Below are 144,179 nucleotides of genomic sequence, written 5' to 3'. Positions count from 1 at the left end.
AAGTAAAGTTTGAAATATCACCTTTATATGACCGATCTCTACTTTGAATATAGTTTCATTGGACTTTAAAGGTTGATATTCCCCTACTGTCCTTCCACCATTATGCTCTATGGCTAAAAGGAAAGTTTGAGTTCAGCCATCTGAGACAGCTTTCAGCATTTTCACTCCTCCCACTTTTCATTGTTTCCTTGGGATTAACTTTCTACCCCGTATTTCTGGTCTCCCTTTTCCTACACCTGTCAGTATTGAAAGAGTTTCTGAAGGATTGTCTTGAGTCAAGGTAATCTTCCATACTAATCCCTTTTCAGTACCAATATAGTAATGCTTGGAATTGGAGGAAAGTTTGGGACCTACCACACAAGGCTCTTTCTACACACTTCCCACCATCCTTTATATGTTTCACACTTCCAAGAAATCAAGAATTTTGTGTGGATAGGATGGAGTTGGGAATATGGCATAGACTTGTGATTTCATTGGCATGGGCAATAACTGGGCGAGAAAACTTCCTGGACTAAAGCAAAGCAGCACTTTCTCTGCGACTTATAGTTTTAGAGTTGTCGAAGGCATTTGCAAGTTATCTAACTTGCCTGTGATCATATTGTCAATGAATTAGAGCTAGAACTTGAATCCAGGTCTCTTGGCTTTAAGTCTAGCTCTCTATTCATTATGCCATGCTGAAAATTGGACATTTCAAAATGGATGCACCAGAAACAATTTAAATTAACTGTCCAAAACCGAACTCTTTATCATTGAATGCTCACCTCTTCTAAACTTCTCTATTTCTATTGAAAGAGCCACCATTTTTTCAGTTTCTCAGGTTTTTAATCTCTGTATTATCCTAGATACCTCACTTTTAAACTCTGTATATTTAATCAGTTGCCAGATGTTACCTTTACAACATCTCTCTTATCCTCTTAAGAACTGAGTTCAAGTCCTGCCTCCAAGGTTTACTAGCTGTGTGACTCTGGGTAAGTCACCTAAGCTATATCAGACTCAGTCTTTATTTGTAAAATAAGGGCAATAACAGCTACTCCAAAGAGTTGTAAGGATCTAGTGAGATTATCTAAAGTGTTTTGTAAACCTTAAAGTGACATATTAATGATATTGTGATTACTATAATCATTATTACTATTATTTTCATACTCATACAGCTACCACTCTAATTCAGGACCTTATCTATTCACTTAGATTATTGGAACAACCTTCTAATAATTGCTCTTCCTTCCTCAATTTCTCACTATTCCAGTCCATCTTGCATAATGCTTTAAAAGTAATTCTCCTTACTTGCAGATTTGACTATGTGATTCCCCTATTCAATCAAATCTAGTATCTCACTATTATTATTAAGTTGCTGTGCAAATTAGCCCCAACCTGCCTTTCTGCCTCATTGGACAACCTCCCCCCGCCCCCCAACATACACACACATGACATCATCCAGTGAAACTGACCTTCACTCTGCTCCTCACATATAACAATCCATTGCCAGGTAGATGGTATGATTTGATAGTAACCAATTTGAACACAAAGAACATAAATTGCATGCTTCCTATAAGATAATGCTGCCATTTAGGACTAGTAGAAATCAAATTGTCTCTTGACTCAAGTACTCAACGTCATCCTACAAGAATTTCATGACAAAAGAGAAAAAGGCATTAGATGGAATGCTTCATTCATAAACATCTGCCAGCTTTATTCCTTCAATATCATTAGTTCTTCCCCCTGCCAGTCATTCAAGAACAAAATGCCAGGAGGACTGATTTAACAAAAAAAAGTTTTTATTTTCTTAAAGCATATTCTTCTAGTGTTAAATCTATAGTAAAGCCGGTTACTAATAATCATTGTTCTTATTTCTCCATTTGATTTTATTGAGATATGGGGTCTCTGAATTACTGACACTTCATCAAGAATTTCTAACCATGGGACTCATGAAGGAAGAAAATGAGAAGGGATAAAGGGAAAGATGGATGGGGCACTTTGACAAAATCAAAGGGAGCAAGCCTCTTTGATAACATTTTGACAAGATCAAAGAAAACAATCCCCTGTAATAAGTAAACCATACAGATAAAAGGCACAAAGGGGAAATGTAAATAGCAAAATAAAATTATCTTCTTAAAGCTAAGAAGCTCATATAGCTGTTTGCTTTTCAGGATACCATCTACTTGGGTGAGATCTCGGAACAGTTTTTCTCTGGCTCAAATAACTTGCAGAAATTCTCTTCTTTACCAAATATTACTGGCAAAATTAATCTTAACATTATTTAATATTTGCCTTATCAATAACCAAGCCATGTAATGAAAGTTAGCAAACTTTATATATTACTAGATAAGTAAATTTGGAACCTTTTAGACTAGGGAATTTACAATTTTAGGTTGGTCAACTGTCATATTGATATATATGTACATACATATATATGAAACTCAGATACAAACGGAAAATTAGAACTCAGTTTTTATACTTGTCATTATTCCTCCCCAGTAGGAAGACAAGATTCTACTAAATAATTAATAACGAAAAAACTTTTTATAAGAAGTTGGACTATGACATAGAAATTAATTCATTTAAAAGCTGCCAGAATAACTTCTGTTGTAACAAAAAGTTCTGGGATGAGATATATAACTATATTGAGTAATCAATTTTAAAAGAGCATATATGAAGAAGATTATTTATAATAAAAACATTTTCAAATTCTAAACACATTCAAATGAATAATCCCTAACAAAAGTGAATTTCTCTTTAAAGCATTTGCAAGATAAACCACAAGCCATTTTTCTTCTAAGATAACTAATTGTGTAGATATTGCTTTCCTCAATACAGAACTGAGACAGTTATAATATTCACCAAATAATAGGATCATATCCCGGTCTCATAAATCTTTGCATTATTTGCCTCACACTATTGTGAAAAATTAAAGGATTTTAACTTACACAGAAATATATAACTAAGAAAAGATGTCAAAGCTAAATAATTAATTAGTTATTTAGAATACAGAAAGGATTGAAATTCTAGGCTGAATAACTCATATCTTACATCTATATCTTACTATAGTAACCTGGATGTGCTCTAATATTAGCCTATAAGATAAAGATTTAATATTGTGTTCATATGATCATCTAACATGATTATAGAAATTTGTCATAAAAGGAGAATAGGGACATAAAGGAAGATGTAGCATTATCTTGATATCAGTTTTAAGTAAAATTAGACAAAGGACCAATTGCTTTGAGCCATGCTTAAAGTCATCCTTCCCTCCCTCCCCCTCTTCCTTCCTTCCTTTCTTTCTTCTTTCCTGAGACAACTGGGATTAATTGACTTGCCCAGGGTAACACAGCTAGGAAGCAGGCTTTCTTTCTTTTCTATTCTTTTCTTTTTAAATTAAAGCTTTTTATTTACAAAACTTATGCATGGGTAATTTTTCCAAAATTGACCCTTGCAAAATCTTTTGTTTCAAATTATCCCCTCCTTCCCCCTTCCCTTTCCCTAGCTGGAAAGTACGCCAATACATGTTAAATATGTTAAAAATACATGTTAAATCCAATATATGTATACATAGTTATAGAGTTATCTTGCTGCACAAGAAAAATCAGACTCAAGAAGGAAGAAAAAGAAAAATTGAGAAAGAAAACAAAATGTGTTGGAATACACAGGAGCTGTTGGAACACATGGGAGCTGTTGGAACACATGGGAGCCACCTGATAGTGGCTGCTGGAGATCCAAACCAGACCTGCAAGAATGGATCTCCTTGTGTGAGAGGATGGACAAGGAGACTGTGAGGCAACTGCTGTTCTCGGACCTCTCTGACTAAGAGGCTGTTGCATTGTCTGACTTCTCTCCTCTTCCCTTTGACTCCAATTTATCTCATTCCCAATTCGCAACACCTGTGTCCAGAAAAGGCTGCCTTGCAACTCCTTCAGATGTTATGATTCACAACTGTGGAGGCTCTCAGAGAATTGACCTGTCCCTTAACAAAAATGCAAGCAGATAACAACAGAGAGAGGGAAAATGCTACGTTGTGTTCCACACTGTTCCCATAGTTCTCTCTATGATATAAATGGTTCTTTTCATCACTGAATAAGTGGAACTGGTTTGAATCATCTCATTGTTGAAGAGAGCCACATCCATCAGAATTGATCATTGCATAATATTGCTATTGCTGTGTACAATGATCTCCTGGTTCTACTCACTTCACTTCGCATCAATTTATGTAAGTCTCTCCAGGCCTCTCTGAAATCCTCCTGCTAGTCGTTTCTTACAGAACAATAATATTCCATAACATTCATGTACCACAACTTATTCAGCCATTCTCCAATTGATGGGCATCGACTCAGTTTCCAGTTTCTGGCCACTACAAAGAGGACTGCCACAAATATTTTTGCACATGTGGATCCCTTTCCCTTTTTTAAGATCTTTTTGGGATATAAGCCCAGTAGAAACACTGGTGGGTCGAAAGGTATGCACAGTTTAATAACTTTTTGAGGATAGTGCCAAACTGCTCTCCAGAATGGCTGGATCTGTTCACAGGTCAGTGAATGTGTCAGTATCCCAGTTTTCCCACATCCCCTCCAACATTCATCATTATCTTTTCCTGTCATCTTAACTAATCTGAGAGGTGTGTAGTGGTATCTCAGAAATTTGCATTTCTCTGATCAATAGTGATTTGGAACATCTTTTCATGTGACTACAAAAAGTTTCAATTTCTTCATCCGAAAATTGAATGTTCATATCTTTTGACCATTTATCAATTGGAGAATGGTTTGAACTATTATAAATTTGAGTCACTTCTCTATGTATTTTAGAAAAGAGGTCTTTATTAGATCCTTTGGATGTAAAAATGTTTTCCCAGTTTATTGCTTCCCTTCTAATCTTGTCAAGCAGGCATTCTTTTTTAGTACAATCATTTTATATACAACAATGAAGAATATTTACAATATAATACTATTCCAAAATAAAGATAAGTATACAGGTAACATTGAAAAAGGATACCATTCTTAACCTGACTGAGAAATGAAGGGTAGACATATGTCTAAAATGCCATCATTGTTGTAGACCAGACTAATGATTCATTATCATTATTTATAATATTTCTTTCCTTGAATAAATGACAAAGTTTCTCTTCAACATCTGACAAAAAAGATAAAATATTGTCGGATAGCTAGGTCACTAGTTCTGAAGAACTCTATGGACCAAATGATTTCTAGATACATCTTTGCCTTTGAATTTCATATAAAAGAACATTTATTTAAAATTGTCCAGTGTGAACATTTCAATTTGAAGAATTTGGGAAGAGATTCCTCTAGGAATTCACAAAAACCATTGGAATTACATATTTGAATGATTATCTTGAAAACAAAGAGTAGGGTGGAATAACAGTAATCATTTGTAAGAAGGGATCATTTGGAACTTTTATTCCATTGGCATAGGGAACCAGGTAGGATTTTTCAAGAAAAATGCCATAATATGGAATGTGAGTCAGGAGAATCCTACTTCAGCCCATGGCTATTCTAGAAATCTTTTTTTTTTTTTCATGAGATTTCTACCTGCAGTTCATGGATGTAAAATTTCATAAAGTCACTGGCATTGTTGATTCATTGACTCAGTAACATTCTTTGATGATCATATCTGGAGTCAGACTCAGAATAATCTTAGTTAACAATCCCATAAGACATCAAATAGCAAATTCCAATAATCAGAGTTTCAGGTGGATTCAGCTCTCAAGGATCATATATCTTAAGTATTGACCATCATCTCATGTGGGTAACAACAGTAAAAGATTCATCATAGAAAAATAACATATATATATATACACACACACATACATATATATATATATGAAATATAAAACTAGGACTGATGGTAAATAAAATTTTTGTCATCTTAAGTTTACTATTACACAAACAATTTTAAGATGTTTAATAATAAACAACAAGAGATGTATAAGTATAATAATCCCAAATTTATAGAAAACAAATTATATGAAAGTCTATAGTAAAACATGTTCATTTATTAACCATGTTCAAATGGACATAAACAGATTCCTACTCTCAGAATCCCTTTAAACAATTAGAATATCTTTAAGATGACTCTCTAGGAGTTTGTGTGCATTTCTACACTTTTATAATCCCAGATTAAATAAGAAACATAAATAAAATTAGATTTCCCATTAAGGTGATACAAGATAGTTCCTATATTACTACTCTTCACTAATGTCACAGACTACTGAAATCCTATTCCTTAAAATAAGAACTTCTTTTGGTTCCTAACTTTAAATTCACCACTAAATAGATTTATATCTTTGTTTCACAACTTGTTTACCTTTTTAAAATTATTCTTATAGCATTGTGAAAAATGAATCACTTCAGGAACTTAATTTTACACATATGACAAATTCAAACACTAATTTAAGTCTTAGGTCATGGAATGACAACAAATTCAGATCAAAACAAGACATTTCTCACTTGAAGCTTATTATATGAATTTAGATGCTTTTGTATTGGTCTAATAACTAGTAGATTCAGAATTACAATGGGCAAGCTTCCACTTTTTGATTCCCCTGATACTAGAAATTAGCTGTGAGATTTAGAAGCAGAGACATGGTTATAAACAGCATCAAAACTGATCTTCGAAACCTACACACTTTAAGTAGCCTAGCATATGGAAGCAGGTAGATAGATTTTTTTGTATGGGGATGTCTAACATTTTCTAAGGTCCCTTATTCCCAGGGACAGATATTCACTAATCTTAGATATCAGATGTTGCTTCCATTCAACTGCTGATTGCTGATATTTTCCTTAAAGTGCTCATTTAAAGACAGACCTAGGGCATAAGAAACTTAAGAATGAAACTCAGAAAGAATACTCAAGGTCCTAAAAATTCTTTCTCCTCAAACAATAAAGTCTCACTAATTATAGTAGAGTTGAACATAATAGTTATCAATATCAAATTATTATAGTAAATTAGCTTAGAAATAAAATTTAATAACAAATTTTAAAAATGACACAAAAAGTCTTTACAAGTTGTTTAAAACATTCTTTCTTAAAAGTATTTCCCTTTCTTAAAAACAGCTTAAAATTTATCTTGTTGTTAAAATGTATAATCACTAACCTTTCATGAAGTAAATTATTTGGAAATCTTTAAAATGACAGATATTTTTCTCTTGTTCAACCTTAAAGCAAAAATAAATTTTTAAAATTAGAATTTGTCAAAACTAAGTTTGTATAAAATATATTTAAGTTGTACTAATAAATCCCCAAAGTTCTACAAAACCAAAATAAATTCTTAGTTACTATGCCCCTCTCATCAAAAAGTGTTTAGAATGGGGAAGATGTTCATAAATGTGTGTGTGTGTGTGTGTGTGTGTGTGTGTGTGTGTGTATCCAATTAGCAAAGTTTATCAGGCCTTTAAAAATTTACTCAATATCTTTTCCTTCTCTTTGTCTTTCAAATATATCACCAGAAGTTAAGAAAATAATTATATTCTGGAATCCCACATAAAATAGTAAATATATGATAATTTACTTATAAGTCCTAAAAAACCCAACATTGACCAAATACTACCATCAAATGAACATATATACTTAACGTTTCTCTCTAAGGATATTTTTTATTTACTCCTTAAAGCAAAGTTAATCTTTAAGAGAAGAATTTGTTAACTCAATAATTTTTTTTAAATATCTTAACCAACCTTTGATTTAATAGCAATCGATTCCAATAGACATCTTAAACTCCAAAAGTCCAAAACTGAACTCATTATTTTTCTCCCTAAACCTCCTATCTTCTTTATTAATGAAGGCAACAACATCATCTTCCCAGTCCCTCAGGCTTGTAACCTAAGTGTTATCTACAATCCTGCACTATCTCTCATCCCCTTTAACCAGCTTATTGTCTAAGCCTACCATCTCATCTTTGTAAGGCTTCTCCAATATGCCCTCTTCTTTCCTCTAATACTGCTCCACTCTGGTGTAGGCCCTCACCACTTTATGCTTGTGTTATTGACTAATCTCTTGGTGGGTCTGCCTGCCTCAAGTCTCTTTCCCATTCCAATCCATCTTTAACCAGCCATTAAAAAAGCAGGTTTGATCATGTTACAACTCCACCCTACCCATGCAATAAACTCCAGGCTCTCTGGTGCCTCTAGGAAAAACATAAATTCCTCTGTTTGATGTTCAAAGCCCTTCGTAACACAATCTTCCTCTCCTATCTTTCCAGTCTTCTTATACCTTACTCCCCAATATGTACTTTTATCCATTTATTAGTCTTCTTGCTATTCCACAAAGACACTTTGTCTTTGTTCTGGTCATTTTCTGTGTTTCCCCAATGCTTATAATATTCTCCCTCCTCATCTCTGCCTGCTGACTTCTCTACATTCAAGTCCCAACTAAAATTCAGTATTCTACAGGAAGCTTTTCTCAGTGCCTCTTAATTCTATTGCTTTTCCTCTCTTAATTATTTCCTATTTATCTTGCATATACCTTCCTATGTGACTCAAGTCTTTCTAACTCCAGGCCCAGTGTTCTATTCACTGCATGAGACAGAGATAGATAAATGAAGAGATAATTTGTGTATGTATATGCATGTATGTATATATACATATATATGTGTGTGTGATTGTATACATACATACACACATACATAAATCATGCTCTCCCTCCAATGTAATCAATATCTATGGTGAAGAGTGAACACACATTTGCATCTACCTAGCTCCATGAAGGAGAAACACTCATAAGCATAGGGTAATTCACAACTCTGTACTATAGGCCTTAATGGATGAATAGGTCTTCATGTGAATAACAGTTTTCTTCAAACTAGTGAACACCAAAGTCATCAAACTGCCTATCTTTGAGTTCTGTAGACTACAACAATCATTTATTCACTTATCCAAATGTTGGTTGTCTGTCAGAACACAAGTGACAACGATATAGTTCAGGCTGATGCTCACCAGGATATCAAAGCAGCTATAAAGCCAGAACTTAGCTTTTTTTTCTTCAAGCCAGAGATAGCAGCAGAGAACAACAAATTTTTACAAGAAGTTTTACCTCTTTCCAAATTGATATTTAGATGAAGAACAACAGCTATCTTGCTAGTAAATTAATTCTTTTCCCCCAACTATCAGCAGTTACTTAGCTAAAGGCTCCATCATTAGCTGACTGCTTCTGTCATATAGTAGCTTCCAGCCTCCCCACTATGCTTCTTCCATCCTCTTCTTCACCTCTTCTTTAAGTTCTTTTAACTGAAATGACAGCTTCCTCACTCTCATTCACTCACCTTTTCCTTAAAAGATCACAATTCCTCAAATCATTCCTATCAAATTGAGAAATCCTTTTAAGTCATGCTTCAGCCTCCAAAATTTATATTTTGGAAGCTCAACTTTTCTCCTACATGTAGTACGAAGGGTGTCGCGTGCAAAATAGACATTTCTAGTCTCTTCTCCCTCATTCCCCTTCTTCAAGGAAGACTTTAATTCCTGTGGGGAGCAGAAATAGGAAATTCAGGCCAGAAGTTTAGCCACTATGCTTTTCTCAGAGAGAAGTGTTACCTGCTTTAGTCTACAGGATGTAGTTTTCATATTCAAGCTAAACTTCTGGTTGTCAGTCTCTGATGAGGAGAAGAGGAACTTAACATTTTTATCCAAAGCTAGACTTCTTTCCTTCCAAATACCAGTTGCACAATAATCACACACATAATAACTAGCAAAAACAAAAAGCAAAACACCCACCTACACACACACACACACATACACACACACCATTTATATGTCAAAAGTAAAATAGAATCAGAGAAAGTCTACAAAGGAGAAGAGATACCATATCATACAAAGTGCTTTCCCATTGGGAGTGAGATAACTCAGCTCAAACAAGAGAGGGAAGGAAGGAGAGAGGGAAAGAGAAAGACAAAAATAGAGACAGAAAGAATTTCAGATCTCACCCAAGGGGAAATTACCTGTCTCTAGTGTAGAAAGCTGGGGATAGGTACATGACAGAGACTCCTAACTTTTTTTTCATATTGGCTTCTTCCCAGAGCCTAATTTTAGCTTTAGTAACCTGAGGTAGGGTTAATATCATCCACCTTTCTTGAAACTGAAAGCCAAAAGGGTTCAAAGCAAATGCATAGCCTGAAGAGACTTGAAGAGGCCTAAACAGACTAATGAATTCTCTACTTTCTTGCTCTTGCCAACTCCACCCTGCCCTTCACCCAGCTGCAGGACACTGATCACTACTAATGAGGAAAGCATCTTATATCAGTGGGCTTTGGAACTTGGATTATATATGATTTTTTTAGTTTAGTCATAATTTAGTATTAAGTTAAAAATTGTATATAAATTCGTTGATTTATCATATGCTCTAAAGTTTCCAGCAAAATATCAATGTCTTTGGAACACTTTGGAAATTAAATGTCTTTAAATTTACATTTTTATAAGTTATAATAAATAAAAAAATGCTCTCCTGCCTCTTTATAACATTAAGCTGTGGGCACAAATGAAACATTGTGTGATAAAGAAGATCCAAGTTTTCATATCTCCACATTGTTGACAGAGTTGTCAAAGTTCTCACATTTATATCACAAATCATGTTTTTTCTCAAAATGTTCAAATCCTGTCTAAAAACTATTTCTTTATACTCATATACTATTAAGATCCAAATGTATCCATCTCTAATAGCCACAATTTCTCACATCACTTAGCAATCTCTTGCTTTACACAAAATCTTTTTCTTCCCATTTAAAAACTGCTCCCTATGAAAAGGTCCTTAACAAGACAATATCTTATCTCCAAGATCCCAGAGGAAAACATAGGCTTACCTCTTGTCTTACCACTTAACTAATCCATCTTCTTTTATGTTCATACCTTTTTTGGGGAGGAGGGAAGAGGGAAGGCGACATTTTATTCTAGCTCTCCATAGTTTATTTACTATTATAGCCTATATATACCCATCATTTTTCTTATTATTTTCTTAGTAATACTTTCTTTAAAAATTCTTCACAGACTGTCATTTTCTATAACTCAGAGCCCTATACAATAGTGATATTAAATCTTAGCAAAATATTGGAATCAAAAAGAGGGGACTTCATTTTAGGAAAAGTTTAAGATCAATAAAGGAACTTTTCAATTTTTCTTATTTAATCCATCCTGCCTCATTATTCATAACACTTGGGATACAATGCAGAAATGAAATAGTATTTGCCCTCAAGAATTTATATTCATATAAATATTCATATATTTATATTCATTTATATTTATATCAAACATGAACACATGAGTAGACATAAGGCAGTTTGAATGGCAAAAGAGCACTAATATTTGGGGGATGGAGGAAATCTGGGAAGACTCCATGTTGGAAGAGGCCTAAATTGATGTTTGGATCTAAACAGGAAAGGATTCTAAATGCCAGGCCACATTTTTTTCCTTACCCTTTAAAAAAAAATTGATATCTTGTTTTTCTATCACCTATATTTCCAACTTAATCCCTCCTATACTTTCTCTCACAAAAATAGCAATTTATTTGTCTACTTCTAATTACTTTCCAGAATGGCTGGACTAATTCACAGATCTATCAACAATGTATTAGTGTGCCTGTCTTTTCAAAATTCCATCAACATTGAATATTCTCATTATCTTGTCAATTTCAAGGTTATAAGGTTGAACTTCAAGGTTGGTTTGATTTGCATTTTATTATTAGTGATTTGGAACAACCTTTCATATTATCATTAACAGTTTGCAATTGAAAAATAATGTTTTCTCATATATTTCTGGTAAATGTCTACATATCTCAGATATGAGAGAGCCTTATCATAGGAGTTTATATCTTGTTCTAGAATACACATTATCATTTCTTATAATTGAACTCCCTAGTCTTCTTGATCAAGTTATACTTGATCAAGAATGAGTCCTAGAAGTAACTATGAATTGACCTAAATACAAGGGATAGCAGACACAAAAGATGGCTAAGAAATTGAAGCTATTTGCAATCTGGAAATATGAATAATCTGCCTATGAAATAGGCTTTCTATGAATAGATCATGTCATTATTCCAGAGGGTAGTTATTCCTACTTTCATCACACTACATGTAATATATTCAGGAAATGTGAACATAAAATATGGTTTTTCTTTTGTGTTACAAAGGAAATTTCTATGTTAGGTCAGAGGAAAATATGGTTGCTGCTGTTGTTTTAGTCATTGATATTATTTTTCTTATTGACTTGGCTTTTTAAAAACACTAGTCAGAAGTGTTGTCTAGTGGCCTAAAAGTATCTGATAATGGAAAAAAATCCTTTAAAGCAAGGATTCTTAGCCTAGAGTCCATGGACAGCCAAAAAATCCACAAATAGATTTTAGGAGGCCTTTGAACTTGGATATAAAAGAATTCATATTTTTATTTGCACTAAACTCTGAAATTTAGCATTTCTGTCAATTGTAAATATTTTGAAAACTGTTCCTTGTACTTCACTTTCCCAGCCATCAAAGATTAGTTAGTTTTCCCTAAAAGGTGACAAAGCTATACTTGGAAATTGATTGGTCCCTTAGTCCTTTGATATAATTCCTTAGGAACAAATCTCATGCACGCAGAATTCAGACTTCTCAGACTTTCTCATATCTGAGACCATCAGAGTCATCATACTCTACTCTGCTTACTAGATGAGTTTGAAGAGTGTTTCACCAAATTTGAAGTTAAACACTACTGCATTCTTACTGATATTTCTCTGTTATTTTCTTAAAAACAAACAAACAAAAAACCCTAAATTTTTGTTAATTGGATTAGAAGTGTCTCTTCATCCCAACATTGAACCTGAATCTGGCTGGGTACCAGTGTCAGGAATTATTCATAACACTTACCAAACATTTACCAAACTTACCAAATGCATATTTAACTAGTTACTCATCACCAATTGTCAGGAATTATTCATAACACTTACCAAACATTTACCAAATTTACCAAATGCATATTTAACTAGTTACTCATCATCAATCTAAAAGGATGGTGCATTGAAACAAATTGCTAGTTTTCTTATCTGTCACTTAACATATTATTCCATGTTCAATAATAGTTGTCAATCCTTTTGGCTTATTGTTCATCTAGATTTGTGTGAAAGGCATTGTGTCATGATAGGCATAATGGTTCACAGTTGTAATCCCTGCAACCAAGTCAAATCTAGTCAACAAGTACTTATTAAGAGCCTGTTTTGTGCCAGGTATTGAGGAGACCAAAAAAAAAAAAAGAAGGGGAAATAGTCTGCTCTCAAGATGTTCATAACCTATTGGGAGAAACAATAAGTAATCAATTATGTACAAATAAGATAAATTGGAGATAATTTCAGAGAGAAGGCACTAAAGCCATAAAGAACCAGGGAAGACTTACTGCAGAAAGTGGGAGTTATCTGAGATTCGAGGAATCCAGGGAAATCAAGAGGTAGTAATGAGGACGGATAATGTTCCAAGCACAGGGGATGGGGAGGATAGAGGGAGGAGTGGTGGTCAGTCATTAAATTCCCAGTTTAAAGTTCATTGTTTCAACTATTTTTAGTTGACTATCTGAGATCCTTTAAGTAAATCATAATACCATCTACAAAGTGAGTTTTTTTCCCCCTCTCATTGCCTATGCTTATTCCTTAAACAATTTTTTTTTTCTCTCATCTTAAATGATATACCTAGCAATTCCAGTACAATACTGAGTAGAAAATGGTGACAAGGGATATACATGTTTCACCCCTAATCTTATTGGAAAAGTTCAGGCTTAATACCATTTTCCAGCTAATGTTTGCTTTTGGTTTAATAGAGATAATTTTAATCTGAAGGAAGCCTCATTTATTCCTGTGCTTTCTAAATGTTTTTTAATAGGAATGAGTGCTGTATTTTTGTCAAAAGTTTTTTCTACATCTATTGAAATAATCCTGTGATTTTTGTAATATTTGGCCATATTGGTCAATCATACTTTTAATTTTCCTAGTATTGAACCAATCCTATCTTCCTGGTTAAATTTAACCTGGCCATATAACATAATCTTCATGATATATTGCTGTAACCTCCTTAGTAGTGTTTTATTTAAGATTTCTAAATTAATATTTATTAGGGAAATTGGTTTATAGTTTGGGTTTTTTGTTTTGGGATTTTTTTTTTCTTATTTTGACTTTCCAGAGTTTAGGTATCAATACCATATTTATGTCATAGGAGCATTAGGATAGGATTGCTTCTCAATTTTTTTTTTAAGTTCATGCAAAATTGGAATTAATTACTCTTTAAATGTGTGTAGCACTTAGATTTCAAAGTCAGTGTTATAGAGGCTCCATCAAGTATTTGGGTTACACCTATGTCTCTGTTGAGACTGAGCATGACTCCTAAAAATATAAAAGTAATCGCCACCTAATCACATCCCAAAATTTTTTTTTAAATTAAAAGCATTTTTGGGATATGCTAGCTCATCATTAAAAGTATGTGAGTATCTATAATATCATCAATAAACTGCTCAATGAATTGTTAGGAATATGGTTGAGAAGAACCAAAAGCAAGCCAAGAAAGGTCAATGTGATTTGAACCCTTTCACCATATTTCAGATAGCTAGAATGAGAAATATGAATAGCCTTTAAACACTTGCTCAATTATTCCACACATGTTCAAATACTTACTTACTCATGTAAATCCTAGTAAACCCTTTGGTAACAATGAAAATAATCTGTAAAATTTGGGAGTATTGTTATTATAATTCCAATAGAGGACTTGCAGACAGTGAAACTTGTTATTTCATACAAAAATTAAAACTCCTGGATTAATCAGCTCTTTTTTTTTTTTTTTGTTTTTAATAGCTTTTTATTTACAAGTCATATGTATGGGTAATTTTACAGCATTGACAATTGCCAAACCTTTTGTTCCAATTTTTCCCCTCCTTCCCCCCACCCCTTCCCCTAGATAGCAGGATGACCAGTAGATGTTAAATATATTAAAATATAAATTAGATACACAATAAGTATACATGACCAAACCATTATTTTGCTGTACAAAAAGAATCGGACTCTGAAATATTGTACAATTGGCCTGTGAAGAAAATCCAAAATGTAGGCAGGCAAAAATATAGGAATTGGGAATTCAATGTAATGGTTCTTAGTCATCTCCCAGAGTTCTTCTGCCGGGTGTATCTGGTTCAGTTCATTACTGCTCCATTGGAACTGATTTGGTTCATCTCATTGCTGAAGATGGCCAGGTCCATCAGAATTGATCATCATATAGTTTTGTTGTTGAAGTATATAATGATCTCCTGGCCCTGCTTGTTTCATTCAGCAACAGTTTGTGTAAATCTCTCTAGGCCTTTCTGAGATCATCCTGTTGGTCATTTCTTACTGAACAATAATATTCCATAATATTCATATACCACAATTTATTCAGCCATTCTTCAATTGATGGGCATCTACTCAGTTTCCAGTTTCTGGCCACTACAAAGAGGGCTGCCACAAACATTCGAATCAGCTCTTGTTAATAAGTGTTTATAAAAATAATGATAATAAAGTAGCTTAATTTATATAAGATTTTAAGTTTTGCCAAACACTTTAAGTACATTGTTAGTCAATAAATATATATTGAGTATCTTGATTTGAATTATGCACAAGGAACAACCAACATATTTAGATAAGTGCCAACTTAAGATACTGTCAGTCCTGGACATTAGCATTAGTCAATTATTTATTCATTATTCATTTTTATTTTGGGAAGACAAATGTGACTACAAATACCCAGTTTCATAAAACATAGATTCAAAGTTAGTTATATTTATAGGATGAAGACTATCTGTGATACAAAGATAATTGGAATTTTCTCATGAAAATCCCTACAACATGATACTGCATGCTGGGGTAAGGAAACAACACTATGCTACTGGCACAGATAGCAGCAGATAGGTTTGTGTTCTGTAAGTTCAAATAAGGTGTTACTGACCATTCACCTAAAGAGTATGTTAGCAAGTCTTTGGAGTTTTTACATATAAGCACAGGAAAAACACATGCAACATACTAGTGGTTGTCATAAATTATGGATACCAACCAGGAAAAAGTAAGTTAATGCAGGCACTAATATGTTATAAGAGAAGTTTTTGAAACTTTATATGACTTCACTGCCAATTTCCACTCTGATCATAAATGAGATTTTGAGAACAAACTAAAGGATATCATCACTTTGGAAAGTATCAAGAAACCTAGAACTACTTGCTACTCTTAGGAAAACCCACAACCTAACCATTTAAACACATTATGAAAATGTAAAGACTTAGAGGCCTGAGTAAAAGACTCAGAACAATCAATATGTGGCATTTGCAAAACATATATACAATACTACTAAGAAGGATGCCAAAGAATTCATTCCATATCTGTGGATTTTGGGTTGAGAGTCATATTTACCTTCCAAAGTGCTTTAGAGTTTCTAAAGATGGAAAACACATGTATAAGTGTGTTGAGTGTAGTTTTCATTTACATTAGCCTCAATTTAGAAAACTTCTAATAGAAAGAAACAGCAGTTTCTTTATGGTTAACTGTCCAAGAATTTTAGCAAGGAGATAGTTATGCTAACAAATGTCAGTAAAGAACAACTTATTATCTACATTGCCACATATCACAATAATCTCTTGCTTCTAATAGAAGGAGAGATCATGATGAATTGGGGAGACAAAAGGAATAAAAATTCATCTAAATAGTCTCTAACAAGAAGAGCCTATTTAGTAGTTATTGAAGGACTATTAGAACTAGATAGCTGGTGTAGTAGGGACTCAAATTATGATTCAAGTGACGACATCATATGTTGGTATCCACCAAACAGGAAGTAAAATTTCTCAGCCTGAGGTAGACTCTATTCAGATGGTTATGGGGATTAAAGCAAGAACTCTCCTTTGGGCAAAATATTCCACTTTTTGAAGCCCCTATATGGAAAAGAGGTCATTTACCGGAAGCTGGAGATACCGATAACTAAGCTAAGCTATCCACAAGTTTAGGAGAATTAATAGACTTTTTTGGCCAGTGGCCAAGCCATTTTATGATATCTCCAGAGCAATAGAAGAAGTTGTTAGCCATGAAAGCTAGACAATTGTCACTGCTATGGAATGTGTAATGGCTACTTTGTATTTTGTTAAGTGATAAATGACTTTGAAGGTGCCAGAACTCTGAACCTTTTAAAGATAGGGTTAAGGGAAATGGACATTAGTTTAGAATGTGGAAGGAAAAAAAAAAAGATTTTCTACAAGTACCACAAGAATGATTAGATGAAATGAAGCAAGAGTTTAAAAAACAAGGAAATACAAATTTTAGGGAAAAGAATATAAAGAACAGTAGTATGCCTTATTCAAGAAACAGATTCCCTATGAACTAGAATAAAACAAACATAAATTAAGACCTTTATGAAAGAATAACATAAAGTCAAAAGATTAAAAAAATTGAGATGGGGAAGTGCAGAGAAAGACTTTTAATGGAACAAAAAAAAAATGGAAATGTTTGTGATAAAAAGAGTAGAGTTGTCTTAGACTTTGAAATGCATATTTAAGTCAAGAGAAACCTATAAAGGTAAACCTATTTGAGCAATTGGCAAGTTTGTATGATATTGCATTACCGATATTCTAATGGAGGAAAAGAAAAATGTTCCTTCAGAACAATATCTTCAAAGGGTTTTGAAGGAGCTAACAAGAAAAACAAAGGGCCACAGAGGATTGGTTCTGTTTTAAGATTTAAAGATAATGGGGATGAGAGTAGAGGAGAAGGTTAAGTAAAAGGAACATGTAATATATTTCTCATAATTGTTGGGGAAAGCCCATGAAAAGAGTTTAAAAAAAAATCCTCTCCCCTTCACTTCCCAGTTGTTATGGAAGGCACATCCTTCCAGATATGCTCACAACCAACATGACACCCTCAAATCTTCTCTCACTACTTATCCAATCTGTTACTTAGCACTGTCAATTCTATACTCAAAACATTTCTTATATATGCACTTCTGTAACAGTGCTATCACACCATCTTCTGACTATAACAATAGCTTTCTTGATGGCCTCTTTGCCTCAGGCTTTCTCCCTAACCAAAGTTCACAGTCCACTGTTACCAAAGTGATCTTTCCAAAAGGCAGGTTTGATGAAGCTATCCCATCTTCTTGCAGACCCTCACTCACACATCCACCAACCAACTCTAGTGGTTCCCTATTATGTCTAGGATCAAATATAAAATCCTGTTTGGCTTTTTAAATTCTTCATCACCTAGATCATTTCAAATCATACTTTACTCCTCTACATTTCTGGAATTCTTCCCTTTCTCATCTTCATCTCAGCTTCTTTCAAGTCTCAACTAAAACCTCTTTTTACAAAAATTCTTTCCCATTCTCCTAAGTGTTAATGCCTTCTCTCATTGATTAGCTCCAATTTATTATTTTGTAATATATATTACAGAACATAACTATATAAACATATATAGAATATATACATGGTACATGTATACACATAATTGTCCTATTTATATGTGGATATATGTGTAGTTTATACAGTTATTTGCATGTTAACCTCTCCATTAGATTTGGAGCTCAAAGGTAGTTTCTTCTAGTCTTTCTCTACATTCTCAGAACTTAGCACACAATTGACACATAGGTTTTTAACAAATGCTTGCTGAGCTGCCTTCATGGAAGAAACGCTATGCTAATAGACATTGGGTGAATTACTTTTACCTGGACAATGAATTGAAAATACACATTTCAAATCACTTGGTTTTCTATAGAAATATATCAAACTCATCAAAAGAGGATAGGGAGCAATTAAGGAAAATAATAGGATCTGGAAGAGAGGATTAAAAGAATAAGAAAAGCAATACTAACATGGTGCTCATCAGTTGGGGCAAATGGCTTAACAAATTGCGGCTTATGGATGCAATGAAATATTGTACTGTAAGAAATTATCAAAGATGATGCAGAGAATGCTAGACAATATGAAGTGATTCAGAATAGAGTGAGGAAAACCAGAATAATTTATATATAGTGACATTTTGAGGATATGTGATGAATACATCACCCACTTCCTGAGAGATCATGAACTCAATATAAACAGACTTGTACATTTTTGGACACAGACACTGTATGGCTATTTTTATTTTCACTATGCTTGCTACAAATTTTCTCCCTATGTTCTTAATTGAGGAAGGGGGCAAAAGTGAGTAGCACTGTCATAAGTAGCACTTATTTTTTAAAAAAATAAGACCAATAAAACACTTTCATAATTTCACAGATAAGTTTATAAGAAAATACAAACAGGATGATTTTTAAATGTGTTTTATTAATCTTTTAAAAAGCAAGACATATGAAATGAAGAATTATGGTTTTGATGTAAACTGTGTCCCCTTTAATCTTTGGGGGGTCCTGAAACTGTCCCCCTTTAATCTGTGGGGGAAGAGTGATTCGGGGTCTCAAACCCTCCTCTAGAAGGGGCACACACCCTTCTGACCATAAGGACAACACCCAGATAAGTAATTTTATTCAATTTTGAATTGAATTGAAAATTAATCTCTCAGATTCATCTGGTGTTGGCCCCTGGCTGGCTTGGGGCCAAAAATCAAAGCGGCCCCAATATATCTAGTGCTATATGCCCAGGCATATTTGCAGAAGTCTAACAGGATTTTGCATACTGATGAAGATATTTTCTTTTCAGTGCAAACCCATCTTTGCAATAGTCCTGACAGGACCTTACCCACTAAGAAAGCTGTTTTCCTAGAAAGCTGTCTTTTTTGTCTAAATAAATCCCTTTTTGTCACAGACTTTGGGTTTGCAAATGTGACTTAGTTGTATGGCCAATCACAGAACTTCAGTTAGAAGGAATTTGAGTGACAATGTAGGCTCCCAACCTCCTCCCGTCACCCCTTCCCCCTCCCTCCACTGAAAATCTCTACTTGGTTTGACAGATGGTCATCCAGTCTCTTACTGAAAACTGCTCAATCCAGACTTTTGGATAGATTTATTAGGGAACTTTTCCTGATGGGCCCTTAATTTGCCTCTGCTCAACTTGTTGCTCCACAAAGTACTTCTTAGGTAAAATATGTTAAATTTCATCTTCATAACATGCTTCAAATACTTAAGACACTATATCTTCCTTGAATCTTTTCTCCAGGATAAACATCTTCAGATATTCCAACCAATTCTCAATGGCATGAATTTCAACCATTTCTTCATTCTGGTTGTTTTCCTCAGGATCTTCTATAATTTAGCAATCTCCTTTTAAATCTGTGGCACTCAAAGAGTTGAAAACAATCCTCCAGGTTTCATCTGACTAAACAGAATATCAAAAGATTCTCATCCCTTTATTCCTGGAAGCTCTATTTCTCCAACTGTAATCCAAGTTTACAATCTTCTTGGCTAACACATCAAGCTCACAGTCCACTAAACGCCTAGACTTGTTTAAACTACTGCTGCCTCCCAGTACCCATGTATCTAGTACCCATTAAGTGCATTTCTAACTGTAACTGTAATAATGGTTTATGTTTTACCCAATTTCATCTTATCAGATTCAGCCTAGTCATCTATGAAGATTGTTTTGCATCTTATCAAATGTGTTAACAATCCATTGCAAATTTGATAATCAAACCATTTATATCTTTATCCAAGTTACTGAGGAAAATGTTAAATGGCAAAGGACCAAGCATTGATCTCTGTAGAATTCCACTGGAGACTTCTTTTCATCCTGAATAGAACAAGTAATGCTGAGTTTGGTCATTCAATTACTACTGAAACCATCTAATTGTATGTACTTTATCTTTTCCAAAAGAATGAAATGAGATACTTTTATCAAAAATTTGTCTAAAATCTTGGCAACAGATTTAAAGCATACCCCCAACCTAAGAGTTTGGTGTTACCCTGCCAAAAAGAAAATGTTAACATGACATTACTTATCCTTGATGCAGCCATACTGGCTTTTAGTGATATACTTTCTAATCTCTTTACCTGCATGTTCTAGATATTGGCCAAGAAACAATTCTTTGAATATACTGTTCAGAATCTATTCTCTTTATTCTATTCTATTAAAATCTTAATCTATTCTCTTAAAAAAAAAAAAGGGATATTTGTCCCTTTCTAATCCAGTTGTTCCTCTCTTGTTCTCCATCTTTTAAATGCTGTTGATGGTGGTTCCGCAATTATACCTACAGATTGAGTTAAGAGTTTTGAATCTACCCCCCTTACTTTATATATGAAAAAACTAATGTAGGATCCAGTCCTTCTGGGCTAGATGATTTTAATGAAAGGGTAGCTAAATGCTTTATCTATCCTTTTATATGTACTGAATACGCTTTACTATTAGCAATTGTTTTTTTCTCCATTATTCCAATCATTTTCCTTCAGAGAAAATAAGAGGAATTGAGCAGCTGTCTTCTTTTGATCATGCTGTTGTTCCTTACCTTCATCCATCAACTGGTTTCCAACACAACTAAAAAACTTTTTGATGTTGTCTTTAGCTATTCTCACTAGCCTCTGCCCATTTTAAGTATTAGACTTCCTATCAATATTCTCGTAGATTATGTCACATTTTTGTGTTCTGGTTATCAGTCTTTGATTACAACTTTTGTAAATATTTTTACAAAAAAAAGTTAAAAAAAAAAAAAAAAAACCAAACTGTTGTTTTCTGTGTCAAAGTAGTCTATTATGACAACTTCCTTGTTTTCCCCTCTTCATTAGCAATCTCTGTAGTTTTCAAGGGCTGACCTGAACTCATCTTCTTTACTTCAAAGTTGTTCTAGTCACACCATGTTCTCTTTTACCTCTAAGAGATATTATTTATATATCTCTTTATATATTTATATAATATATAATAAGAAAGGCTTAGATTACTCATATAGCAATAGTGACAGGCAACAGATGAAAATCCCTAGAACTATACCAAGGCATTAAGCTATGATCTAAGACTTCTAGTGTACTCAGTTGGTCATACGAGGCAATAAAAAAAAAATCATACATGTTATATGTCTAATTTTTTAAAACCATAGGATAATTGAAAAGAATTTAAACTAAGGGATGGGGGGAGGGGGAGGGAGAGAAACTTCTGTATAGAATGTTCTTTTTTTGCTTTCCCAACCCAGGGTTGATCTAAGAAGCATTTCCAAATGTAAACTTAAAAAACACATTCACTAAATTCAGCGTTTTTGCTCTCTTGTCCCCTTTCTTTTTCCTACAAAGACTGTTACTTCCTATCCAATGACCTATAAAGTCATATTAATGTTTATGTCTTTAATCTTGGGAGGTAGGAAATGAAAAATGCATTAGTTTTCCCACTTAAATTGGACTATTAATACTGCCAAGTCTCTAAATGATTTAGAGTATTTACAATATGTCTAGCAGTTTACAAACCACTGCTGCTTGGCATGCCCATGGTTTCCTAGTAACTAATTTTAATATGAAATCCGTTGCAAGTCATCTTGAATACTGTTTTACTTTCTTAATTCTTCAAAATTTGCACTGAGGAACCTGTTACAGACAATAAGCAAATGTGATTTTAGGCAAAAATTGAGAAGTGTTTCTCTTAAGCTCTATCAACTTCCCACTTTAGCAGATTCTTTCTCTCACCTCCTTATGATTAGTCTGCTGACTCCTATTCCTGGTCCTCAAGAATAGAGGTATAAAGAACTTAAGAACTGTATTAGCTCTACACATCTTTCCACTCTTTTATGAAGTTAAGAGGAAGTTAAGTCATTCAAAAGCAAAGTGATTAGCTAGTTGCCAAGTTTAAAAGGCTCAAACTATTTGATTGGTAATTGTTACACTTTTCTTTACATTTATAAAGAAGACAACAGATCTTTTCCCACTTCAAAGACATTATTGGAAGACATTATGAAAAGGAGGATGACCTGGCTACAAAATAAGAATGAAAGGCAACAGATAATCCACAAACTAGTTTTACAGTTGAGTTGTTGTTGAGTACATTACTATAGAATATTTACAGGGGAAATGGATGATAAATGACATTATAAGGTATAGAAGGAGAACTTCAATCTGTATTCCAGCCATCAGGGACTCATCAAAGCACTAATACCTTTATCTCAGAATGACTTATTAATAAAATTTTAAATTGGCATAGTAGATTTATAAAGTTAATGTTTTAGCACCTCCTAGCTAACGATAAAATTATGTACTATAGCTATAAATAAGCCCCTTCCACAAATATTAAAAATCTATAAAAGTGTTTGTTAGGATTTTTTTTCTATTTAATTTTGATATAATTTTATGTTTCACTTAAATGTTTTTTGAGATTTCTAATAGTAAAGTTAATTTGATCCAGAAAGGCATTAAGTTATGTTCTTCTAACCTAATGTTTATTGTGTTTATTATTGGAAGTTTATATAGGACTGAATTTGATGCAATGTGAACTTCTTTTGGATGTTACCTCAATTAAGGGCAGTACAAAACATAGGTTCATCCATTTCAATGTTCCTTGGAATGAACCCTGAGGATGGTTAACAGGGGACTCAAGTATTTATTTCTCAATGTCATTTCCTGTGGATAGATATTCTTTTGGAAATCAGTATTTTTCCATAAATATAAAAATATTCATTCGCATCAAATTTTCAAGGAAAAATGTTACCTATCTTCATCAAATAATTTGTTATCAGGTTTATCTTAAGAAAGGATAACATTCCCCAAAAATAAAACTGACAAATTTATGTGGATTCAAATATAAGGAAACCAATCGCACTAGATTTCATCCATTGGCTTGAGTATGCTTAATTTTAAGCTGTGTTACTTAGGGAAAGTGAAGTACAGAATTAAAATAATTGTCTAAATAATTAAGGATGAAAAGACTTTCGAATTGTTTTGGCTGTTAAAGATTAAAGCATTATTTTCCAATTTTCTACTTACCTTGAATTTGTAGACAGAGCTTCCCATACATCTTGTGTGTACTTAGTTATTTACATTTGATATTCCCTATTTAGAATGTATATTCCTAAGATAAAGGACAGCTTTAGTTTTTCTAGAATCCCTAGCATTTCTTATAGTGCCTTGGGTCACAGTAAATGCACATAGTAAAATGCTAGTTGACAAACTGAATGCTTTTTTGCAAGTCTTAGCAATTAAAGTACTAAGATGGCAACCATGATCTTAAATGGGGAGTTTATTGGACAAGTCATAACTTGGGAAAGATCTTATCTTTACAAAATACAACAGGGAATCTATTTAACTCAACTTACAATTGGCTGAATAATCACATCCTAAACAATGCAAAAAGCTTAATTTTTCTTTAACAAATGTATCTAAAGGCTATCAAATGCTCATTTTCAGTCATTTATAATCTGAATTTGGCATCATACAGTTACATTTATGGGCAACATTAATGTGTTAATTGTTTTTGCAATTTAAGTATCTTTACTAAAGTATTTTTGTTGTGATAGCTGTTGTCCTATATTATTTAAATTTCCAGCAATGTAAATTAGAGCTCAGTCAAGAAAAAAGTGTCCTTGCATTTCTTGCTTGGTGAAACCATAGTGCATTGTTGTTGCAATTTTTTTTTTTTTTAATTAACTAGTCACCTGAAGGAACATAACCTAAAACTTATGATCTCACTAATCTTTACAACTTCTCTTTTAAAATGACTAGATATACTCCCTTTTCATAGGTGGGGCTAAGGGAGAAAATGGCGAGTGCAAGGTCACACAGCAAGTGGCTAGCAGGGAGATTTTGAATTCTTGTGTCTTTCCATCCAATGTTTCTTTTCCTCTTCCACTACCTTACTCTAAATTGCTGGAAATTTTTTCCTCCCTAAAATTAAGCCAAAATTGCCTTCTGATAACTTCTAATATTAAATTTTCTGCTACATCTACTCTCTGGGGCTTAGGAGAACATATCTAATCATTCCCACAAAGAAACTCTTAAATAATTGAAGACAGTGATCATGTTCCCCTTAATTCTTCTTTTTTCTAGGCTAAACATTTTCATGATATTCAGCTGTTCTTGTAAGGAATGGTTTCAAGCCCCTTTCAGCCATTCTAGATACCTACCAGCTTACAAAAGTCCTTCAGAAAATGTGGCACTGAGAACTGGACATTGTAGTCCAGATATGGCCTAACAAAGGCAAGAATACAGTATATTAATTACTTTTTATTCATTAAACTGTATTTATAAAAACACATTAGATAGCAAACATTTTATGTTACATTACTTGGATAATGTAGATATAATTTAAGTTATTCAAAAAACCTCACATCTTTTTCACATGAATTCTTACCCATCTCCCTTCTCAGATTGAGTCAACTGACTTTCTGGATCAAAACAGAGGACTTAATTTTTTTTTAATATTAAATTTTGTTTAATAGATTGGATCTCTCATAGAAATTTGTCAAGACTTTTTGGGATCTCAGTTCTATCACCCAAATGATTAACTATCCCTCCTAGTTTTATGTTGTCAGCAACAGCATATCATCTTTGCCTTTATCCAAATCACTGATAAAAAATATCACACTTAACAGGCAAAAGACAGATCCTAGAGGCACTTCACTAGAGACACCCATTCAATTAAACATTTATTAAACACCTACAAATTTTTAAAAAATATGCTAGGTGCTGGGAAAACAAAGGCAAAATAAATCCTGTGTAAATTCCTATAATCTACATAAATTTCTTTTTCCCTTAAGAAGCTTGTTTCCTAAAACTAAAACATGTATGAGTCAAGTTAAATAGTGGGGAAGGGAGGAAAGGGGAGATATCAGTGGGAGCTAGGAAAGCAGTTAGGGATTCTAAAAGACAGAGATAAGATATATTCCAGATATTTAAAGCCCTTGGCAACCTGATTGCTTCTTATCTTCCTAATGTGGTTATACTTTATTCCCCTCCATGTACTGTATGAATCAAGCTATACTGGCCAACTTGTTTGTACATAGTTGCTTGCATGTTATTTTGCCCTTTAGATGGTAAATTCCTTGAAAAGAGACTTCCTCTTTCCATTTTCTGTAGCCCCAGTACCTGGAAATGTCTGCAAACAGTAAGTTCTTAATAAATGTTTGCATTCACTGATTTCCTAGCAGACACCTTTTCTGGCTTTGCATGAGTGGTCCACTATTACTGGTAAGCTCTCCCTCATAACCTGGCTTACTTCCTTTCAATATGCATCTCAAACTTCAATTTTTGAGAGGGGGTATTTCCCAATCACTCCTGCTCAGAATGCCTTCTAAGATGTACTTTTCATATAATCTTTTTATGTGCAGTTATTTATCTGCTAACTCGCTTATTAGGATGTGAACTCTCTGGAAGAGGATTTTGTTATTTTAAAAATGTTTACTGAGTCTTAAATGTAAAGAAAATTATCAAGGGTTGAGAAGACTTTGGAAACATTAATAATCATTATTTGGATCTGGTCAAACAACCAAATAAATATGAATTTATTTAAATACAATGAGTCATGAGAAACTATGACAAATACCTTGATGAAATTCACTTACACCATGTATTATGAAATTACTTTAATCTGCTAGTTGAAAATGAAACTTTTTCCAGAAATCTTTTAACTTGTAGAAGGAAAACACAATTCAGCTAACATGATAACAAAGTATTTGAAATATGTAGGTCTTGGGAAAAGAATCAAGTAAAGGGGCACATAATGTAAAATTAGACAGTTGCTAACCTATTGGGGGGGGAAGATTATCTAATAGTTTACCTCATCCCACCTTTACCAAATGTTTATAAAGCAGTAAAATTGGTGCGGTTCAAGACTAATGAAAGGAGGTTGACAATTTTAAATCTTAACTAATGACTTTGGGAAAGTCAATGTGAATTTATAAGTGCCTATCAGGTGCTTTTTCATTATTTTGCTTATTGATTGATGTGATTAAGGGTAAGGGATACAAAGGAAAGCACCACCACCACCACCCACCACCCGCCCCAGCCCAACAAAACGCCTTTCAACAATAAACACATTCAAACCAAAAACTAAACTTCTGAAAAGCAGTAGGGAGCTAGTTGTTAAAAGCAAAGGCAGTTAAGTTACTGTTTTACTTGGGGAGAAAAGGTGTAACCGAGGACCGATGTTGCAATCAAAGGAAAGAAATAAAACTCAAGCTCTGACACTTAGAGCAGCGGTTACAAAGTCCCTTTAAGTTACAATGGCTATGCTGTAACTACGCAGCGCGAAAAGGGAACCCCCAGGAAGAGCCAGGCTCCACCCCCAGCAAAGAAACAAGACGCCCCACCTCGGTCCCCACATCCCCCCACCCCGATCCCCAAACCAGGCCCACATGAAACAAGTGCAAACCCCAAACCAGGTCTTCTAAACAGGCTGTTGCCCAAGTTGGGGATGGGGGGAAGGGCGGCGAGTTGCCCAACATCGAGGTTTCCGGGCCACCAATACTAGGCAGCCAACCCGGCCCCTCAGACTACCGGCGCTCGCGACTTCTCGGAGAGCGTAGGAAGCACGAGCCCGAGGCGCCGGCGCAGCTCCTCGGAGCTCCCCTCAGGCCCTTCAGCGGACGGCGGCCGCACAGACGTGGCCGCGCAGCTTCCGCGTCCAGGTCACAGGCGCCGCACGAGCTTCCGTCTCTTAGAATCCCCGTCGAGACCGAGACCGAGGCCGCGGAAGCGGCGGGGGCAGAAGAGGTCGCTAGTCTCAGCGGCCCCAATCTAGGCGCACGGAGAATCGCCACCGACCCCGCCCCCCTCCCCACCGCGCGCATACTCCGGGGTCCCGACGTGCGCGAGTCCGCTCACTACCCGGAGAGGGGAGGGGGCGGATAGGACTCGACGTCGCGCGGGAGGAGGCGACGCGGTGACCGAGGCGGAGCCGGAGGAGGAGCAACAGGAGGAGCAAGAGGAGGAGGTGGAGGAGGAGTGAGAGGAGGAGGAGGAGGTGGTTTCTCTTGGCGTCATGGCGGCTGCCGGGAGGCGATAAGCGGCGGGAGCGGGAGCGCGCGCGCTCGCGGACGGCTCGTTACTTCTCTCTCCTCTCCTCTCTCTCTGTTTGTGTTTCAATAATGAATTGATTGTTGTAGCCACAACTGAGAATCGCCAGTTCGTGCCACGGGCCAGCGTTTTCCCTCCCCTCCTCGCCCTCCTCCCCCTTTTCCCTCCCTTTCCGTACACACGCGCGCACACACATACACACACATACTCACGCTCACACACATACGCTCACACACACAGACACGCGCGCACGCGCGCGCACATACACACAGACACTACCCGGACGACCGGGACCTGAGTCTCTCCACAGCGGCCGCAGCGCGGCCCGGGCTCCGGGAGGAGATCAGCAGAGTCCCTCCGCCGGCCGGGGACACCCTTTCCACAGGTAAAGAAGGGGAACCAGTCGCGGCGGAGCTTGGGGGCGGCGGGGACCGCGACTGGGGGAGGGGGGGACGGAGGCCCTGCCCGGCCGGAGGCGGCTTCTTCGTGATGGCCGAGTGCAGCGGCCCAGCGGCCCTTGGGCGGACGGGATGGGGGAGGGAACGCGGGCTGGTCGGCCAGCAGAGGCCCGGGGCTGTGCGGCCCAGCGGAAGAGATCGAGCCGGGGCTGGAAAGGGGGTTATCGGGAGGCGGCGCGTGGGATAGGGAAGTGTGTATGTGTGTGCGCGCGTGTGCGTGTGTGTGTGTGTGTGCGGAGAGGGGGTCGCCTGGGAGGGAGAGCGGGGAATGTTTCCCCCTCTCTTGCGGAGTCGCCATCGTTTAGGCCTCCCCGGTGCGGTACCTCTGAAAGAGCGAGGAGGAAAGTGGAGAGAGGAGCCAGCACTTTCTAGCTGCCAGCCCCGCAGCATCCAGCACGTGGGGAGCTGCGGAGGGGGGGGGGGGTGTGCGGCGGGCGGGGCCCCAAGTGCGGGAGTAGGCTCTTAAGGACGGGGCTGGAAGTGATGCCGGAAAAAGGGGCACCTCGGGGAAGTTTGAGGCGGGAAAGGAGCGAGCGGATCTAGGGAGGTGCAGGGCAACAGTTCCACAGTATTATTAGGCTGGGGGAGGAGGGAGGAAAACTCCTCTAAAAGATGAGGAGGGTTGATGGAACACTGGATGAGAGGAGCTGTAGGTGAGTAGGAGGGGTGGGGGTCCAGGAACCCGTTGTGTAAAATTCAAGAATAAAGCAGTTGTGGAAGATCCTAAGGGAGAATCTTGGATGAAGCTAGTGAAAAGCAGAAGACGGTGATGGGTCGTAGGAGCTTCTGTAAGGGGAGGTCCTTGACAGAAGGACTCCTTAAGTATAGGACTTATTCTGAGTAAAGGGAGAGGATGTGAGAGAAGTAATGAGGTTGAAGGATATGGCATAGTAGAGAGCTGTGCTGAGTAGAAGGGACGAACGAAGAAAAGTTATGAAGATATGTGGAGAGAGTTTAGAAGAGGATTTAGCATATAATATTTAGGGTAGAAGTAGAATTAATACAGGTTGACCCAAAAGTCTTAGTTAAATTTCCAGCTTTTAAACTTCATTAAGACTTTTGGGATACCCTTTTTCACATCAGGAAGAAATGCTGGTGACTAATGATCCATAAAGAACGAACAGCCCTTGCATAGAAGGATCCAGGACCTTATAGAGTTAGTCCCTATCTTTCTGTAGGATTCGGTTTCCATTAGCTAAGATTTTTCATTCCGTTTTTGTGAAAAGAAATAATCTTTGAAATGGATTGTCTCTGTGCTGAGCTTACAACAGTTCTACTCTCAGCAGGCTGTCTTGTTACTTTTTGGCTGAGGAAGGATCTGCTGTCTCCGCCTCTGCTGCTTCCTTTCGGTTCCCTGCTAGAGATCTCCTTTGTTTATTCATTGATGGCTTGTAGGTGACTCTTATGTTTTGTGCTGGGATCTTGTCTAAGAGGAGGTGGAGCTACTGTGGTGTTTTAACCCTCATACTGGAGATTCAAAATTAGTGTCTTGGAATCAGCATCTTTCTAAATTGGACAAAATAAGAATTTAAAGTATATTCCCTCCATAATTAATAACTTTATATTGAATTGATTCCTACCCAGCCCCCTTTTCAGTAAACACTACAATTCTACTTTTCTGTTTTGGAAATTTGTTTCTTTTAGTATTTGGAAATAGTTGCCTTTATTTTTATGTTTTTTGATCTGGACCTGAGATTTCATAGGTGAACTGAATTTATAAAGTTTGGAAGTAGTTTTCTCCACCCACTATAAATTGGTTATTCTGAGAAAGTTGCCTAGGGAAGAGATTAAGGGACTGGTCCCTCCTAATCATCATCTTGAACCCATATCTTCATGCTTTAAGGCCTACTCTCTCTTCACTTTACAGCCAGGCTTTTGGATTTCATTTTAGTCATGAAATGTTTTATTATGTAAAACATTTTTATACTTTATTAATCTTCACAATTGGACTAATTTTTGTGAATTGAATTCAGATTGTCACTAAAAATTCATCAATCCACATATTTTTTCAGCATTTCTGACAGCGATATTATATATCAGTATTGCATTTTGTCAGTGAATATCAGTATACTGATGAACTACTGTACAATATGAAACATTTCACCCCTTTTTAAAGCACTTTCTAATATCTTTTTAAAACGACCTCATTATCATATATCTAGGCAAATCCAAGACAGATTTTATGTGCCTACTTTGTGTGATTTCTATAGGAATTTTAAGTCTTAATTAAAAAAAAATATGATTGATTGTTCTAGGTAATTTGAAAAGGATCTGAAATAACTTGTGACCATTTGGAAAGAAGCAAAGAGCCGTCTGAAGTAAACAGTCTAGCTTGTAAACCGGGAGGATTTATATTTTATTTTAAACTTCTGAATATTTACAATGAATGGACACAGCGATGAAGAAAGTGTTAGAAACAGTAGTGGAGAATCAAGGTAAGCATTTAAAAATATTTTTTTTTATGAGAAGGGTATAGAAAATATTGTGTTTCGCCAAATTTCTTTGCAAAGGATGAAAACAACAATTTAATTGCTTCCTTATAGGAGAAGCTTTCGGACTTTTGGTTTCTTTGAGCTATTTAAGTAATTTTGTCACTTTCCTATATTTGAGTAGCTGCAGAAGAATTATATATATTTTGAGTTTTGTCCCATTCTGTTACATGCAGGATCAAAGAATAAAATTCTATAAAGATTTCACATCATTTACTTTTATGATTCAAAATTTGCTAATGTAGTAAAGAGAAAGTTAGTTTTGTGATAGTTTTGACTCAGTTGTAGATTCCTTTGGTAATTTCATCCCTTCCTATGCTTTCATTAATCATCTCAATGTAGTTAACTTCCAAATCTATATTCATCCCTAGCACTTTCCTAGAACTTCAGTTACATGTTTCCATGTACCTGCTGGACATTTTCACTGGCACCTGAAATTCCAATATCTTAACTTAAGTCATTAATTCTTCTTCCCCCCCTTTCTCCTATTCCCCACCTATAAACCTGGCCTCATAACTTTTCTGTAGATAATTCCACCATCTTTCACTTAGGCTTGAAACTTCAGACTCATATTTGATCCTTTCTTAATTCCTACTTCCCCCAAATGCATCTATTTACCAAATTCTGCCACTTGTGACAGTGAAATAGCTTTTATCTTCTGAAACCACCTTGTTTCAAGTTTTCATCATCAGTTTACCTAGATTATTTTATAGTTCTCCTAACTTTTCCTGCCTACATTTTGTCTCTTTAATCCATCTTTCATTTCTAATCACATAGAACCTCTTTAATGCTAATGAATTACTTGAATCCTTTTTGGTTACCCTTTATTGTGTCTGTTCATTTCCTTAACTCTGTGGATCCTCATTGCCTACCAAATAAAATTTATATTTCATACTTTGCTACTTAGGTGAAAGCTTGGGCTCTTATGGAGGGAACCAGTTTTTGGAAAGCCTAGTTTTTGTGTTTTGTTACCCTGGGCTAGTCACTTTACCTCTAAGTGCCCCAGGCCATGCATGCTCTTAAGACTTTCAGTTTCTGAACAGTTGATATTCTGCATTCCACATTCCTAAAGGAAATCTTCTGTTCTGAAGTTCTCTATTCTTATGAAATCATTAGCTTAACACCAAAAGCAAAACAAAACAAAAACCTAAAAAAACAACCTTTGACACTTAGATCCTTCCATTATTTAGCTCTTACTACCTTTAGAAATTTACTTGACTATGTTAAATTATTGCCCTGCAACACACACACACACAAAGTGTGTACACAAAGACATTTCCATAATTTCCTACTACATTTTCAATCTTGTTTTGTCTCATATATACTAGTTTACACCTACTCTTTATCTTTATATCATTTGAGCCAAACTGGATCATTAATTGTTTCTATTTCTCTTTCTGCCTACTCTGCTTTCAGTGCTTTTTTACCTTTTGTCCCAGCTGTTCTTAATGCTTGAATTCACTATAGCAATCCTGTTAAAATCTCTTTAAATTTAAATCATTATTTAAAGCCCAACTGAGATGAAACTTTCTTAAATCTTTATTTCTCCAGTTGAAAGTGAACTTTTTATCAAAATTCATGCCTTTTTTCATCCTTACGTGCACACTTTATGCCTGTATCACTGTTATTTCTCTATATATCTAAATATATCTTACCTGTCTTATTTCATCCTTATATTCTTATAATTTCATTTTTGTATTATTTCATCTTGTATTAGCACCGGATTTTTTGTCTTTGTTTTTAATGTTTAAATGTTTATTATAAAGAGTAAATCTGCTCTCATTTTGTCAGACCATTGATGAAAATGCCTAGTGATAGCCTCTTTTTGAATCTGATAACATTTTTATTACAAATAGTGTAACGAATAAAAGAAAAAAATATGCAATATCTATGTTTTCTTCTGATACCTTGTGATTCAAACTTTTATTGTGGAAGTGTTATGACCTTCCCATTTTTTTTAAAAGCCTAAGGTTTTTCTTTGACAAATAAGTGAGTGTACTGGTTATGAGTTTTTTTCATGTGTGTATTTAAACTGAAGATGATCAGTTGATACCTATCTCACCAAATAAGACATATAGGTTTTTATGCAAGCATAATTCTTTTTTAAAAAAAGAAATTATTATCTACCATACCATAGTTACATACATGCATACACACACACACACACACACATACAAAATCTTTAAATCCTTTGCACAAGGATGTTAGCATGCAGAGTGGGTTTTTTGTTTGTTTGTTTTACTATCAGCGCTAAAAATTGCTGTTATTCCTATCTTGTCAGAGCACAAGTAAAATATGTTTTACCAATTTCCTATGACCATGGTAAAAGATAATAGTTATAAAAATCTTCCATGTTCCTCTCTGATTTTACATTTTACTTTGTATACTTCAAGGACCTGTAATTTAATTGGTGTGGAGCCCATTTCACTGACACAGAATTAAGCTCTCTTTGTAACTCAGAAAATGGACTGAAGAACTGAGTTGCTAAGGCCCCAGAATTTATCATTAGGCTACTGCTGATGCCAAGCTTCTCTCAACTTAAATAGGATGATCCTCAGACAATATATCTACATTACCTCACCACTAAACTTCTAGTATATTCATTGATGAAATTAGAAAAAAAAAAAAATAGAAGGAACTTTAGTTAGTCATAACTCCTTCAGATTTTTAGATTGGTTAAAATTATATTGCAGTTGATTGTGTCATGAGTTTTAAAAATTGGTTGTAACAAATGAAAATCACTTGTCTGCTAGAGGGTAGAAAAAATAATATCTTTACCCAATGTGTACTTGTGGTGGTGGAGAAACAGGAAAAGCAAGGATCAGGGAAATAGTGGGCAGTCATAAAAATAAATATCTAAAAGAGTATATAGGGTAGGGGGGGGAAATAATATATATCTCTTCTGTGTGTCATTCAGCAAATGACAAAAAAACAAAAATCCCTCTTCCCTCCCTCATATATGTGAGAAAACATGTTGTTGTGCTAAGGACAATAAAGTAGGAGTTGGGACAACTGGATTCTAGTTCCAGTTCTGTTATATTCTAGTTTGAATAAACTACTTAACATTTCTGGGCCTTAGTTTCCTAATCTAAAAAATTTGTGGTTTGGATGAAATGATCTCTAAATTGCATGTTTTTGTTTAGGATTTTATGTTTATGGTACTTTGAGGTCATATTATTGCAAAAATGGAAATTAATTCTAACTGCTAATATTTTGTAATCTAATCTAAGTATGCTGTAACATCTGATTATTTATAAATATAAAAAATTCTGAAATATTTTAAAGCAAATTTAGAAACCTTGTTATGAAAAATTCTCACAATTGAGTTAAAATTTTTGTTTGTTGAGGGGTTGCTTCCTAAGAACATAATGAATTTTTTTCAAGCTTTAAAACAAAAAGCCAGTTTGTCTTTTACATTTCTTCTCCTTTGCCTTTTTGAAGATTTTTTTTTCTTGAAGTAAATATTATTTTGAAAATCAAATCTTAATCCTTAACATTTTATTATTATTAATTATCTATTTCAGAGAAATCTAAATTTTGGTTTTTAGCTGTTATTTTTAATAGAAATGTTCTGGCAGTAGTTGTATACCTTAGAACACCATATTCTTCAAAGAATCAAATGTGTTGTGAATACATAGAGTAATCAAGAGATGCATAAATGGTGAAAGTAATTTGTAACATAATTGTCTAGATGGCATAAGCAGCAGAGATGATATAAAGCAGTGATAGCAAACTCAGAAACAGGTGCCACTAAACCTGTTGTTAGAAAATCATATAGAAGCCTCTATTTGTAAAAATCTTATATCAACATTATATTCTATTGTATTTTTATTTATTTTGTTAAATATTTGCCAATTTCATTTAGTCTGGTTAAGGCCATGCTGGGGAATGTTACAAGCCCACTATGTTTGACCGCAGGATGGCTTTTAAGAGGAGGGATTAATAGATGGACAGTGAGAGTGCTCCACTGGTACACATAAATTGTAGAACAATCCAGGGAGAATCCTCTGACACCTTAAATTTATCTTCTGAGAAATATCTAGAGGAATAACACAGAATAAGAAAACATACTGCATTGATGGTAGTGTAGACCAATCCATTGAGCAGTGATGATTTTTAAGTTTGATTGCAGTTCTATTCAAGAATCACTTATTGAATACCAAGTCTTGTGCTAATTTGGGGAGATATAAAAACAATAAATAAAAGTCTTCCCTTAAGGAGCTTAGGAGATAAATTTGAGTAGGGATAGAAAATTAACAACTGATATTCAAAAAAGTTTTCTTGGAGTAAATAGCATCTGAACTGAGCATTGAAGCAAAATAAAAATCCTTAGAGATAGAGATGAGAGGCAAAAAAAAGTCCCTTTAGATCTGCTGGGCAACTTGTACAACATATCAAGTATGGAAACAACTAGTAGTAGAGTTCAGGTGTCTGGTAGCATTTGTGAAAGGGAAAGATAGGTGACTCTGAAGTGTCTTTACCTGAACACTACTTATAATCTTGTCCTTTTAATTACAACTACCGTCCTGCTTGTATCCATCCAATCCAATTTTTGGTTATTTACGTTTTAATGAACATTTGATATAATAGATAAATATATAAGCTCTGAAAATTTTATTTCAGCTAGCAATTTTACTCTTCCAGTTTTGTTTTGTTTTTTGAGGTAAGATTGTATAGTGGGTGGAGAACCTGTCTTGAAGCCAATAAGAAGATATCATTTCAAGTTCTTCCAAATTTTGCACATAATGGTTGTGTGCTATTAGTTAATTCATTAATCTATCATTGCCCAAGGCCACTGTTTTTTTCTCCAGTAAATTTTTATTGATGTTTTTGTTTTGATTATATCTAAGTTTCCTTATGTATTCTTTTCTTCCTCCCTTGAAAATTTTAAAGAGGGTGGAGTGGGAAAGCATTTCAGCAAAAAAAAAAAAAACACATCTAGAATCTGACATGCTTTGTAGTGTTTCATATTTATAGTATCCCACCTCTGAAAGTAAGCACAGGGGAAGGTCTGCGTTTATCTTTCTCTTAGTAACAATACCAATAATAATAACAACATTCATGTGATGTTTTAATTAAGGTTTCAAAAATGCTTTACAAATATTATCTCATTTTATCTTCCAGTAATCTTGTAAGTTGGTGCTATTATTATCCCCACAGTAGCAACTAAGAAACTGAAGCAGTATAGTGATATAGTCAGGTTTAAATTGTGTCTAAGGTTGAATTTGAACTTTGATCTTCCCGATTTCAAATCCATTACTATTCTGTTTGCTAAGCTGCCTTTGGGGTCCACCTTGGTCATTATAATATCACAGCATTCAGTTTCACTTATTTTACTTGTTATTTTCATTGTTATAGATTTTACTTTCATGGTTTTCTTTACTTCCCTTTTCCTCATTCTCATAGTAATTTCTATCTTAATCATTTCTTTCCTCCACAGCAATCAGGGTTAAGTGGCTTGCCCAGGGTCATACACATAGTAATATGTTAAATGTCTGAGGCTGGATTTGAATTCAAGTTCTCCTGACTTCAGGGCAAGTGCTCTATGCTTTCTGTCATCTAGCTGCCCCATTCTTATTCATTCTTAAGTGGTGTGTGGAAATATCGAATGGATTCCTAATTTTCTACCAAAGAATAATAAGACATGATCATAGAATGCATCTTCTTAAAAGAAGGCATTGTTGTACCTTAGTAGAGAATTTGATTTGAGTTTAACCACATTTCTAAATGAAAAAGGTGGAAATGGACCCCCTACATATTTAATAAGCACTTTTTATACGAGAGAGTCAGCAAACTGCAATTTGAATGATATTGATTATATTAAAAAGATTCTTCCCCCTCCCCCCATTTTTAACCACGTTTAGTTTTAAATCAGAGCAAAAAGAATTAGTTCTCTTTTATCTTTGGCTTTTTTTCCCTGGCCTATTTACATGTATTACTGTTATGAAAATAGTCTGAGGCAAGAGGAACAAAAAGTTAAAAGCTTTCTAACTGACTAGGTTCACATGTTTCTGAAATTGTTTTGAGTTCTCTTAGGGCAAGGATTCTTTAACATTTTTTTGTCATCCTCTTTGGCATTCAGGTAGAACATTTGGACTCCTTAGAATAATATTTAAGTAAATAAATTTCACTTTGAAGTTAGTGAAAATAAATGTTTTTCCATCCAAATTAGACTCCAGACACTAGGTTAAGAACCATACTTTAGGTACATATGTGTACACATGCATACATGTATTCTTCACACATAGAAAAATATGCACACCCCTAACCTAAAGTTGGACAGTTGCTTTTTTTTTTTAATACCATGTATTCTAGAAGTAAGTTCTTTTATTGTGTGAAGTGCTTTCATTTTTTCTATGTCTCTAACATTAATATCTTCTAAAAATCCTCCATTAATATTATATCTAGGTAAGAAATTGAGGTGGTTACATTTCAGAGATTTTTGTGAAGCAGTTTGTTGTCTTAGATGTCAAATAGTAATAAAGAATAATTAACTCTATCCTAAAGCATCTTTAAATATTTGTTGAAAGGAAAAAATTATTTAAAATAAACCTACATATTTGACTTGATTTTTTGTATCTGTTATCAAACTCCTTGTGCCCCCTTAATGTCATGTACATCTGTGATATTATTTATACTTTTAAAATCCAGTAATTGAAATTTTTGGTAGACACAATATAGAATTAGATTTTTTTCTTGAAAGTGTTGTCTTGGGTTTTGCATGGAGGGGCAAACCTGTTGACTAATGGGGGGAAGATGATAAAGAGAAAGTAGGTAGTGAAATGGGTCACTTTGTTAGTACTGTGGTTGCTTACTACATTGAAATATATCGTCTGAGAAATGTGTGTCAGGATGCACCTGCAACAGTTTCAGCTCAACACAGAGTTGTATATAACTGAAAAAGAGACTCCTAAAGACAGTTCTTTCACAGGACCATTTCACCACAACAGTTGCCAGCTGTGTTTATTAGTATATTACTTGCAACCAGACTTTTCAAGCTTGATTAGGGATATTCTCATTTTTAACCTCCCTGTAGTATGTTTTGTTGCAGGAATAGATTGAGGAAGCAGAAAATTCAGTACCTGTTTGGTTTTTGAATGATTAGTATGTATTTTATTCTAGAAGAATTTGTTGTATTTGCATAATTTGCTGTTCATTAGAAAGCTTGGTTAGCAGATCAGGTGCATACCTTTTTTTCTTTTTTTGAACTTGTGAGAGCTCCATTTTTATTAGTTTTAATCATTTTGGCCTTCTGAGGTAATTCTTACATTGCAGAAAGGAAATTGGTGACCTTGCTAACCCTCTACAAGTCAGCAACTTGTTTCAGCTTGTCTCTTGTGATTTTTTTTTTTTTTTTTTTTGTATCACAGTTTAATAGTGCTTCATACATAGATTCAGTATTGGTTGTGTTACAAAGATAAGATGTAGGTTTGATACTAAATGTTAGTTTTATTTATAGTCATTTCACATTACCTCAAAATTGTATCTGTTTATAAATAGTTTTTACAACTTGATTATAATCTGTATTAGAATGTAGCTCCTTGAGAGCATGAACTGTCTTGCATTTTCAATTGTATCCCTAGTATTTCGCACATAGCAAGTGCTTATTAAATGCTTTTTCATTCATTCATTCAAGTTTGTAGTTTAACATTAAGAGAATTATAGTCTGTCATTTTGACATTCTAGTATGGCAGCAAATATTTCTGTCTGCTTTCTGGGGACTATTTTACATAAACCAAGAAATAATTAATACTCATTTCCTTAATACTTAATATTTTAATGCCATGATACTTAACTGAGTTTTGACGATCTTTGTAGCTCTCCCTACACAAAATTGATCACACTTGCTAAGCATTTATTTAGTGATTATTATAAATGTGGGATTGTTGGTATCAAGAGAAAAAGAAAGACATGCCTTATCAGAGTTGATCATCACACAAACTTGTTGTTCATTGTACAATATATTCCTGATTCTATTTGTTCACTCAGCATCAGTTCATGTAAATATTTTCAGACCTTCCTAAAATAGCTTGTTCATCATTTTTTATAGAACAATACTATTCCATTACTTTCATATACCATAACTTATTCAGCCATTCCCCAGTTTAAAGGGCCACCAGATAGTGGGGGAACTCTAGGTGAGGTATGAGATCCTCCAGCCCAGTCAGGGAATCTGTTAATGACGTCTAATTTGGTTCTCTATCCCCCTGAGGGCGTGACAGTCTGTGTTGTACTTGAAGCAGAGATACTAATGTAGCAAGAAACCATCTACACAACAATAGCAAGAAAACTTGAAATAAACGAACTCCATGTTTGACCATCCTGGAGTTTTGCCTCTTCACTCCTCACCTGTAATCAGGATTGAGGCTGGTACCAAAATCCTACAGTGACCAAGTCCAAACATGACACCAGTTGATGGGCAGTTACTTATTTTCCAATTCTTTGACACCACAAAAAGAGCTGCCACAAATCTTTTTGTGCATGTGAGTTCTTTTCCCTTTTTTATGATTTCCTTGGGCTACAGACCCAACAGTATATTTGACTGTGTAGTTGAATTTCCTACACTGCTACTGAATTCGGTTACTTTTTATCCATTAGGAGGTTCTGTGAGTTCAACGGGCAATTGCTCAAATCCTTTTTGATGTTGTATTGTTTTTTCATGTTTTGGTTCGGTTTGGTTTTTTGCCTTGGTTATTCCATTGCAGACTGCAGGGCTAAAGGTTAAAACTTAAGTCCTTCTTCTCTTCTTAGACTCAGAACCACAGAGCTAAGTTTTTGGAATTTGTTCCTTCCTCTGTACTCAGCTGGGGAATTTCTTAACGTATAGCCATAACCTTCTCTACAGAGGAACTCTGACATGGAATTGGGTAATGGGCTACAGCTGACAACCTGTTCCTATTCCCAGTTCTGGTGTTCCCTGAGATACCTACCTATCTGCCCTGGTGATTTCAGCACTAGTGGTTGGTCAGGCCTATATCATTCTTGGGTATTTGATTGCTTCTCACTGCTGCCCCAAAGGCTGCTACCACTATCTGTGTTGCTGCTTTGTGTTCTTGGCATCTCAACCCAGCAACTGAAGACTTCTCTCTTTTCCCAAACTTCTCTGGGCTGGAAAAATATCTCTGTGACTTTTTCTTGACTTGACCAGTCAGAATGTGGTATAGCACATTTTTTAGGTTTTTGATGAGGCAGAAATGCTATCTTACTCCTCCTTCTTGACTCTACCTCTGTTTGGTCTTTAACAAGTGACTTTACCTCTTTAATCCCCAGTTCCTACATCTATAAAATGATGACTTCTAAAGTCTCTTCTCTTAATTTCTGATCCTGATTCTGTTATTTGAATTCCATCTGATCTAAAATAATTTTTAGCATTTTACTCTGAGAGCTGTCATTTACTTTTTTGTATAATGTAAAAGAACACGTTTACTTTTAGCTAATAAATATGATACAGTATTTTGCTTTACCAAGTTTTTGATTTTGATTAATTACCAAGTAATTGATTTCTATTTAAAACATTATTAGGCCCAATTGTGAACAAAGCATAGTGTCTTCTAAACACTGAGGGAAATAAAAGATTGAAAGATGTCTCTGCTGTCAAGTTTATAATCATGTAAGTGGATTTAATCTAGAGTAGTACTTTTCATGTGGAAGTACTTAGCACATTCCTCATTCATAGTTGGACCTTAATAAATGTTTGTAGAATTGATGTTCTCTTTTACTCAAAATTAAACAGTGAGTCAGGTGCTTATGTGCTGCTTAGATTATTATGTTATGCTTTGAGTAATATTACTCGCCAATATCTAGTGCTCTTTACATTATAGATAACACATTTCTTAATGTTAGAGATGGAGAGAAAAGACAGAATTTAGCCTATTAAAAACCATAACTGTAGTAAAAGATAATACCTGCTTTGGAATTTTAATGTAGCTTTGTATGTAGCAGTTTATTTGGAGCCTATACAAATAGTCAGCATCCTTTGTTGTTGTTAGACATAGTAGTAAGTTAAAAGTTAAAAAATATTGACAGTCTAATATCCATAGGATATGTACATATTTGAATATAAAAACAAATACATATTTTAAAATATATTTGGATTATACATACATGTATTTAGTTATTACATGAAGCGTTAAATATATGCAGAGGAAAGATAATTTGGCAGATTACTGAAATATGAAGTTGTGGAGGAAGGAATTGTGGATCAGATGAGATCATAATAAAGTTTTGAAGGCAGAGGAGAGTGTAGTTCAGAAATGGTGGAAGATTAGAATACTGTTAAATCAGAGTGAGGAATAGTTTCTTGCAAAGGTCACAGATAATTAGCATTGATCTGGTATCCTTTTCTATTTCTTCTGGTCCCTAAAAGACACCCATCTCTCAAAAAACAAATCTTTTTGAGGCCTGTGTAGTTTAGGATTCCTTTGGCTTCGATCTTAAATCATCTGTATCCACTGCTTGGGGAAAGTCAAGAGTTTGTTTTGTTTCAGAGATGGGTCAGAAAATTGATCAGAAAGCAGATAATGAAGATTATTCCATTTATATTCAGTTAGATTACATTAGGAAGTGATTTTGGCATGTTGAGGTAACATGGAACACTAATTACTTAAAACTTAAGTTTCTTGAACTTCTTGTTGAAGTTTTCTTTGGCTATGGCCTGAAAGAGGCCATAGTAATATGGCCTTAGTAGTATGTTAGGTCTTAGTAGTCTTGATAGTGTAGCATTGGTTTAAGGAAATGTCTAGGAATGGGATAATGAGTAGCACAAGAATCGTTGGGAAAAAATCCCAAAAAACTCCTTTTCAGTGTACTTCATTGACAATGACTGTTTAGCTCTCTTCTTTCTCAGACATACACTAATTATTCCTTAAATATATTTTAAAATTCTGGTTAGTTGTAACCTTAAGCTCAATTGAATGAAAAGCTATCTTGAGAATATCTAAAACTCATTAATCTCAAAAATCATCTTACTTAAATGTATCCATGTTCTTTTTATGTGGTTATTTCTTTCATTGATACACATCTGTATCATTTCATTTTGTGAGACTCCTGTCCGTGCTTTCCAGTTGCTCTACAGAATCCACTTAGGATTCTGGAGGTATACTTTTTATTCCTTTCTTTCCAGATTCTGGAGGTTCTTTTATTCCCTTCCTCTCTTTTACTATCCATCCTTTCTTTCCCCTCTCCTTCTATTCCCTGTCTACCTTTCTTCTCCCTTTCTTCTCCTTCCTCTCTCCCTTTATTTTTCCCTCCCCTGTTCGTTTGTTTCAAAAAAAAAAAAATTACATGTGAAATGAAACCTACATTTACCTGAAATGTTTACCTATGAAACATTTCACAGGACCTTTTTATCTTTTACTGTATTACAGTTCACCTTTTCCAAGCATACATTTTCTGTATGGTATTTTAATTCATAGGTTAGTATTGCAAGTATGGTATAGCTATTTATTTCCACTGTATGTTCTTTTCTCAGTGCCTTTTATTTAGGCCAGCTATAATCTTCATTGTTTTATAACTATATGGCTGTTTTGAAATTCTCAGACTTTACAGTGGGAGAACATAAGTGTTCTTAAGAAGTGAGTGTGTGTGTGTGTGTGTGCGCGCATTGATGTCCTAATTTGGTACATCACTAATGCAGTGGACTAACCTTCTAAGAATATATTATGATCTGAGCAGTAGGAAACTTTCTAACCATTTAATTTTCCTGTATGGTTTGTTAATCCACTCTCTAATTTAGGGGATAATTTCACTGGAAGAGGGCTTGCAGTGTCTTGGTTCTTGATTCATTCAGTGCATTTTCATCCAGAAATAGCATTTGAGAGAACTCCTTAGCAATAAGGAATCCTCTTTCTTTTGGACCCTATCTAGGAAATCTTCCATGATGGTGGTGAACATCTTTGGTAAACTTATATATATCTCTATTATGTGTCTGCTTGACATTTAGAGAGTATGGTTGAAAAAGTTATCTCTTTGGTTGTTTTTAATCAGGGAATTTTTTTGTACATTCTTAACTTAGGGCATGAAAAATTTCTTTACTGGAGGTGAATCTTGAAGGCTGTTTTGCTAACTCAAAGACAATTTTGTAATCCTACACTAAATCATGGGATCCTGTAGTCAGTCAGTAGTGTGATTGTAAAGCTATGATTTGGTGTAAAAAAATAGTTTGCGAAAGCTGGACTATTCCTTCTCATTTTCTCAAGGATGCTTTTGATGCATAGGTAGAATATTCTTTCAGAAACTCTTAAAAGGAAATAAAATAAACACACGAGTTACTAGTTATTGATGTTCTTCTAATGGTCGGTATCCTATTGTTTTTGAGATATTTTGTATAATGATCCCTCAGTGCTTTGACAAATGTGCTCTTCTAGCATAGATTTCTTATTTGTACTGTTTCATTTTTCCCATTCTATCATGTTAAACTAATTCCCCCCCCACCCCCCACCCCCGAGGCAATTGGGATTAAGTGACTTGCCCAGGATCACACAAGCTAAGAAGTGTCTGAGGCTAGATTTGAACTCAGGTCCTCCTTGACTTCAGGGCTGGTGCTCTATTCACTGTGCCACCTAGATGTCCCTATCTTATTAACTTTCAAGTTTTTTGATTTAGGAAATTGAGCCTATCTCAGAAAATGTTCAATATTGTCTGGTTGAATGACTTTAGAAACTTAGTTTAGTTTAGAATTTTCTAAACTATTTAGATAACGGGGTAGCTACAGATACAGTTTACTTGGATTGTACCAAGCATTTGATAAAAGATTTTCATGCTATTTATATGAGGGGAAATGGACTGAAATAGAGTAGATAATAATATAGTTCAATTTGGGATAGTTTGAAGGGTGATACTCAAGGAGTAGTGATCAATGGTTTGATTGTAAAAAGGAGGTAGCTAATGGAGTATCTCCTAGACTTTTTTGCTTGGTCCTCTGGTTTTTAACATGTTTATTATTATCTTGGTTACAGACCAAGATAGCTTGGTTATTGGATTTGCAAATGATACAAAATTAGGAAGTATAGTTAATATATTGGTTAACCACCAAAAAGATCTGAACAATTAAGAGATTGAACTCACTCTGAATAGAATAAATTTTATAGGGATAGATGTTAAATGTATTTGAATTCAAAGAAATGAGCTTTACAAAGCTAAGATAAAGATAACCATCTAGCATGGTTAGATAACAGGCTGTATATGTATATATTAAAAGATCTAGAGATTTTAGTACACTATGAGCCTAATATAAGTCCACTTTGTGATATTTTCAACCACAAACGATAAGTGAGCTTAAGAGAAGAATAGCTTTCAAGAATAAGAGGGTTTTACTTGTGTATTCTGCCATAGTCAGGTCATATTGTTTCAGGACTCATTGATAAGCTGAGAGCATCTAGAGGAGGGAAAACAGCATCACTTCCTCACTAGGTATTTAAGTTTCTACTATGTATGCATCAGGCACCATGTTAGTAGGGATTAGGGATTCAAAGAATGAAACAATTTCTATTCGGAAGAAGGCTTATATTCTAATGAGGTACATATGTACATATGAATTGGCATGTATGGGCACACACATACACACATTCTTTTATGCACACTTCCTTCTGCAACATGCAAAACAGGTGGTCAGCTTTTGCTTTTAGATCTTCAATGAGGAGGAACCTCTAATTTTTAGGAAGTCTTCCTTTACAATAAAACTAGATTTCTGTTTTGCAACTTCTACTATCCAAGTAAATGATGCAAATTTTGCCCCTTAGGTTCATACAGAATAAAATACCTAGATACAAAGTTAATAAATACAAATCTATGAAGTAGTATTAAATACAAGTTGGGGAAGGGGGGAGGAGATAGCAGTTAGAGTGAGTAGGAAAAAAGCTCTGTAAATAAGAGTGAATGAGCTGTTTATAAAAACAGAGTGACTCTGTGAGGTACAATGTGTTTTATGTATGGAAGACAGTACAAAGAAACACAAATGGGCAGATAGGATTGTTATGTATAAAAGTAAATTTGGCTAGATGACATAGTGTGAAACAGGAATAATATCCAGTGAGATTGGGAAGATAGGTTAGGACTGCATTCTATAGAACTTTAAAAGCTAAACAGAAGTCTTTATATTTTCTTAGAAGCAATAGGAAACCATTGGAAATGATTGATAGAGGAATGAAATGATTAAATCTGCATTTAAATTACTTGGGCTGAAGAAGGTAGGATGGTCTTGAGGGGGAAAGACTTGAGATGGGACCAATTAGGAAACTCTTGCAATAATTTGTAGTAAGGTTGTAGGTTGTGAGAAAAGTTCAAATATGAGAGATGTGAAGGTAGAAATGGAAAGATCTGGCAACTATGTTAAAAAGAAAGTGAAGAGTCCATGATAATGCTAAAGTTATAAGCATAGGAGACTGGAAAAATGGAGGTGCCTTCCACAGAATTAGGGATTTTTGGAAGAAAAGAGGGTTTAGTGGGGAAAATAATGGGTTCAGTTTGGATATGTTGAGTTTACAGTATCTCAGGGACAACTATTGTGAACTGTCCAATAGGCAGTGGGTGATGTCAAATGGTGAAGGGCCTCAAAATCATATCATGTGGTTTGATTAAGAAAACTAGATAAATTTATTTTAGAAAGATTATTCAGAGAACATGACAAGTATTTGAAGGGCTGCCATGTAGAAGTGAGATTAGACGTATTCTTTTTGAACCTGGTAGTCAATGAAGACAAATGCCATGGAAGAAATTTAGGTTTAAAACAAGGGAAGAATTTCTAGTGAGTGGAGGAGCTATTTGAGACTAGAATGAATTATTGTCAGTACTAGTAATTCTCACTCATTGGGGGTGTATAAGCAGACTGGATGACCACCTGTTAAATATATCATAGAGGGAATTTTAACCAACTTTTTATTCAAAAGAGGCAGTACAGTGGATAGAGTGCTAGATCTGAAATCAGGAATACTCCTTTTCCTGAGGTCAAATCTGGCCTCAGATACTAGTTGTGTGACCCTGGACAAGTAACTTAACCCTGTTTGCCTCAGTTTCCTCATCTGTAAAATGAGCTGGAGAAGAAAATGGCAAATCACTCTAGTATCTTTGGGGTCACTGAGTCTTACAGGATTGAAAACTACGGAGCAGCAATATATATATATATATATATAATTTTTTTTTTTTTACTTTTTCAAAACATGCATGGACAATTCTTCAACATTAGCCCTTGCAGAACCCTGTGTTCCAATCCTCTCCCCTTCCCCCATGCCCTCCCCTAGATGGCAAGTAGTCCAATGTGTTAAACATGGTAGAAATTTATGAACAACTTACATTCTAAAGTAATGTTGTTCTTAAACACAGAATTATAGATACAGAATTATGGAATTTCAGTTTGAAAATAACTCAATGGTCATCTAGCCCAATCCATAACTTAGTTTGCTTTAATATTATATCTCCTTGCATCATTTGCTTCTAAAACTGATGAGCTATTTCCTCCCCATTTTCTGGAAAGTTGGGCTCTATTTGTGGAGAAGCTGTGGTAGAGTTTCCTAGGTCCCCTCCAAGGTCTTACTTGGTTTTCCTGGTCTAAGCATCCTGTTGCTGAAGAATGTAGGCTACAGATGGGAGCTGGACACATTTTAGGCCAGTATAAAAGGTGAGATCTGAATTAGATATATGAATTGGGTGCATGAGCAAGGAAAATAATTTCCAAGAGAAACAAGGTACTTTATATGTACTGTTCACTGACATGATTCACTGAAAGATCTTTTCAAGAACAGTTCTGAGTTTTTGTTCTCCAAGATGATGTTTCTCACATTTGTCTCCCTTCTTGAATCCTGAGTGTTAGAAAATAATGAGAACTGAAAGTTCTAGGGTTTGGAACTAGGATCCTCTTAGAACCTAGAATTGGAATTTTCTGAGTCAGGGTGGCCTGGCGTATCTGACCATACCCCCACATCCACCCACACCACCTAACACAATGGTGAATGAGGGTGCCAGGATCAGCCACAATTTGGAGGATTTTTTTTCTTCAATTCTTCCTACTTCCTTCTTTTGGTCTACTTATAGGTATTTGTCTTTGGAGGAAGCTAACAGTTCTGGATCAGGAAGAGGGATCCTTCTGGTAATGACAGAATATACAGCTTCTTTGTAGTTATTATAATATCACATTTCACTCTCTCTAAGCTGTTTCCCTTAATGCCTCCATGCCCCTTACCTTTTTTCTTTTATGTTCATCATTATTTTTCAGCATTCAGGTGCTTTTGCACAGTATTCATACTTTTTTTTTGGAATTTGAATTTTGTTACTTTATGAATTTTTGTTTTCTAAAAACCTTTTATAATTTATTTTAAACTAATATTAAGATTATTGAAATGTTTTTATTTTTAACAGCATTGAACACTTATCGTTTCCTGTAATTTAATTTGAATTCATATATTTATTCATATATTCATTATATATTTAACCAATTTAAGAAGAATTTTGACTTAGAATATTGTTTCTAAGCATTCTCATTCTTTGTAACTATGAAGAGTGATTATATAAAATTAGACTATTAGTTATTTTGATTATTTCCCTTTTATTTTTTGTCTATCACACTTATTTATCTACCACCGTTTTCCCTGAATATTTTTGAAGTATATAGTTATAGAAGATAATTTTTGGTGTTATTTTTGAAGGATTGGAGGGTAAATAGGGTTTTTATAAAGTATCTGTCACGCACAGTGATCAGCATTGGGGATACAAATAATAAATGAATCCTTTCCCTCAAGGAGATTATATTCTCCTGAGAGAAAAAACATATGCATTTACACATTGTGTGTGTGTGTGTATACATGTACATATAAATACAAGAAAGAAATGTAAAATAATTTGGGAGAGGCACTAGCATCTGGGGGAATCATAGCTATTACATGAGAGGAGTAGCAGAGTTGTCATTTTGACTGCCCAGAGTCAACACATCTAGAAAGTGTTATGCATCTTACTTTTTAAAAGGAAGATACCTTTCAGTAAATAGGTGGAACTATGGTGAAAAGAGATGAAATTGGGCCTTTGACACTATTTGTTTGATCTAGGCAAGTCGCTTAACTTTTGTCAACTTCGATTTACTAATCTATAACATGGGAATATTTATAGCACCTGCCTCCCAGAGTTGTTTTGAGAATCAAATGCAGTAATATTTGTTAAGCGTTTAGCAGAATTCCTAGCACATAGTAGGCAACTAATACATGCTTGTTCCCTTCCTTCCTTCCTTCCTTCCTGCCTTCCTTCTTTCCTTCCTTCCTTCCTTCCTTCCTTCCTTCCTTCCTTGGAATTCAACCAAATAAAATACTCCATATCATTCAAAATTTGAGAAATGCAAATTAATGCAACTCAGAGATTCTATTTCATACCTATTAGATTGTCAAAGTTGACAAAAAAATAAAAATGATAGATTTAGACAAGGTTGTCAAAACAAAGCTGGAAACTGTTCCAGCCATTCTGGAAAGCTCCAAAAAATATTACAGAATCATGCATGTTCTTTGATCTAGTGAAACCATTATCATATACTTCAGAGATTTAATTTTTTTGAATAATAGCTTTTTTTTTTTTCAAAATACATGCAAAGATAATTTTCAGCATTGACCCCTGCAAACCCCTCTATTCCAAGTTTTTCTTCCTCTTCTCCCCTTTTCTAGATAGCAAGCAATTCAGTATATGTTAAATATGTACAATTTTTCCATACATAGTTCTACATTTATCATGCTGCACAAGAAAAATCAGATAAAAAGGAAAAAAAAAAAAGAGAAAGAAAAAAAAAGCAAGCTAAAAACATAAAAGGTGACAATACTATGTTGATCTGCAGTCAGTCCTCAAAGTCCTCTTTTTGGGTGCAGATGGCTCTCCATCACAAGTCTATTGGAATTGGTCTGAATCATCTCATTGTTGAAAAGAGCTAAGTTCATCAGAGTTGATCACCACATAATCTTGTTGCCATTGTGTATATAATGTTCTCTTGGTTTTACTCACTTTATTCAGTTCATGTAAGTCTCTCCAGACCTTTCTGAAATAAGCCTGCTCATTGTTTCTTTCTTTCTTTCTTTTTTTTTAATAGCTTTTTATTTACAAGTTATATGAATGGGTAATTTTACAGCATTGACAATTGCCAAACCTTTTGTTCCAATTTTTCCCCTCCTTCCCCTCACTCTCTTCCCTAGATGGCAGGATGACCAGTAGATGTTAAATATATTAAAGTATAAATTAGATAAACAATAAGTATACATAACCAAACCGTTATTTTGCTGTACAAAAAGAATCAGACTCTGAAATATTGTACAATTAGCCTGTGAAGGAAATCCAAAATGTAGGCAGGCAAAAATATAGGGATTGGGAATTCAATGTAATGGTTCTTAGTCATCTCCCAGAGTTCTTTCGCTGGGTATAGCTGGTTCAATTCATTACTACTCCATCGGAACTGATTTGGTTCATCTCATTGCTGAAGATGGCCAGGTCCATCAGAATTGATCATCATATAGTATTGTTGAAGTATATGATGATCTCCTGGCCCTGCTCGTTTCATTATTTCTTAAAAAACAATGATATTCCAGTATATCCATGTATTATAACATATTCAGCTATTCCCCAACTGATGGGCATTCCCTCAGTTTTGAGTCCTTTGCCACTACAAAAAGGGCTATTACAAACATTTTTGCAAATATGGGTCCTTTTCCCTTTTTTTGATCTCTTTGGGATACAGATCCCGTAAAGACACTGCTGGATAAATGGGTATGCATATTTTGATAGCCCTTTGGGCATAGTTCCAAATAGCTTTCCAAAATGGTTGGATCAGTTCACAACTCTACCAATAATGTATTAGTGTTCCAGTTTTCCCACATCTCCAACATTTATCATTGAGATTTAATTTTTTTAAAAGAGTGAAATATATCCATGTATTTTAAAAATTCATTTATTGCAATGAACTTATAAACTAAAGAAGTAGTCATCAATTAGGAAATAGATGAATAGATTTTGATATATAAATGTCATAAAATAAATAAGAGGAATAGTTTCAGAAAAACTTGGGAAGATTTGTATAAACTGATATAGGGTTAAGTGAATAGAACCTGGAGAACAGTTTAATATTAGCAACAACAGTATAAGGAAAGCAACTGTGAAAGACTAAAAAATTACAATCAAAACAGTAACCAATCCGAGGACTAATGATGAATCATACCATTCACCTTCACTTCTTCTTTCCTTTGCTCCTGTTTTCCTCACTATCCACCTCTACTTTTCTTAAATCTTGTGTTTAAAAGTCAAATATTTTTCTTCTATTTTTATCTTTTTTTATAAAGGATGCTTGAAAGTCTTCTCATGTCAATCAAATGGCTGCTTGTTTCTTCTGTAGGATTTTATTCAGTTTTACCAGTTTAGATAGATTATTGTTGGTTACACTCTGAGCTCTTTTCCCTTCTGGAATAACATTCCAAGCATTCTGCTTTTTTATGGTTATGGCTGCTAAATGTTGTGATCCTGATTTGAGTGTAGTCAGTCATCCTCCCCACTTCTAACCCCTAACTCGCATTTCCCCCAAATATCCACAGACAAAAGTCTCCAAAGGGATTTAAAAAATATATCAGACCAAATTTTGATGCGGAAGTCCTAGAAAAAGGTCATAGCCATTTTTCCATTCCAGGTTGACATAGGTCTTTAAATATCAGGCAAGGTATATGTATGGGATCCTGCTGTGTGATGTTCAAGCAAGACAGTTTATATATCCACACAACACATCCCAGTTATTCAAGAAAGCAGCAAAAGGACAAACTCAAATCTTCCCACCACTAGTGCACATAGCCCAGTACTCGGGCATCTTTTTGGGATACAGATCCAGTAAAGACACTGCTGGATCAAAGGGATCAAGGCAGAAGTCTTAACTTGAAGAATGAACAAACAAAAAGTCATGCCATCGAAAGCTTTGATAATGAAGTGGATGCCCAACTCACATATCTAGAAGTAAACAATTACAAAATATAAGAAAAGCCACAAAGTAAAACACAGTTTGGGCATATTCAATAAGAATTCCTGGAAGAGTATTAAGCAAGAGTTTAAAAAAAAATGCTTAAAATAGTTTTATAAATGAAATGAGAAAACTTAGAGGAAAAAAATAGAAGAGAAATGAGAGTGATGGAAGAAATAATTGGAAAGAAAATTAATAGCTTGGCATAATAGGTATAACACCTTGCCGAATTAGGGTGGACCAAATAGAAACCAGTGTGTGACTTCATTGGATGACGAGAAATATTTAAAAACCCAAGTCAAAAGATTGAAAAAAGTAGAAGAAAATTTAGAATATTTTACAACAAAAGCAACTGAAAAACATATTAAAAATCTTTGAATAGATAATATTCCATAATGCTCTTGTCTTAGAATCAAGAGTAAAATTGGAAATTGAAAGGATTCATCAGTCATCTCATGAAAGAAATCCCAGTATGAAAACTCCAAGGAACTTTGTAGTCAAAACACTATAAAAAATAAATCGGAGATAATTCAAGATTGAAGAGCCACCGTCAGTAAAATTTTATTGTGACTGTTATGTTCCAGGTACTGTACTAAGTAAAGGGATACAAACATAGAATAAGAAAGGTAGTACCTGCCCTCTCAGAACTTCATATCTAATGTGGAAGAAACAGTAAATAAAAGGAAATTGAAAAGATGGGGGAAGGGAAATATTGGAAAAAGAAGATATTGCTGGATGAGGACTTGGTGAAGAAGTCCAAAGCAGTACAGCTAGGTTGGAAATGAAGAGTTATTTGGGATGGTTGTCTTCCTTAAGAGGAGATTTTAGGTAGAGTTCTTATTCCACCCTTCCTTCAAAGGAATCTTTTGCAGAGTACTGATGAGATGAGTACCAAGGCTGACTTAATCTTTGTGGATGTTTGGGCATGATAAAGTCCATTAATTAGTACAGCAAGGTGGGAAAAGAATAATGGACAACTTGGAATACTGTATTACTGTATTCCTGAAGGCAAATAATTAAATCACATCTGTGACTTTTGTCTAATTAGACAATCTCTAAGAGCCCTCATGCTGAAAAAATTCTGAAGGTTTACATGTGTCATCTTGGCATATAGTAAGGTAAACAGTTTAACCTTGTAAAGGTTTACAACAAAGAATAACTTATATGACAAAGCTAAGTTATGATTCTAAAGAGGGAAAACTTAGAATAGAAGATTTTCCAAGCATTCTTTATGAAGACTGCATAGAAACTTTGAGATTCAAACATAAGGTTATTAGAAACATAGAAAGGGAAACAGGAATGAAAATAATAAAGGATTAAATAAGGATTAACTGCTTATATTCAACTATAAGGAGATAATACACGTGTCCCCTTTGAATACTATCAGGGGTCATGTCATAATTCTAGGAGGAGTTCATTCTTGTTGATCTTAAAGAGTAATAGAAAGGGGGAAAACACTGAGTAAGGTAAAATTATCTTGCCTAATATGGAGGAGTGGAGCAACTGGCTCTTGAATCTGAATTTCATCTGAACTGGGCAAAGATAGAACTATGCGCAGTTGGGTATAAAAATGCATTTCTCTCAACAGGGAAATAGCAGGGAATGAGTACAAGGGAAGTTAGAAGGAAGATATTAAGAAAAGGCTTGATTACAAGCTACACAAAATTTAAGGATGTACAAAAATATTTTAACATTTCTTTGAGGTGAGAATGTGAAAAGGTGCCCATAAATTGGTAAGTTAATGAACAAGTTATAGTATATAAATATTAGAAAGTAAATATTTTGCTTTAAGACAATACGAGAGTTAGTTTCATAGAAACCTAGGATGGCTTCTATTAACTGATGCAGAATGAAGTAGAAAGAACAGGACAACAAGTTATTTCCTGAAAACAATATGGTAAAGAAAAAATAGGATAGCTAGTTTACATAATAAGAAGGTGTACTGGGCCTGGAGAAAGACTCATCTTCCCAAGTTCAGATCCAGCTTTATAATACACTAGCTGTGTGACCTGGACAAGTAACTTACCCTTGTTTGCCTTAATTTTTCATCTAAAATGAACTGGAGAAGGAAATGGCAAATCAATCAAGTATCTTTGTCAAGAAAACTACAAAGGGCTAATGAAGAGTTGGATATAACTGAAAAGATTAAACAACAATAACAGTTTATAATAAAAAAATTCAAAATTAGAAACTCTTATCAATTTAATGTTCAGCTTGTCAATATAATGGTCAACTACAATTCCAGAGGACTGTTAAAGAAACATACTACCTGTCTCATGAGAGGTGAACAATTCAGAGTATTGAATGAAAACTCTATAATTTATTTGACTTGGGAAATAAAATTTGCTTTAATTGATTATGCATGTTTGTAAGAGAGCTCTTGTGGGTTTATTTGATTTGTTTTCTTAATTTGGTGATAGTAGGGGAATAGTAGAATGGGAAGAAAAAGCAATTGTTGCAGATTTAAAACATTTGCTTAATTTTTTAAAATTACAAATTTAGTTTATGATATTAAATTGCAGTTTTAATTACAAAATTAGCCTCACTCTTAGTTAAATCCTATTATGGAATGGATATTTCCTGGGTTGTTTAGACTTCCATAAACTCTGATAGGTTATATTATGCAAAGAAGGTTTTTAGAAATAAGTAATTTTATAATTAAAATTACACAAAATATGTTTTGTCATCTGATGACCAGCTTTATTGGGTTAAAAGAGGTTGTTGCTCTTTAGTTTGGCTTCAAGGTGACAAATTTATTTTATTTTATTTTTTGGTCTTAATAGTTTTGAAATTCTGCCTAACAATTTGTAATGTGGTGGAAGATGAAATAACAGATTCTTGAAATATTAGCATTATTACTAGGATATTTGGTTTTTTCCCAAGTTGTTGGTGAGGGTCATTAGTAGATGACCAAATTATTATCCTGGGCAAATTAATTACTCTACTTCAGTTCCCCTATTTATAGCATAAAAGCAATCCTTTATGAAATGAAATTGATATTTTAGGAGATATTTATTTAAAAAATTGTCATTTCAAGAAAGATTGAATTGTGTTCCTGGTGAATGGTTTAAAATTAATAAAAACTATTTAATTTACAGCCAGTCGGATGATGATTCTGGGTCAGCCTCTGGTTCTGGTTCTGGATCAAGCTCTGGAAGCAGTAGTGATGGGAGCAGCAGTCAGTCAGGCAGCAGTGATTCTGATTCCGGGTCTGACTCAGGCAGTCACTCTGATTCTGAGTCAGATACTTCTAGAGAAAAGAAAGTTCAATCAAAACCACCAAAAGTTGATAGTTCTGAGGTAAAAAATCAAAACATTATAATATATGTACCTTGAATTATTGCACTTTTCCCCCTATTTCATCTGTAGACATTTTTTAAGGATCCTTTTGTTTAAAAATTATATAAAAAATTTAAAAATACTTAATTTTCCTTTAAAATTTACCTTTCCCCTAATATTTTCTCTCTATTTAAGAATTATTTTTGGTAGCAAAAAAAAAATAGCAAGTGGGCTAAAATTAAGCACCTCAATTCATGGATTGGTAATAATACAAGTCCACAGGTCTTGGAATATTTCAGAAACAAAACATAAGTATCCCTTTTCTTCTGAAATTGTTTCTTAATTAGTTCTTGTTGAATAAGGTTAGAAAATATTTTGTAAGGTCATCTAATTTATATACCTCAAAATTATTCTGTTTGCATACTTAGATTCTTTAATATCTATCAATAGTAGGAGAATCTAAACAGACTATTTATAGGTATAGATATAGATTAGTATAATGCTTTTTGATCAAAATAAGCTGCTGTACTTCAGTGTTTAGATGTTTCATATTAAACAGTATTCTATCAATTTATTTCTTGATAGTACATCATTTCCATTTGTAATAATTTTTTTGAAAATTAGTATACTGCCAGTATATTTGAAAATACTAATAAAAATTTTAATATGCTTCTGTAATTACAGTGCAATTTGATAAACTGTTCTATACCTATTATGTCCCTGTTTTGAAATAGTGTTAAATATTTAGAGTAATGAATTCTATGAGTGAAAGTTTCCTTTGCTTTTTATATAGATATAACCATTTATTAATTTAATATAGATTTATATAATTTTATGTGCATATAAAATCATGCATATTTACATAATTATATAAAATTAGGTATATTTACATAATTTTATATAGATTTACCATTTAAAAATTTTTTATACTTTGCTATTTAATATTTTTCTCTTTTTAGTTTTGGAAATCAAATCCTAGTATTCTGGCTGTCCAAAGATCTGCAATGCTTAGAAAGCAACAGCAGCAGCAACAACAACAACAAACTTCCTCCAATAGTGGATCAGAAGAGGTGAACTTTTTTATCACATAATATTTTATAATTTGTCATTGTATTTTGTAGATAAGTTAAACTCTTAGGAATGCCTATATATTTTGAAAGATTAGTTAGGGAAAATAACTGCCCTTTAAAAAAGTATTGGTCATGTTTGCTCTAGGATAATTTGTGTACTCTTTTGAATTTAAATTCAAAAACCAGGACTATGATTCATTTGACATACTTAAGACAACATTGATTGATTATCAAAGTGATGATGTTGCCTTCTGGCCCTTGACTGTATTTGAAAAACAGAATGAACATTTTTGGAAATTTGATTCTTTCTCTAAATACTTAAACCAATTTTTGAGGCATCTTAGTAGTGTTAAAAAGAAATTGTAAAATTGAATTGACTATGACTTAACATGTTTAAGTTATCAATACTCTGCCTATATGTGGGAATCATAAGGAAGTGGAATTTCAGGTACCACAGCAATTATTTCAGATAATTCAGATAAGCTTTTAAGTCATGAACTTCTACTCTAAAGTAGAAAGTAAAAACAAAATTATTCTTGCAAACAAATTTAACTTTCATCTTTAAAACTGGTACTACATCTATAGAGTTCTTGAAAATTGTACCTTTTTGATAACTTTAGTTTGTATTTCATTTGACAAATTTTGAATTTATTTAGTTGATTTTTATACAAGCTTATGCTTTCTTTCATCCTGGTTTGATTAAGCAAGTCTATATTGTCAGTTCATTAAAAAAAAAAATCAGCATTATTGAAATCCAAAGAATACATAAGAATTCTTGTTTCCTATTTATGTCTTCTGGAGCTAAATGTTTGATTTTTTTAGAAGAATTACTTTAAACGACCTTGCTTCCTTCAGAATGCCTATAAATTTTTATACGTGCATATTATGAACAGTTTTGGGTTTTTTAAGTAATGGCTCATTTGGTAAAGCTACACTGATTCTTTTTTTTTTTTTAACAATTACTAAATTAAATTAGATTATTATTAAATAAATTATTAAATTAAAATCATTAAATAGTAATTTTTATAGGAAAGCTATTAGACATCAAAATAAGCTTTTTTTCACTAGAAAATTACATCCATCAGTTTACATTTTAACGTAGTTTTCTAAACTGTTTGCTGATTTAAAATATGACAGAAACAGAAGAACTTAGCTAACACCTTTTAGAAATTCTTTTTATTACTGGAATAGGGAGAAAAATCATCACTTAATTGATCTACATTACTGAAGATCATTTTTTAAATGTTTATTTTAAGTATTTTCCCTACTCTATACAGCTGATATTTTAAAAATCACATTAGCTCAGCAGAGATATAAGGACCTGACCCAAAGGTCAATTTGTTTAAACTGTTTATTTTTAAAGGCTTTTATGTAGATTTTTGGTAATATATAATTAATGAACTTTAATGGAAGAGGAAAAGATAGTGTTAGATGTTTGACATGTTCATACATAGGATCTCCACCATGAATATGTTATTACTAGCAAGTGGCCAGGAGGAGGGCCATCGGTAGTTGTCAACAAGGTTATACTTTATTTAGTATGGAAAACTAAAATCATGTGATCTATTTTGCCATCTGAACTAATAGTTTAAAATTTTTTAATTACTTTAGTAGATAAAATACTACCATTTTATGGGGGGAGGAAATAAAGTAATATAGAGGAAAAGGAAAAATTTTTTTGTTTGGAATATAATTTAGAAATTTAAACATTATAATTTCATGAGCATTTTACACATATCACTCAGAACTAACTTATGACAGCATTCTTAAATTTAATTCAGGAATCTGTCATCACTTTAATAATTTAACATTAGGCATTTAGAATTAGCATTACCATTAGAATTTAACCTTATGAAACAAAATTTATGTGATAATATTTATTTTTCTCTTTGTAGGATTCCTCTAGCAGTGAAGATTCTGAAGATGAGTCATCTAGTGAGGTCAAGAGGAAAAAACATAAAGAGTAGGGTGTCTTTTAAATCGACATTACTATATTTAACTTGATACCTCACATTCTAGTAGTAATCACTTGGGAGAGGAGGGGTGTGTGTGTGCGCGCACATGCGCACAAGTAGGTAATTCAGAAAGGGCATTTGATTCATATTGGTAGTTATAAAGTTAATTTAAGCAATTATTAAATTATCTTTATTTTCTTTCATGACTAGTTATGAGGGTTTCTGCACCTCTCTCTATTTCATACCACCCTCACTTCAAATTAATAAAAGTTATACATTCTTTTTTTTTTTCTTTTTTTTTTGGCATACTATACCAGGAATCTTAATAGCTAGAGGGAAAGGAGTGTTATTTAGATGACATGAAGGTTTACTCCTTTCTGTTCATCTGTTTAGATAACTTCCTGATCTCTGGAACCCCTTCAGAACTTCCTCACAACCTTATGTGAGTCTATACCTACAGTTTAAGAAATATTGCATAACAACAGTGTAATAATAATAATAATGAATATTTATATTGAATAACAAAATTGGAAGAAACCACCAGAGCCATCTAGTATAATTCATATCTGAACAAGAGCCAGGAAGTTTTCATCAAATCTTTGTTTCAGGACTTTTCCCTGAAGAGGATCCTACCTATGAAGGTGGCCCATTTATCTTTGCCTGGTTTTAAACATTAGAAAGTTTTTTATGTTAATCCTAAATTTCTGCCTTTTCCTGATTTTAATCCCCAGGGCAAAGCACATTAACTCTAATCTTAAGACATCTAAAAAATGCTTTTTCCACATGAAAGCCTTCAGATACTTGAAGATAGCTGTTATATATGCCAGCATCCTTTTTTCATTATACCACAGCTTCACAAAAATGATAAGTGCATATCAGGTCATTAAGGTCATAATTGCTCAGTTTATCTGGAAAAAATGGAGCTAAATTGTAGCTTCAGCCTGTTGTCAGAAGGGATCTTGGGGATCATTTGAATAGTCTTTGAATTTCAGTGGTATAATTATTTTAGGTTGTTCCACTTACACAGCATTATATTTTTCTAAGCTGCTATCAGTTAAAAAGCAAGAAGCTCTAGAATAGTGAGATAGCTTTTTTATTTAAGCATTTAATTTTGATAGTCTTCCACATATTACCATATTAACTTGGTCTATAGCTTTGCTGGTTCTTTTTCTTCCTTTTCCTTTTTTCTTACATAATACATGATATTTAGCCTATAGGTAGGAAATAATATCAGTGAGTTTTGTTTTTGTTACTTCATCACATCTATGACTAGAAAGTTTATTGACTTTTTTTTCCCTAAAAGTAGAAAATTCATGATTAGAGAAATTCTGACTTTTGCCTCTAGCTGGGACAGGTAGGTGGGCTCAGTGGATAGAGTGCTGAATCTGGAATCAAGGAAGACAGGGTTTATATAATATTTGGTTTTATATTCCTAATGCCTTGTATAAAGTAATAGTTTTACAGATGTTGGTAGGATTCAATTTTATGTTACAATTTTTGGATAAATGATGTTTCTAATATTCTAGTTAAAATTGAAATCATGACCTTTTATATATCAACCCACATTCTGTTTTGCTAATTTTATGTTTTCTATCTTATTTTTAAGTTTCATTTGAGTAAGACATGTATAGTTTATTCTAAATATTAACATACAAAAAGTCACTTAAAAATCTGAACACTAACACTGACTTTTCCTTTAACTTATGCAGTGAAGATTGGCAGATGTCAGGGTCAGGATCTCCCTCCCAGACGGGTTCAGATTCTGAATCAGAAGAAGAAAGAGAAAAAAGCAGTTGTGATGAAAGTGAATCTGACTATGAGCCAAAAAATAAAGTCAAAAGCAGGAAACCTCAAATCAGGTAAAAATTAATATTTTCCATTTTAATAGTGATATTAAAATTCTTTATCAGGGATAATAATTCCTTTGTACATAAATATTTTGTACTTAATATTAAACTATTTTTGGAGGGAGAAGGGGAATGGCCTTTCATTCCATTGATGTGGGGAACTCCTGTTGTGCAAACTCTCCAATGGTGAAAAATTATAAACTTCTTTAATATCTTAGTTATATGGATTTGAACCCATTTTCTACTTCTAAGGCCTACCCTTGTTTCCTCTGTGCCATGCTATTTTTTTTAACTGAACCACTGTAAACAGTTCTTCAGAACGTCTACATTTTCCTTTTTTCTTTCTTAGAACTAAAGCAAAAAATGGGAAGAAGATCTCTGGCCAGAAGAAGAGACAGATTGATTCCTCTGAAGATGATGATGATGATGATGATTATGATAAAAGAGGTTCTCGTCGCCAGGCTACTGTCAATGTTAGTTATAAGGAAGATGAAGAAATGAAAACGGATTCAGATGATTTATTAGAGGTTTGTGGAGAGGATGTTCCTCAACCTGAAGAAGATGAATTTGAGACAATAGAAAGGTTTATGGACAGTAGGATTGGAAGAAAAGGAGGTATTTTTATTTATTTACTCGTTTTTTTAACATATACTATAAAGAGGAACAATTCTAATCTTGTGTTACTGGAAATAGTTTTACTTCAGTAAATAATTTACTGTAATCTTCACATTCTGTAGTTGAGAAAACATTCACAAATATCTTCTTGTCCTTATTACTTAATGGTTTACTACTTGGCTGAGGAAAGTACTTTTATTATTTCTGCAAACGAGGATACGATCACATTCTCTTTCTCATGCATTGAAATTAATTAGAAGTTTTGAAATTAAGTTATTTGAATTTCTTGTTATGAAATGTTGTTAAGAAGGTAATGATAATTTCAATGTTGAGATTTCTTTCTCCTGAATGTTTCCAAGATTTGGTTTATTAATTTTCACTGTGCAAATTTGAGATAATCGGTATTATTTTTGTGTTGAGATATAAGCTTTAAAACTTCTTTTGCTGATATTAAAAGGAAAAAAAATGTTGAATTCAAATAACTTTGAAGTAAAACTCTAGAAGTACTATTTGACATTTATAAATTGAGAAACTTTTACTATAATTTGGATTTTGAAATTTTATATATATTATTTGAAATGGCCTGTTAAATTGAATGGTCAATGAAAAGTCAAATTCTAGTTGATTGTTGGAAAATGGAAGCTGACTTTTGATATAAATAACTTGTTGCATTTTTTTAAATTGCCCATATCATACTGATATAAACATTTGTGCTATAAAAGTTTAAATATTATTTTTAGAAGTTGAGTTTATATCATTTATTTTGATTCTGTTATTCATATAATTAACCTACTCACTAATTTAAACAACCTTTTTAAAATAAGGAGGAAAATATTTTAAAAATCTTGACTGAATTCTTAATTTGAGTTAAAAACAGCTTTTTTAACCATAAGAATTTTACTTAGCCCTTTTGTTGTTGTGTATTTGTAAACAATATACACATATTCTTATCTGCACAAATACAATTTAACTAATAGTATGGTTTAAAAAAATAAGAAAGCTAACTTATTTTTGCTTTCAGCAACTGGTGCTACCACAACCATCTATGCAGTTGAAGCAGATGGTGATCCTAATGCTGGATATGAAAAATCTAAGGAACCAGGAGAGATCCAGTATTTAATTAAGTGGAAAGGATGGTCCCATATCCATAATACTTGGGAGACTGAAGAAACCTTAAAACAGCAGAATGTGAAAGGAATGAAAAAATTAGACAATTACAAGAAAAAAGATCAGGAAACCAAAAGATGGTGAGTATGCTTTCTGTCTCATTTAAATGTATAAGTCATATATATTACTACTAAATGTTCTTGATAAAAATAGTTAGCTCAAGTGCAACTAATTTCATGCACAAAGAGATACCATTAAGCTAACATTCTTGAATCTAGGATGTGAACTCCTTCCTGTAAGAGTAATATAAATGAATATGGAAGCAAATAGAAACTGCTTAATCACTCTTGATCAATGTAATAAGTCTGTGTACTAAATCTTTTAGGATTGTGACCAACAGGAATTATGTACCGACTATATCAACTTCACTTTTGTAACCTCACAGTTGTTGGAATCTGCCATCTACTAGGTGATCTTTTACCCAGTTCAAAGAACATCAGAATTAGAAAAATCTTTAGAAAAATCTTTAGAAATCCCTAATGAATGTCCAACCTATTCCCCAAAAAATCCTTCTACAGCATTTCTGGTAAGGGATGAATCAGAATGTACTGGAATCTCTTCAGTGCTGGATAACTTTTATTCAGGAACTCACTTTGGCCTTCCATTACCTTTTAATAACTGGAAACTTACAGTTAGTCAGCCTGTGAAGATTATTTAAGCACCTATTATGTGCCAAGCATTAAGTGCTAAATGCTGCAGATAGAAAGACTGGTAAAAATCCCTACTTGTACAGAATTCATTCTAATGACCAGAGTTTTAACATAGAGTGACTAGCACAGTAAACACTTACTGAATACTTATTGATTGACTAGGAGTAATTATGTACAAGTGAACTATGCCCAGGATAAATTAGAAACAATTTATTTTAAAAAGAAGGCACTAAAGAAGGATTGGAAAAGTTTCCTGTAGTGATTTAAAGGAAGCCAGGAAAGCCAAGAAGTAGAAGAGCATTACATGAGGAATAACTAGTAAAAATTATTAGAATCAAGAGATGGAATGGTGAAGTGTCTGTGAATATGTGAAAATTATATGAAGACTAGAAAGCTGAGAAAGGAGCGAGCTGGTAATAATGAAGGTTTAGAATGTCAAAAGATTTATATTTAATCCTGTAGGTGATATAAATCTTCTGGAGTTGATTGAATCCAGGGGTCCTCAAACTTTTTAAATAGGGGTCAGTTTACTGTCTCTCAGAATGTTAGAGGGCCAAACTTTGTTTTGTGGGCCTTTAAGTAAAGAAACTTGATAGCCCTGGGTGAGGGGGATAAACGTCCTCAGCTGCCGCATCTAGCCCATGGGCCATAGTTTGAGGACCCTTGGAATAGGCCATATGACATGGTCAGCCCTTCGCTTTAACAAGAGCAGTTAGATAGCTGAGTGAAGAATGGAGAGATTCATGGCAAACAGACCAACCAGAAGATGTGAGGACTAATAGTCCAGGCATGAAGGGAGTGAGGGCTTGTATCAGATTAATGGCAGTATAGGAGAGAAAGGGACATATGCAAAAGATACTGCAGAGATAAAATCAGTAGGCCTTAGCAACAGATTAGATATGGCAATGGGGGGAGAGAAAAAAAGAAGAGGCACACCATATTGAATATCTACTTCAGAATGTCCATTAAGTATCTGGAGATACAAGACTGGAGATGTTAACTGGAGATGTTACTGCTGGATAAGGAGAGACTTGCTCTGGATATACAGATCTGGTAAAGAAGATAATTGAATTTAATCAGAGCTGATGTTAAAACACCACTGTAGAGGATAGATGCATATAACATTTGTCTTGTTCCTATTGAAAGCTAAATTGAAGCTAGATAACAAATTTGTACTAGACTCAAGTCAACATAGTTTTGTGATTTCCTTTCTTCAAAAGCACATGAATTAGTTGCTAAGGATATGACTAGTAGGAATAATCTAGATTTGGGATTTGGCATTAGTGCAGGGAGGTACGAGATTCAAATGTGGAGTATTGTACATTTGAGCTATTTCACCAAGTGGTAAAATGGGGAAGTGAAGAAAAACTAGTTAGAGCAGGAATGATATCCTGGCATAGTACTGAAGAATGGAAGGATGTGATGTGACAGTGAAATTCAAGAGTAAATTTAAGAAGAGTAAGGCATAGGGAGAGATAGAAAAAATTATGATTGGGTAAAGAAGAATGAGTGAATTTGAAAAAGGAAACAGAATATTTGTTGGGTGTAGGATGGTAAATTAAGGGCATAACCATCTCCATTTGTAGCAATTTTGGAATAGAATAGGTAATAGAAATAGAATAGATTGAACTGTACAATATTAAGAAGTGTGAGGGAGCATTATGCTGATATCACTCTACTTGAAGAAAGGAAGACTAATTCAGTTAGTGAACTCATTAAGAACTGAAGAAATATGTCTAATCCTTGGAACTTGAGTTCCTGTATCATTGTTCTGAAAGATTATGTGCCTTTTAGAAATTCTTATGTGTAACTGTGCAAAAGTAAAATGGATTTCTCTCCAGCCAATAGATACTCTTATATTACTGATACTCATTAATATAATCAAGGAGTAACTTTTCAGGCCATACTCATGGGAGTGTATTTCATAGGCGCATATATTGATCTCATTTCCCTGGCTATTAACTAACTTCCTCTGATTCTTTACTTTTAGAAATTAAATGACTGTCTTGATATAACTCAACTAGCATTTGAGGTTTGCAACATCTCCTTACACTAAACAGTGTAAACAACCAATTTTAGCTTTCTTGTTGATGCAAAACTTTCATCCTGATTAATACCTTAATACTTTAAGGGCATTGTCAGTTTTGAAGAGCCTAAATACCACTTTCTCTCTGACCATTGTATTAATCAAGTCTTGGGTCCCCCTAGCCCAGCAGCCCACATCTAAACTCTTGTGGGTTCAGAAACTGAGGTCCCTGAATTCATGGTGGCACATTTATATAAAGTCATCATCTGATATTTGACTTTTCCAATCTAAGTCTTTGTCTTGTTTAAATGGGGGAAATGTACAAACTTAAGCTCTTGCATTGATTTTTGTTCTCTGAACATTATATTCTTATGTGATTACCATCTCTATCATTAATTCCTATTATCTTATCTCAGTACAATTTGCTTGATTCTCAGACTGATACTTTATAATCTAATAAGAATTTAGGAAGATGAAGAATGGAAAGTAGGAATGAAGAATTAGATTATGTGGTACAGTTTATGGAAAGCTAGGTTTGGAGACTGAATGACTTAGATTCAGATCTCTAACTTTCTTACATTTGGGTAGTGTTACTAGGGTCCTCAAACTAAGGCCAATGGACCAGATGCGTCAGCTGAGGACAATTATCCCCCTCACCCAGGGCTATAAAGTTTCTTTATTTAAAGGCCCACAAAACAAAGTTTTTGTTTTTACTATAGTCTGGCCCTCCAACAGTCTGAGGGACAGTGAACTGGCCCCCTATTAAAAAAGTTTGAGGACCCCTGGCTTAGAAAGTCACTTAATTTCTCAAGGAAATTATCTGTGACTCTTTAAGTGGCTTAATAGTTGCAAATCTGCATTTATTGAGGTAGTTTGTTTAATATGTATTCCCCATGCTAATTAAATAGCAAGTTTGGATTCCTACTCCTCATTCTATGATCCTTTAAAAAAAAAAGAAAAAGAAAAAAAAAGGCAGTCCAAAACTGTATGCTCTCATGATTTTGGGGCCATGCAATATAATTGTATTATCTCAGAGATATATGAACCACATTTTTCTATTTTTTTCTTTCCTTTCCTTTTCCTTTTTTTTTTTTCTTTTCCTTTTCCTTTCCTTTTTTTTTTTTTTTTTTTTTTACTTTTTTTTCCCTTTCTTTTTTCTTTTTCTTTTTTCTTTTTTTTTTTTTTTTTTTTTTTGACTGGGTCTCCCTATCTCGCTCAGGCTGGAAGTGCAGCAACCACTCAGGGGCCTGATCTCACTGCTGATCAGCACGGAAAGCTTTGACCTGCTCCGTTTCCGACCTGGGCTGATCCTTAAGCATCCCAGTGATCCTTGTCCTCCTGAGGGTTCACCATAATGGTACTGGACTTAGTGATAACTCCTGATCAGCTTTACCCCTATTGCAGCTCAGAACTACGGAGCTCAAGTGGTCCATCAGCTTCAGCCTTCCCCATAACAGGGAGTACAGGCGTGTGTCACCACATTTTCCAAGACCTGCTGGACCTCAGGGTAATGTGGTGTACTTTAATAGCATATATACCTTAAGAGTATGCCCAAATAATTTCCATGGGTCTAGAGCATAATTTACTTGGAGAAGAGGATAAATATTTTCTCATAAATAGAAGCTATCTTGAAATGGTGATATACCTGCTACTGTAAAGAATCTAAAGCAGTTCCTAGATTTTGTAATTCATTTAGATATTAAATACAATGACAGTTGCAAAGCACATTTCATTGAATGCTAGAAAAAAAAGACTGTCTTAACTAAACTCAAACAGTTATTTATTTCAGTTGTAACCCCAATTTATACAAATTTCCATTAATCCCAAATCTGACTCACCAAACTAAAATGCTTAGACTCATGGAAGCTTCTTTGCAAAAAGGAAAGTGTTAGAATTTACTCATCAGATAACAGGATGGGAAAGGGGTACATATACATTAGCATAAACAGAAACATCTATTTAACTTAGATGTCAGTCACTATGCTCTTCCAGGTTTTTCTGACTCCATGAATGTCTTCCAATTCCTGTAATCCATTTAGGTTAACTTTTTAGAAACTCAACTACTATTTGAATCTAACTTCATTTGTGGCTTTTCTCTTGTGTAATTTGTACCTTTTTTCATCATCCCATATTCCCAGATGAAATCCATAGACATTCAAATTGGACTACTGGTCTCTGAGTATTGGTTACCCTTTAATCTGTGATCCATTTAGCTGCACTCTTCTGTCACTGTTTTGGGAAATGACCAATTACTGCTTTTTATTTAGAATAGTGGCTTATTCAGAACTATTGTTTAGGAAGAAATATCTGGCAATGGTATGTAATCTGGATTTGAGGAACTTCCAGAGGCAAGTAAGACAGCAATAATCTGTATAATTTGGTAAAATAAAACTAGTCTTAATAGACCTTTATATTTTGATCAAATCTTGATTTTTATTAGTATGAATATTCCTTTATACATATATACACACACATATAAACATACATACATACTTGTTGATGTCACACTTAAAAATGATTTGTAAATATGATATAAAAGATATTGGAGGTATATATGGCTGATTAAAATGTTTCTACCAACTATTTGTTTCCATTCATCACCCAGAGATGTGATCACACAATCATGTTTGTAATAAGTTGTTTTTTGACTTTAGTTAATTTTTCTTCTTTTTTTAATGAGCTTGCTTCTTTTCTGATTTTTTGTTTACTTATAAATACAAATCTGAGACGTACAAATAATCTATAAAACATTCTTTGATTCTCTAGTCATTTTTAATCATAGTTTTCTCAGTTCTATGTCAACTTTTGCACTGATTTTAAATTATATAGAGCTTCTACTTTATCATCTTTATCTTCTGTGAGTCAAGAATCATCTTCCTAGTGGGCTGTTGGTGTAGGATTATCTTGAGAACTGATCTCTACTCCCAATTATAACAAAATGTTCTCATCTATATATTGAAGACTTACAGCATTATTTATTTAGAATGATCAGCTAGCTGAATCCTCAGAATTGTGTCCAATCACTGAAAATGTAGCAGCAAAGCTAGTTTTATATTTTCAAATTTAAATAAAACAACTTTACCTAAATAGGCAGAATACATTTCTTTGTCTCTCTTACACTTTTATAGAACTTTAACTCTTGATATTTTTGCTCTATTTCTGTCTTAATAGTTCTTCTACTGAAGATTCATTTCTATTTTACTGGGGTTTTTTGTGTTACACTGTTTTTATTGATATGAACAATTTTTTTTTCTCCTGTCCTGGGTACTTGTTTGAGTATCAGTATAGATTTTATCATTACTTGATAGTCAATCTGTGGCTTCCACTTAATAATAATAGCTATCATTTATTTAGTGCTTACTATGTGCCAGACTTGGTGCTGAGTGCTATACAAATATGATTGCTGTACATTACATGATTTTATTTGATTCTTAGAGCAACCTTTATTGTCATTTTCTAAACGAGGAAATTGAGGCAAATAGAGATTAAGTCACTTTCCTAGGGTCATGCAGTTATTAAATCATAGGTGAAATTTGAACCCAGTACCTCAGACTCCTAGCCTTCTACTCTATCCTTGCTACATAGCTACTTATAATGTATAACTATATAGTCCTTTAAGTGGACCTTTATATCTAGGAATGTGTCATTCACTATATAGGCGGAAGTTTACTTCTGTCTGTTCAGTAATACATTGGCTGTTAGTAATCTTAACCTTAGAAGGTGGACCAGAGGGGATGTCACTTTAAGGCAAGATAACCAAATATGCCTCAAAAGATTTTCTTGTATCCTTTGACTGTACAGTGAAACCTCTTTTTATTCTTCTCTCTATGGATACCCTATGAAGTGGTCTTTTATTTACCTAGCCTTAATTTACATCATCTCTTTGTCACTTTTCACAAAGACTCTTAGTTCATAGATACATAATTTAATTCTTAACGTGATAGATATAATATATAGGTTGTGCAGATTTAGATTTCCAAATGGACCATTATTCAACTTTGTTTGGTAAATTGGAGCATGGAATAGGAGATAAAGATCTGGCCTTGGAGTCAAGATGACTTGTGTTCACGGGTGACCTCTGCCATTAACTGCATGTGCGGTCTTGGCAGAGTGCCCAAGGCTTTCAGACTCCCAGACAAGTTTCTTGGACGGTAATATGCAGTCCAGTTTCCAGTTTGCATAGATAGGGGGAGTTTCTTCATTGGAGCTCCTTATACAAATTCTATCATGGATCTATAACCTATTTTCATGAGTTGCCATAGTCAAAAAAGGTAGGTCACTATTACTTAATGATATACTATAAACTTTTTAGTTTGCAACATTTACTTCTGAAATTTTATTTAGAAGTTGTGTATTATCTTTGAATTATCAGAAATTTCAAACTGGTAATTTCTAAATTAGTGTTCAAGGTTTTTTGTTTTTTTGTTTTTTTTGGTAATTCTTGGACAGCCAGTGGATGGAGTGCTGGGCCTGAAGTTGCAGATTCATCTTTCTGGGTTCAGATCTGGGATCAGATTGCTAGCTGTATGGCCCTGGGCAAGTCACTTAATTCTGCTTGCCTCAGTTTTCTCACCTATAAAATGAACTGGAAAAGGAAATAGCAAACCACTCAAGATTGTTTGCCATGAAAGCCCCAGATTGGATCACAGAGTTGGACACAATTGAACAACAATAACAATAATTGTAAATGTGTCTATTCTCATGTTTAATTCAATTCACAGGTCTGTGAGATTTAGTCTCTTTAATAAATAGTTCACAGAATCTGTGATCTGACATGTGCCTAGAGATATAGATTGTAATGTACTCCATCCTTATTTATCCTCTGTGATTCTGTTTTATGTCTTTTCATAAATCTCCCACAATGGTGATGGACCTTCATCATTATCTAATATAGTTTAAAATACAGAATTGCTAGATCGCCTTCCTATACTTTTCTTTTTCATTGATTCCCATGATATCCTAACTTGTTTTTTCAGATGAGTTTATTATTTTTTCTAGCTCTACGAAATAATTCTTTGGTATTTTGATTGGTATGATATTGAATAATAAGTTATATTATTGAATAATAATAATAATTAGGTAGAATTATCAGTTCTATTGTCTCCAATTATCCATGAGCACTTAACATTTCTCTAATTGTTTAGATCCACCCTTATTTATGTGAAAAGTATCATGTAATTGTGTTCCTATAATCTCTGGATTTGTCTTCGCAGGTAGACAATTTTACATTGTCTGCGACGATTGTAAATGGAATTTTTCTTTCTATCTCATCCTACTGGATCTTGTTAGTAGGATGTAGAAATGCTAATGATTTATGTATGTTTATTTTATATCTTGCAATTTTGCTGAAGTTGTTGATTATTTTTTAGTTGATTTAATTCTCTATTTCTTTAAATACATTATATCATTATACAAAGAGTGATAATTTTGTTTTTCTCCTTGCCAATATTTATTCTTGCAATTTCTTGTTGTCTTGCTGTAGTTATCATTTCTAGTTCAATATTGTGGTGATAATGGACATTCTTGCCTCATTCCTGATTTTATTGGGAAGGTTTGAAACATCCCTATTCCAGACACCTTTGCTGATGGTTTTATATAGATATTTATTTTAATAAAGGCCATTAATTCCTACTCTTGCTTCCTTTTCTCTTTCTTTTTACATTTAACTTGTACTTTTATAAAAAAATAAAGAAAAATTTTTAACATTAAATTTTTTAAAATTTTGAGTTCCAAATTCTCTTCCTTTAAGCTTTTTGATATAAATTATAGTGTACACTTACATAAAACGTTTCCATATTAGACAGAAAAACAGACAATAAAAAAATGAAAAGCAATAAAGAAAGTTGTCAAAAAAAATGCTTTAATATGCATTCAGACTTCATCATTGAAGGTGAGATACCATTTTTCATCATGATTACTTCAAAATTGTCTTGGATCAATATATTACCAAGAAAATTTCTAAGTCATTTACAGCGGATCATCTAACAGTATTGCTGTTACTGTATACAGTGTTCTGGTTCTGCTCATTTCAATTTGTATCAGTTCCATTAAATATTCCCAGGTTTTTCTGAAACTTTCCTGCTCATCATTTCTTATAATACAATAGTATCCCATCACAGTCATATATACTACAACTTGTTCATTCATTACTCAATTGATGAATATTCTCTCAATTTTTTATTCTTTGCCATCACACACACACAAAAGTTGTTATAAATATTTTTTATATATACAAATATTTTTTTCCTCTTTTGATCATTTTGGAGTAAAGACCCAATAATGATATTGCTGGGTCAGGGGACAGTTTTATAGTACTTTTGACATAAAATTCTAAATTGCTCTTCAGGGTTGGATTAATTCATTTAGTATCAATGGTACATTATTGTCTTAATTTTTCTACAGCTCTTTGAACATTTGTCATTTTCCTTTTCTGTCATTAGGTAATCTAATTGTCAACAATTAACCAATTGTTAAGTTTGTTTTTTTTTAGTTTATTCTTTAGGATTCTCTAATTAAATCATCTTAACATCTCCAAAGAGTGATAGTTTTGTTTCTTCATTGTCCATTCTAATTCCTTCAAAATCTTTTTGAAGTAAACTTCATTCCTGGTTTTTTTTATTTATTCCAAGCATGGCAGATAATGCTTGCTAATGATTTAGATAGATACTACTTACCATTTTTTATTTTTTTTTTAAATAGCTTTTTATTTACAAGTTATATGCATGGGTATTTTACAGCATTGACAATTGCCAAACCTTTTGTTCCAATTTTTCCCCTCCTTCCCTCCACCCTCTCCCCCAGATGGCAGGATGACGAGTAGATGTTAAATATATTAAAGTATAAATTAGTTAGACAATAAGTATACATGACCAAACCGTTATTTTGCTGTATAAAAAGAATCAGACTCTGAAATATTGTACAATTATCCTGTGAAGAAAATCCAAAATGCAGGCAGGCAAAAATATAAGGATTGGGAGTTCAATGTAATGGTTTTTGGTCATCTCCCAGAGTTCTTTCTCTGGGCGTAGCTGGGTCAGTTCATTACTGCTCCATTGGAACTGATTTGTTTCATCTCATTGCTGAAGATGGCCAGGTCCATCAGAATTGATCATCCTATAGTATTGTTGTTGAAGTATATAATGATCTCCTGGCCTTAGCATTTTAAAGAAAACTCCATTTGTTCCTATGCCTTCTATCATTTTAATAGGAAAGGAATGGGTCCCATATTTTGTCAAAAGCTTTTTCTGTCTCTATTGAGATAATTGTATGAGTTTGTTGGTTTTGTTTTTGATATGACCAATTAACACAGGTAGTTTTTCTAATATTGAGCAAGCCCTGCATTCCTCTTATAAATCCCACCTGGTCATAGTATATGGTCTTTGTTCTAGATTAGTGTAATTTCTATACTAGTGTTTTATTTAACTTTTTTGAATTGATTTTTATTAAGGAAACTGATCTATAACTTTCTCTATTTTAATCTTCGTCATTTTGGTTTCAAATTTATATTTGTATCATAAAAAAAATTGTAAAATCTGTTCATTAGCTATTTTTTCAGATACTTTATATGGTATTGGGATTAATAGTTCCTTAAATGTTTGGCAGAATTCACATGTTAATCTGTCTGGTACTAGTTCATTGATGGCTTATTCAATTTCTTTTTCTAAGATAGTGTTATTTAAGTCTTATTTTTTCTTTTTTGAATCTGGGCAGTTTATATTTTTATGAATACTATCTTTTTCATTGGTGGTGCACTCACCCTAAACATTTTTAATAGATTTTCTTCTTTTCTTTTTCTATTCTGCCATCTTGATTAAAGTTACTTTTTAAGAAAAATTTTTTAAGTTTTCAGATTTTGTCATGTATTTAGGATCCTCATCTCTTTCAGACATCTTGAAAAAGTCTTGAAAATTCTTGCCTCTTTAATAAATCTGTTTCTACCTTGCTGTTCCTAATTTTTTATGTGCCATTTTTTTTCTTCCTTGTAGAGCATGTCTATACATGCTAGGTTTAGGTAGAAAAATTATTAAGTTATCAAATGAAAAATGTGAAATATTATTTACTTTTTAGGTTGAAAAATGCTTCTCCAGAAGATGTGGAGTATTATAATTGTCAGCAAGAACTTACAGATGATCTACATAAGCAGTATCAAATAGTGGAGAGAATAATTGGTTAGTAGTAATGTCATTTTCATTATATTTTCATGTTTCCTCTTTATGCTTAATTTTCAATGAGAAGTTATCTTCCTAGATATCAAAAAAATTAATATAGTCTCTGTATTTCACAGCTCATTCCAATCAAAAGTCAGCAGCTGGATATCCTGATTATTATTGCAAATGGCAGGGTCTCCCATATTCAGAGTGTAGCTGGGAAGATGGGGCCCTTATTTCCAAAAAGTTCCAGTTACGCATAGATGAATATTTCAGCAGGAATCAGTCCAAAACCACTCCCTTTAAAGATTGCAAAGTAAGTATACATTAAATTTTTCGATATAGCTTTAAATCATAATTTTACATTTCTGACATTCAAATACTTAGAAACATTAATAAAAGGTCTTTGTTATTTGATTAGTCTAGGTGTCAGATATGACGCATGGGTATATTACTGGCTTGATAGTTCTACTGCCTGTTAAGCAAATAAAATCAGTTGGGGAAATACAGGTAGAACAGATGAGTAGAGTTAGATGTGGTGAGTGTGGTTGGAAAAGGCTGAACCATTCAGGAATGTCAGATAAAACTAATGGCAAAGTTCCTGTAGGAAATAAAAATATCATATATCTGAATATATACCACACTCAAAAAAAGGAGCTTTTTAAAGGGGAAAGAAACAATATGAAAATATATACTGAAAGCAACATTTACAAGCTATATTCAAATTTTCTTAGATAGGCTCCATATGTTGATTGATATCATAAATCAAAATAAAATAATGGGATTCTTGCTATAGAGAAAGAAGGAACAAAAAGTTGAATGAAAGAATTGATGTGGGAGAGAAAGTAAAAATCCTGTGCGAGACAAGAATTTTTTCTTGTCTCCAAAATAAACATGTACTGTTTATTTTATTTGTTTCTGTATTGTCCTTCTGGATATTAGACTTTAATTTCAGTTCTTATTGAAAGTGTAATTAAATGGTAATAAAATTTATAACTGTCAAGTTATATAGAAAAGTCCAGATTTAAGTGGTAATGACTAGTCTTTCAATAATAACATTTTCTAAAAATCATTCATTCTTTCATTTACTGATTGATTTTTTTGTGTGAAATGACAGTTCACATGTATTGAGTTGAATTTGGCACTGATATTGCTTGTAATTTCTATATAAGTAATGTGATATAAGTGTCAAGGGGAATTTCAAATGTTTGGCTAACTATTGTGGTATTTGTCAAGAAAGCAATGCACCCTGGTTTTTTATCTTTCATTTTTGCCTCTTGGACTAAATAAAGTCTTTTTTTGACTGTATTGCCTTTTTTTTTTTTTTTTTTTTTTTTTTTGCAGTCATGGAATCATTTAAGTTTTCTCTTGATAACTGATATTAATAGACTAGTTTGGATACTTATTGTGATATCCAAGTTTATCATAAATATAACTAAAGTGTTGATTCTTATATTTAGTAGTCCTGTATACTAATTCTTATTTTTTTTTTTTTAAGGTATTAAAACAAAGGCCAAGATTTGTTGCACTGAAGAAGCAACCATCCTATATTGGGGGACCAGAAGGTTTAGAATTAAGAGATTATCAGTTGAATGGTCTAAATTGGCTTGCTCATTCTTGGTGCAAGTGAGTATATTATAAATATTCTTTTTTTATATTCGTAGAAAATATTTTACATTTAGAATAGATATAAATATTATTTTCAAAGATTTACTTTTAACATTTAAAAGAATGGAATAACTGTAAGTCATTATCAGAAGGGAGTAGAAAGGAAACAAGCATTTGTTAAACACCTTTTGTGTGGCAGGAATCAGATAACGTCCCTACTCTGTCCTTTAGGTACTACTTTTCCAGTTAATTTTAAGTGGCAATAGACTTGGGAGGTGGAGGATATTCCTCTGAACTTGACTTTCCCTCTTTGTATCTCTACATACCTGAGGTCCTTTTCACACTTAATTTCTCTCTACTTCCCTCAATTCCATTAATATCTCCAATTAACAGCCCAGCCCAAGTTGCTCTATATCTTCACTTTTCCTAAACTTCTTCCCTGACTTTTCTGTCTTTAATAGATAACTGATTATTATCTAATTATCACTTCTTCAACCTGTTCTTTCTTAGTTTTCTACACTACTACTCCAATATTCACCCTTTTTACTATTCTTCAGTTGCCATTGTTTTTTCTACCTAATTCCCACGTTTATGCTTGAATTTAGCCATATGCTTTTTCATTTTACCTTTTGGTAATCATTGAATTTTCTAAGAATGACAAATAGTTATTTAAACAAACTATGAAAATACTTCAGTTTTATGTTTTATATGTATATGTGCTTATGTAAATTAAAAAAGTTTTCTTTTTTACTAATGAAATCAGTAATTATTAAAGTAATGAATACTAAATAATGCTAAAGTAATTACTAATTAGTTTTTCATTAAATCAAATTAAGAATTTCCTTTTATAGGCTTTTTAAAAGTTAAGATGTACAACACTTAAATGAAAACGTATTTTTTTAATACTAAAAGTTTAATACTAAAAGATAGGAGATAAGTTAGATCAGTAGTTTCAAACTTTTTTGATCACTTCATCAGTAAAAATTTTTTGAGCACTCCTATTACATATATATTTCTTTATATTCATGGTCTATTGTGCTAATACAATTCAATGAAATTCAGGGGGGAAAAGGGCATTTAAAAGTAGGAGAAAAAAGATGAAAGAAGCCATTAAAAATCATTTATAAATGGTACAAAAACTCTTTTTGCAGTATTTCTAGTGAAAAAAAGCATGTACTCAAGTATTTATATTTCAAATTATCTTCCTAATTTCAGTTTTTCAGTCTGACTTGTTAGATCTGTAATATGGCCCACAAAAAATTCAGATTACAAATAGGTAAAGTGTCAGTTCTGCCAATTTCTTGTTTCATTTATAATAGAATTTCAAATGTAGTAGCATTTAATCTATCCTTTCACTGTAGGAAAGTTTTAGGCTACTTTATGCCTTAATAATTTTTAAAAGAGTTAATTTAGTTAGTGTTAGAAAGTGTAGTCCATTAATCAACTTAAGCAGATTCATGTAAATTTAATATTATAACACAATGAAAACATTGTAGATGCCTCTGCCATCTCTTCCACATTATAGAACTTCCATTGCTTTCTTCTAGATACCTCCCAGGATACATGACTATTTGAAGTTCTTTGTGAGGGCACCACTATAAAGCTGCATATGAAATATTAGTACATCTTAATTTGTTTTTGGATTAAAAATAAATATAAATTAAAATTTTAATAGTTTCCTTCTGACCTGTCATTCCTCCTCTCCTCAGGTACATACAGAAATAAATATTACCCCAAATTTTATCATTACTTACAAATGTTACCATATAAATGAATTCTCAGACTCTCAATGTAGCTATTTTGAATTTTGAAATGTTATTTATGATGACATGTCATGATTTTATTATAATTTTTAAATTTAAAATGCTTTTAAAATATCAGTTTTAATTTTTATATAGTAACATCAGTGGCTGTAACCCACATAAACAAAAACTCTTTGGGGTCCTTAATAATTTTTAAAAGTGTAAAGGGAGTTTTGAGACCAAAAAGTTTGAGAACCACTGATACAGATGTTTCCCAGATACATGTGTCCAGTCGCAGTTTCTCCTGAGCTCTAGTCCCAGATTCCTCAAATACCTTTTGACTCTTTCAAACTCATTGTCTCATCGCTGTCTCATATTCAATATATCCAATGGAAATATTATCCCATTTTCTAGACTTTCATATTACAGTCAAGGGAACTACCATCTCTCTGTGTTCGAAAACTTAGTGTCATCCTCAACTTACTGTTGCCTGGATTATTGCAGCACTTTTAAAATTGTGCTCATTGCTTAAATATCTTCCCACTCCAATAAAGCCAAAGTATTTTTTAAGAAGTGTAGTTCTACATTATATACTTCAACAATACTATATGATGATCAATTCTGATGGACGTGGCCATCCCCAGCAACGAGACGAACCAAATCAGTTCCAGTAGAGCAGTAATGAATTGAACCAGCTATCCCCAGCAAAAGAACTCTGGGAGATGACTATGAACCATTACATTGAATTCCCAATCTCTATAATTTTGTCTGCCTACATTTTAAATTTCCTTCACAGGCTAATAGTACACTATTTCAAAGTCCGATTCTTTTTGTACAGCAAAATAACTGTTAGAACATGGTATTTAATTTATACTTTAACATATTTAACATGTATTGATCAATCTGCCATCAGGGAGAGAGGATGGGGGAAGGAGGGGAAAAATTGGAACAAAAGGTTTGGCAATTATCAAGGCTGTAAAATTACCCATGCATATATCTTGTAAATAAAAAGCTGTAATAATTAAAAAAAAAAAGTGTAGATCTAATTATGTTTAACATGTCTAATCATACGCACTTCACTTCCCACCCCCCCAGTCCCTTCAGTCAGTGAATTACAATGGCTCCTTGTCTATTCTAGTATTAAATTATAAAATAAATTTTTTCGACATTTAAAGCTTTTCTTAACTTTTACCTTCCTACCTTTCCTGTCTCCTTACATTTTATTCCTTTCCATGCTCTCTATATGTCAGCCATAGTAGTTATTTGTCATATCATGGTGTCTTTGAATACATAGGCTTATCTCCTATCCCAACTCTCCATCCCTGGCCCCCAGTCCAGAATGCTCTTCTTCAAAGTTTCTGCTTAGAATTCTTGGCTTCCTTAAAATTTAGCTGAAATCCCACCTTCTGCTTAAGTTCTTACACCGTAGGCAGCTGATATCTTCCCCTCTGAGGTTACCCTCTATTTACTCTGTTGATGGATCAGATGAGATAATATACGTAAAGCACTGTACAAATCTTAAAAACATTATATAAATGTTAGCCATTGTTATTATTCTATCTTTACTTGCATTGTTATATTTACTTGATATCTCTTCTGTTAAGATATAAATTCCTTAATGATAGTGACATATTTTGCCTTTCTTTTTGTCCTTTATCCTTACTGTATTATCTGGCACATTGTAAGCTCTCTGAAACATCATCTTGAAAGCCAGATGGGTTAATCAGTTTTTTGTCATTCTTCTGTTTTAGTAATAATTTTTTAATGCAAAGTCAAAAATTTAAATTTTTTATTTAATAAGTATAGGCAATTTCCATGCTTATACTTTGCCTTATAGTTAAAAAAAAAATGCTTTCCTTTTTAGACTTCACCCTTGAAAAGAAGACTACTAAGAGTTTGAAATCAGATGTAGGTTTTTTTTTTTAATGGCAAAAATCTCAATTATTTGGCAAGCAGAATGAGAAATAAAGACCACTTTCTCTCTTTTGTCCCTCTCCTTTTTCTTTCTTCTTTTCTCCTATTTTCTTGCTGTCATTTCTGATTCATCGTTCATTGTTTTTGTTTTTGTCTTCCTTGTCTAGAGGGAGCTTCTGGAAAAGGAAAGGAACATGACATTTTTGTATTGTTTTCAGGATTTATCGTAGTGTCTTGTATATTATGGGTACTGCATAAATGTTTGTTGAATAAGTGTTTGATATGTGGAAAACACTTCTTTTCTTGTATTTTGTAGAGGAAATAGCTGTATACTTGCTGATGAAATGGGCCTTGGAAAAACAATACAGACGATCTCATTTCTTAACTATCTTTTCCACGAACATCAATTATATGGGCCTTTCTTGTTAGTAGTACCACTTTCTACACTTACTTCTTGGCAAAGAGAGATTCAGACATGGGCTCCCCAGATGAATGCTGTGGTCTATTTAGGGGATATTAACAGCAGAAATATGGTAAGTTGTTTCAATATAACCATAGTAAGGCATATCTCATTAGAAATAAGTAGCTCATTGAATTTATTACTCTTAGTATATTTTGTTTGACTCCATTTTTTGGTTTATTTGGTAGATAAGAACACATGAATGGATGCATCTTCAGACCAAACGGTTAAAATTTAATATTCTTTTGACAACTTATGAAATTTTATTGAAAGATAAGGTATGTGATGACTAGTAATTAAAAAGGTCCTTCTGTGCATGTTACATGTACTTTATAAAGTCATAGATGCTGGCAAGAGATTAGGAACCATTTTAATTAATATTATTTTTTATGTTGTCCATGATACATTGTAGTTGTAAGTTCTTAAAATTTGTTGATGGCACTTCAATTTTTATTATTTAAATATCTCAAGAAAAATCAAAATATTTTAATCTTTAACTATCAAATGATGATATATAGTAAGAAGATAGGGGCTTAAATGCTTGTTAAAGTCTCTTCCAGGTATAAAATTATATTCCAATGGAAGGATTACAGTAATAGGGATGAAATATTCTAATCTTTGCTTTTCCACTTTGATTTTTTTTGTTTTTGTTTATGAATGATTCAATATCTCCAAGTGTCATTATTCTTATCTGTAAAATAGGGATAAAACTTTTCACTGTTGACTTCGTAAACTTTTTGTGAGGAATATATTCAGAATATATTATTGTTAGTCTTACTTTTATTTTTCTGAAGTAGTATGTTGGGATATAGGCTTTACAAGCAGTAAAACCCTGGCTAAATGATATCTACTTGTTCTTTGGTGATGTTCAAAATCACTGGAACCTCTTAGTTTGTGGTAACATTCTAAGATTTTTAATTACTCATGGCTTGCTGATTTACATTAGGTTTCTACATGGTAACTCCATGTTAATGAAGTCAAAGATCTTTACAAATAAAAAAGACATTTTAAAAACCTCTCCTGTTATTCTCATGTCTTCAGTTTGATTTAAATAGCTCTGCTAATTAATTTGTATGACGGATGAGTTAGCAGATTTGGGTAGATGGACTATCTCAGTTCTTCCCTGCTTAGTACTGAAAAAACCAAGTATGTCAAGTGACAAAAATAACTTTACTTTGAAACAAAAGTTTTCATCCTATAATCTGTTTTCCTTGCCTTATGTATTTTTAAAAAATTCAGTGTATCAGTTGATATAACTTGGTCCTTCAAGGTAATACTAATTTCTAGTCTTTATGCTTGTTCTAAAGTAAAATATGAACATAAGAGAATAAAGCATAGTCTGCCACTACTGCTTTATTTTATTTTATTTTTTTTCTGTTGTCTCAGAATCATTTCTGTTTTGATTTATAGTCCCTAACAGAGGATGAGCCAGAGACGAAATTCAAGAAGAATGATTGTTGTTAGGAGCCTAGTAAAGGAAGTTAAAATTGCTTCATTTACAGCCTTTATAAGGTCAGACATTTAGACCTAGAAGAGACTGACTTTAAAGGCCTTCAAATTGAGTTTCATTTCATAGATGATGAAACAGAGGCTTTCAGACTTAGCTAACTTTCCCAGGGACACACAAGTATTAAGTATCTCAGGCAGGAGTTGAAATTTGTGCTTTCTGTTGTAAACTTTTTTTTTTTTTTTTTGGCTGAGGCAATTGGGGTTAAATGACATGTCCAAGGACACAGCTAGGAAGTGTTAAGTGTCTGAGGCCAAATTTGAACTCAGGTCCTCCTGACTTCAGGGTTGGTGCTCTAAATTTGTTCTTTTTGAAATCAGTCCTTTCATTCTAAATATTTTGCCACCTATATGCCCTTTATTATTGCCAGTGCTATAGACAGGGTACAGGAATGTTGAAAGCACTCTTTGTTGTTCATTCCTTCCCCCCAAAATAAAGGGAAAAACCTCATTATTTCAAAAATGTTCCAATAAAGATGGGAGGAAGGGAGGAGATTAAAAGCAATTAAGTGTCAGAATAGATAGAATGCCTAACTCCAAATGCAGAAGACCTGAATGCAAATACTACATCCAATGCTGATGGCATAACCCTAGGCAAGTCATTTTCTCATTTGTAAAATGGAGATTTTATTTTATGTTCTTAATTTTCTTCATTTATAAAATGGCAATTATTATAGCACCTCCCTCATATTTATTGTAAGGATCAAATAAAACATGATACATGTAAAATGCTTTGTTATAAAAGTACTAGTGGTGGTGGTGATGGTAGTTAATTTATGGTGGGGGAAAGTTTAAGGATAGATATTGCTATAAAACCCAGTATCTACACAAACAAGAAGAGAAGTAGAAAAGTACAGCAGTCTATTGTATTCATGCATGTAGACTCTGGATCATATTCTCTATCTTATCTCCATTATTACCTACTCGTAGTATATTAACTTAACCAAGAAATCAGTACGATACAGTGAAAATACCATAGGTTCTGGATTCAGAGGACACTGATTAGAATCTTGACTTCACTACCTACTGCTGTTATTTTAGAGAAATCACTTAACTTCCCTGGAACTCAGTTTTTTTTTTTCAGATATAAAAGGAGAGAATTAGACTACATGGTCTCTTAAGATCCCTTTCAGGTATTGATCTAAGATGATCCTGTGGTCACTAATGTGTAGAAAATGTCTAATATAGTTAGTATTTAATTAACTTTACACTTCTTCATAATCATATTATTCTGCCTGAGTTGTAAATTCTGGGAAAGTACTTAGCAAAATTAAATTTGCATTTTGTATTTAAAAGTTTAAATAACATTTTCTAATTAAAATATGTAACTTCGTATTTAAGGCATTCCTTGGTGGCCTGAATTGGGCATTCATAGGTGTAGATGAAGCTCATCGATTAAAGAATGATGACTCACTTTTATATAAGACCTTAATAGACTTTAAATCCAATCATCGTCTTCTTATTACGGGAACCCCTCTACAAAATTCCCTCAAAGAGCTCTGGTCCTTGCTTCACTTCATCATGCCAGAAAAGTAAGTGAGGAATGAGATTTCATTCTGGATTAAAAAAAAATTTCTATGGGGGAAATTTAAGGGGAAAGGATTTAAACTTAATTATAGTACTAAATTTTGTGGCCCTGGAACTTATTTTTGTGAGAAAGATGTAAAAGGAAGTGTTTTAATATAGTGATTAAAAACTGAAGTTTCAAAATAGTGAAAATACTTTTAAAGCTTTTACAGTGAATGCAACATTATTCAGATACATTCTTTGATTAAAAAATAAATAAATAAAAACCTTCCTGAAATTAATAATTTAAATTTACCTTAACTCAAAATGTCTTCTGTATTGGGGATGGGGAGGATTTTTCTTGGGGATGGGAGGATTTTTCCAGAGTATTAAAGAATTCAAAGTTTGAGAGATATTGTTATATTCATTTATGTCTTATTATCTTTTTAAAAACAGTATTTTTAATGACTTACTTTAAACCAAAGTTTTTATTTCCTTCAATAATGAGTCCAATCATGTTTAAGATTTTCTTCCTGGGAAGATTTTGAAGAAGAACATGGCAAAGGGAGAGAATATGGATATGCAAGTCTCCACAAGGAGCTGGAGCCTTTTCTGTTACGCCGAGTTAAGAAAGATGTAGAAAAATCTTTGCCTGCCAAAGTTGAGCAGATTTTAAGAATGGAAATGAGTGCATTGCAGAAACAATATTACAAGTAAGTTTTATTATCCATAACACATTCTGAACTTTTTTATATAAAAGCCAGTTTGATTTTTGAACTGTTTAGCAATCTATTGCTTCCGTTCAGTCACGTTTGACTCCTCATGACTCCATTTAGGGTTTTTGTGGCAAAGATCAGTATTGGAATTGATTGCCATTTCCTTCTCCAACTTATTTTGTGGATGAGAAACTAAGGCAAATAGGGTTAAGTAACTTGCTCAGGATCATACAGCTATTAGGGTTTGAGGCCAGATTTGAACTCAGGAAGATGAGTCTTTCTGATTCTAAGCCTGATGCTCTATGCACTGCACTACCTACCTGCTAGTATGTAGTTATGCACTAGTAAAAAATCAGTCTTCTCATGTGATGAATTTGTTGGACGTAAAGAATAACTTTTTGAAAATCAAATGGCAATAATCAGTAATATATTATCAAGATAGTTTTGAAATAGCTATCCACAGAGGTCCTCAAGAAGAGTCTGTTCTTCCTATATTTTGAATTTAGTTTGCATGGCTTCCCAGTTATTATAACCTTCAGTGGTTTCCCATTAATAGTATAAATTCATTCTTGACTTCTTAGGTTGGGGTTTCAAGTCATGTACAATATGATTCCAAGTTATCTTTCCAGGCCTCACTGAATATTGTGATATACTTTGTATTCTGATCAAAATGTACTGACATCCATGTTGTAGGAAATAAAATAGTACCATTTAACACCTCTTGTTCCCTAACTTAATTATTTACTTTTTCTTGAAGGAAACAGCTGGACTAGGTGTACTTTTAAAGTTCTCTTTATGAGGGACTTATCATTCACATTGTATTTTAATTAAATCTGTTTTTCATCATTAATTACCTACTATGTGCCAGAACAAAATCATTCTATATTTTTTGATTCAAGATGTAACCGCAGAAATAATCCTGTTATCATAAACATCAGACTAGATATACAATAAGAAGAATGTATACTTAGCACATGTTTTCACTGTGATGGAAGAAATCCAGGTCAGGGTCTAAGTTGATAAAGGATTCCATGTGAATAAGGAGATCACTTGTTGAGTCTTCAGTTGCTTTTATTTGAGGGAGACATTGTATTAATTTCATTAGGTTCTACAGTACTGCAAAGCTTCCTGGAAGAGATCTGTAATCATTCAAGGGAGTTTGACCTGATCATCCTTGTGGATGGAGAATGTTTGTTTTCCATCTGGTCATCTGCATTTGACTAAATATTTGATAAGACTTGCTCCATTAGTACGGATATCTCAGGTTATAGATTGATAAGTTGATACTTACGCTGAATAGGAGGAATATTGGCTGGATTGCCTTCAGAGAATTGTTAAACTCCTCCAGAAATCCCAGGGTTTCTATGAAAGCGAAGGTGGCTTTCTTTTGCCAGCATTCTGCCGATGAAAAATTAAAAATGAGTATCATATAAGGGGAATGGATTGGTTTCTGAGCAGGTTGTGACACATAACCAATGAAGAATCTTGAACGGGAGTTAAAAGATGTCATTATCATTTTGAGTTGAGCTTTGAAGGAAACTGTAGTATAGAGGTGAGAAGAATTCGCACAGCCAATGCAAATACATAGAGAAGGGGATTGGAATGTCTTAACATGAGGAAGAACATTAAGGCCAATTTGGCTGATCTGTAGAGTATATGAAAGTGATTAGTTTTTTGATATGTTGAAATGCCTTTAGAACTTAGGGTAGAAAATTAATTATGGCTTTTTTAGGCTTACTGTATTTTAATGGGATCAGTGATGTTTTGAAGAATATAATTTGATCTCTGCTCAAGCAGAGATATTTTTCCAATAAGAGTTCTGTATACTGATGAAAGCCTAAGTCTAGAATGAAAACAGATACATAAAAGAGTGCCATTGAGGAATTCTACTCTAGTAAGCTAAGCTGTGTCTTGAGTTCTCTTAAGATTTCAGAAATGTATCTCTTTTCTAATGAATATGCTACATCTATGATTTTTGTTTTAGATGGATTTTAACCAGGAATTACAAAGCCCTTAGCAAAGGTTCAAAGGGCAGTACCTCAGGCTTTTTGAATATAATGATGGAGCTCAAAAAGTGTTGTAACCATTGCTACCTCATCAAACCACCTGATAATAATGAATTCTACAATAAACAGGAGGCCTTACAGGTAAGTTTTTGCATATTTTTATTTTGGATTTCAATAAAGCATTTCCTGAAACATTTCAATAAAGTATATTCTCAGGAGTCCTCAAACTACGGCCTGCGGGCCAGATGCGGCAGCTGAGGACAATTAACCCTCTCACCCAGGGCTATGAAGTTTCTTTATTTAAAGGCCCACAAAACAAAGTTTTTGTTTTTACTATAGGCCGGCCCTTCAACAGTCTGAGGGACAGTAAACTGGTCCCCTATTTAAAAAGGTTGAGGACCCCTGCAGATAGTTGAATCTTATGGTAAAAATTTTCATTTTTGACAATAGCCCATTATTATTAGGGTTTTAAAAAATATTTTATGTTTGAGCGTACATAAGTTATTTAAAGTGAAAGTTTATAAAATGAGTTTAGCAACTGTCTTGAATTGTTATATAAATGTTTTAGTTGTATTAATTTAGTTTTTTATTAAAAATTATTCTTGTGTATAAAATAATTGTGCCAAACTGCCAAAAGTGTTACTGGATTTCCATTATCATATATCATAGGAAAGAAGTCAATCTTTTAAATTAGAAAATAGCATTCCTAAAATAGAGTCAATTTAGAACTAAAGTGTATAATCTAAAATTTAGCAATAAATAAAATTCTGACTTCAGAATCAGCTTTTTACTGGCAAAAAGAAGAGACTAACCAGAAGTTAAGAGCTAGTTGCCACTGTTAGCTGTAAGGAACATAATATAAACATCAGCAGTAGTAAGCTGTATGTTATGTGTGTCTTCTGTATATTAATTACCAGCAAAGTCTTAATTTTCTCAGAACCTTTATTTATAGCTTTGTTGTGTGATGACAAGCTAATACATCTGTCAGAAAAGGTGAGGAAATGGGATTAAAAGTACATGTTTTTGATATGTAAAGATCCTAGAACGATTTGTGTCTGCAGTCATGTTGTAGAGCTTTTTCCTTTCCATTTCAGTAATCATGTTAAAAATATCCCTTGTAGATAAACTTCTCCTTAATGGAATGAAAAATATCTCAGGGGGAAGTATGGTTCTCTTTATTTCATTATTTGATAACTCCTGTGTTAATTTTCTTTTAAAATATCCTTGGATATTTTAAATATTCCAGGTAAATTCCTTTAGAATAACTTAGAATTGGATTGTGAATTCCATATCTAATTTATGGATCTAGTTCTCCTTACTATCAGATTATTTTGTTGAATGGAATTTACTACAACTGTAGAGTGTTTCTATTTCCCAGTCATTTTTGAGTGTCCTTTCCCAAATAAACAGGTCTAATTGAAAGGCGATCCCCAAAGTAAAATTTGCTGCTCTTTTGGGGAGGGGGGGGGGTATGGAATTTCAATGATGTAGGGAAATCCTGGTAATCAAACTTAATCCATTAATTTAAGCCAACAATTTATTTTGTAATGAGTCCTGATCAGTTGCTTACTTGGGCACTGAGTAGTTCAGTAATTTGTCCCTCGTTGTATAGATGTGTATAAAGCACAATATGCGAGCTCTGGACTTTCTGACTATAAGCCAGTTCTTTATTTGCTATACTTTTTCCTCTCATTTGTTATAAGTTCAAAGAGAAGAAAATAGCAATATCATAAAAGAGAGAGCTTGTGTTTTATGTAATAGACATTATTTCCTAATTAATGACAGGTCAATTGAAAAATGAGGAATTTCAGTGACATTTCATATCAGGTATTTTAACTGTATGCATAAGGTGTTATCAAAATTAAGATTTCATTTGAATTTTGAATGGTATGGCAAGAGGGTATTGACTTGGTTTTTGACTTCTAGTTTTTCTTGCTGGTGCAAGGTTGGTCTGAAGCAGAAATCTTTTCAAGACTTGGAATTAAGTGACAAGTATAAGATGAAATCTGAATTTTTGTATAGGAAAAAACCCAATTCAGCCTGCAGTGACATATAATAGTAAATTTTAAGTGAAAGAAAAGTGGGAAAAAAGCAGATTAAAAGATTTTTAAAGGAGATTGAAAGTAATAATAGTTGGTTTCATTTATGTAGGTTTTTAAGAGTTATAAATATAAACTAAAACTTCTTTTCAAAACAGCTAATTTTATTTTTCATTATGTTCTTTAAGCTGTGTTTAACAAGCTGCTATGAAGAATTATATTTCAGTTTCACACTATATAATTATAATTTCTTTTTTAGCATTTAATTCGAAGTAGTGGAAAATTAATTCTTCTCGATAAGCTGTTGATTCGGCTAAAAGAACGAGGCAACCGAGTTCTGATTTTCTCTCAAATGGTGCGGATGTTAGACATACTTGCAGAATATTTGAAGTATCGTCAGTTTCCTTTTCAAGTAAGATCTTAATTTTAAACTTGTTGATTCTTATATTTTAGTCTACTTTTCAAGAAAATTAAACAGAGTTATCTTTAAAGCATTTATTAAATTATATTAATATACTGACATTTTTAAAAAAGTTTTTTATTTTCAAAACATATGCACGGATAATTTTTCAACATTGACCCTTGTAAAATCTTGTGTTTCAGATTTTCCCTTCCTTCCCCTCATCCCCTCCCCTAGATGGCAAGCAATCCAATATAAGAATCCATACTTCTTAAAGTTTATGTTAAATCCAATATGTGTAAACATTTATACAAATATCAAATAAAAAAGGAAAAAAAATGAGTAAGAAAACAAAATGAGTGAACAACAAAAAGAGTGACAATGTTATATTGTGATTCACATTCAGTTCCCACAGCCCTCTTTCTGGGTATAGATTGCTCTCTTTATCACATGATCATTAGAACTGGCATCAGTCATCTCATTGTTGGAAAGACTGACTCTTTCAAAAGATCTTTTGCTTTTTTCATTTTTATGTTTCAACAAGTCTCCTCTTTTTCCATTTTTAATCTTTATTTCTGCTCATTCTTTTTACTGCTAGCCACAAACTATTCCTTCTCATTCTCTGAGTTGTTTCCATATTTATAATTTCATTTAACCTTTTTTAAAGCTTAGTGAATGGCTTATGAACATTCTGTAGGGATTGATCCAAATCCAAGAACACAGCTGAATAATAGGCATGTTTCAAGTAATAGGTTTAGATAAGAAAAGCAGAATGAAAAAAGGCCTCAGGGCAAAATAAAAGTATTTTCTTTTTTTAGAGATAATTGTTTAAAGACTTTTTTCAAATGCATTTCTCATGAGACTTATTAGGCCAACACGTTTTTGAAATGTTCCTAATATGTTATATAATTGTTCCTGTGGAACTAACCAATCCCTGTGAAGTTATTCGGTAATGGTGTTGTTGGTAACAATGTGTGTTTTTTAAATGCATTGTGTCTCAAGTTTATATGTGCCACGATGTAAGAGGATAATAATATACCAAAAGTAGACATAATTTCTCATAAAATGGAATTGAATTCAGAAGGTATTTATTTAGCATGTGCTTTATACAAGGTATTGTAAGCTTTGCAAATTAGTGTAGGCTAATCTTTGGATCTAAAGATACTCTGTATTTGTAAATCTCTTGAAAAAAAAAATTCTTTTCTTGAGAAAACATCCAAATTGTCCCTGCCTTATCACTCCCAGTTGGTGGTGGCATTATTTAGTGTAAAGACTGTTGGATGTCGAGTCATGGAATTTTCATTTAAGATCAGACTTTACTACTGTGTGGCCTTGGACAAATTACTTTCATGCTTTAGGCCTCATTTTCCTAATTTGTAAGTGAGAGGGTTTGACTAGATCAAAGATGTCTAACAAGAACTGAAACAGATTAAAATGTAATTGGGATTTAAGATGTTGTTTAACAAAATAAATAAAAATAAAATCAAAGATAATTTTAATGTTTTTTGGTAATTCATTATGTAGTAGGCATAGGTCCTTATGTATGATACAGTTGTCCACCACACCCCCATTTGAATTTGATATTGTAGGACTAGATGTCCTCTGAGGTCCATTCTGCCTCTAGATAATGTGATTCTAAGCCTCTCTGAACTTAAAGCAATGATCAGTTGGTCATAAATTCATCTGGAAAGTTAGTATTTAGTGTCAACTATGACAGTAAATTGAGAGAAATTGGAAAAGTTAAATTTTTAAAGTAATTGGCACAGAAAAATGTTTAGCAATCTTGTATTATTTTGAAGAAGTTTGTTTCATTATTTAAGTGATTTATATGTATGACTTTCCCAAAAGAAAGGACCATGTTATCTGTTATCCTCTAAACCCATTGGAAGAGATTAGAATTACTTTAATTTTATTAGTGAGCTTTGTTTTTATTTACCTTATTTTGTAATTTTACTTCATTTTTCATTTATAAATTTTGACTTAATTACTGTTTTTCCATGTTAATTGATATGTTTTTGTCATTCTAGAGACTAGATGGTTCAATCAAAGGAGAATTAAGAAAACAAGCATTAGATCATTTTAATGCTGAAGGATCTGAGGTGTGAATTTGATTTTTTTTTCTCCCATTTAAACATTTAATATATGTATGACTCTTCTGTAACCATAATGATATGATAGTCTATTGTAACTTTTTGAAAGCACTTGAAATATCTATATATTGGTCAATTCAATTAAGAAAATTATTCCAAAATAGATTTGTCCAATATTTTTGCATTTAAGGAATTTTTTTTATTCCTATGTAAGAGAGAACTGCATCAAATTTTTTATAGAATAAGTTATGATGCAGACATTTGCTCAAAGGTAAAATTGCCTTTGATATTTAAAATTTGCTAATTCCCTAATATAATTAATTTCCACTCAGAATTAGTATTGTTATATCATGTTTCTAATGACATTCAATCATGATGGATTTAAAAGTGCTATTATTTTCTTTTATTTCCATAGGACTTTTGTTTCTTACTTTCCACGAGGGCTGGAGGACTAGGCATAAATTTAGCATCTGCTGACACTGTTGTTATATTTGATTCTGACTGGAATCCACAAAATGATCTTCAGGCACAAGCTAGAGCCCATAGAATTGGACAGAAGAAACAGGTACAAACACATCAATCTGAAATCCAGTTTCAATCAGGATTTTTTAAATTGATAGTTTTTTTTTTGTTTGTTTTTGTTTTTTTAAAATGAAGATTGAAACTAGATAGTCATGTCGCTAAAATATATGGTGGATTCTTGGCCTTAGGCCCACTGATCCTAAAGGGATTCTGGGTAGATTTCAGGGAATCTCGGAAGTTGGATATAAAAAAAAATGCATCTTTATTTCAATATAATATTTTCTTTATAATCTTACATATTTTACTCAGTATTTAATAAAAATTATACTCAGAGGAGATCCACAGACCTTACTTGCATGCCAGAGTTCTTGAATCCTTAACTCATAAAAAAGATTAAGAAACCCTGACCTAATTGATTTATAGCTGAATCTTCCCAAAGTTCAACAACTCACTGCAAGTAAAGCTGGAACTAATTTTTAAGAAGGCCATACCTTTAAAATAATTTAAGGAATGTATAACTTGTAAAATGTGATACTTTTAGTCCTTTTGTTTAAACATAAAAATATGGGAATAATTTCACACTTATATTTGGCAGAACGATGTTTGATATTGTATTGACTTATCATCTTTCTTAGACAATAGCATTCTTTCCTCATACTTTGAAAAACTGTATGCTTAAAAGCCATTCCAGTTTTCCATCTTATTAAGTAACTAATTTTAGTTGTTTATGCTAGTCTGGCAGATATTAGGTATTTAATTGTGTGATCTACCTCTATTGTAGAAATGGATCACTTCTTCTATTACATTTTGACACATGCTGTCAGGATATTAGGAATCAAATAGCTAAATGTCACTGTTTGGAAATTGAGTTTTTTTGTAAATTTTGGAGGTTCTTGTGCTTTTGGCACAGTTTATTCAGTAAGCTAAGAAATTTGAAGGTAGATGCTCATTATCCTTATTTGTTCAGAAATCTTTCTCCTTAGTTTTTCTACGTGGAATTTCCCTAGAGCTCTTATAATTTAAGTTTTTTGATCTCTTCACTACTTCATATTCGCCTTCCAGGTTAAACTCTTCTTCCTTCTCATAATATTTTTAAAACTTCAGATGTGATTTGTGAGGAATTTGTTTTGTGTGTTTGTTATTCAGAAATTTTTTAGTCATTTTTTGTTTTTTACCTTATTTGGGGTTTTCTTGGAAGAAAAATTGTAATGGCTTGCCATTTTCTTCTCCAGTTCATTTCGCAGCTGAGAACCTGAGAAAAAAAGGGTTAAGCGACTTGCCCAGAGTTTAAATGATTTCTATGGATGTTCCCATCTCTAAAGAATTTTTTTTTCTTTTGGGGATGATTTCAAAATTTTTATTTCTTGTCCCTTCTCTTCAAAGGTCCGGGTTCACATTTCCAACTATCTGCCATACGTCTTCTTTTTACCTTAATTAACATGTCCAACTATGAATTTATTCCCTTGTTCTCTATTAACAATAGAAAATAACTTATTTTCTCTGACATTCCTATTTCTGTAAAATTGATTACCTATTTTCTATCCACAGATTTGAAACCTTGAACTAATGCTTTATTTAACATTAACTATCCCTACCATGTGCAAAACATTGTGTCTCTTCTACTGCACTTCAATTAAATGAATAAGTGAATTTTAATGTTGTGCCCAACCTCTCCATCCCCTTCATTCCAATTCCACAACGATCACCTAACTTAGGCCTTTTACTTTTTTGGACTATTGGAATAGCTTGTTAACTGATTTCCAATCTTCTAAGCACTTTCCTTCTCATACATTTTACTCATTGTTGCCAAATAAGTTTAGTTTAAATCATGACAACCCTTTGCTCCAGGACTTTTAATGGTCTCTTATTTCTGTGCAGTGAAGTCTACATAAAAATCTCTTTTTTAATCTACTAATCTTTAAGTTTAATCTACTTTCTAGCACTGTATGCCATTACTATCTTTCACATGGCCTATTCTTTTGTATAGCTAAGCTGTTTTGAACCATGCTTTTTGCTTTTCTTTCTTTAGTGTTCTCACACACATGATGCTCTCATTCACTCTTACCTTTATGAAAATCCTATTCCTCTTTCATGGCCATCCCAATTCTATCTCAAGTGATTTTTCTCTATATTTCTAGAGTGCTTTGATGTTTAACTATTTTAATATGATATTGTGGTTGTTTTGTTTGTCCTGTTTTTTGCAACTAAATTAAAGTCTCCTTCAAGAAAAGAAGCTTTTCATCTTTGTTATCTTCATGTTGCAAACAGTAGTGCTTTTCCTGTATCACTGAACTATGTTGATAGTTGTATTCCCTAGTAAGGCATTTTTCTTTGTGACAATAATAACTTTATTTTGTCGTTTATATAAATTAAAGTGTACTTTTTTATATAGGTTAATATTTATCGTCTAGTTACAAAGGGATCAGTTGAAGAAGATATTCTTGAAAGAGCCAAAAAAAAGATGGTGCTTGATCACCTAGTAATTCAGAGAATGGACACAACTGGGAAGACTGTACTACATACAGGTTCTGCTCCTTCAAGGTAAATGTTTTATAAGCAGAAAATGACTTGATAACATCAAATAATTGATTTAGGTTTTGATTTTTATCTAAATTTTTGAAGATGTATATAGCTAAACACTTAAATAGGTATTTTTACATGTTGACTTATCTTGTGTATATATGTTTCATGGTTCATTTTTTCCCTGCTTTAGTTCTACACCTTTTAATAAGGAAGAACTATCAGCAATTTTAAAATTTGGTGCTGAAGAACTTTTTAAAGAACCTGAAGGAGAAGAACAAGAGCCTCAGGTAAAAAGAACTTGACATATAGAATTTATGTGGGGAAAGATAAGGCCACACTTTAAGTTCCCAAGATTAAAACATTCTTTCCAATTACAGGAAATGGATATTGATGAAATCCTGAAGAGGGCTGAAACTCATGAAAATGAACCAGGTCCATTAACTGTAGGAGATGAATTGCTTTCCCAGTTTAAGGTATATTTTTCATTTTTGAAATATTTTTTAAAGAAGTAATTTACATGAAAAATGAGTCAATATCATTTCAAATCATGATAAATACACTTTTATCAGAATTCAGGAACCCTGGGTTTAAGTTCTTGTTTCTGTATTAAGTGGAAGTTCTAATAAGGATAGCTATCATGTTGAGAAGAGATAATATGCCATACACTGATCATTTGTTTGCTGGGGAAAGAGAAGACTTGGTTGCGGTTAGGCACATAAAATGTGACATCCATCTTAGTATTTGAAGCCACTTTGTAGATGGAAAAATACTTATTCTGCTTTGAAGTGGAGGGCAAAATTAATAGTGATCAATTTTGAGATAGAGATTTTGCCTTGGTGTTTAATTTTTAAAAAACAAGTTCCTAATTATTAGATTGTTAGAATGAATTGTGTTGCTTTAAAAGGCAGCGAGATACATGATTGAGATTTTGGATGGGGATGTCTTTTTAGGTGTAAGTTTAAATTAAAGAATCTTGAGAGACCTGAGATTGCATGATCTTGGGTAAATTATATAATATTAATGGGCCTCATTTTCCTTATCTATTAACTGACTTTAATTTCTCTCTTAACTGTCATTTTTTGATTTAGGAGCATAGTTTTTCCTTTGTCACACTTAAGTATTTTCTTCATAATTTGCTAGAAAATAAAAGGAGATAGTCTTTAAATTTTTTTTTAGCTTTTTATTTTGAAAATGCATACATAGTTTTCAACATTCACTCTTGCAAAACTTTGTGTTCCAAATTTTTTTCTCTTTCCTTTCCCCTATTCCCTCCCTAAGAGAGCAAGTAATCCAATATATGTTAAACGTGCAAATTTTCTTTACTTATTTCCACAATGTAGATAGCCTTTTAAAGAAAATATTTGTCTTATTAGGGTAGCCTATTTAACAGCTAATGGAATTAGGTTATATAAATTTTCATAATATTAACTCTTGTTATTTTCTTAGTCAAAATTTAAGGATATAAGTAAGGATATGATTTGGAAGCAGAAATTATTAATAAACTAATTAACTTGAGGGTCAGGCTTTTCTTATTATATAATTTTCATTGCTGAGAATCTTTTAGCAGACTTGATTCAACCAGGTTAGTTCTAGTCTGCTAGTCACTGAAATAAAGTTGTTGCAGAATATAAGTTTTCATATAAGATATTCAGAGATGTCACTTTTTTCTCAGAAATCTTAAGTAATCATATAAAATAGCAAATAGCAGTAATTGTAGGCACAAAGCTTCTAAATGTCAATATCTAAGATTTTGCTGGAGGTTTTATATAGGTTTTTAGCACTTAACCTTAAAAGAACATTAAATGTAATTCTTTATCCATCTATCTTTAAATTGTTTTATTTTTTTCACTCAGCAATAATTCATCTTCTCACCCACCTCAGTTGAAACAAAGGAAAAACAAAAGGAAAACTAACATGTATATTTAAACAAAACAAATTTCTGTATAGGTCATGTCCAAATAAGAATGTGTATAAGAAAAAGATAGAAATTATGTTAATTTAACTATTCCTTTTCATAAGGAAATAATTGACATATTTCGTTTGGTCCTCTGGATTCATAGTTAATCATTTACATTGTTCAGATGTAATACTTTCAGAGTTGTTTGTCTTTACCATATTGTTTATCATGGTATAACTTGTTCTCCTAGTTCTGATCATTTCACTCCAGTTTATAGAAATCTTCCCAGGTTTCTCTAAAAGCATTCTTTTCATCATTGAAAAAAAGAACCCACAATAGTATTCTACCACATTTATATACTATAATTTGTTTAGCCATTTCCCAGTTTGCAGTAATTTGCTGAGTCCTGTTCTTTGTCACATTTAAAAGAACTATAAAAGTGTTTGTACATCTTTAGAGCTTGCTTTACTTAGAATCAGTTCTTTCTTTAATTTACCCCCCTATAATTCCCCTTTTTTCTTTCCTTTCTATTATTCCTTGAGTGAAATGTTTTCTATATCCAACTCTTATCTGCTTGTGTCCTTCCCCTTTTTGACCACTTCGGATTGCACTGAGGTTCAGGTAAAATCCACTCCTCTCATTCTATCCTGCTGTTTGTATAGATGTCTATTTGTATACTCCTGATTGTGTGAGATAATTTTTCCTAAACTTATTTTCCCTCCCTCTTGCCCTTTGCTTTGCTAAAATCAAGATAGAAAACAATTTCCAGGCCTTCCTTCTATTTAAATCCCTTCTCTTACCCTGATAATAATAATAATTAGATTCAGGGGGAATAGAACATATATCATCTCCCCACATTTGAATGGAAGTAAATTATCTTGTTTTAAGTCCCTGATTGTTCAAGTTTATCTTTTTATTAAAATTTATCATATTCTTTTCCATGTAAAATATTTTAAATTCCCTTTTTAACTCTTATAAATCCAGAAATTTTAGTTGACTTTGTGTGTAATCTGTGTTCTTTAAGACTTTCCTTCTAAGTGGTTTCTTGATGCATTGAATGTTGAGTTGTTTCAAGAATGCATGGAAAGTCAGACTGGAGACTTGGAAGCTTTCAGTGCTCCCAGGGCAAGGTCTGATCGCTGCCTCCTTAGTCTTGAGTTTTGCAATTTAGATTTGAACCACAGTGGACTGCTACTGAATTCACAAACAATTCAACTACCTGAGAAACTATGAAGGTTCAGATTGACAGAATTATAAGTTTCTTCTTGGTCTGGGAATCCTGCCTTGGTTTTTCTCTGGCAGACTCAGATGGGGATAGAAGCTGAAACTAAAACAGAAACCTCACTCTGATCATAAGATCAGAGGTATACTACTGCTTTTGGCTTCTAAACTTGATTCTTCTGTCTCGCATCTCCCAAACAGGAACTAATCAGTGAGCAATAAAGATTCCACAAGGCACCTGTTCCCATTTCAGTTTCTGTCATTGGTCTGTGGTTGATTCTAGGAGCTCCTCTTACCCCGTGGCACAGTCTCTCCTGGAATGGACTTCTCCTGCATTGTTCTTGGCCACACTCTCTCTGTAGTCTCCATGTTTACTTTCTCTCCATGTTTATTTGGATTGGCAAAATGACTGAATTTTTTTTCTTTTCCTTCCTCCCTCCCTTCCTCTTCCCATTAAGATTTGATCTGGTTCATTTACTAGATTTCTTTGGAGGATTTTTGAAGGGAGTTCAGTATGTTAGTTTCTGCTAATCTCCTTTATTTTTCTCTGTTTTCCAACTTCTCTGGAAGCATTGTCTTACTATATATATCAGAAATTTTCAAACAATTAATGAACTTACTCTATTTCTACTAAAAGCTGTATTCCCCAAAAAGTATTTAAGCACTATCTTCTTCTTTTCTCTATCTGTAAAATTAAAAGTCGGGAGGCTCCTTGCAATATTTCCTTCTTTTTAAGATATAAACTGCTTAAAAGAGTAGATTTTTAAAAATATTCTTTCAAGTGATAGTGCCTTGCACATAATTGATATAAATAATAAATACACACATAAATATTTGTTGATTGACATAATTATTGACCCTGATATCTCGATGATATATTAGAGAGGCAGAACAGCTCCTGTTGAGATAGGAAGGACCTCATACACTATTTATGATTCTTTGTTTTAACTTGTTAATCTTAAGTTTCATCATTTGTAAAATAAAAATTAATTTCTGTAGCACTTAGTTTCACAGAATTATAGTAAAGATGAAATGAGATAATATAAAGTGCTTTTTGAATTTTAGAAAATTGTGTTTTGAGCACTCTAATGGGGAGGGAATGTAGTGGAGGTAAATTTAAATCTATACACACACACGTATATATACATATATGCATAAGAGAATAAATATAGCTTTTATTTTGGTGAGGCAATTGAGGTTAAATATTAGCACAAATATAGATTTGATTTGTGTGGTGAGGCAAATGAGGTTAAATGACTTGTATGGGATCACACAGTTAGTAATGTCTGAAACTAGATTTGAACTCAGGTCTTTCTGATTTCAAGGCTGGTGTTCTATCAACTGTGCTACCTGGTTGTCTCTTAGATTTTAATTGTTAAACATAGAAAAAAAATTATTGTTAGTAGGATTTTTGTTAAAGTTATCTTAAAAATGTCAAATGGTGTTGCTGTTAGTATTAAGGGTCTGTTTAGTAAGTATATCTAAATCGGGCCAGTTCCTTGATAGTTTAGTTTTAATATTGAAATGAAACATTTTCACTTAACATTACATCACTTAACATTTAATAAAAGAAAGTTTACAAAGCCAAAACATAGAAGCTCTATTATTCTACAGGAAGGCTTCTGCACTTTTCTTGCATCATTTTTCGCCTTGCAGAGGTACATAAAATTAATAGGATAGAGCATAGTGAAGTGATTGTAAAACCACATTAGTATGTATAGTCTTTTTTTTTTTTTTTTAATAGCCTTTTATTTACAGGATATTATGCATGGGTAACTTTGCAGCATTAACAATTGCCAAACCTCTTGTTCCAATTTTTCACCTCTTACCCCCCACTCCCTCTCCCAGATGGCAGGATGACCAGTAGATGTTAAGTACATTAAAATATAAATTAGATACACAATAAGTAGTATGTATAGTCTTAAGACCACCAGGAAACTGCAGGAACAAAAATGATGCTTTTGGTCTGAGCTAATCAATTCTTGGGAGCAGCTTCTTTAACATTTAGTGGGGGAAAAAAACATTGTACTCCTGTAGTAAGTTTCAAAAAACCTTTTAGAGGACCTTCTGTCTTATAAGGGACTTTAGGAATTTTACTGAACTTTACTAATCTTGCAAAATAAGGGCCTGATAAAAGTCTCTACCAGATAGAGGGGAGAGAAACTAAACTAAAAAACATCTCAAAAAAAAAAAAAAGAAAGACTTTTGCCATGCTGCAACATCCTGAAGGAATGACTACAAATGTAGAAGAGGACAAAACCCAGGAATCTTATATTTCACCTTTCCTTTTTGGAAGAATGGAGTTCTTGAATTTAATAACCAGATATCACACTTCTGTTGATCTTGATGGCCTTCCTGATGTAAGTCAGTAGACATTAGTGGTACTAGCAAAAATTGATAGCTTAGACACCATCACCAGTTTTTATATATATGTATATAAAAATAAAAAATAAAAAAAAAATAAAAATGTGGTGGCATGATTCAAAGTGGTGAAATAGTCGATGAAAAAATTTTAAAATAACATTTTAGGTCTGTTTATTGATATAATATAGTAGCAAGAGATAAAATGTAATTAAAACGTATTATAAAGCAATATAGTACAGAAAGCAAAATTTTGTAAAATTAAAACACTGAATACTATACCTAAAAGGATAACCCATTGCTGACATGATAAAAAAGATCATTATGATTATATGAATTCTTTATCAGTATGGAATTCTTTCTTTAAAAATTTACACGGCTAGACACAGAAAGTGTATGTCTTCACAAATATGCATACTAACATTCTCATATAGTCAACCATTATAATTGGAAGACTTGAATCATTATCTAAATGAGTCAGTAATGCTTTAATTGTGATATTGTTTTCCTTGCAATATTTTCCAACAGCTGGACTAAAATAATTTGAAAACCAGTAACAAAAACAGTTTCAATCATATATGCTTTCTTATTTGACCACCAGAGAATTAGAAGTGATCAGTGGTGTGTAGCCTCTCAGAATACAAATATTACAGGACTAATAAAGAAACATTGATTTTACGTCCCTTGTAAAAGTTTTAGGTGGTGCTTAGATGCTCTAAAACCAGGTTATTTTTTTGTTTTAGAAAATGTAAGTTTCAGAATTATCCCTATCTAAAATAAGCTTGTTATAAATAAATGATTATTGAATGTAATTTAATCAGCAGTTTTTCTTGAGACTTGTTTTATATGTAGAATTTTTACTTTGATGTAACATGTTATGTAATAACAAAGATTTTTGTTAAGGAAATTAAAGAAAAATGAAATCTTGGACTTTGAAGGAACTTTGGAGATTGCCCAGTAAAGCCCCCTTTTCTGATAAATTAGCCAGGAAAAGCACAGGGAAGACACAATTTATGATTATACTCACAGGAAAAACAAACAATGCTTCTATAATATTAACTAACTAATTATTATGTGAATTCCTCCAATGATCTTTTAAAAATTCTCATTTTTATTAGGTGGCTAACTTTTCAAATATGGATGAAGATGATATTGAATTAGAACCTGAAAGAAATTCAAGAAATTGGGAGGAAATCATTCCCGAAGATCAAAGAAGAAGGCTAGAAGAAGAAGAAAGACAAAAGGAACTTGAAGAAATATATATGCTGCCAAGGATGAGAAACTGTGCAAAACAGGTAGCTTTTAATTAAAAACAAAACAAAACAATTTATATATATATATATATGATATAATGATAAATCATACTTGGAATAGCTTGTGACTTGAAATTAAACATGAATTTTCTTATAACTGGACACTGAATGAAACATGTACATGTATGAATGTGGAGTTATTTCTAAGAATATTATTATTTTGGTTACTTAGAAAAATTTGACACCTTAAAATTTCAGATTAGCTTCAATGGAAGTGAAGGCCGGCGCAGCAGAAGTAGAAGATACTCTGGGTCTGATAGTGATTCAATATCTGAAAGAAAAAGGCCAAAGAAACGTGGAAGACCAAGGACTATCCCACGAGAGAATATTAAAGGATTTAGTGATGCAGAAATTAGGCGGTAAGATTAAATAAAACCATTTTGCTTCAACTTGATGTTAATACAGGGTACAGCTAAAATAACATCAAACCTCTCCCATCTTTTCCAAAGGTCAAGTTCAACTTATGCAGGAACTGAATTTGTTAACTAAGATTTGTTTCACAAGCAGTTTTGTGGTTCTGCTTCTGTGTGGTATTGGCCTTGCATTTCATCCTATTTATGTACTATTAGGTTATTTAAAATACTGAATACCTAACTTAATGTTTTTGGTCCCATAATGTAGCTAGCTTAAAAATTGTTGCCATTTTGAGTAATAAAAGTATACGTTGACACAAGAGTTTTCTTTATCCTCTATTGCTTTTTTTTTGCTAATCCAAACCATTCTTGATACATTAAAGAATCCACTCATCTTTATTTTTATGAAGGGATAAGTTATTTGCATTTTTTTCTATAAACACTGCAATGATTTTTTTTTTAAAGAACCATGTTAATTACGATATTTGAGTTAAGAGTGGCAATTGGGAAGTAAGGTCAGATAGTTATGCAGTATACAGTGGAATATCCCTTCAAATATGTTCATGTATGTGCAAATGCATTTCTTTAATGGTAGTGGAAAAATAACTGTCATTTTTGTTTATGTAATCTTTGGATTTGAAGTTTGTAAAAAATGTTATTCGCTTCTGTATTTTCAGAGTTTCTATTTATTATTTCTATTAAAACCATTGTAACCTTTTTCTTTTAAATTATAGACATGACATAAAGTTCTTCTCCATCAGAAAGCTAAAGTGCTGCAGCTTTTATTAAAGATACTTTCATGCTTATTTGAGTGGTTGGATTCTTTCTTTAGAAGAGGCATTTGACCCTTCTTTCCTTCCATAACCACTCATATATGTTTTTGTTTTTTTAAATAAGATTTCCATTTTTCAGTATTGGTGTCACCTCATAACTTGGAATTCAAATCCTTGACTAATTATCAGAATTCTTTACTTTCAACTTGACTGTATCAAGGGAGTGTTAATATGGTTGTCACCCACCCTGAGTTCATTGAAGCCTCCATTTCCTATGACTTAATGTCTAGCTCTGAAAAAAATTTTTGTCTTGTGAAAATAATAAAATAATTTCTGAAATAAATTTTAGCTTCTATTGTTTTATTTGTACTGGTTTCTAAAATTAGTATAAGACTGGGTTTTTAAATATGTGTGTATATATATGTATATATATATATATATATCCTTTGGATTGGGGGGTCATTCTTATTTTTTTTTTTTTTTTTTTTTTGCATTGTCCATTTAGTTTGTTCATGATAGCAATACTTTTTTTTTTCATTAATAAGCATTTATGCCCACTATTTATATAAATATATATTTTTTAATAATGAAGTTTAGTTGACCATACATTTAAACAACAATTATTTTCTGTTAGGTTTATCAAGAGTTACAAGAAATTTGGTGGTCCTCTGGAAAGGTAAATGCAATTATCCTTGAAGTAAAATGTTGTTATTTCCAAATAGATGGTTGTATTTTTTTTTGTTCAGAAAATTTGTGCTTATATTTTAAATTTAGGTGCCTCATTTTCACTTATTTGGGGAAAAAAGCTTTTAAGAACATTTTTTCTACTAATGGGAAGACTAAATGATGTATTTTAGTTTCTAAAATCCCAGCTCAAAATTCTGTGATTCTTTAAATAATTTAACACTATTCTGATTTGCATAAGTTTGCTATGCAAATCTAACCAACATTCAAACTGAAAAACCTTTGGTTTTTCTGAGCTGGCCTGTTAACTCCTGTAATAGTCAGTGATTTGAATATTCTTTTCCCTTTTTTTAGCCAAACTACTGCTAAAAATTTAATTTTGGTCAAACTGTCCACTAAATGCAGGAAATTACGTATTGTATTCTGATGACATTTCTTTGTTCAGGTAAAACATTGCATTTTAATAGTTAATTTTCATTTGGTTCCAGAAAACCTACTTGAGTATTATTCATTTAAACAAACTGTTTGCAATAGTATTTGTATTAGTATCTTATTTATTCTTGGAAACCAGAAATGATATACACTATCTTATTTATTTGAATTATTAATTTTTAAACTTTTTAATATTTATCAGAAATGTTAATGTTCTTATTGATTCATTTAAAATTGTCAGGTGATTCATGATTTCCAGATTAGAAAAATGACATTTTAGCAAATGACCAAAAAAAAAAAAAAAAAGAGAAGAGATTTATACTTGTGGAAAAACTATATTTCCCATTAAATATTCCTGTGACTTTTTATTATTTTGTTCAGGTTGTGTAAACCAGAATTTATAGGATCTTAACTAGAGCTAGAATAGCCTCTACACTTCTCTGCTCTTTCCTTGAGATCATTTATGTAAATATAAAGGTTCTGTATAAATGTCAACTATTGGCATAGCCTGCAACCTATTACACCTGATAAATCTTTTGCTGATATTTTATTACAGATTAGATGCAATTGCTCGAGATGCTGAATTAGTTGATAAGTCAGAGACAGACCTGAGACGACTAGGGGAGCTGGTGCATAATGGGTGTGTCAAAGCTTTAAAGGATAGTTCCTCTGGACAGGACCGAACAGGTATAATGTCAAAGTACTATTGAAAGTTTCTTTAAAATGTCCTTCTCCCCCCCCCCCCCCAAAAAAAAAAAAGTCCATATTTGATCACAATTCTTATTAAACTTTAATTGAAGTAATACTAAATATTTAACATGTTTTCTTTGGAAAAATTTAAAAATCTCATTGTTCATTAAAAGCTGTCTGCCTTCAGAAGAGAATCACAGATTTTAAAAAATTGATTAAATGAGATATCTATTTCATTGAGTTTTCACTAATCCATGCATACTGTTTTGCCTAGTCCTTTTTGAATGGTATTCTTATGAAATAAGTACTTGGGATCCAGTAAAATGGGGAGAATGAGGAATGATGTCATTCATTGGCATCATTCATACCAGATACTAACTCTTGTTATAGGTGCTTCAGGTTGCCCAACATGCTTTTTTAGCGGCTAACTTTTGCTTTTATTTAAATTAATTTCATTGAGAGAACCAAATTAATTATGATCTCATTGATGAAATATTCCCTTTGACAGTATAGGTAGCAATCTGGTTCAAGCCTGCATATTCTTGTGCAGTACTTTGTCTATGTCAGTCCTTAACCTAAGAGTCCATTCAACATGCTGGTTCTTTTTTTCCTATCATGTAATATTACAAGTATCTTAACAGAATGTACAGATCATAAGTTGATTATCTTTAATTCGTATCACATGACCACCCTACCTTCTTTTTTTTTCATAGTTTTTTGATGATATCCATTCCATTACCGTTATTTATTTACTACTTGTTGCATCCTGATTATATCTACCATGTATCTTTCCTTTGCCCTGGGTGGTAACACATTTAATTCTTTGGAGAATACTGTTCTATAACCCACAGCCTTACAATAATAATTGTCAAATATTTATATTAAAAATTAGGCTTTACAAAATAATGTTTTGGTCATGTATACTTATTGTGTATCCAAGTTATATTTTAATATATTTAACATCTACTGGTCATCCTGCCATTTAGGGGAGGGGGTGGGGGGGGTAAGAGGTGAAAAATTGGAACAAGAGGTTTGGCAATTGTTAATGCTGTAAAGTTACCCATATATATATATATCCTGTAAATAAAAGGCTATTAAATAAAAAAAAAAAATAGGCTTTAATATCAGAAAGAATTTTGGAGCCAATAAAAGTGATTTTTTCAATATTGGGCCCATTTCATCTATTTACACTGTCTGTCCAAAACATATACTGATGAATACCAGCTATACAGATTGTTCATTTAACTGCATGTCATAGCCTGGACAATATGTATTCTTGATCTATTTGATTTTTCCTATTTAGTAGTTTCAGAACTTATCAAGAAGATCTTACGATGATGCAACCAGAAAAAAAGTAATCTCCAACTAGGAGTCAATGGAAGGCCAGTAGGGAACTTATATAGACTTAAAATAACCAATTTTGAATTTATAAGTTTTCTTGTACTTTACAAATTTAATGAATTAATAATAAGGTTATATTATTGGGCTCTCCATGGTTTAAAATCATCCCCAACATATTTCCTGGATTTTTTTCTGTTGGTCTTAGCAAAAGAAAGCAGAGCTATTCTTGGGTGGCAGGAAAGACAGATACAAAGCATGAAGTAGGCTGCATGGTATTGAGAGAGTGGTTGATAAAATTGATGTCAAGACACGTTAACTGTTGTATGTTCTGAGATTTTGGCGTGTGCTAACAGAAAAGTTTCATTATGTGGCAGTTTTGATTAATTATTTTTGGAGGGTCAGGGAGGTTATAAGAGAAACTTCTTTGGGTAGTATTAGAGATAATATATAGTTAGGACTGTGGGTTTAAAAAAAAAATAAAAGACATCCAGAAAATTTAAAATTATACAAGTCTCTTATATCATCTTTAGCATTGATGAAGTTGGTCATAATTTACTTAAATATATTGAGAGATTTCTGGAGTGAGTTTTGATTAGTTATTTGTCATTACATTTAAAGGATGTAAATACTGAATGATTTTAATATAAATCAGGTTTTTTTTTGAGAATTTAATAATGACAGAATAAAAAGAAGCTATTTGATTATTAGCTTGTCTTTTTTGATGCATAAAATAATTTAACCAAATTTTTGAATGACGTGTATATTTTCTATCTGTGTGAGGCAATTTGAACAAAATAACAAATAAGTAGATGATTAATTTAAATGAAATGAACTATCTGTGGATTAAAAATAAGACATATAAGAATATTCTAAAATATCACAGCAGTCCAGTTTGTTTCTTTACTTGTAATATTATTTAAGTGGAAAATGACTTGTATGTGAAACTAATTAAATGAGGTTTTAAGAAATTTTTTTCCACTGTATTATTGGACTCTTGATAGTTGAACACAAAGCTTTTATGACAGATTGTTCTAAGAAAACACCTACTGGTGGTTTTTTTTTTTTTTTCTTGTAACTATTTTATTCCATTAATGGGAATTTAATTTCCTTCTCTCCTTTTGGGAAAAAAAGGAAAGAAAACAGATTATCACTTTGGCCAATTCTTTAAAATGTATATATCATTTTCTATCAGTATTTCTTAAAAGCCTACTATATTCCAGGCACTATTCCAAGCACTAGGCATACAAAGAAGGGAAAAAAATAGTCTACCCTCAAGAAGCATGTAATCAAATGGGACAGACAAGAAACATATGTGCAAAGACACTATGTACAAGATAAAGAATAATGAACAGAATACTAGAATTAAGAGAGATTTGGGAGAAGATAGAAAATGGTATTTTAGTTGAGATTTGAAGGAAAGAAATCAAGAGGTGGGATTTAAGAGAAAAATCATGGGAAGCAGCCAGAGAATATGTTAGATAGAACATCTTGTTCATGGAATATGAAGGAAGCTTGTGTCACTGGATCAAAGAGTACATGGAAGGTGTAAAATATAATAAAAGAAAATGAGAGCGTTAAATCATAAAGGGCTTTGAATGCTAAACAGAGGATTTTTATATTTGAACCTGAAGGTGATAAGTGGCCTCTGAACTTTGAGTGTGAAGGTGATGTGATCAGATCTGAGTTTCAGAAAAATTTGGTAGCTGAATAGAGGACAGACTAGAGTGGGGAGAGATACGGCATCAGACTCGCCAGCAAGCTGTTGTTGTAGTCTTTTATCATGGTAGTAGGAGAGGTTAAAAAAGATTAATGGAGAGATGTTCCAAAGGTGAAATAAATAGGCTTTAGCATCATACTGGATTTTGAGGGAAGAGATAGTGAAAGGTTGTAGATGGTATGAAGATGACAAGCCTGAGGACTGAAAGGATAGTGATTCTCCCATTCTAAATCATTTTTTCTGTGTATAGTAGTTTTTATCAGTAATACTCTTTAACTATAATCGGTCATAAAATTGAACAGAATTTTTAAGTATTTCAAATTATCATTAGAGTATTGTTTTTTGTAAAGTTGTTTTCCTGGTTCTTTTCATTTAATTTTGCATCAATTCATACATATTTTCCTGGTTTCTCTGAAATCATTCTTTTGTGATTTCTAATGGTTTAATAGTACCCCCATTATATATTAATTCACTGTAACTTGTTCTCTTTATCTTTGTCTTATCTTTGTATTGCTATAATTTGTATCTTATAAAATTATTATATGTCATCATATTATATATAATTATGTCAAAATTTAATTTTCTTTTTAAGGTGGTAGACTTGGAAAAGTGAAGGGTCCAACATTCCGAATATCAGGAGTGCAAGTGAATGCCAAACTAGTTATCTCTCATGAAGAAGAATTAGTACCATTGCACAAATCAATTCCTTCAGATCCAGAAGAAAGGAAACAGTAAGTATTTTCCTGTTTAAAATTATTTTTTGATAATGATTTGTATTATTTGTTATAATCTGTCTTTCATGATCTTAGGTCCCATAATCTTGAATTTTTTTTTTATATAAAAATAAATTTTTTAATGTTTATATGTTTTTTTATTTATTTTTTATATAAAAATAAAATGAAGTGACTTAATAAGAGTAATTAATTTTCTTGCTAGGTATACCATCCCGTGTCATACAAAGGCAGCTCACTTTGATATAGACTGGGGCAAAGAAGATGATTCCAATCTATTAATAGGTATCTATGAATATGGCTATGGCAGCTGGGAAATGATTAAAATGGATCCTGACCTTAGTTTAACACACAAGGTATGTATGTTTAAATATTCTCAATTTGCATCTTGAATTTTTCTTTGTTAATGTAAATTTTGTTTCTTTAAACTGAAGCTTTGGATTAGGAGGGAATCTATATTCTAGCTTTTTATGTATGAGTTAACTTAGTTTTTATAGTAGGTAGAAATATAGTAGTAGAGACACTTAATATTTCTTTATTAGTGGGCAAATGCCTTGACTTTTCTCAGCCCAAGTTTCCTCATCTGCAAAATGGGGATAATTGAACACTTATGCCTAACACAGGCTATAGACCCAATCAGATCTTTCTGAATCCATTATAGTATCCTCTTTTATGACAATTCTGATACCAAGTTTTCTCCAGTTCAAAAATTCTTTTTTAAAGCAAATTCTAAGATTCAATCTTTCTGTGAGTCAGTGAGCCTTTTGGCACTCTGATAAATCCCATAGCTTTCTCAGAATGATTTTAATGCATAAAATTGAATACGTAGCATAATAAGGAAACCAATAATAACAAATGAAGTTATCAAATTTTTAAAAATTCTTAATTCCCCAAGAACCCCCTTACTCTAAATATATTTTTTAAAATTTTAGATTAGTAAATTTTTAAATATGAATTTTTGATAAATGTTTACAGTTATCTGAAAAAATTGCCAGAAAATGTTGACATTTTTCAAAACTTCAGATGCTTTAAAATTTTAGGTTACTTGAATCTTTCTAAGTACCAGGGGCTCAAAGCAAATTTGGGCCTAATGAAAGATAGCAAATTTGATCTCTCTTAAGTATTACTGATATTTGTAGGATGAGACCTATGCATAAAGTATGACTCTTTAAATGTAGACATTCAAAAGAAATAAAATGATCAAAAAAATGAGTCATCATATCATTATATGTTAAGAAGATATATTCATGTGAGGAAAATCGGAAGCCAGAATAGGGAGCAGTGTAGTGAAAAATATTTCAGGTAAGGATCAATAAAGACAAAAAACACAACCAATATTGTCATTAGAGTAAGACTTCTCTTTTTTCTGTCAGTGATTTAGAAAAAATGTGAATTGCATGCTTACTAAATATATAAATGGCATAATATGGGAAAACAACTAACATCTTGGTTATCAGAGTTGGAATACAAAAATACCTTGAAAGGTTAGACTGTTGTTGAATAAGATATAATTTAATAGAAATAAATGTAATAGTTCTATTAGTGAAAAAATTAATCATAATAGATAAGTTGAGGGAGAAATGACTAAAAGGTAGTTTGAAAATGATCAGAGAGCATTAGTAGATTGGAAACTCAATATTAAGTCAATAGTGTGTGTTAGCATTTTTTAAAATAAATTTGACATTTCTGTTTTGATTAAATACATTTCTAGACTTTAATCATAGAGGATCAAAAACCTAGTAAGTCAGAAGGATAAAATCTAGAATAGGGAAATCATAGTCCTAGTATCTTTTGTATTGGTATGACCACATCTGGAATATTGTGTTTAGTTTTGAGCATTACATTGATAGTTGTATTCAAGTATTTAAAAAACTTTCACCTTGAACAGGAATTAAACTAGTTCCTCCCAGCCCCTAGGAGCAATAGATAGATATTAGAAAGAATCAGATTTAAGTTTCGGGTGAGGAAAAAGTTTTACAACAGAATTATTTAATATCAATTTATTTTGAATTGTCAGAGAGAGAAAAACTTTTTTTTTTAATTTAAAGTTTTAAAATTTATATTAAATTTGTTAATCTTTATCAAAGAAAATATATGTTTATAAAGTTATTTACTGGTATCTCCATATCAGTGATAACATATATTACTATGTTTAGGAGATCATACATTCATACATACATACATGAATGATCACTGCATAGTGTATAACAATTTTTTAATATACAATGTGAAGATTTATAGTAAATTCTGTTTTATTTTATAGTAAGAGCCCTTCTATGAATGCAAAAATTAGAGAATTTCACAGTAGTTTTCCTGGTGTAATCTACTGATCTCTTTTATTCCTATTTTGAAGGAATAAAAAAATTTTATTTTTTAAAATAATAAATATTATTTATTAATAAACAATTATTATTTATTATTATAAATATAACTATTTATAATATATAATAAAATAAATATAATAATAAATATTATATAAATAAATAAAAAATAATTAATAAAAAATAAAAACTTGAAGAGTTTTTAAAAGAATAGTTGTATTTGTGAAGAAATTCTTTTTCTTTGTTATATTATTTAATGTTTTTATATTCTTTGAGAGATCATTGCCACAAAACAGTCAGAACTTTCCAATCCTGTGGAGAAGGGTCGATGCAGATGTTGTACATCATCTTTTTCCACTGCCTTTTTTAAACTTTTTACCAGTACTGTTAGTAAATAGAAAACCAGATGATATAATATATTTAATAAAGTTTTTTGTAATCATTAAATAATTACATAAATGTTAGCTGTTGTTATTAATAATTCAATATGAGACTTTAAAAGTTAATTACTTTTCAGATTCTACCAGATGATCCTGATAAAAAACCCCAAGCAAAGCAGTTGCAGACTCGAGCAGACTACCTCATTAAATTACTTAATAAAGATCTAGCAAAAAAAGAAGCCCAGAGACTTTCTGGTGCGGTAAGTACAATTTGTTTGCTACTAGGTTTCTACACATTTGATCAAAAGTTTTATTATTTGAAATCTAATTTTTACTTTCTCCTTTTTATTCATTTCTTTATAATATCTTTTATCGTGAATCATAGGACAGGAAATATCAGAAATGTGATACCACATATCTGACTCTTTTTTAGAAGGGACATGGTAGAATCAGAAGGCAAAGGTTTATTACATTTAGAGAAATGATATAGCTAGAAGAAGGTAGCTTGAGAGAGGAAAGTATCTCTGTTTTTATGATTGTTAATTGCTTGTCACTAAAAATAATTTAAATGGGTGTTAATATTTGTGATGTAATGAATTAAGTTCTCCACAACTCTCTAGAGAGTTGATGAGTATAAAAGTGAAATCCTTATTTTTAGGGAAATTCGAAGAGGAGGAAAATAAGAACTAAGAAGAATAAAATGGTGAAGACTGTTAAAACGAGAGAAGAAATAAGAAGTGATTCTTCTCCATTACCTTCAGACAAATCTGATGAAGATGATGACAAGGTGAGAATAATTTTTTTAAAATAACTTTTTTTTTTCTCTTTTAAAGGTATTTGGTGAGTCTCTTATTGATGATTTAAATTAATAATTTGAGTTAAGATACTTGCCATAGTTTTCTCACGTGGAAATTCTCTTTCTGGCTCATATTTCATGGCTCAATTGATACAAAGTTTACTCATCACCAAAGATTTTTCTTTCAAAATTTCCTTTCAAATTTGCCATTTGAATTTTTTTCCTTCCTATTTCATTATGAATATTTGATGGGGCTACTTGGTTTCATTTTATTACAAGAAAAGCTTGCATGTATCAACAGGATTTGAAGTTCTTTCACTCAGATTTCATATTTGTGCAAGCGCTCTTTATTGTAGAAGGGAATCATTGATTTTTAATTAGTTAGCTATTACTGAGAATTGGTTAGTAATATGGTGCAAATTTTGCACTTTGCAGGATGAGATCACTTCTGTGAAACATCCAAATAGAAAAGTAAAAGCAGAAAAAGACAGTGAAGAAAAATCTGAGCCAGATGTTTGTGTAAAGAAGGAACAAGAAGAAAAAAGGGAAGCAAAAGAAAAGGAAAATAAGAGAGAACTTAAAAGGGAGAGAAAAGAAAAGGAGGATAAGAAAGATATAAAGGAAAAAGATATTAAAGAAAAAAGAGAAAGCAAAATAAAAGAAGCTATGCAGAAAGACAAAGACATAAAGGAAGAAAAGGTATGAAAATCACATTATGCAACTTTAAAATATGGAAAATTGAATAAAATATTCACATTGTGGGGAAGAAATACTGTCTAACAATTCTTCCAACATTTTAGTTTCAATGAAAACCTTTCCCCTCAAGTACTATTTCTACTGGTAACAGAAGAGAAAAACAGTTTGGAAACAAATTGAGAATATGTTCTTCATATTATTAAAAATAATATCTATGTAGTACTTAACACTTTGCATCTATTGCTTTATTTTGCATACATTGTCTCATTTTAATCTTCACCACAACCCTATTAGGTAGGTAATATTAGAATTACTAATAAGTGCATTATTATTCTATTTTTATAGTTGAGTAAATTTGAAGCTTAGAGAGGTTAAATTACTTGCCAAGGTCACTTGCCAGAGGTTAATGTAGAAAGAAATTATAGAAAATTTGTACATTTTCTTAATTTTTCACTTCCCCAAATCATTTTGGGGGAGGTAGGATTTGAAGAAATTTAGTAAGGAGACTATTGAGTCACAAGTTTAAAAAGGTATATTTTCTGTTATAGTTAGTTTATTTTGTCTTTTTTTCCCCCCTTAGCTCAGTGAAACCAAATCTGATAGCAAAGAAAAATCTAAGAAATCCACAATTTCAGATGCTCCAGTTCATATCACTGCAAGTGGGGAACCAGTTCCTATATCTGAGGATTCTGAAGAGCTGGATCAGAAGACATTCAGTGTAGTAAGTAATAGGCTTTCTGTCAACATTGAGTTATTTTAATATTGTTTTGGTTGACACTATATAATTTAGATATCTATAGTTAAAAGATTAAAAAAATATTTATATTAGAGTTAAATCGAATAATGCTGTAATTCAAATCGATTCCCATCATAATGTCATTTATGCTATTCACAAGAGTTTTTTTTTTTTAATGTCACTTTCAGTAAGAACATGGAATACATTTTATTAAATTGTTCCTAACTCTAAGGTCTTATGTTTCTTAATTATAGCATTTGTCATCTAAATTAGTCAAACTCTCTCACTTACAATACCTTTTACTATAGATGAAATTAAAGATTTTTTTAAAGTATATCTTGTATTGCTCCCTAAGGGAAATTTAGTCTGGGAAAAGTTGCCTTAGTTGTAAGACAGTATGAGATATGGAGCCTCAGCTTTCAAAAGGATTCATTGTACTCTGCTGTCTAAATATGTACTATCTTCTCAAACAAGACTGCTTTGAAAATACATACATGTGAAATTATAAGGTCATGAAGGAAACAAAAGACATCTAGATGCTGTAAAAAGCAAGGAATGAATGAACTGAAAAATTTGATAGATATTATCTGTTAGTGGTTTTACTCATCTGTCTTCTGTTTAGCTATCATTTCTGGAACTTCTAACACTAGAAATAGTGTTATTGCCTTTCACTTCAGTCAACCAACATTTATTAGTCAACTTAACTGTATTAGGCACTATCTTCTCTATGTACACTGCAGCCACCTTTGCCCAGGCTCCTGTCATTTCTCACCTAGACTCATAATTGGTCTTCCTACTTCAATTTTCTTCCCTCAGCAATCCATTCTATACACAGCTACCATATTTATATTCCTAAAGTATCTGATTATGTCCTTCTTGATCTAGGAGCTTGATCAGCAAGCTTCAGTGTTCACAGATCTGTGTGTACTCCTCATATTACCCTCCCCACAATACATCCCATTCTCTCTCCCTCATTGCCATTAAGATAAGCTAGGAACTCTTTTCTTTGATTTTTTTAACAGTCTGACTAAACCTGTCTTTCCAAGATAATTACATACTACATCTTATAACTCATTATACTTTCCAGTCAAATTGATTGGCTAGTTATCAGTGGTACGTGACATTTTATGTCCACCTTCCCTCCCCTCCCCATGTCTTGGCATAGGCTGCCCCTTATGCCCATGCTCCCTTCTTCCCTTTACCTCTTAGAAATCTTCCAAAGTACCATTTCTTTCAGGGAACCTTTCTTGATTTCCCTCAGTTATTGTCAGCCTTAACACTGTATTTGTTTGGTATATATCCTATATTTATCTATCAACATGCAGCAATATCGCACTATAATGCAAACTCTCTAAAGGCAGAGAATCAGTTATATATATATACACACACACACATACACACATGCATACATATATTTAATATTAATAGAGATCATTAATTCATGTGTGTCTGTGAGTTTGTATATCTGTGTGTGTGTGTGTGTGTCCAGATTAACTGTAGCCTTTAGATGGAGTGATGGAAAGAAGGGGGGGAAAGTAAAGTTAAAAAGTACAGAGCAGAGAACAAACAAGGAAAGAAAGCTGGGTGGCTTTGAAAACAATCTATAGTATTTATTATATGCTTTCTTGAATGGATATTTATTGTTTTATATTGAATCCTCTCTGTCTGCAGTGTACTTGGAAATGTTTTTTTTTTTCCTTTTCTCATTTTGTATTTAAGTTTAAAATAATAAAATAAAAAAAGATGAATGGATAGTCATGAGCAACAGCATGTCATAAAATAGAGAAATAGTGGAAGATGACTCCAATAAAGTATGGCAAGATTGCTAACTAAGCAAAGTCATCTCTAGGAATTTCAAGAATATGAAGGAGGATGCCAACAGAAGGAAAATAGAAAAATATTGCAAAAACCATTTAAATAAACTTTTCATTAAGACACTATTTTTGAACCTTAATGTCATGACACTTTTAAAAGAAAGGAAATAGAAAATGGCACTAAAGAGAACAAAGATTATGAAAAGCAGCCATGTACATAATAGAGGAGAGCCATGCTGCAGGTAATAAAACTGTGAAAATTCTGAGGAATCAATATACAAGGTTCCTGAAGAAGATACTAAAAGCATGGAGAAAAAATTCTCAGATTTTATTAATATTGGAAAAAAGATGACTAAGAGAACATCAATAGGTACAGACCTGTGTGCCAATACGCATATTTTTACGGAAACTTTGTAATAATTCATCTATACATGAGTTTGGGATCTCTGTTAAGAGAAGAGGGAATAAATAAGCATTTGTAAACAGTGTTCAATATTAAACTGTATCTGTATCATCTCACAATTAACTTTTTAAGATGTAGAGAATAGAATATTCCATTATGCTTTTTGTTTATTGATTGCAAAAGAAAGCATTTTATCCGGCAGAAGAAAATGCCACCTTACAAGAATTTTTCCAGCAAAGCATCTTTTCTCCATACATTAAGATCACTCAAAAGGCCTTAGAAAAGAACTTATTTGATAACCCTTTGACAATAAATATCAGACAAAACACAAAACAAGGGGATAGATAACAACTGTGGATTTCAGTACAAAGTCCACAACAAGAAGGATTTACTGTTTATGTTGAGGTCTTTCAGATGTTCCTGTTTGCAGATGTCATGATTCTGATTACATCAAACCCCAAGATGACATAGAGTGTTTTGGAAGATACCTACATTCAAAAGAATTAGATATATATCCACACAGGATAAACTAAGAGGATGAAGAAAGTCTTCTGCTCTTTCTCTTTTTCAAGTCCTATGCCTATTAACTTCTCATCATTAGCTACTTTTTATACATTTTAGTGAAATAAAATACATATATATAAATGGAGAACTACTTTCATTCTCAAATGTGATATCATTCATGAAAACACAAATACATAATGATCATCCCTCTCACGTAGAACTTTTCCCTAAATACTTATTTTTTAATATTGTTTGTTTTGTTATATGCCCTACTAAGCTATAAGTTCCATGAGGACAGGGTCTATGTCTTATTTAAATTATGCGTCTTCTCCCCTAGTGAATAGTGCAGTGTGTTAAACAAAGTATGTGCATAATAAATTTTTGATGAATGGCATTGAATGAATATGAATAAGTTCAGAAGGCTAGTTCCAAGGGTTGGAGAAGTAGTTAGACTCGACTATCCATTCCACTCCATTTAGCATCAATGCTCTATAAATTAATAGATAAAGTTTGTGCCAGTTCCCGTTACTGTATGCCAGTAAAAGATGAAAACAAAATCCAAGTCACAATTTATATACATTTTGGTGGCTTTTTATAACGTTGATTTTGATGGCTGATAACCATCTTAAACTAAACAAGTTCAGTCCCTATTATTTTGTCATATGTCTCTGGTTTACCAAGTGGTATAAAGTTTGTGTCCCTGAGAAAGCTTGTACTTAAATTGGTGTACTCTCCATCAACCAGAAATTCTACTGTGGTTATAGTTTCAGTCAGTTATGGCATGAGGGTATTATTTATATGATGAATCATGAATTCATTGATGCTGTGGACCAAAATATCATCTGAGAAATTTTTTTGTTTTGTTTTTTTCTGAAACCGCTCATCTTGACAATTAGAACAATGTTTAATGATTAGTATTGACAGGCACTTTTAGGTTATTTCCAAATCTGGTGTAACATCTGATTGTCCAAGTAAATATTATACTAAAAGAAAGAAATAATTGCCAAGAGTATAACGACTTACCAAAATGATATAGAAAAAGGTACTTTGCACCCAGAATGTATCCTAGAAAGGAGCCCTTACTTAAAGGCTTTTATTCAAAGATCTTGAACAGTGACAACAATTTCAACACAAGTCAACAACAGTCTTTTGACTGGCATTTTGCCTTGGTAGTTTTTAAGGAACACAGATATTGATCATATTTGTTAATTACTATATAGATTTTATGACTGGCATATTAATATTCATTTGTACCATACAGCAGTATATAAATCTTTACCCTTGATTTTCATTTCTTTGAAAGAATATATGCCTTAGTTATTATAGAAAATTGAAGATAATTCTAAAAAAGAATTCATCTTATAGTATCTGAAACTTTATAATTGTATCTACTAATATAATTTTTTTTATAATTGTATCAAGAATAATTTAGTATTTTTTTTACTATATTTCAATATGAATGGTGATTTTAAACTGTATATAAATTATTACTTTTACAAAAGACAACCTGAAGTAAAACATAGGAACTGTGAAATAAATTTTATTATTTAATTTTATTTATTTTGATTATTTTGTTTAATTTGATTGTTTAATTAGGATAATTCTATATGTATCTATTATAAATATCATTGATAAGATGAATGATATTTTTGGAATTTGTCGTTTTAATATATTAAACTGTGCCCTCTCCCTCCTCCAACCTTCCCCCCTCCTTTTTTTTTTTTTTTTTTTTCAGTGCAAAGAAAGAATGAGGCCTGTCAAAGCCGCCCTAAAACAACTTGATAGACCTGAAAAGGGACTTTCAGAAAGAGAACAGCTGGAACATACTAGACAGTGTCTAATCAAAATTGGTGATCATATCACTGAATGTCTGAAAGAATATACAAATCCTGAACAAATTAAACAGTGGAGAAAGTAAGTAATATTTTCAGGATCTTAACCTCTAATTAGATATTATCCATTTGCATATTGTAACTTGAATTAATTTCAAAGTTATATTGCTCAAATTGATATTGTAGTGTGGCATTATGTCCTTCTAATGGTTTTGTATTAAACCACTAGGTGGCAGTTGAACCTTTGAAAAAGCAAGTGATGAATGCCATTATCTTGTCAATTGTATTTTTAATCCCCAAATTAACAAAAGTCCACATGTGAAAGATTTTACTAAATAATAATTCATCCCCCTTTTTAACTCCTTGGAGCAAAAGACATAGGAACTTACACTGGAGCAAAGAAGTTTAACAAAGAAAACAAGCTGACATTGGTCATAAATGACAATTTATGCTTCACTTCATATCTCTAAGCCAACATTCTTTTAAGAGAGGAAAAAGTAAGTTTGACTATCAGTTTTCTGAAGTCAAGATTGCTTACTTCAGTGATGCGAGTTTTGATGTCTTCTGGAGTTACTTCCTTCATTTTATTTGGTTTCTTGTATAAATTGTTCTCTTTATCAATTCATACAAGTCTTCCAATGTTACACTGAATTTTTCACATTTGGCATTTCTGTATGGTGTAGTAATATTTTATTATAGTCATCTGTTTAGCCCTTTCCCATTTAATTTTTAATTTTTTGCTACTATAAAAAAGTGCTTCATTAAATTTTCTTTATATATGGGACCTTTCTCATGAGTTCATATCCAATGTTAAGTACTTATTAGCTGGGCAACTCACTTAACCTTTGTTGGCTTTAGTTTTCTCAACTTAGAAATTGAGATAATAATAGAACCTTCCAGCTTTTAATGCAAGGTTCAAATGCGAATATTTGCAAAATATTTAGCAGAAGGCTTGGCATAAAGTATGTGGTGTTTTTGTTTTATAGTATGGTTCTTTACTTTTCAATAACTAAACGTGTAGCAGTCTGTGCAAAAGTTTAATGGGAGATAGAATATTTTGGGGGGCAGTGAATGGCTCATTTTGGCTCGAACACAACAGTGGTTTGAGATAAATCTAAAGGTAGCTGATAGCAGATTGATAGGCCTTAAATAGGTTAGAAAGATGTCCTTGGAGATTTAAAAATTCAGAGTACAATAAAAATGTCATTACTACTTTCCATCCTAAATAATTTAAAATGAAGTTCATTTTGGAAGCCTATAATGTGTATGTGTCTTCTCAGACATGCAGTTTGAGAGAGTTTCCACTAGATAACTAACAGAAACTCATCTGTCTTCCATCAAATAAAATGGAAAAAAAAAAAAAAAGAAACATGATTTTTTTAAAAAATAAAATTGCTTTTCATAAAAATTAACAATTTGTTTCTTCTAGGAATTTGTGGATTTTTGTGTCCAAGTTTACAGAATTTGATGCAAGGAAACTACACAAATTATATAAGCATGCAATTAAAAAACGGCAAGACTCTCAGGTAATCAGTTATATTTTTCCCCCATAAACTTACTTTCATGAATTTTCAAAGAACAGTCTGAGGAAACTAAAAATATATTTTCTAAGAGCCCACATTCAGATGCATTTGTGACCTGTTGAAGAGTGTTAATTGGTTGTGAAAAGCACAAGATTTTGCAGAACCACATAATATGTGGCAATTAGTTTCAGAAGAACAGTGCCTCTAATTCTGACAAGGCAGTAGCATTTTATAACAGTAAGATGAGGCTCGCTCATTTTTGTAGGTAGAATATGCATATCTTTACCTTTGTGTGTATAGCACATTTTTTTTTCTTTCACTGCTTTTATCAATGCCTTCTGTCATTCAAGCTGGAATAATTTCCCCAAATAAACTTTCCTATTGATCTCTTCAATGTAGCAGAGATAAACCTTTACATAAAACTAAACAATACAATAACTTGCATTAAACACCATAAGCAATATCTAAGTAGCTTTGCTTTCCCCATCTTTATAAATAGGAAAGAGGTGTTCTTGTGATTTGGTTTGGTTTGGTTTTGGGGTTTGTTTGTTTTTTTAATAAGTCTAATCACTAGTCTTCTTAAATCAGTATTGGTCATTGCATTTAAGCTGAATTATTCTGGGTTTTATTGTTGTATTTGTTTATATCATTGTATATAGTTTTCTTCTGCTTTTGCTTTTCTTATGCTACTTTATTGCATATAAGTCTTCTACTTTATTGCATATAAGTCTTCCCACGTTTCTGAAAGCTTTCATATTAGTCCCTTGACAGAATCATAGAACTTCAAATTTGGAAGGCACCTCAGTAGCCATCTGGTCCAACTACAAAAACTTCTCTCTGCAATATATCCAGAAATTGATTTTCAAGCCATTATTTGAAAACTTTCAATAAAGAGGAAAAGATTACTTACTAAATGCAACATATTTCATTTTTTTGTATCTCCAATTAAGCCTAAATTTGCTTTTTTGAAACGTCAATATATTTCAACTATATCTCTTCTAGAAACTAGGAAAACATGTTTAATCTCCATTCTAAGTGACAACCCTTCAAATGCTTGAAAACGGCTCTCATGTATCCCCTAAGTTTTCTCTTTTCCTGGTTAAATACACCCTCTTCCTTCAGAATTCATCATGGTTGCCCTCCTCTGGATGCTTTCAGAATCATCTTTGTACTTTTTTGAATGTGTCCCTTAGAACTGAATAGACAATGCAGAATACAACTGAACTATATCTTATTCTCTGCAGCTATATGACACTCATCATAGACTAAAATCACATTCACTTTCTTGGTTGCATGCCACAATTTGATTTATATTGAGCTAGTAGTTGACTAAAAACAACTTCCTTGCCCCCCATCCCCAAATTACTGTTTTTCCTTTTATTTTTCAGTCAGTTCAAATCAACAAGCATTTATTAAGTACTTACTGCATGCCAGACACTATACTAAATAGATACCAGAGAAAGGCAAAAAACAAGCTTGCTGTCAGAAAGTTCAGTTTAATTCACATGTAATTTTTACATTTATTCATACTAAATTTCATCTTGCTCATTTCATCCCATGTTTGGGGCTAATATCAGACAGGGCTTTATTTGGAACTTGATTAGAAAGATGAGAGGATCTGTCATGTTTATTTCTTATTGTAAGTCTGTAACCACTTCAAGAAAGGAAAAGAACAAGCCTTAGGACAACACACATATTCTGAAAAGTGTTTTGTAGTATCAGCAAGCACTTGGACTATTGGTAAATGTGTGGATCAATTACGAAGGGATTTCTCAGGTGTTTGTAGGTAAGGCAGTGAACTATACCTGGATCCATAGAATCTCAGATCACATAGCATCCATCCATCAGTACCAACATAGATACTAGCATTTGTGAGATTTGTGGGATAAATAGCACTGGGATTTGGTTGACTATGCTCCTGCTTTTATGCTTCTGAAGTGTAAGTGGCACCCCTCATATCATAGCCTTTTTTCCATGGCTTATGAGGACATTAATTGGCTAAAATACCAGAGACCAAATTAAAAATGGTACTTTCTGGCTCCTTCACTACTATTTCTTGAAGTTGCTTTGACCTCAGTACATTTTCTTATATATTATCATACCCCACTGTTTCTTTTGACCAAAGTTATACATGTTTCAGTCAGGGGCTTCATCTCCTGTGTATTAGTGATTTGAGCCATAAGATTATATTTTTCTCACCACCTTAGGATCTGTAGTATATGTTTTTTGCCCATACTTTGTATAAATATATAAGGACACATGAGGCCATTGATTTTATTACTGTTTCCTTTCTTAGATTTTACTATATGAACTTCTGGATACTTCAGTTACTAATCTTACTTAAGCTACTACTTAAGAGTCTAGATTGATGCATAAGTAAATTTTCCCTTTTCATCTTATAATCCTTTCAATTTGATGCACAGAAATTTAGGCAGTTTTGTTCTTACTAGCCCTAGTTAGATATGTCCAAGAGTTTATAATGGTAAATGTTTAACATTTGGTTCTTATGGGGGAAAATATATGTGCACAACACACTTTTAAGTTCAGTATTCATCATTACCATTTTCTTCATCACTTTGATATGTTTAGCAGTTAATTAAATAACAGATCAAGCTTTTATTTGTAGCATTTACTGATTTCTGAAGTACAAATTTTCATGCTGAAACAAAAGCTAATAAAGGCTGCCACAGCACCCCGCTGGGTTTATATCTCATGCTTATTCAAGAGCTTGTTCCATTATTTTAAGATGTGATCCAAAGATTCAAGACCCATTCTCGGATAGTTAATCTTGAATAATTTTTCATTTAATAAAAGTATTTTTTCTTTTATTTCTTCACTTTAACTACATTGTGACCTCTTGCTTCAAGTCTTCATTCTTGCCCAAAACTTTATAATCTTGAGCAGTGTTTTATAGATCTTTTGGCAGTATCATTTGTACCCAAGGGAATCATCAAAAGAGAATAATACTCATTTGTTTTAACAAGTCTTTATGTAGCTTATCTGAATGCATGTTTTGGGAAGATCATATACATTTTTTGTAACCAGGTTTGATAGCCCCTCAGAAGGAGTCATCATCACTGCTATTAATCTTTTAAGTAACTTCTCTTGACAAAATATTTAGAATGTAATAATCATTTCTTGAGGACAAGTAGCTAACTTTGAACATTCAGCTTATTTTTTTAAGAGCATGCTCAAATTATTTTTATAAATTTTATAAAACCTTGTCTTTGCTCTGCTTTTATGATGTGATTCCAACTTCCTGACAAAGATCAAGATTCCTTTCTTTTTCCCTTCTTAATTTTCACACTAAAGTTCTTTAAGTTTTCAAGTGAAGATTTTGACTCCGATTATCTAGAAAGTTATCTTTTTTGTCTTAGTTAAAACAAAAGAGAAAAACTCCTCTTAGTCACTTGGTCATCAAAGAAATAAAAACAGTGTAGGCAACTGCAAAATATTCCCTCCTAGCCATATTTATTTGAAGTGTTTTTCTTAAGTTTTTATCTTTCTTACTAGTAACTCTTCCATAAAATCCTCTAACAAATTACTTGTAGGTGAACATAATTCCAGATTTATTATTCTTATTCTCATGTCTTTAATATTTGATAATCTCTTTGGTTTTTCTTAAATTTTGAAAGCCACATTTGCTTTTCCCCTGTCTAATTAACCCCTTACTTTGTCTGTCTAATTTAGTTTATTTACATAATCATTTCAGCTACTTTCTCCTTGAATACTTTTCTTCTTCTATTTCCTTTTTCTGCCTTCAGCTTAAGACATTGTCATGCTACTGTTTATCTTCACTGTGGGTTTTCATCTGTCCTTTCCTTTCTCAGTTCCTTGTACTAAGATTTTTTTCTATTACCTTTTCCTTTCAATCAAGTTCTTATTCAGCTCTAAGACATCCTATTTTTAAATTTCTAACACTTTTGTGGTCCACCTCCCACCTTTATTGTTCTTCAAGTTCTCAAGTGCTCTAAAATTTCTCCTCCTCAAATTATCTTTGACCATCACAATTCCAGAGCTTTTCCAATCATTTTTATAGTTGATTTCTTTTTTTCAGATCAAGTCCATCTCCTCCTATCCCTTTTCCCATAAAAATTTTCATTCATAAAATAAAAGTATGTAATGACTCACTGGTTTTATATTATATTCATACACTCCAGTCAGTGGGTATCTACTTGTTTCCAGTTTTTCACTCCAATTGATGTATGATTATGAGAATTTTTTTCCATAATTCCACATGGTTTTTGAGAATGGTCAAGGTAGTTCACATTGATGCTATTGATACAGTAGTGTTCCTGTACTCCTTTTTTTAACACTAATATTTTTTATCAACTTCTCTTTGCCAATTTAATATATGTGAGGTTAGAGTTCAATTCCTGATTATTAGTAATTTTGGACTACATGGTTTTCTGCGTTTCTTTTGAAAATTGCTTATTTGCTTTAACAATTTATTCGCTTTAACAATTTATTCTCTAGGAAACTGAAGTCAGATTTCTTTATTTTTTTCTCATTTCCCTACGTATCTTAGATATCAGATTTTTAGCTAAGATAATCAATACAAAGATTATCTTCTCCATAAATAGCTTTTCTTATTCTCCTTGCTTTGTTTTTTGAGGACAAAGGTTGTCTAATTAAGACATTATTATTTGTTTTATTTTTTGTTGTCACTTCTACTTCAAATGGTAAAATCTAATTACCAATCAGTGCCTTAATATTTTGCATGTTACTTTTTATTTTTAGCTAATTTCATTTGGACCTTACTGTGGTGTATGGTCAAATTCTTTCCAGTTCTTGTGTAATTCCCTATTCAGTACATCTGCCACTGATTTATGTTCTTTAATTTATCTAACACTGGGGTGTTTACTTCTGAGTTTTACTTGTGTCAGTTTATTCCACTTTTCTATTTTTCTGTTCTTTAGTACCAAAACCTTATAGTTCTTTTTGATGCTATTCTTTCTATCTGATAATAGCTAGCTAGCATTTATGCAGCACTTTAGGGTTTGTTCTTTGCAAATATTACCTTATTTTATCTATACAACAATCCTTACAATTGGATGTTATTATTATTCCTGTTTCATAGATGATGAAATGAAGCAGGCAGGTTAAGTGACTTGTCCTACCTAATAAACATATGATGTCAGATTTGAACGCAGATGTTGCAAATTCTTGAGTCCAGCACTCTGTATACTATGCTATCTTGGTTCCCCTTTCTAATTGGGAAGTGTGTAACTTTCTAATATATTTTGTATGTCAGACTTTTATCAGAGAAAAAGGAATAAGAACGAGATGGATTTTAGAATATCTATAAAAACTTACAAATGTTTATGCACAGACCAACTGTTAGACATGCTACTAAAAGTAATTATTAGTAATCTTGATAACTCACTATACACAAAACAAGAAGACAATAGAAAGTAGAGCTAAATGGAAGAATGGCTCAGGTTTCATTTAGAGAGATAACGAAAGAAGTTGGTGAAATTACTTTTATCACAGTCCAAAGTTCATAGAGAAATATTTGTGGAGGATAATAGTACTCATGAGTATACATTTGTAAAAAGACTACCATAGAAATTTCAACTTATGCTCTAACATGTATCATAGAAGTTGCCAAATAAGTGCCCATGTACCTGCATAAAATTTAAGTCACAAGTCCAGTCCAAAGCTCATTGACTTTAGTACATTGGCAAGCATGGCAAAATTGTGTTAGAAAAAATAGTTTAAAGAATAAGAGGGCTGTAGACTTTAGACTGGAAAAGATTCTCATCATCTATACTTAATTAATATTTTCCTCAAGAAAATAAGCAGGAGATATAGTACATGACGCATCTTAATGTCAGAAAACATTAAATTGATTATATTTTAATAAACAGAACCCTACTTATTACCCATCTGGTGAGCATTGTTAAATTATCTGTCTTTACAATTAGAGAACCTATTTGATAGAATAATTCTAAACTAGAAAAGTAAGGGAAAATATATACATGCAATTAAATAATACCAGTCCATCCTGTTTAAACAACCCATTATATTAGGGTTGGCAGTACTGACCCCAGAGGCCTATTCAGCTGCCTCTCATTATTGAGAACCTTTTTTCTCTGTTGTTTCCTAGAAGGTGAAGAAATGTAAGTAAAGTAAAAGTAGGGCTACTTATACCAGCAGCAGGGCTGTATGTTTCTTCCTTGTCCTATTGGAACTGCTTGATTTATTATGACGGTGGGGGCAACATAGCCTATAAAAGTAGGAATTAAAAATTAGATTTCTGTTCCAAGTGTGAAGTGCTTGCTGGACCAAGGGGCTTGGGATCTCTTGAGGAAAATCAGTCTGAGAACTCTGACTTAGCTATTTATTAATGTGTAAATAAATTCCCATTTGGTGTGTAGTGAAATTAATAAATGAATGAATAAATCATTTTAAATAAGATGTTTAAAAAAAAAAAAAAGGAAATCAGTGACAGAAAAGACTGTGGAAGTTTTGCATAGAAACCTAATTAATATAAATTGTCAAAGCAGGGAGACCAAAATATCTCAAAAACCATCAGTCAACAACCCATTGATAGCTTTGTTGGTAATACAGCCACTGTCAGGGTTAGTTTGGAATATAAGTTCATTTGTTAAATGTTATAGAGAAGATCAGTGAAAGCTTATGAGCTATACTACTCCTTAAAACAAAGAAAAGATCAAATGAAAAATAGGATTAAAGAAAGCTTTTGAGAGACCCAATTAAATTATCCAGAGGGCTGCCCTTATGATGACACCAGAAGAATATACAGACAAAAAATGGATAAGATCTATATTTTTATAATAAATTATTTTCGCCATCAAAGATAGTCTTAGATGTATTTTTTTTTTTCAGAAAGCGGAATTGTACTGAAGAAAACAAACCTGGTAGAAGCCTCCAACACAGACTCTTGTTTATATTTGATCAACAGTCTTGAGGGCATTGAGGAGTCATTTCTTAGTGTGGGTAAAGGAGGGAAAGATGCTAAGAATGGCAAAAACAAACAGAAAACTTTTACCTCTTTTTTTTTTAATGGTGACAAATTTTTCCATCTACATAGATTTTTGAATGAGAGTAACCTGCACGTGCATCAATGACAGGCTTTTTGAAGGTATTAAAAGGGACTGGTATGTTTTTTAACATGTGATTCTACAGTAGACCACATTTTTGTCATCATGCAGATTTTTGAAAGATGTACAAAATACAGGATCCCGTTGTTGAGTAGAAAAGCATTTGATTTGGTAGAGCAAATGCCACCTTAAAACTTCTCCAACATTTTGTCTCCTACGCATGTCATAATTCTATGAAATTCTTTGAAAGATAAACAAAGAAGATAACCTTGTTTGATCTTGTTATTACCATATCAAGTGAACCATTAAATAGGGAGATCTATGCCTGTCAAAAATGTTCTACACTAATGGAGGGAGATGTGTTAGTGTTTAAATTAAAGAGGGATTACCTATAGATGGTAAGGTCTTCCTGGTGTTCCATTTGGCATTGTATTGATTGCATTAAACCCCAGAACATTGTAGAGTCTCTTAAATGAGATTCCTAATCACTCTCAAGACTTTGGCCTAATTATTCACACAGGAAAAACCAAGTAGATGAATGATGCCTATTGCTAAGATTATGTCATTCAGTTAAGACAACCTATAGAATATATCCTTTCTACCTTGCTCTCGCTGTTTTTTTCTTGCAAGTTTGCGCGTGTGTACGTGTGTGTATGTGTGTGTGTGTGTGCACGCGCGCATATTCATGTGTGTTTATAGATAACTGCAAATAGACAGTGAGCTGGGCTCAGAATTGAATAGGAGGAAGAAAAGGAGCTGGATTGTCTTTTAAGAAATTGCAAAATATTTCAGTGACCCCCCCTAAGCTTTTTCTGAAACAAAAGGCCAATCAATCAGTCAATAAACATTTATTAAACATCTACTCTGTGCAATCAATAAGCATTTATTAAGCATCTACTGTGGGGATACCAAAAAAAAAAAAAAAGGCAAAAAGACAGTCCCTGTTTTCAATAAGCTCATAATCAATAGGGGAGAGAGTAAGCAAACACTTAACATACAAACAAGCTATTTACAAGATAAACAGAAAATAACTAACAGAGGGAAGTCAGTAGAATTAAGAAGTATTAGTAAAGACTTCTTGTCTTTAGAGATTATAGCTGGGACTTGAAGGAAACCAAGGAAGCACAAGTTGGAAGGATATTATCTGAGGAATGTTTTATTAAAAATGAAATTATGACATTAACATGTCTAGGATAAGAAATACCTGAAAAAAAAAAAACATAGCCCATGCAAGAAGGGCACCCCACAATTTTAGGTAGCTCCCTCCCCATTGGCAAACTTAGGGGAACATAAACAGTAGTTTCAATAGGATACACAAGCAAGGATGGATTATGATCTTTATTGTTAGCAGGAATACTTGCATCAATAAATTCATTGAAGTATTATCAGATCTAATAAGACTTTTTTCCCCTTAGCATTTTCTCTTAACCTAGCTACTTTGATTTTTGTTGTTTTTTTTTTAAATTATTATTGTCATTATTATCATTTTACATAGTCAGAGTTGTCTATTTAATCTGTCATTTTTATCCCTTTTTAAAGAAAAATGTTTTAAAGAATTCCCACCATAGTCTTGGTTGTTAATAGCATCGTCTTCCATTTTCTTCTACATTTTTTTAACATGACTGTTTATATCCGTTGTCTATTTGGAGCTTACTGTCATATATCATAAGTATTAGTTTAAATTTATTTTCTTCCATACCATTTTCCATCTTTCCTAGCAGTTCTTGTCATATAAGTAATTTAGTAATTTATATGTTTGGACTTTATTGAATACTGGGGTACTATGTTCATTTATTTTTGAGTTGTGCTTATGTAGTCTGCTGATCTATTTTTTAACCAGTATCAAATAATTTTGATGATTATCTTAATAATAATCATTTCACATCTGATAGCGTTAGGTCATATTCATTCCTACATGGTTTTATTTAATTAGCTTTCCTCAAGATTCTATACCTTTTTTCTTTCAAATCAATTGTTATTCTACTAATTTTATAAAATAAATACTTGTAAGTTAGATTGGCATAACACTGAATCTATAAATTAGTTGCTATTGTCATATTTATTATGCTGGCATATCCATCCCATCCATAAATAATTATTATCTTTCCAGTATTTGAAGTCTCAGCTTTATTTTTGTAAATAATGTTTTGTAGTTAAGTAAGTCATGAATGAATCTTGGTAGATTAATTTCCACATATTTTTATCTCTTAAAGTTGTTTTGAATGTAATTTGTCTTGCTATAAGTTTCTTTTTAATTAACTAACTATATAGATGCTAATGAATTAGCTTCTCATCCTGCTGTCCCTGCAACCCCGCAAAAGAGCATGTATGTAAGAAATTCAAATTGTTATAATAAAAAATGAATGAGGCAAATTCACAATGAAGAGGAAAGGAGAATTTTCAGAAACTACCACGGCATAGTTTTTCCCCTAATCAAAGAAGTTTTTAGTATGCATTTACATTTTATTGAGTTCTGGGAATACAAAAACAAAATGAGAAATAAGCTCTGCTTTCTGTTTTAAATCCTTTTGATGGATAAGACAACCATATGCACATGTGGTTATTTGAGGCGGCTATTAGGAAAGGAACCTGTTGGAGATAGGGTTTTTGATATGGAGATGAGGAAAGTCATGGAAGCAAGAGATAATGCGCTGGTCAGAGAACACCAAGTAAGCCAGTCTGTCTGGAAACTCGAATGTGTTTGTTAAAAAGGTAAGATGCAGCTGTTAAATGCTTTTAAGTGCTCCACTGAATTTCCCCTACTCCTTTCCCACTAAGTGTAGATTAGGCTCCTTCCTGAAAGGCGGAGGTAAAGAAATTTAAGGGATGTCTCTCCATACTCTTAGTTGTTGGGCATAATGATGGGTTCCTAAAGGAAACAGAAGTGGGGCTTTAATAGGGGAAAATAGGGCTGCCATGGAGAATGTTATTTCACTTTTGTTAGGAGTTTGGAGATGAGAAGTGTCACAAAGAAAAGGAGGGGAAATCCCAGCTAAAATCTCTTAAACAAAAAAAAAAAAAAAAAAATTTGAGGTTTTTCTTGAAGAGAAAGGTAAATGATGTGAGAAGGAAGCAGCACTTTGCCCTCCAAATAACGATATCATTGTGCCATAGTCATTAAGAATCACAGGAAGAAGCAAAGAGAAGCAGCAGTTGGCAATTTCTTACTGATGGGTACTAAAGCATCTATTTGTTAACCTAATAACAGCAGAGAACCTGTTGTTTTCTTGGTATGTATTGAAGACAAACCTCTGAACACTTATCAAAATTGCTATTTCACACTTCTGGTGATAATCACAATTGTGGTTGTTAGAAGCAACCTAAAAAATTGCTTCAGATAAATGAACTTTTAGCAAAGAAACCGAAGACCTTTAAAGCACAGGTTGTGTTTGCCTTGCTCTTGCCAAGGAAGGGAAGCAAAAGAGAAAAACTAATTTAGGAAGAATCAAATGGTGGCTAAGGAGGTAGTGTTTGAAAAGAGGTTTTGAGCTTCTGGGCAGTGGCTTAAAATATAGGAATGACACATTCCTCACTAGGGTTTTGTTATACTAAATCAAGATTAAAAAGATTATTAACAGAGTTCCCTACAAATCTAATCAAAAGGGCTTTAAGCAATAAAAATAATGGGGAAGGGGAAAATGTCTGTTTAGATCTTGCAATCTAGATATCATCGAAAGTAGCTAAAATGAATAAAAATAGTATTTTAGACAAGAAGAGCAAGAGGAAAATATTCAAGAAAGGAGGCAATAGTAAAACTCATGACCTGAAATGTCTAAATACATTTTAGATAAAAAACAAGAAGTACTTAAATGCTCTAATATACAAGTAAACAAATTTTGACATGTGTCATTGAGATTTGATGAGATGATATCCATGATTTGGAATATGATAATGAAGATGCCTTATTCAAAGAAACAAGGTAGATTAAACTGGTTAGCTTTGTGTTTAATGTGATAATATAAAGTAATCCAGGAAGCAAAGAGGGAGAAGCATTTGGGTAAAGAAACAAGCAATTTTATCATTAAGTATCTTACAGGAACACCTCAACAGAAAGAGGGAGATAAATCTCAAGCCTAGCATAGGCATGAGTGAACACAATTAAGGAATTCAAATATTCAGAAATCTTCTGGAACTCCTTCCCAAAAGCAGAACACAGTAATTTCTTTATTTTCCTTAATGATAATTCATCTTTCAAAGCTAACGAGCTTAATAAAGCTAACAAGAATGATTCCGCCTGTGAGATTTTGGGTGTTAGAGACAAGAATAATAAAGAATAGAGTAAATCACATTTTGATCCTTAGAATCAGGCTAGATTTTGGGGACTAAAATTATGTAGGGAAAAATCAACTTACAAGAGATGGGAAAGAGTGAAATTTTGGTTACAAAGAGGAAAATACCAGTAATTCCAACAGTTATCTGAAGTTTTTGAACTGTATATACATGGAACCCACAGATCAATTTAGATTTTTTTTTAAAGACAAGCATAGAATTCAAAAGTAAGAACAGGTAAACAGAGTAGGAATATGAGTGTAGCATTTTCCATTGTCCTGAAAAATAGGTTAAGAAATTGAAGGAAATTCAAACAAAGGTTTTTCAAAGGTACATTTAGGGGGATTGGGAAAGAGTAGCATCCAAAAAAAAAAAAAAAAAATATATATATATATATATATATATATATATATATATATATATATATGTTACTGCTGCTCAGAGTAGATGGAACAAAGATTTACTGACAGCAGGGAGCAAGGTATAGCTATTCACTATTTCTTAACCCAAAATAAAAATTTTGTTTTCAGAATTTGATTTCATAGAATATAGTAAGGATTTAGTTCCCTGTGATATTTTCAAGTCACTTGGGACTCCAAGTCACAAGGAAAAACTGCATCCTTGACTACTGAAAGAAATGACAAAAGTGCTAAGCCACTGTTAGTGTTATATTTATTTTAATGATTAATTTTTGCTGATAGCTTTTCTTACATCACCCAGTTTTATGAATGGATCCTTTCTCTTCCCTTAATCAGTGAACCATTCCTTGTAACAAAGATTACATAAGGAAAGGAGAAAAAAGTATTCGCAAAACTAACCAACATTACATTTCCTTCACCTCTCCCCCCACCCGCCTCCCCAAAAGGCAGGAGAGAGATACATTTCCATTCTTTGGGGTCATTTGGTCATTATAATTACAGTGTTTGGTTCCCCTATTCTTTCCATTTACATTGTTCTAGTCATTGGATATATACGATGCTTGCTGCTCTTTAGATCAGTTCCTATGTCTTCATTGATTCTCTTAATACTTCATTTCCTTTTTTTTTTAATATAAAACAGTGATTTTTTTCATTATAAATCACAGTTGGTTTTGTCCATCCTTGAACTAATAATTATAGACTTTTCTTCCTATTCTTTGATATTACAAAAAAGGACTATCATGAAGTATAGTAGAGGAAAACTGCTTTCTACCTTTGACCTCCTTGGGTATGGACCTCTTCATCATATTAGGAACATTTTAGTCATTTGACATAATTGCCAATTGTTCTTTAGAATGACTAGACATATTCACAACTCTACAATGTATTGGATTTCTCTTTCTTTCTTTGAACATTGATTATTCCCATCTTTGCAGTTTTCGTTGTTAGTTGTATATGAGACAAATCTCAGATTAGTTTTAATTTGCATTTCTCTTATTATTAGTGATTTGGAGCAATCTTTCATGGTTACTTAAGAGTTAGCAATTCTTTTAAAGGGATTTGCCAGTATCCTTTGACAATTTATTTGTTGGGGAATGGCTTTTGAACTTTTATATATGTGCTAATTTCTTGAATGGAGATATTTGATGCAGACCTCTTACTATCCTTCCCCTTTATCCTACTCAGATTGGTTTTGTTGAATGCAAAGATTTTTACTTTCATGTATTTGAAATAACCCTCATTTGGGTAAGAGTTTTTCCTCAGCCATCTTTACTGGTTAAATATTTTTTAAAAAAATTATTTAGATTTATTGTTTAGGTGAGAAATATTTTGGGCTTTTATGATATGAGATAAGATATTGGACTAAATCTCATTTATACTAAACTCATTTCCAAATTTCCCAGCAAATGTCAAAAAGAGAAAGCACTTCCTCACGTAATTCAGTATCTCAGGATTATTGAACACTGAGTTATTTAATAAGTTAAGTATTTCTGTTTCTTAATTATCTAATCTGTTCTGCTGATTACATTTCTATTTTGTTTTAACCAGTACCAAATAGTTTTGGTGATTATTGCTTTGTAGTATAATTTCAGATGTACAAATACTAAATTTTTAAAATATTATTTCCCTTGAGATTCTAGATCTTCTCCAAATGAATTTGTTAGTCCATTATCTAGGTCTCTTTTGTATTCCCTCTGTAACTTAATTGTTATTACACTAAAATATGCAAATTTATGTTGGAAGCATCATAACATTTATTGGAACAGCACAATCATGAGAAAGTGAACATATTCCTTCAATTATTTAACTCATTCTTTATTTTTTAAAGAATTTTGTGTAAATTATATTTACATCTTGAATACATCTTGATTGATTGACTGCCAGATAAATTATTTGCTTTGTAGTTTTTTAAAATGGGATTTCTTTCCCTCATTTTCTCCCACATTTTGTTGATATATAAAAATGCTGTTGATTCTTGTGGACATATTTTGTACCCTATTACTTTGCTGAAGTTACTAATTGCTTTAATCAGTCAATCAGTAAACATTTGCTAAGTGCTTACTATATGCCAGGTACTGGGCTTAGTACTGGCATACAAAAAGACAGTCAAGAGACAGCAAAAAGACATCCCTGTCTTCAAGGATATCACAATCTAATCACAATCTAACCAGACCACATGCACAAAATATATACACACAAGCTTTATACATGATAGAAACAGAAGTCAAGAGGAGTTGGGAAAAGCTTCCCATAAGAGATAGAATTTTAGTTGGGAACTTAAGGAAACTAGAGAAGTCAGCAGGTAAAATTAAGGAGAAAAAATGTTCATGAAACAGCCAGTAAGCCAATATCACTTGATTGCAGAGTAAGTGGTAAGAAGTAAGGTATAAGAAGACTGGAAATGTAGGAAGGTACTTCAAAGGGGCTTGATTGTCAAGCAGGATTTGGAGGAAACACTAGAATTTGAGACAGGGCTGCGCTGACATGGGCAGACATGGATTTTAAGAAAGTCTGTTTTGGTGGTTCAGTAGTGGATAGATTGGAGTGGGGAGAGATTTCAGTCAGGCAGACCCATCAGTATTCTAAAACAGTAAGTACAGGCCTTCAGATGGTGAGAGTCTATAATAAAGGAATGGCAGTATCAAAAGAGATTATTTGTGAGACGTTATGGAGGTGAAATCAACAAACCTTTGCAACAGTTTGGATATGGAAGGTGAAAGATAGTAAATTTTCATGGATGATTCTTAGATTATGAACCTTCTGAAGTACTGGATCTTACCTCAAGCACAAATAGGGAAGCTAAAAGGAAAACGTATTTGGGGGGGGGAAAGATAGTTTTGGATATGTTGAGTTTTAAATATCTACTGAACATTGTTTGAGAAGAATCAGACAGTTTAGGGCAGCATAGGTAGATTTGTGAATCACCAATTAAGTAATCCAGATTGTAATGAATTCATGTGAGTTTGAGATTACTAACTGTAAGTGTACAGAGAGGGAAAAACACCTATGGATAGAAAGTATAAGATGTATGAAAATCCAACAAAAGAAACAGAAGGAACAGGTAGGTAGGAGAGAGGATCAGGATACAAACAGAATGATATCCTAAAAACCCTACAGAGAAGAAAATGTCAAGAAAAGGATGATGATTGAGAAAAGGCCAGTGGATTTGGTCTCTAAAAGATCATTGGTAGCTTTGGAAAGAAGTTTCATTGAAATGATAGGGTTAAAACCCTAATTGTAAGAATTGTAAGCAGTATTAGAAGTATTATGAGAAGAGTGTAAGGAAAGAAAAGGTAGAGTCTTTTGGACAAAAGACAGAAAAAATAGATGATTGCAATGATGAAGAAAGTGAAGAGTCTTGCTCTTTCTAGGACGAATGTGATATGGTTGTATTTGTAGGTATTAAAGAATGAGACGATAGGGAGAGATTGAAAATAAATAATAAGAGTGGCATCCTAGAGGAGATAAAATGGAATGATATTCTGCTTGAACAGGTAGAGGGGTTCTTTTTATGGAACAGTGAAATAGACAGTGGCAAAAGGCATCTGAGTGATATGAGATGAGGGAGAGAGGAGAGAGTTCAAGATGAATGATTTCAGTTTTTTTCCCTGTAAAATCTGAGAATTCTTAGGATTCAGGAAAAGGAGCCATGAGAGATTTGGCGAAGAATGAAAAGGAGGTGCTGGGAAGAGTTGATAAGGAAACTGTAGAAAAATTGTCTAACTATAGCAAACCCAGAACAGTTTCATAATTTTTTTCCAGCTTCCTTCAGCAGCATATGCATAGTAGTGAAGCTAGTGAATGAGAGCAGTAATCCAAGGCTCAGGTTTGGCAAAGTGTAATTAGCAAAATAAGAATAAAAAAAAGAGAGAGAGAGACTAAGGATTTAAGAGAGGAGGACATTGTAGAAGTGATTTGGTTCACCATGGGATCAAAATGAGGAAAGAGGAGAGAATTGGTAGTGTAGGGGAGCTAGCCTAGGAAGAAATGGAAGTTCAAGGGATGGGAAGTCATTGTGTTTAGTTTTTTTACTGTGTCATTGGGTTTTCTAGTCTTATCATCTTGATGACTAAAAGATAAGGAATGGTGAATGCTTGGAGAAAATGTGAGAGAAGAAAGTAGAGAGGAAGGAATAAGAGAAAAGAATTATCATTAAGCATCTTCTATGTGCCAAGCACTGTTCTAAATGCAAGTATTGGTCCTTATGAAAGCCTTGAGCTATAGGTGTGATTATTATCCACATTTTCCAATTAAGGAAACTGAGATGTGCGCAAGTTAAATGACTTGCCTAGACAAACAGCTAGTAAGTTTATAAGGCCGGATTTCAGTTCATCCTGATTTCAAGCCTAGAGCTCTATATAATGTGTGTACCATGTGGCTGGGGTTAATAGTTTATAAGAAAATATACCATTGGCAAGAAGGACCACCTTTGTCAGAGAATGGTTAAAGGGATTAATATTGAAAGTTGAGATGTGGAGTGGGAGAGAAGTTTAGAATGAATTGCACCATTTTCTATGAGGCATGATACTTAGATGAGAGGAAGGAGGAAAAAGGTGATACAGGAGACTTGAAGAGAAAAGAGGTGGTTTGATAGAGTTGCTGATTAGTGAAAAAGAAAAGTCATCATTTTGTAATGGATCTTTTTGATATAATTGTCCAATTTAACGATAAACACAAACATTTGACCACATGTGTTGTAAACAGAGAGGGCAAATGGTCCAGATTTCACACAGCATGGAGCTAGTGAGGCAAGATGGGTTGAGGGAGAATGGGTAATTAAACTAACTTATAGATCAATGTTTTCCAGGTAAAAAGTCAAAACAGGATTGTTGAACTATGGTCAACCAAGGAGAAAGATTATATAATAGTTTCTATGAGTACAAAATAATGGCTTTAAGGGGGTGAGTTAAAGGGAGACAGGGAAGGAGAGGAGAATAAGGATCAGATAGAATTTCAGATCATTAATGAAGATGCATTCCAGTAAATAGCTGCAGTGTAGTGAAAGGAAAGATCATATTGGTTTAGTATACTAATCAGTTGGAATACTAGGATATTTGTGGGCAAATCACTACCTAATTTAAGTTTCCAGGCTGGAACAAAAACTAAAGAAGAGGCAAGGACCATGTACTTAGTTCTGGCCTTAATAAAAAAAGAAAATGACCTAAGGGGGCAGGTGTTGGTACTAGCAAACCAGTTGATAACAGCACTCAGGATCTGGATAAGGTGATATAAAACACATAGAAAAATTGTTAATAAGAAAGGGAATGTTTGAAAGCGTCAAGAAGCAAAGAATATGTCAGATTCTTTTAGCCAGTGTGTTGGGTTCAAAATAATGGTTAAGGATGCCAATGAGGCTTCAAGGGATGAGGAGAAAAATTCTCCAGGAATCTAAAAAGATTGAGTTTTGTCAGAGGAAGAAGTATAATAATGATAAAACAAACTTGTGTGGTTCCGTATTACAAAATGGAAGAATGGGAGCAGAGGTAGGATAGGGACTTGGGAGGGATAAGGCTGAGATATGATAGCAAGTAACTAACAACTTTCAGTCATTAGGATTAGGGAAGGAGAAATGGAAATTTACTAGTGTGGTAATAGGAGTAAACACTGTATTTTCCTTTCTTGACATGAGTGATACCATTTTAGAATACATCTCCATTTCATTGTAGTTGCATCTAATATCCATGTTTTGTGGCCCCTTACCTCATTTCTTGAGCAAACCTAGCTATATATATGATTTTCTACTCTGTCTTAGATTTCAAAGGTCAGTGACAGACTAGTAGATTAGGAAATTTTTCTCCTCCCCCAAAACCAACAAACTCCTTCCAAGACCAATAACTGGTTTTGGATTCATAATGAACGTATTTTTTTTCCTAAATACTTGTGGAATATGACTCTTCAAAAGATATTATTCTCTTTGAGCTAGCCAATATTTCTCCCTTGTCTTGAATTGTTCCTGCAAACAAAATAAAAAACTTTTAATAGTATGTATCCAAAATTATAAAAAATGTGTTTTCTCTAGCACTAGCTAGAAGACAGTGATTTGAACTTTTTGATAATAGGAATTTCTGCCTTCCAGGGACTTATGAAGGTAGATAAAGAGTCATTAAATTTTCTTAAAACACCAGGGTGGAAGATAAATTTAATAACTAGGCATTCAACTCTATAAATAAATTGTAATCAGGTAATCAGGTAGGTACTGGGATTTGAATGAAATCACATTAACCATCAGTTTCTTTATTTCACCCCATGATATCAAGAGATAATACAAAACTAGATGATATCCTGAATATGGAGTCATATCTTAGAGTCTAGTGTTAAAAAAGTTTTATTCCTAAAGGAGGTCCTTAAAGGCAAAAAGTTTGATGTTTGAGGTTCTAGCTGAATAGGGCCCTAGAAGGTGAGATTTGGTGTCTAGAGCACAAATAATCTTGCAAAACTGAGAATTTAAAGAATATGACTGAATGTATAAAAATATACAGTGACCAAATTAATAAGGCAAGAAAGAGATCTTAATTAACCAAGAGAAATGGAGCATGCCATAAATGAACTACAAATGGACTACTCATCTCTTATGGATATATAAGTGAATATTCTCATACATTTGAAGAACTATGTTACCTAATTCAGGAATAGAAGATAAAATCCCACACTACTGAAATAACTCAAAACTAAGAAAAATAAACCAAAAAAAGATAACTCTAGAGAAATCTTACAAATGAATGTTGTTATAATATTCAAAATTTTAGAAGACATAGTACCTTATCCCAAAAATAGTCCTTATGAAATGACAGAATGTAAGCTTCCTGAAAGGAGATACTCCTTTTCTTTTCTTTTTTTTTTTTTTTTTTTTTTTTTTTTTGTATCCTTTGCATCATACCTAGTATGTAATAGGCATTTGGTAAATGCTTTATAAGTGTTCAGGTTGAATTTGTGAAAGGAATGCAAGTATACTTTATCATAAGGAAAACGGCATAATTAATCACAAACAAAAAACAACATGATTGCATAAATAAATTGAGAAAGTACCTTCAAGAAAATACATGACTCCTAAATTGAAAAGGCATGGCATTTTACACGTCAGAAGCTTGTATCTTGGATCAAAAACTAGCTATGAAAGCTTTCTCAGTGAATTTAGAAGCAAAGCAAGCATGCTTTTTTCTTCACTATTAATTTGACTTAATGTTAAAATATTGGCTACAGCAGTAAGAATAAAGAAAAAAAATGAGGTATTAAACATTGTTCCCTCCTGCCCCCCCCCAAAAAAAAAAAAGCAAAATTATCCCTCTTCACAGATGGTGATGACTTGATTTGATCACAGAAGTACTCATGAAGCTGCCTAGTCCCTTTCCTTTACACATGAGGAAGCTAAAGTCCAGAATAGTGAAGTACTTGCTATATAAGTAGAAGTGTCTGGATTCATATCCAGGTAACCCTTTGACTCAAAACCTGGGCTCTTTTCACTGCATGCCACAGCAGTCCTAAAGAAACAGAAGAAACTTAATTGATATGCTTTAGTAAAACAACAAAATGAGTGCATAAAAATTCATGAACTTTTCCTAGATGGATTTTTCTAGGAAATGTTTGAAAATTATTTCAAAAAATGTTTTTAATGATTTTTACATGTATATATTTATTGCAGCAAAACAATGACCAAAACAGCAGCAGCATGAATACTCATATGATTAGGAATCCAGGTTAGTTTTACTTATTGTTGTCTAAATGAGAAATATTTTGTATACATTTTAAGACACTTTGGTTTTGTTCTGAAACTGTATAGTTATCTCATTAATAAGTGTTTTCATGTTATTTTTGTCATCTGGGGTGTTTTCTATGTTGGTGCTAAATATTTTCTCATGAATATATATTATATATCAGGTATATTTCCTAAGTCATTTCTTGCTAATAATTTTCAGTAAGAAGAGTTATTTTATTTACTGAAAACTATAAGCATGTGGTTAATAATTAAGGTAGCTTAATTAAATAAAAACTTATAAAAAAAAATTTTAGCTTAAATGTTTGCTTTTCCCCAGGCTCTGTATCACAGACTATGAATTTAGCCAAAAATGAAATAATTTTGCTACTTTCCATATTTATGAATAACTATTCTTAATACAACTTAATGACATTTCATAGGAACTGTGCAAATGGTGGGGGGGGGAAAGAAATACCACTATTTAATTATTTTCACATTGTCACAAAAAAGTAATGCTCCCTAGGAACTGAACTTTGTTTTTTTTTTTTTGGGGGGGGGGGGGTGGAATTGGAAGTATCATTGTTTCAGTTCATTTTATTCCCTTTTTTCCCTTTAGGCTTTTTTAATGTTGTAAACATAAGTCAGACTTTTTTCTTTTTTACACAGATGTGGAAAGACTAAAAGAGAATACAAATCATGATGACAGCAGCAGGGACAGTTATTCTTCCGATAGACATTTGTCTCAGTATCATGACCACAAAGATAGGCATCAAGGAGATACTTACAAAAAGAATGAGTCCAGGAAAAGATCATATTCATCCTTTAGCAATGGTAAAGATCACCGGGAATGGGATCATTACAAACAAGAAAGCAGGTAAATTTTGCCAGTTATTTTATAAAAGACATTTTGTGAAGGGGGAAAAAAATTCCTTCTCCATTTTTTAAAATGAGGTTACAGTAGAGCACAAAATTACTGAGTCAAATAATCTTTGCTGAAATCAGTTCAATAAATTTATTGTGAAATAATGTGTATTTTGTTCTCTATGCTACTAATAGTGTTTCTTTTGTTTAAAAAAAAAAATCCTTTCTGTTGTATTTTATTCAAGTTCATCTTGAAAAACTTAAAAATCAGTTATAGCCATGGATTAAAATAAAGATCGTGGACAACTTGATATCCAAGGTCTGGTTCCAGTTCTCAAGTCCCTTAAGTATTTTTGATTTTAGAAAATCATGCACTATTATGAATAAACTCTACACTACAACTGAAGTGGATTTACAAAAGCTTAAAATGAATGCACTGAAAGAAGCAATACTTATACAAGGTTTTGATGTCGAGAATTAATATTTTCCTCAGTTTTCATTTCAATTTTGCCTAATAAACACATAGGAAGTACTTGTTAGTTGATTACATAAAAAGATATTTTAGTTTTTTTTTTTTTTCAAGATTAGGTTTTTATTATTTTATTATAATTAAATATTTATTATTAGGCTTTTATGAGTTTATACCAAGAATTTATAGTTCCTGATGTGAATGAGTAGTTCCATAATAGGGTCCATGATAGATAATTTTATGTGTTTTCCTTAATTTTGGCTAATGTACTTATTTTTCTCTCATCAGATATTACAATGATAGCAAACACAGAAAAATGGATGACCATAGAAGTAGGGATCACAGATCAGTTTTGGAAGGAAGCTTAAAAGACCGATCTCATTCTGAGCACCGTTCTCATTCAGATCATCGGTTACACTCAGACCATCGATCAAGTTCTGAATATTCACACCATAAAACTTCCAGGGATTATCGGTATCATTCAGATTGGCAGATGGACCACAGAGCTTCCAGTAGTGGCCCTAGGTCACCACTAGATCAGAGGTCTCCATATGGCTCAAGATCACCTTTAGGTCATAGATCTCCATTTGAACATTCATCTGATCACAAAAGTACACCTGAGCATACTTGGAGTAGTCGGAAAACATAACAAATACTGACATTGCCTGTTTGGACTTTCTTTTAGCCATATATCGTAAACTACCACAGTAATTGCCTTACATGACTTGAAAGATATGGACAGGATCCTCCATCAGTAGCAGTATTGTTACTTCTTTCCAGGATGCAAGGTCTATTATCCCAACAGAAGAAAAATATTTTTGTATTTAAGGATTATGCTGCACTGTGTTACATAATGTTGTAACACTTTTTTTTTTTTTTAAATAATGGAAGATGTTTACTTTTTACAGGGACCTCAACACTGCCCCATTTAGACTGGATAAAATTCTTTGTGTCAGTGATTTTAGGCTGAACTCCATTTAAATTATGTTTGTAAATGAACTTTACACACTGACCTGTAATCATGTTTCAGGAAGGAATGAAGAGTTTGTTTTGTTTTGTTTTTCTTTAGCAAAGAACTCTCAAGGACTTTGTTCACTTTCCAAAGCTACTTGTTTACATTGTACACTGCGACCACCTTGCCGCTTCTCATCACAAGCTTGAATATTTAAATTCTGTACCTATGACTGTAAAATATCCAGGAATTCTTGTTTGTGATAAATTGTAATGCCTTTTTACAAAATAAAATAGTTGTAAATTATTGTAAATTAATTAAATGAGCTTTCCTTCCCTCCCCCTCAGGCTTTTTTTTTTTTAATTGTTCCTTTCCCAAAAAACTCAGGCCTTGTCATTAAAAAAAGGACAAAAATCAATGTATTAACAGCATTTTTTAATAAATTGTCTAGATGGAATCACTGTTTAGAATGTAAAAATGGGGAAGAAGAACATTATTCCATTATATTATCCCTTAGGATTCCTTTTATATTGAATATTTTATTAGATACATTTTTTTAAAAGCCAGTGTTGTGATTGTTTGTAGTAATGGACATGTACTATCTAAACTGCATGCTCTGAAAACTTTTTTTTTCAGATGCATTGGTTTAAAAAATACTTTTGTGAACACATCAGAACCCAAATCAGCCAAAATTTATTGTAAATCCATTTGTTTTCCTTTTTAATGTGGGCAATAATGTCAAATGTGCTATGCAGCCAGTTAATATTTTAGATGAACTGATTTGACTTTTAATAGAAACTGTTACAGTGCACACTGATTGTATATAGATATCTTCTACATATGACAAATTAAATTTAACAAAAAGGATATGTGGACTCCTGTACTTTTCTGCCTTTTTACTCTTTCAGCACTTACTAAAATTTTTATGAGATGCCAAAACTATATATATATTTTTGATAGTCATTTGAATATCAATCATCAACACTACAGTTATATTTGATTTAAAGATATATGGGCAAAAAATATAATGAACAGCTGACAGTTAAATTCTGGGTCACTGTTTTAAGCTGCTTTGGAACTCTGACTTCTGCAAATATTTTACATTTTTTTTGGTATTTTCCATGATTATTTGGTTTCTTTGTAAATTTTTATTCCATGTAAAATATTAAAAGTCAAAATCTTCAAAGAACACAGGAGCCTTTTAATTATAGGAAAATATTTTTATAAACAGTAATGGGATAAATTGATTTATAAGTGAATTTTTTTTTAAATATTGTTTGCCCTTTAGCTGATTAGCATCTCAAATTTATTTTACCTGTATAATAAGGCAATTGAAATATTGACTGTACTTTGGAAAAAAAAAAAAAAAAAAAAAGCAAAGCTTCATCTTTTCCATCAGGTAGCCCTGCCTGGCAAATCAGGAAGATGCCACCTTCCTGTTAGATAGGGAGAACTCAAAATGAAATGCTTCAGAGTTTTCAGGTCTGTTTTGCCTTTAAATATAATCATCAGCAAATGATAATATAGTATTTCTCCTTCAGTATGAAAAGTTCAGGTATGATTCTATGATTTTTATTTTTTCAACTTGTTCACATTCAAACATGATTTTATTGCACAAAATGGTAATCAATTGGAGATTTATAACGCCTAAGTTAAAAATCATAACATATTAAAAATATGTTAGGGTTGATAACCTTTTTCTTTGAATTGTAGATAGACTCGATCTGTTATTGGATGTATTATGTTCAACTCATCACACATTTTAAATCTTACTGTGCTACATTTAGTTAGAATATTTATGTAACATGAGAATTACTGTGAGAATTATTCTTTTTTGGCAAGAATCCAAAATTTATGTGAAAAAAGGAAATAGCCATATACTCAGAATTAAGTAAGAGAAGAACACTTACCACATAGATGTTGTTAATGGAAAATTCTCTGCACAATGACCCTTTTTAAAAAAATCTGTGTTCCACTTGCTTAGAGTCTTTTAGTTCATTTCTGTTTGAGAATGAGAGAATCTTATGCACAGTACTGTATTAAAATCCACTTTACAATAATATATAATAAATAATTCTTATAAAAGTAATGGCCTGTTTGCTTATATAAAAAGATTGATCTTTTTAAAATTAGGAAATATTTTAAAGGATAAACTTAGAAAATGAGAGAAACTTCAGAATTTGACTGGAATCATTCTAGAATAAATTAGCATTTTAATAAAAATGGAATCCTGATTTTTATAAGTGATAACTGGAGAGGTTTATGTAATATAGCTGAATAACTACAGAACTTAAACGTCTATTTTTTTTTTTGGTAATCTGCATCAATTAGCTTACTGCTTTTTAGGTCCACCAATTTTTTTTCCATGATTGAAAGGAAATGACATAGTATTTCTACCTATCCAGCAAATGTCATTCTCTGGATGGACCTTCTATGATAAAAGCCATAAAGATTATTTTGAATGGAACTCATTTAAAAATGGCAAACTTAATAAATGTTAGGGCTTTTAGATATTTGGGGATGCAGGCATTTCTAAGTGTTTCTATAGGTGTGTTATATTTAGTCGTGAACTAATAAATGTGACTATACTTGTAAAAATTCATATGTTCTCCACATCAATGTATACTTACTTTTTAATCATTACAAATCAGTTAATATACTAAATTATTGGATATTTTATGAATTCATGTAGTCTTATGCTTAAATGCAAGACTTTATTTTTAATGGAAATAGATTGTCAGTGTAACAGAAAAGAGTTGAAGAAAGTATAATGTATTGATATGTAAACAAAGCTGAGCTTTTTTAAAGTGAATTTTCATCTATAGCAAAGATTTTCTTTCCCCTGAGGCAATTGGGTTTAAGTGACTTGCCCAGGGTCACACAGCTAGAGGAAGTGTTAAGTGTCTGAGACCAGATTTGAACACGGGGTCCTCCTCACTTCAGGACTGGTGCTCTATTCACTACACCATCTAGCTACCCCTATATCTAAGATTTTTAACTTGGAGAGGATGAACTTGTTTTAAAATTTTTCATAACTTGCAATATAATTGATTGTCTTTGTAATGTTAAGTATTTTATATATTTGAAAGCTTTATTTTGAGTAGGGCTTTACCAGACCCATGACAAAAAAGGTTAAGAATTCCTACTGTGTAGAGATCTTTTAATTCCCTGGAAGATATAATAAGTTTATATAACTTTTTAATTACTACATAATATCCTTATATATTAGGCTTTTTATTCTTTTTGAACTTTGAAGTTCCTCTTGAAAATAGTTTAAAATACAAAATTTGAAGACTTGATTTCAAGCCAAACTTTTTACACATGTTGACTGTATAATCCTGGGCAAAGTCATTTAACATCTCAAGACTCCTAAACAGCTGCAGAACAGTTGCCAGTCAGCATTGGTAGAGATACCAGTTGGTAAAGGTATGTTAATTTCCCATATTAAGACACAGAACAAAAGAATTTCCCAATGCTGAATTTCTTTTTGGAAGCAGTTGGAGTTGTGACTTGCCCAAGGGTCACATAGATCTGAGCCCAAATTTGAACTTGGGTTCTACTACACCACCCAGCTATCCCACAATACTGAATTTTTAAGGACTTAAAAAATAAACATTGAAAATATTTTAAGGCAAAAAAGTACTACCCAACAAAACTCAATTAGTCATTGACATAGCTATCTTGTCTCTAACCTTCATAAATGTATTGACTAATATAAAATTGTTTTTGAAACTGTGTATGGGTCTATTATTTTTCATCTACTTGGAAATGACATTGCAATTACAGTTCCCAAAATACTGACATGACTTTTTTCCTTTATTCAGCCTATCTCAGTCCTCATGTATATGTATATATGTTACGACATGCACAGAACCAACTTTACTAACTAGAGAGAATTATAAAATGCATAAAAATACAAATACATTAATATCCTTACTTAATATACTTTTATCATATGTAATTTTGTTAAAATGAATTTACTATTCAAAATTAGATCTTGAGATGAAAATAGCTTTTCTGTAGTGCATTAAGCAAATACAGAAAAGAAAGAAATTTGACTTCCAATTTTCTTTCACTTCCTGTTTTTTATTATGTATTGTTTGAGAATTTATTTAGGTTTTTTTTTTTTTAACTATCTGGAATATTAGGTATAAGTACTACTAGAGGGATAGTCTTAGCATTAGAAAGACCCTGAATTTGATTGTCAACTCTGATACATGCTGATTGAAAAATAGGGGCCCAAGTAACTCTGAGACAAGAATTTTCAAGCACTGCATAGCTATGTAGAAGGAATTCTCTTCCCTATAGGTCCAATATTTAAAAAAAAAAAAAAAAAAAAAAAAAGCACTTGGTCTATGAATCAGCTAAGTTATGGAAGTAAGATGTGGGATGATTCTTGGAAGTTTGCTATTCAGTTTTTTCCTGGAAATGGATTCATCAGAATTTGTGAATTACAACTTTTAATGGGAAATCTTGAATTTGAGACCTACTTATAATATGTATTTTGACTAAGGTTTACTGTAACTGCCATCATTTTGAAGACATAAATTTAGGTATCCTATTTTATATTATCCAAGTGCATATTTGCTTCCCAGAATTTCATAATACTATCTAGCAAAATTAATAAACTACATAACTAACATTTCTAAAATCTAGTCGAAAAGTTTGCCCTAGCATTTGATATTTCTTAGGCAAACTGAAATGAGTTATTTGTCTTTGTTGTATTTTAGATTGGCAAATATCTGGGGGCATCTGGAGTCAGATTGCTATATAACATCAAGTATTCATAGAAACAGACCACTAAGAGCTGAGAAGGATTTTATAGATCCGTGAACCACTCTGAATAGATTTCAAAATTCTTTCTATTTCCATCTTGAATTTTCAAATTTTATTTGATTTGTGAAGGAGCCTACTGGGTTTTCCCAGAGAAATGATAAATTTATAAAAACTTAACTAATGAAATAGACAACAAAAACTAATAAAAACATATGGATAAGCAAAGAAAGAATGCTTTATCTGATTCATCTTTTTTATACCATGATACCCACTATTTAATGTATAAGATGTATCTAAAGGCCTAATTAACATGAGAACTATAAAACAGGACAAACAGTGAAATTATTACTCTCTGCAATTTATAAATGTTATAAAGACTCCAATTTAAAAAAATTTTATTGTAATTAGTTGAACAGGAAATGACCACACTAATATTTGTCAATAAATTTTTATTACAGTGAATTTGGTCCGTTCATTTGTAGCTTAATAAAAAGGTGGTTTGCTTTCCTCCATTTTCTTTCATTAATTCATGCTAATTGACAAAGAACTCTTAAGCTTGAAAGAGCAGAGTTCTAGTGTCAGCCATAACCTTCAATGCATTACCTTTATCTCTCTAGTATACTGGCCCCAATGGAACCTGTTCATATGACAAATCTAGGGAAACAGCAGAATGTGGCATTCAGGAATACTTGATTCATATTTCAATTCTGATATAATAGGATTGAATTAGATTGAATTGTTTTTTGTTTTGTTTTAGCTTCATGGATCCTTCCAGCAGCCCGATGAAAACCAGGGACCACTTTTCGAATGAAGTTTGTTGCTTGCATTCATAATTCTAGGAAATGCTAAATTTCAAGTAGGGATTACTGAAAGTAAAAAAAAAAAAAAATCACCATTGAATAGACACTTTGGAAACAATAATCCACATTGTGAACAGATCCAACCATTATGAAGAGCACTTTGGAACTATGCTCAAAAAGTTGTCAAACTGTGCATATCCTTTGATCCAGCAGTGTTACTACTGGGCTTATATCCCAAAGAGATCTTAAAGGGGGGAAATGGACCCATATGTGCAAAAATGTTTGTGGCATCCCTTTTTGTAATGGCAAGCAACTGGAAATTGAGTGGATGCCCATCCATCAATTAGAGAATGGCTGAATAAGTTACAGTATATGCATATTATGGAATATTATCAACAGGATGGTTTCAGAGAAGCCTGGAGAGACTTAGATGAACTGATGCTGAGTGAAATGAGCAAAACCAGGAGATCACTGTACACAGCAACAAGATTATATGATGATCAAGTCTGATGGACATGGTTCTTCAACAGTGAGATGATTCAAACCAGTTCCACTTGTTCAGTGATGAAGAGAGGCATTTACATCCAGGGAGCTGTGGATAACAACATAGCATTTTTACTCTTTTTGTTATCGTTTGCTTGCATTTTATTTTGCTTTCCTTTTTTTCCTTGTGTGTCACGATAATTGTATAAATATGTATACATATATTGGATTTAACATATTTCTACCATGTTTAACATATATTGGACTACTTGCCATCTAGAGGAGGGTGTGGAGGAAGGGAGGAAAAGCTGGAACACAAGATTTTTCAAGGGCTAATGTTGAAGAATTGTCCATGCATATGTTTTGGAAAATAAAAAGTTTTCATAAAAATGAAAGAAACCAGTATTCCACATCCTTTATCAGGTGAGTGGTCTAGAAGCCGTAAATTAGATAACTTTTAAAATCCTTTCCAGTGTTTAATGGTCTTAAATGTTTAAAAAAGTTTGTCATATGATTATTTCACCAAGGCTTCACCAGGTAGATGAAAACCCACAGTCCTCTGATTGAAAATGTCTCATGAGTTTGAAAACTCAGATTGCATTGCTGTGACCAAGGACCCCTTCAACACAGCTTGAAGATGGCAGAACTGTGAGTCATAACCATCTATGAAGGCTAAAAGCTGCCAGCAATAAACACAGGCACATTCATTATAAGAAGTGCAGCAATGAGAGCTAAAGAAATTGAGATCAGCACCAAATACAGCTCAACTACCCTATCCCAAGAGTGAATGATGGATTAGGAAACTACTTATATAATCAATGCAATGATATAGTCAGTCCTAAATTTCCAAAGTATATTTGCCTCCAAAGTGGATCAGACTTCATTGAAAAAGTGACAAACGATTCCAGATAAGGGAGGCTATGAGATAAATAGCAATCGACAATTTTTGTACAGCTTTGGAATCATTTGGATATACCCCTAAGCCTTAGTTCATTTCTAAGAAGCAGTTCACTGGACCAGAAATTGGATCATCAAATCTGTATTGATCTTTGGGGATCAATCTGCCTCTCTTTAATCCTAGGGGAATTCTGAACCTGACAGGTCAGCAGCAATTGAAGGAATGATTGAACAATTCTTTGTAGAGTTTTTAAAGAATCACTTCCTGCTTCCTCACACCATTTTTCATGGAGTGTGATGCTGCACTCCAGTTTAGGGTATGTTATTATTATGCAGCTTTTAGAAAAGTTGGAAATAAGAGATTTCCTCAGCTGATGGAAAAAAATCAAATTTCTTTTTTTTGCATATATTTATTTGTTTAGTCTATACATG

The 144,179-nt window shown here is 32.7% G+C and overlaps 1 protein-coding gene across 5 annotated transcripts; it reads left to right on the top strand.

Moving 5' to 3' along the window:
- Positions 1-28,067: 28,067 nt before the first annotated feature.
- On the top strand, positions 28,068-138,166 carry CHD1 (chromodomain helicase DNA binding protein 1). Of its 5 annotated transcripts, none has more exons than XM_031968198.1 (37): positions 28,068-28,239; positions 30,568-30,747; positions 53,854-54,055; positions 54,994-55,104; positions 57,000-57,067; positions 58,769-58,918; positions 59,256-59,521; positions 60,543-60,768; positions 71,432-71,532; positions 71,649-71,827; positions 73,010-73,137; positions 77,092-77,308; positions 77,424-77,513; positions 80,083-80,273; positions 80,772-80,960; positions 82,948-83,110; positions 85,268-85,420; positions 87,436-87,507; positions 87,914-88,063; positions 90,413-90,561; positions 90,734-90,830; positions 90,921-91,016; positions 97,141-97,317; positions 97,534-97,694; positions 99,096-99,137; positions 100,134-100,264; positions 103,918-104,056; positions 104,262-104,412; positions 106,895-107,017; positions 107,416-107,544; positions 107,989-108,252; positions 108,830-108,970; positions 113,442-113,620; positions 114,968-115,064; positions 134,456-134,510; positions 135,176-135,383; positions 136,128-136,488. In XM_031968198.1, exons 2-37 carry the CDS (start codon positions 30,695-30,697, stop codon positions 136,486-136,488), a joined length of 5,409 nt encoding a protein of 1,802 aa, XP_031824058.1. In that variant the 5' UTR covers positions 28,068-28,239; positions 30,568-30,694. The 5 variants fall into 5 exon arrangements, with proteins under 5 accessions (XP_031824058.1, XP_031824050.1, XP_031824078.1 ...); XM_031968203.1 differs by lacking the exons at positions 28,068-28,239; positions 30,568-30,747 and adding exons at positions 46,781-46,882; positions 57,453-57,501; XM_031968190.1 differs by lacking the exons at positions 28,068-28,239; positions 30,568-30,747 and adding an exon at positions 46,071-46,882 and having other exon boundaries at positions 136,128-138,166.
- Positions 138,167-144,179: the final 6,013 nt, after the last annotated feature.

The sequence above is a fragment of the Sarcophilus harrisii genome, chromosome 1, assembly GCF_902635505.1.
Source record: "Sarcophilus harrisii chromosome 1, mSarHar1.11, whole genome shotgun sequence".
NCBI lineage: Eukaryota > Metazoa > Chordata > Mammalia > Dasyuromorphia > Dasyuridae > Sarcophilus > Sarcophilus harrisii.
This window is presented reverse-complemented; position numbering and strand designations above follow the sequence as displayed.

Excerpts from the sequence above, each read along its gene's own strand:
- CHD1 (XM_031968190.1), top strand. The coding sequence starts at position 46,746 with ATGAGGGTGCCAGGATCAGCCACAATTTGGAGGATTTTTTTTCTTCAA. Across the intron at positions 80,274-80,771 it reads CACTTCATCATGCCAGAAAA|ATTTTCTTCCTGGGAAGATT; the intron begins GTAAGTGAGGAA and ends ATCATGTTTAAG. Across the intron at positions 115,065-134,455 it reads AAAAACGGCAAGACTCTCAG|CAAAACAATGACCAAAACAG; the intron begins GTAATCAGTTAT and ends TATTTATTGCAG.